The sequence below is a fragment of the Topomyia yanbarensis genome, chromosome 1 (assembly GCF_030247195.1).
Source record: "Topomyia yanbarensis strain Yona2022 chromosome 1, ASM3024719v1, whole genome shotgun sequence".
NCBI lineage: Eukaryota > Metazoa > Arthropoda > Insecta > Diptera > Culicidae > Topomyia > Topomyia yanbarensis.
Genome location: NC_080670.1, coordinates 34,325,382 through 34,449,894, shown reverse-complemented (window position 1 = coordinate 34,449,894; position 124,513 = coordinate 34,325,382). Strand labels below are relative to the sequence as shown.

At 39.9% G+C, this 124,513-nt stretch overlaps 6 protein-coding genes and 1 pseudogene across 12 annotated transcripts; 6 read left to right on the top strand and 1 right to left on the bottom strand.

Annotated features, from left to right (window-relative positions):
• The first annotated feature begins 3,144 nt into the window (after positions 1-3,144).
• On the top strand, positions 3,145-8,894 carry LOC131677351 (uncharacterized). Its single transcript, XM_058957107.1, has 6 exons — positions 3,145-3,369; positions 3,546-3,853; positions 3,910-6,395; positions 6,466-8,190; positions 8,249-8,482; positions 8,543-8,894. Exons 2-6 carry the CDS (start codon positions 3,550-3,552, stop codon positions 8,621-8,623), a joined length of 4,830 nt encoding a protein of 1,609 aa, XP_058813090.1. The 5' UTR covers positions 3,145-3,369; positions 3,546-3,549; the 3' UTR covers positions 8,624-8,894.
• Positions 8,895-30,488: 21,594 nt separating this feature from the next.
• Positions 30,489-66,803, bottom strand: LOC131677350 (uncharacterized). 4 transcript variants are annotated; one of them, XM_058957102.1, is made up of 8 exons: positions 65,728-66,803; positions 43,296-47,657; positions 41,888-43,241; positions 41,524-41,829; positions 41,215-41,468; positions 31,425-31,632; positions 31,077-31,359; positions 30,489-31,016 (listed from the first exon to the last, which is right to left on the bottom strand). In XM_058957102.1, the coding sequence occupies exons 2-8, from the start codon at positions 47,139-47,141 to the stop codon at positions 30,827-30,829; spliced, it is 6,441 nt and encodes a 2,146-aa protein (XP_058813085.1). In that variant the 5' UTR covers positions 47,142-47,657; positions 65,728-66,803; the 3' UTR covers positions 30,489-30,826. The 4 variants fall into 4 exon arrangements, with proteins under 4 accessions (XP_058813085.1, XP_058813087.1, XP_058813088.1 ...); XM_058957104.1 differs by lacking the exon at positions 65,728-66,803 and adding an exon at positions 48,048-48,180; XM_058957105.1 differs by lacking the exon at positions 65,728-66,803 and adding an exon at positions 48,140-48,161.
• On the top strand, positions 59,263-70,960 carry LOC131694814 (general transcription factor IIH subunit 4-like; annotated as a pseudogene).
• Positions 70,961-75,160: 4,200 nt separating this feature from the next.
• Positions 75,161-89,251, top strand: LOC131677349 (uncharacterized). Of its 3 annotated transcripts, none has more exons than XM_058957101.1 (3): positions 75,161-75,355; positions 78,091-78,231; positions 87,712-89,251. In XM_058957101.1, exons 2-3 carry the CDS (start codon positions 78,124-78,126, stop codon positions 89,143-89,145), a joined length of 1,542 nt encoding a protein of 513 aa, XP_058813084.1. In that variant the 5' UTR covers positions 75,161-75,355; positions 78,091-78,123; the 3' UTR covers positions 89,146-89,251. The 3 variants fall into 3 exon arrangements, 2 of the variants coding, with proteins under 2 accessions (XP_058813084.1, XP_058813083.1); XM_058957100.1 differs by having other exon boundaries at positions 75,164-75,355; positions 78,110-78,231; XR_009303328.1 differs by lacking the exons at positions 75,161-75,355; positions 78,091-78,231 and adding an exon at positions 78,247-87,646 and having other exon boundaries at positions 87,712-87,851.
• An 11,098-nt stretch (positions 89,252-100,349) lies between these two features.
• LOC131677348 (nucleolin-like) lies at positions 100,350-101,669 on the top strand. 2 transcript variants are annotated; one of them, XM_058957099.1, is made up of 3 exons: positions 100,350-100,500; positions 100,858-100,947; positions 101,067-101,669. In XM_058957099.1, exons 2-3 carry the CDS (start codon positions 100,885-100,887, stop codon positions 101,364-101,366), a joined length of 363 nt encoding a protein of 120 aa, XP_058813082.1. In that variant the 5' UTR covers positions 100,350-100,500; positions 100,858-100,884; the 3' UTR covers positions 101,367-101,669. The 2 variants fall into 2 exon arrangements, with proteins under 2 accessions (XP_058813082.1, XP_058813081.1); XM_058957098.1 differs by having other exon boundaries at positions 100,463-100,575.
• Positions 101,670-106,431: 4,762 nt separating this feature from the next.
• LOC131677346 (ubiquinol-cytochrome-c reductase complex assembly factor 2) lies at positions 106,432-107,031 on the top strand. The gene is made up of 2 exons (XM_058957096.1): positions 106,432-106,569; positions 106,690-107,031. The coding sequence occupies exon 2, from the start codon at positions 106,711-106,713 to the stop codon at positions 107,029-107,031; it is 321 nt and encodes a 106-aa protein (XP_058813079.1). The 5' UTR covers positions 106,432-106,569; positions 106,690-106,710.
• Position 107,032: 1 nt separating this feature from the next.
• Positions 107,033-108,157, top strand: LOC131677345 (probable methyltransferase-like protein 15 homolog). Its single transcript, XM_058957095.1, has one exon. It carries the CDS (start codon positions 107,033-107,035, stop codon positions 108,104-108,106), a length of 1,074 nt encoding a protein of 357 aa, XP_058813078.1. The 3' UTR covers positions 108,107-108,157.
• Positions 108,158-124,513: the final 16,356 nt, after the last annotated feature.

The following is a 124,513-nucleotide window of genomic DNA, read 5'->3' as shown; positions in this document are numbered from 1 at the left end:
ACCCAAGTAAACCGCATGGTCATTGATGGAACATAACTCATCATCATGTTTTACCACTGACGCCGGCGATTTTGGCAGCTTCCATGCAAAAAGACAAACCTCTCGTTCTGCTTGATTTTTAGATTATAGAAGTTGTTGCACATAAGTTTTGGAAATCTGAGTCATAATTTCTAAAATTTAACAAAAATCCACTGATAAATTTCGATGAAATTAAAGTCACTATCAACTGACAGATTTTGCCGGACATTTTTAGTTGATCGGCCAGATATTCTTTGAAAAATAGTGGCAACCCTGGTTGAGTCACATATCGCATCAGTACAAGAGCACAGAGAACAGACATCCATGATTGAACAAATATATCAATAAAAACGTGTGTAAACATATGAATTAGTATACGATAAAACACTAGCACCGCCACACCAACCTATATCCCAACTATCCGTCAAATCCATTCCGAAACCGGTTCGAAATCCTGAATGGATTTAGTATGGAATCTGGCTCAAAGAAAAAAAAACGATTCCGACTCAATCGGTTGATGCATTTGAGCTGAAATCCATCCCGGTCAGCGTGGCAAAGTTAGCAAAAGTTGAGCAAAGCGAAATCGATGCTGGCAGAGCATTTAGCGCGATTTGTGCGAGAATTCTGGCAACGATTTCGCTCAAATGCAACAACCGTTTCTGGCAGAAGCGGTTAAACCAACCGATGCTGCTTACTTTTATCCAGAATCGAGCCAGAAATGTACGGCCAAGATCTCTGCACGCTTCCTGCCACATCTTTGTCAGATGTTTTGCTCGATTCGTGCTAAATTATACCAGGTAGGAATTGCCAGGATCTTTGCACAGTTTATGTCCGAGTTATGCCAGGATTTAGCTCGGTTTCTGTCAAAATTTGCCAGAAAACGCGAGCGAAACCGAGTTCGCCCTAGCTCAACTAACCCGACAGGATACGCGCAGAAATCTGACAGGGCTGCCAAACCAAGACACAGAAATCTAGCAGAGCGGTCTCTGCCAGAAAATTTGCTCACTGGGATACTGAATCTATTCAAAAATTCTAATCGGTTCCGGAATCGTTCCCAGTCACCAAATTTTCTGGCAGAGATCGTTCTGCTAGATTTCTACCAGTCTTGTTTTAGTAGCCCTCCCACTGAGACGTCCAAAAAATTGTTTCAAAATCGTTCAACACGGGTCCAACGATGGACGTTCGTTGAACGGTTATTTGGACGTTGTCCAAATTGGTCCTACAAACGTCCTTCATTGGACGATTTTGAAACCAACCGTTCTTAGAGGGCTGTCAGATTTCTGCACGCAACCTGTCGGGTTAGTTGAACTAAGGCCAACTTGGTGTCGCTCGCGTTTTCTGACAAATTTTGACAGGAACCTAACAAAACCCTGGCATAACTCGGAAATAAACCGCGCAAACCACTGAGACGTCCAAAAAATTGTTTCACAATCGTTCAACACTGGTCCAATAAAGGACGTTTGTTGAACGGTTATTTGGACGTTGTCCAAATAGGTCCAACGAACGTCCTTCATTGGACGATTTTGAAACCAACCGTTCTTAGAGGGAAGGATCATGGCAATTCCAACCTGGTAGAATTTAGCACGAATCGAGCAAAAAATTTAACAAAGTTGTGGCAGGAAGCGCACAGAACTCCTGGCCGTACATTCCTGGCTGGATTTTGACTACAAGTGAGCAGCATCGGTTAGTTTAACCGCTTCTGCCGGAAACGGTTGTTGCATTTGAGCGAATTCTTTACCAGAGTTCTCACACAAATAACGTTTCTGACAGAAGCGGTTAAACTAACCGATGCTGTTCACTTTTCGCCAGAATCCAGCCAGGAATGTACGGCCAAGATTTCTGTACGCTTCCTGCCACATCTTTGTCAGATGTTTTGCTCGATTCGTGCTAAATTCTACCACGTAGAATTGCCAGGATCTTTGCACGGTTTATTTCCAAGTTATGCCGGGGTTTTGCTCGGTTCCTGTCAGAATTTGCCAGAAGACTGACAGAAATCTGGCAAAACGGTCTCTGCCAGAACATTTGGCGACTAGGCTGGGCAGTCGTTCACAGTTCTTTTTCAAATATCTTCCCTCTAAGAACGGTTGGTTTCAAAATCGTCCAATGAAGGACGTTCGTTGAACCAATTTGGACAACGTCCAAATAACCGTTCAACAAACGTTCATCGTTGGACCCGTGTTGAACGATTTTGAAACAATTTTTTGGACGTCTCAGTGGGTTCGTTTTATAAAAAAATGTCTTCAACGACCAGGATTCTGAATCGGTTATTGATTTTGAGCCAGAATTGTGCCATAAATCAGTCAGATACCCGAAAAAACAGTCTTCAAAATGAAAAATACGTCTTCAACAACACTGAGAAACAAAAATATGCATAGTTAGCATACTTTATATTCCCTCTCTTTTCTTCTGCTGTGATTTTTATGCATTTTCATGCATATACTTCTAATAAGTATTCAATGAGTAGATAGACCGAATATGACCAATGCATAAAATTTACAGCAGAAGAAACGAGAGGCAGATAGAAAAGTATGCTATAGATGCATAAATAAAATTCTGCATGAACATTTCAAATGTCTTCAAAATGAAGACAAATCTTCAAATCTGGCATCTCTGGACGTTCAGAACAGATCGTGTTGCCAGATTATTTAAGTCGTAGCTGGATCGCTAAAATACGAAAAGTGAAATTTTTGAACATTCAATATCTAAAATCTATATCGTAGGATTTTTTTTAATTTGAATTTCTATCATCGATGCATAAATTACTTAATTTGGAACAGGTTATCACCTCTATAATCAAAAAAGAGGAAAAATGTGTTCTACGCAAAGGATTCGGATAACGTTTGTTGATTTTGATCCAGAATTCTTCCAGAAATCGAACGGATTTCCGAAAAAAAATGTATTCATGATGTAAAAAATGTCCACAACATTTCACATGTCTTAAAGTGACGGCATGTCTTCACACCTGGCATCGCTGCAAGATAAGCTTTAGTAATACTTAACCGTCGATGCCAGACGCCGCCAGGTGGCAGCCGAACTAAAGCTTTTGTCTAGCTCAAACGGCGAAAGCTTCTGGCAATTTTCGCCTAATTGGGTGGAGGCTTCGGTAAACGAAATTAAAAAGAGCAAACCGCGATCATTCAAACAGCAACAAACCGACAAACACAAATCGATTTGTAAACTGTTGTGATAAAATTCCTGAAAAATCGTGTAAAATGTGAATAAAGTTCGGAAAAAATTGTTACAATCTATTCAAAGCTGTTTATAGCTCTTATCAGTGGAAAGTTTCAATCAGTTTATATAATTTTGATAGTGCTTTTGCAGTTTTAAATCCAACTTCCACACTTCATTAAGGTAAGTGTTGACGTTTGCTTCGGCATGAATCGGGTAGAGCGAAATGAACGACCTCTGATTGAGGTTAAGTACGGCTCTCGGATGAAAAATGGCGCATCTTTAAAATGACGTCGTCCGTTTTGTTTACATTGACGCATTATTTATTAATAATTCAAATTGTGGAATTTTTACATTAGTAAAATGGCACCTCGAAACAAAAAGTCAGCAGCTAAGAAAAAGCAACAAAATGTAATTGAGGAACCCGATGTTGCTAAGGAAATACATCGGCGTACAACTACCAGTGAAAACGTAACCAATCGGCGTAGAATGTATCAACCCCCTCGGGTGTCCCAACCCGTTGCAGAAGATGATTCCGTCATTATGCTGTCTAGTGCGGAGAATACACGGATCACAGTGAATGAACCCTCGCTGATGATGCTGACTGATGTCATGTTGAGACCCTCGACACGACTGAGCAATGTGGATATGACTTTGGAAGAGACAAGTAAAAGTGTTGAAATTAAATTGAAGTTTGTGATGTAACTGTTGTTTTTTTTCCAGTGCGGCCAACGCCACGTAACAGCGCAAGATCGCTTGGACCGGAGGACACTAACATGAGCATTATTAATGTAGTTCAAACACCCGGTATCTATCGTGATAGACCAAAAACATCCTACGATGTACGACGAACGGAGGGATCCGCCGCTGGTGTTGACATGGATAGTTCGATTCGCCCCGTTCGGAATCGTAGTCTGAATAGAAACATTTTTTCGGGAGATTTTTTGACGGTTCCAAGGCGACGTGGTAAAACAGTGTCTAGAAGTATTAGACAAGGGGAACAGGAATCGTTGGAACCTGTTCGAGAGATTAGTATAGCAGCGGATATGAGCAACCGTACTCAAGAACAAGATCTGAACAAAACACCTGCATCTGAGAAAATTAGTGAACCGATGAGACGAGTTCGGACAAGGTCAGCTGCTAAGAAAGAGACACTTCCGGCGACAAGAATCGGAACGAGATCGGCTTCAAGGAGTAGGGAAGTTGTTGCTACGACGCTTGACGATCGAACGAAATCAAATTCCACGGTTAAGAATAAAAACGCCACAAAGGGAAGATCACGGAGGAAGCCGTCAGAAGACGTAAATAAGCAGTCAGATGAAGTTAAGCGAAAATCTGCAGAAAATCGTCAGGTTTCAAAGTCTTCGAAGAAGCGAATCAAGAAACAGATCTTGTCCGCGAAGCAATCCGAATCGGTTGTCTCCGCATTCGAAAAGTCTATAGCAGCTGTCAAAAGCACCGGTGAACCCCAGACTTCTAATGGCAAAGAAATAGCGAATAAAGTAACTGCCGTTGTCAAAATTCCTGATAGGGCTCGGTCTTCTACGAATGGTGAGGACATAGCGATTAATGATGTTGATGTCAAAAGCACCGATCGAACTCGGTTTTCTAATAGTGAGAGTATGATGACTCATAAAGCTGAACAACAACCGAAGAGTGTGAGAGAACCCGAAAATCCTCCAAAGGAAATTTCAAAAGATAACAATATTGACGCTGCCTCCAATGTGTCACAGTGTGCGTCAGATGATCAAACTACTGACCAGGGTCCTGCAAAATTATCAGAATCCGTTCGTTTTTCTTATGTTTCTACTAGGAGGCGTCCTAGATTAAAACTTAACAAGGGTCATAGCGCTGATAAATCTAACAGTCGAAGTGCCATCGTTCCTTCCTCAATACATGAACCTTCGGCAGAATTTCAAGGTGAATTGGTAGCGGATAAGGCGATTCGAAATGGATCAGATACTCGTGTACACGAGCAACCGGAAGAACTTAACAAAAACAGTGAAGAAATTCAGTTTAAATCTCCCAATGCCGAACAGTTCAAAAACGTATCAAAGCGTAGGCGGCCTAGATTGGCTCCTGACGGCTATCAGAATTCATCATCCACAACCGTAGTTTCTACTGATAGAGTATCAGAGAAACGTTCTTCCACTTCATCGGAAGTCAACGAGAATGTTTCTGCTAAAACTTCTGGGTCCGAACTTTCCCACTCCCCTGACAGCACGAAATTTTCGACCAACGTTGCGAGAAGAAGACGTCGAAAAATGTCAGGCGACCGCCAGATCGCTTCCACCAGTGAAGAAGCTCTGCCTCCTACTGCACCTTCTGACAAGGAACAGGTTAGCCAGAAACCACCCTCAGATGACCCTACTTTGGAATCGACTACCAGACGTTATCGCACCAGATCTGCATCCAGAGGTCGACAAGTACCAGCTCCCAAACGGCACAAGTGTTCCTGTTGTTCCGGTTCACACACAGAATCTGCACATCAGCCGAAGGCAGTTACATCGCGAGGTCGTTCTAGAACCCGAAAAGTTTCTGATCTTCCGCAGCATGCTAACCGTTCACGAGGTGAATCAGTTAGACCTGTTGACCCACCGTTGAATCCATCCCAACCGGAGAGCGAAAACGTTGTTGATATTGAAGCTCAAGTGAGTACAACGAATGGACAAATACCCGCACTCGGCACCCGATCCAGTCGGGTACGTAGTAAATCAGTTCTACGCAACGCAAAGAACACCAGCAGTAATGGCGTTACGTCCCGCAGCCGCTCAGTCCCACGCAACGCGCTTCTATCGCCTGTCGCCCGCAAATCAGATCAATCCACCTTGGGAGAGTCCTCTCACGTACCCATATATCGCCGTTATGCTGAAGAAATGGGTCTAACCCGATCAGAAAGTATGAGTAGCCTCAAAGCATTGCTACCGGTGGAACCCATTCCACCGGACGGGGACATATACGCATTCGACTCTCCCAGTCAAACACCGGTTGCTTCGTCGACGACTGGAGGGCCGACAGGAAAGAAAACTAGAACAGCTAGCAAAAAATCTCGATCGGCGGTTACGACGGAGCGCAAGAAAAGAACGACGCCGGCTAAAAAGGCGGCGCATTGTGTGTTCGGAACTGATATGGGACGGATTCGGAGTGTGCTGAAAAAGATTGGGGGTGGGCCAGTTCGGAAGCCGGCTGATAGGAAGGAGTCGATACTGGTAAGTGGCTTATGGGCTAAAAAAGTTCAAGAGCCGAACATAAACGTCGTTTAATACTATTTCCTTCCAGGACACTGCAACTGTCAAATCTTTCCTACAACCATCCGGACTGGCACATGTTCAACGCACGAGTTCTCGCGGTTCATCGCCCGTCTCTAGCTACACCAACGACGATCATCCTTATCAAAACAATAATGAAAACGATTTCGACATCGAGAATATCCCAACCGTCGAAGTGTCTGTACCGCTGTCGCCACCGAAGTTAGCTCCCAACGTCCGGCGGGTCCTGCAGGATAAATCTACCGCCGTCTCAACTCCAGATAAAACACAACCCAACGTGACGATGAACTTTTCTCCGTTGGGAGCTTCCTCCCCGTGGAGGGTACAAAATGAAAACATCCTACCGAAGACGTTTTACTTTTCCCGCTCGAAAGATCTGCTGCCATCGTATGAAAGTGACATTGTCATTCGCCACGTTGACAATCAATCGAAATCACCGACTCGGGAACTTATTACATCGATTGTTGCCCCCGTTCCTTCGAGAAAAACGTCTCCAACTCATCTGGCATCAGAGCGAACAATAAATCCTCACCCGTCACCATCCAAAATGGACGCAATGTTCCGAGGAATCCAAAAGTCCTACGAACAATTAAAAGTCACCAGCGAGATGAGCGATAAGCTCATCTCTGCCATGAGAAAGTACAAATCGAACGTTCACAATCAGACGTCTTTGTTCAGCAAAGGACCGGACGGGTTGTCAGAAGATGAGCGACTGATTGCCCAATTTCGAGAGTACGAAGCCAATATGAAGAAGACGTATCAGAAACTAAAACAATGGTACGAACGATCTCAGCAAGTTCTTGCCCGTTCGATTCGGACGATTGAAAAAGTATCAACGCTGCCGAAAACTCAGGCCCAAAAAGAGATGCTGCAAAACTTTCATCGTCACTCGGAGCAATTCGTTTCGATGATCAACGAGCTGGAATCGGCAATGAATGACTCGAACATTGAAAATATTGCCCCACCTAAAACAGGTGGAACAAGCGATCAACCAGCGTTCAAAGAAATCATTATGCCAACCAGGGATGTCAATAATCCACACAGAAGTCCGTTGAAAACATTGGATATTGTTAACATGCCGCCCAGTTACTCGCCCGTTAAATCTCCTCTGGTGAAGGCTTCGTTCAGTGCCTTTGGCAGCAGCAGTAGCAAACAAAATTCACTTACCAAAAGTCGAGATCGATTCAGTAGGTTGAGCTTGGTTAAACCTTCAACTCATCAAGCGCTACATCCACCCCCAGTCGCAACCCCGAGCCTCGTTGAAATTGACCGTACTGCTGTGGAACCGGTTAATCCAAATTGTTCCTTACCACCAGACGATCCACCGCAAAACCACCCGAAGACAGATCTGTTCGGATTCGAAGAAGACGCCGCCGATGACTGCTTCTCGGAACCAACAGCCGTTAAAATAACGAAAGATACACTGAAGGAGCGCTTGCAAAGTGTCCGCAAAATGCTACCACCTCGGTCTCCAAGCCGAAGTAGAATCATTCCTACCACCAGAAGTGTGACACGCCTACCGAAAGTCATCGGCAGTCCGGCGAAATTACGACCGATTCGTAGTGCATTCATCTCTTCAACACCGGTCGCTGACAAGCGGAAACCACCGAAGCAGCAGACAGAGCCAAACGTATCTGCCATCGCCGACGAACAGGAACCTCCAACGAGAACGGAAAGTCCGCCAGTCGTTCTGTTTGCTGAGCCAGAAATACCCTCGATGGCGCACAGTTCGGTGGTAAGTAGATTTTAAACGAAAAGTGAAGATCAAATTTTTAAAACTTATTTCATCACAGAATCGCACGTACAGCCGAATACCACAGCGTAAGCTCCGACGAAAGCGTAATATCTACCTAGCAGATCTTGGACTAAGCGATGATGACGACGACGACGACGAGGAGACGGAGGTTGGATCGAATGCTTCTGCAGCGGAGGAGGAGGAGTATGTGACCCGAGCAACTAAAGCAACAACTCGAAAACGAAAGAAAAAAGATGTCGTCCAAAGCAGGAAGAAGAAAACCGTTGAACAGGTAACTGTTTGCAATCATTTTCGGTGGAATTGTTTCTCTTTTAATTTAGCGATTTTATAGACGGACGAATTCAAGAAATTTGTGGACGATTTTAATAGCATGTGCGAAGAGGTTAATCGCTTCCCGTTGGTCGTCGAGTAATCCAAACCACGAGTGTGACGAGTCTGAGCATGCAGGTAGGTGTCGATAGAAACTCACCCGAAGCAAAAACAACTTTCAGAGTATATTTTAATACCAGTACGTTTTTAAAATTAGTCAATGCTTGTGGCTTAGACCGTAAGCGGCATTATCTTTTTGTTTATCCTAGAAGGAGTTTGTTTTTTGAAATATTTTACAACGATATATGTATCTTTTAGGGTCTTTTGCGTAACACCTTTATGTGCGTGATTTTGTTGGGTTACGCACCAATATACTGTACTAGTTACAAATGGAACTGGCTTTGCTTCGAAATAGTTTGAAAGAATGCCCATGCCGAATGGAGTACTAAACCTAATGGCGTTGTTTGACCCCGAAACTGAGTCAGGTTCTAACCCCAACCGCTGTCAGTTCATACATTTTGACAGTAGTTGGGATTAGAAACTGACTCAGTTTCGCTTCAAGCAAAAACGACATAATTATCCAAAGACGTCGCGAGGGACTGACTTGGACTGGTAAATACGAGCAGCCAGTTAACAGCAAATCGCAGCGGAAATGTCATTTTATTTTGAGCGACTTGACACGATTAACACAGCTGAATTATCATGAAACTATGTAGTCATCAGGGCAGGAAAATTTCGAAAAATGAATTGATTGCTGTTCGAAGCTTCACGAAGCACCTTCTCAAGCATACCACATGCAATCGATGAGTTTGACACAATCGCTGCGAACATTTAGGGGTAAAACTTATCTCTGCTCGGACGAAGCGAGCTTCGCTTCTAGTTCGCTCTTTACAATGTTCGAAAAAGTTCACATTAACCTTAGAAGCACACATCGTCGAACACGAGGTAAGCTCTTGGCTCGTGGTTTTTGCGTTTTTGGAACATTTCCACAGAGTTTCGAAGCGATATTCGGTGAACACATATAAAGCGAATGCTTCGTTTATTTGAGAATCGCGAACATCGAAGTTTTATATCGCTTCAAGCATCAGCATCATGAGGCCACCGCGAACATGTTCGCTACGTGACTATCTGTCTTAAAATCTTAAACTGTAAATCTTATTTTGAGTATAAATAAAATGGATTATTTTAAGATTATAATTTAGGATTTAGGGATTAGGTGCGTCGCATACCTTACCAATTTATGAACCACGAGTTTGAATGAGCGTAGTGGTAGTGAAATTCAAATTCTTTTTTTCGGAATACAATTATGTTTACTAGCTACTTTGATTGCAAACTCGTCTTTTCTTCTTCAATCGGAATATATTTTCCCTGCCAAGGAGTTTAGGTGAAGATGTATAAAGTATGTTTAAGGGGGTAAGGGTTTCAGCGTGAAAAAATGTTTTTTGGTGAAATGACTCTTTTGGATGAAATGATACATTATAATATACAAAAGTTTTGATCAATTCGCTTCGCCCAAATTTCTAAAAAAATCGCAAATAGTGTTTTTTAACGCTAAAACCATTACCCCTCTCTTAATAATCTCCCTATCTAAAACAAATTCTTCCTAAAAAGAACAATTTTCGGATGGAATCTCACTGCTGACGTCTGAGTTCAGTTAGACGGCGAACTTCAGTTATTTGCATCCACTGAGGGGTAGTTAGGCGTAGTCCGTTGGCCTTTGTTTTCAACTTGTTGCGGTTTCTAACGTTCTTGCGCAACATTCCTAAATCGGCTAGTCATATTCACTCAATAATATGCGATGATTTGTGTGTTAAACGTTATTTTTAATTTTACCAAATGAATTTATTAACAAATACCTACATACTTGAATCCATTATTATTGTCATTAATTGAATTATAATTTCTTGGCATCTGTACCAAACCAAGAGGAAAGCTTCCAAATGATTTTTATAATATTGTTTTATAAGTTTATTGGTTGATTACCTAATCACAAGAGACAAAATATTTATTTTCAAACATTTTCGACAGAATCTGTTCACTTAATACATGAAGTGTCAAACTTATTACATGTTCCACTTTTATGAAATTTATTTCCTGACTCCTGTACATGTGTTTTGTGATAAATAATGAGAAGGATATTCCAACTTGTTTGTATTGTATTTGTTAACTAATTACTGATGGAGAAACGCAAAGAACTTACAAACAATGTTCTAGTGATTTTTTTTGTTGGAAATCCAAAAACAATTCTGAAAAGGACAAAATTTGGTTTATCTTCTCCATGATGTAATCTTCCCTTATTTGACTTTTACTAATAAAAAATAAAAGAAAGAAATCTGTAGGGCCCCTGTATTTTTTTTTTAATCAGTTATAGCCGAAATGCTTTATGTAAGGGAAATCTCGGAAAATGAGAAGCGAAATAAATAACTGCAAGTAGAATGAAAGTCGTTTTAAACTCGAACTTTTTCGAATACTGTCTTTCCATTATTATTCGCTTTTTGTCGCATTCCATATTTTGATATATTATTTTGAAGACCCATATTTAAGATCAATACAATAGTAATTCTTCAAAAGGGCTAATGAGACTTTTGTAAACAAACTTATTTCGCTCATTTTTCCGCTACAGAGTTGAATTTTATGAAAAATACACATGAATCAACATCTTTGCCCTTGGTAGAATCGATTTCAAATGTTGTCTGTGTTGAAATGATAAATTAAGAGAAATCAGCAAAACAAAAGTTTGTTCATAAATCTTATTAGCCCTATTCAAATGTTGATATGGAATAATAAAATCAATCAAGATCAATTTCGATTTTTTTAATTTTGCGGTGGTGTAATCCCTTAAGTAGTTGATTTAACAGCTTCTTTCAAAATTTATCGAACCTACTCCCATTCGTTCATTCGTTAGAGTAGTTTATGTTAAAGAGAGTGTACTAAATTAATAGGAACACTTAAATTTAGGAAGTTATGACCCTCGCTCCACAATGCAATTTGCGACAGAATTGCTCAACTGAAATTTTTTAAATGAAATGAATGAAAACAAACATTAGACTATAGCATTTTGTACGCATGCACTTCAGAGGTCCAAGGGTTACAATTTCTGTTCTAGTTCTCGGATCGCCAACACTTTTCGATTTTTTGGCCCAGTTCTCAAGGGAAATCCAGTTTTTAACTTTTTGCATACATATTGCATTAAATGAAGAACTTAGATAATGTATTCATAAAGTATTAGTAATAATTCGATTGTCCGTTCATTTTAAAAGGCTATTTTCTATAACTTTACAACTGATTTAATTTCACTTTCAAAATTTCTCGAAATATCATGTTCTAAAAGTTCTCAACCGATATAATATTCGAAAAGAGTTATAAAAATGTCTCATCACACTGGTAGATGGATTCAAAGCGTTTTTTTTAAATAAGTGCACGAAAAAACATGCGCCCTTCTAAAACATACTTCTGAATCAAAATGGTTTTACTGTTAGTCGAAAACAAGATTTACAAAACGACCAGAACTGCCAATCGGGAATGGTTGAGTTTATTGACATTCCCTATTTATTTCTAGGATTCATCATACACATCATGACGTTATTTATTTAACTGATAATCGATTTTTTCCTTTGAATGGATATCGATATCTTTATCCTCAAGAAACTGACATAACTGGATCCTCAAGAAACTGACATAGGAACATGACTAAGATAAGCGAGCCACTCAATACGTTGTGTACATTGTGTTTAACCCCCATTTTCAGCCCTAATTTATTCCATTTGAAAATTTATCCCCGAACTGTCACGAAATCTTGATTTTATCCCTACTGGTAATATATCAGTAGGGTATCTTAAATAAACTTGTTACGTCACTTTTTAGTTAACCCCAGCATCCATAAGCTACACATTGTCACAATTATTTTTCACCTATTCCACCCTTAATACAAGGCCTCTGTCTAGAATATACTTTTTTTGCATAACTAGTAGGTAGGTATTTGAATAAAGAAAACTAATATCGTCCGGCGAACATGTTAGCGATGGCCCTCGCGATGCTAAATTGATATAATCCTTCGGTGTTCGCGATTTTGAAATACTTCGAGGTAATCTTTTTTCTGTGTTCGCGAACATCGCTTCGAAGCTCCGTGTAACTGTTTCAAAAATATCGATCACACGAACCAAGAGCTTAGCTCGTGTTCGTCGAAAACTACGCAAAAGCTTTTACAAATCCTTCCGAACATCAATGAAATGAACAAGAAGCTTCATTTGTCCTCGCCGAAGAGCATGCAAAAGTATCGCCCAAATGTCCGCAATTACGATGGTAAGCGATTGTGATGCGAAGCTTGTGAATACGAACCAGTAACGCAAAGCTTCGCGCTTTGAAAGTATTCGAACATAGGTTCGGTTCGAATATTTCCTGCCCTGGTGGTCATTCACCTTTGATGCAGAACTGCTATCGCTTACCACACCGCGTTCAGCGAAGAGACGAGCAACCTTAGCTCGTCGAATAATGAACGCTTATGGTTGCACGGAGAATGCGCAAAATTCGCAAACGAAAAAAGCAGTTTTTTTCACACCGTATGTCAGATCTTCATAAAAATCAATCAGCGTGTGTAGAATGTTGTTACAGTGCTGCTGATTGATTTTTATAAAGATCTGACATACGGTGTGGAAAAAACTGCTTTTTTCGTTTGCGAATTTTGCGCATTCTCTGTGCAACCTTATGGAAACCAAGTTCAGAGCTTCGGCTCTAACAATACATAACGTTTGACCAGTCGTTTGCTTAGGAACACAAATTGTGTTTCCGTGGGAACTTGGTCACCAGATGAAGGACGGTTAGTGGTCGTATCTGAGGGTTGATCATGTAGTAGTGATCTACCGCTCTTCGCATAGTTGTCCCATGTGTATTGGCGATTTGCGGCAAAACCAAAATTAGTCATGCGACACCTATGATTCAGCTCATGAACTGGCAAAGTGATAGTTTGCTTTTTTTCACCCGTAAGTGAGTCGTAGCTTACAATAAAATCTTCATTATCTTCTCGGAAAAAGCTTACCACTGCCAAAATATGAATGAAACGAGCAAGAAATTTAGTTTTATTTGCAATTATTCTGAAATTACAGCCATTTGCAACTATTTCACTCATACATTTCTTCGAAATGTAATCGGGGTATTATTGTGGTTATAAAAAATCGTTCCATAAATAAAGTTCCAACTCGAAATCGAGACCCAATCAGTACCAATGTCAAACCCCTTCATATTTTGAACTACGTAGGAGAGAAGGATCGGCTGTGCATGATACAAAGCTGACACTTTCCTATTAGCCGGATATATTCTTTCCTCGCCTGATCTGGAGAGTTTCATGAATTTACACCATCTCATGAAGGTATAGCTTAACTTAGGACGAACGGGAAATGCTGTTGCGGCGGCTACGGTGCTCAATAAATTACATTTCGAAACAGCGCGTATATAGCTCTGCGAATAATATTAGAAACCACTATGTTTTACACTCTTTTCGCAAGATGTTTACTCATCATCTTATAAAATGATGGTTTTCCTTCATTTTCATAAACCATTATCAGCAAATTGATCGGTAATTTGGTGTTTAAAAGTCATTTTTTACCAATGTTTACAGAAAATATATGCACTATAACAGAACAGAATAAAATCAGCAACACTTTCCTTCCAGCGCTTTCTGCGAGTGGTTTCAACGTAGAATCGCCAATAGAGAATCATCACATAGCACATCGGACACTTATGCGTATAGGTACTTATTTTGGCTCGGTGAGGGAAATAAGTACGTTGTGCCAGAGCCGGCCAAAATTTCATAATTTTACGAAATTTCGTGATTTTGACAAAATTGTGATTCTTATAAAATTTCATAATTTCTAAAACAATTTGTAATTTTTCCAAAATTTTGTAATTTTACAAGATTTCGTTATTCTCACGACATTATTTCCTTGGCCTGATATAAGGTAAATACGCTGATAGGCTATCGTCACAAATAAGCATACAAATATAAATACAAAATTTTGAAATTTTTATAAAATTTCGCGATTTTTACGAAATCGCAGATTTTTTTAAATTTCACGATAAAAGTTGTAATTATTTCGAAATTTTGACAAAATTTGTCAATTTTGACAAAATTTCGTGATTTAAAAAATAAAAATCGTTTCTACAGTTTCGCAAATTTGTTTCTACAGTTTCGCAATTTTGTAAATTTTACATGATTCCCCAAGTTTTACAATATTTTATAATTTTTCGTGATTTTTACAAAATGTCATATTTAAGAAATTTTATAATTTACCATTTAATATTTACAAAATTTTCGTAATTTTCAAATTAAATTTAATTTAATTAAATTATTTTTTTTTACTAAATTTAGCCATTTTTACATTTATTTTAATATTTACAAAATTTTCGTAACTCGCAAAATTTTAGTAATTTGTGTAAAATTAAATTTTTGAAAATAACCGTAATTTTTACCAAATTTCGCAAATTTTACATTTCTGTAAATCTACGAAATTTCAAATTTCGCAAATTTTACAAAATTCCACAATTTTTCAAATTTTTGTGGAATTTAAAAATTTTGTGATATTTATAAAATTTTGCAAATTTTACAAAATTTCATAATTTTTCTTAATCTTTGAAATCTTCTAAAAATTTTGTTATTCTTACAAAATTTCTCCTTTTTACAAAATATCGTCATTTCTACAAAATTTTATAATTTGTTATAAAAATTCGTCAAAATTTCGTAAATTTTACAAGATTCCACAATTTTTCAAATTTTTGTGGTTTTCAAAAATTTTGTAAATTTTACAAAATTTCGTAAATTTTACATGATATCCAATTTTTACAAAATTTCGTAATTTTTGCAAATTAGTCGTGATTTTTACAAAATATCGTCATATATGAAAAATTTTATAATTTTAATCAAATTTCATCATGTTTTCAGTTATGTAATATGTTTTAATTTATTTGTTCGATCTTCGGTAGATACCGTACAGATTATTAAAAAATAGAACAAACTATCTAAATTAATTAAAAATTCCTAATAGCTAACTTATAACTAGATTTGGTGACATTAAAGTCGAACAGATGTGAAGTTTCGTTGAATTTGTAGCAACATCTATCCACAGGATTGTTTTGACCGTAAACAGTACGATGTCTAGGAATCCACTAAAGAGGACGATTCCTTAGAGCGTGAGGAGGTACAAACATATTAATCCGTGCAAGAATATCTGGGCAGTCAATGTTATTACACAACATATCAAATATAAATATTCTTTGCAAGAATGTGCGGCGGAACTCTAACGTCGGTAACTCAAGCAGCATGCATCTATCGTTGTAAGGTAGTAGATGGGCAGGGTCGTTCCACGGCAAATTTCTTAGAGCGTATCGCACGAAACATCTTTGTACGCGTTCTAATCGGTTTATTTGGACGTTGTGATGTGGAGCCCACACTTGCACAGCATACTCCAAAATGCTTCGCACCAATCCGCAATATAGAGATTTTAGTGCGTAGAAATCGTTAAAGCCAGCGATATTTCGCTTCAGGAAACCAAGTGTTGCGAATGCCTTCGCCGTCGTTGCGGTGATGTGATCCGAAAAGCTAAGCTTTCTATCAAAAAGCACTCCCAAGTGACGAATGGAGTCCACTCTTTCGATGACGCGGCCTTGGAGCAAGTACTCATAATGAGATAGAGTGGATGATCGCCTGAAACTTATCATTTTACATTTGTCAACGTTTATCTGCATACCATTCAACAGGCACCATTGTTCAATATTAAGTACATCATCTTGAAGTGCAGCAGAGTCAAGTCCAGAAGCAATGGAACGAAAAATCTTCAAATCGTCGGCGAAGAATAGTTTTCCAGATTTGATACGAGCACAAATGTCGTTTATAAATAAAATAAAAATTAGCGGCCCTAGGTGACTTCCTTGAGGGACTCCGGTTGGCATGTCGAGCAAGCTAGAACGTGTTGAACCAATTTCAACGAAAGCACTCCGACTAGACAGATATGATTGCAACCATCCAGTTAACCACGCAAGAAATCCTAGTCTTTGCAGTTTCAGAAGAGCAATGTTGTGAGGTACTTTATCGAATGCTTTCGAGAATTCAAAATATATTGCATCGGTTTGTTGACGCTTCTCAACAGAGGGGACCAAGATGCTAGTGTACATCATCAAATTCGAAGTTGTAGAACGTTGCTTCACAAATCCATGCTGACATTCGTCGATGATGTGAGAAGCAGCAGCGTACATCTCATTGTAAATAAATTTTTCAAGGACTTTAGCAAAACAGTTCAAAAGTGAGATTCCTCTCTAATTTTCAACATTATGAATGTCTCCAGCGTTGTGAATTGGAAATATAGCCGCTTGTTTCCATGCACTCGGGAAGACGCTTTCAGTGATTGAGCGGTTAAAAATAATGCTGACCGGCAATGACAATGATCGTGCACATCCTTTTATGAATATCGGAGGCAAACAATCCGGGCCTGGTCCTTTCGATGGGTCGACACTGGGTAGAGCTTTCAACACGTCTGCTTCAGTCATATTCAAGCTAGGGAGACTGATATTGTATGATGGTAATGTGTCTATATACTCTTGTGAGGGAGAGATAGCTGGGTTGGTGAATACCCCACGAAAATGTTCTGCAAAAAGGTCTACGGATTCGGCTGTGGATTGCGCACTGGCACCTCCAAGATAAACATTTACGGGAATGCCACCAGCGCGTTTTCTGCTGTTCACAAACTTCCAGAACGTCAAGGGGTTGTTCCGAAGGTTGCTTTGGACGTGGCTTATATACTCGCCGAATGCACTATTCCGGGCTGTTTTGTATTGAAGTTCGGTTCGGCGAAGAACAGCTTTGTTTTCGTCGGTCTTATGACGGAAGTAACGCTTGCGATGTTTTCGGAGAATGTTGCCTAGACGACGAAGCTCGGAATTCCACCAATTCCGTAGAACACCGCGACAGCATGGTCCAGATCGTTTCCACTTAACAGATCGAACCAGTCAACAGCATCGAAGGCCGCAGACACTTCTTCAAAATTGCAGCGATTGAAGTCAAAATTGAAACCGTCGACGGATTCTGCAAAAGCGTCTTCTGTTTCAACTTGCATGTTAAACCTCAGCACGAAGGATTTATGGTGAGCATCCACTTTGAGTATAGAGGTCGGAGGCTCGAGAAGTTCGACTAAATCGTCGTAGTACACGAATGCCAGATCGAGCGTCCGTCCATTTGCGTTAGTGAGCGAGTTGATTTGACACAGTCCCCCAGCGACTATCGTTTCTGTGATAGCTATCTCTTGTTCGGTTGTGGCATTTTCAGGCAGGTAACATTTGAGATTATCGTCGAATATCCATCAGAGATGGGGAAGGTTGTAATCACCTACAATAAGTACACTGTTTGAGCTACTAGCTTTATCCAGAATTTGTTGAACTGCAGAGGAGTGGGCATTGTACAGGTCTGGACTGCTGTTCGGCCGCAGATATATACAACAAATATATAGAGCGCTATTTGGTAGTGAAATGCGCACAATAACTTGTTCCAAGCATTCAAAACCAGACATTTTTATTACAGTGCCGGTGAGATTATTTTTTAGCGCAATAAGAACGCCACCCCCGCGACGTAGTTGACTAGAGGAAGAGTTGCGATCGCAACGATAGATTGTGTAGTTCATTGAAAGTTCCGAGTTATGTATGTCAGCACGCAGCCAGGTTTCCGTGAGAACAATAACATCGTAATCGCAAGAGGAAAGCGCCAGCAAGAAGTCCTGAGTTTTTGTTCCCATTCCTCGAACATTTTGATGATAGACGGACAAGAAACCGTCAGACTTAGAATTGGCGGTCAACTTAGGATTGGAATTGACGGCTTGAGTGGGCAGGCGAGGCAAAGTTGTGTCGATGAAGTGTCGGTTTGGAGCTTGGCTTATTTGGACACTGGCAGCATGTGGCGGAGCAGGTTTTACTTTGCTGTCTTCGGTGTTTCTGCTATCGGTTGAGGAGGGGTGGGATTCCAAAACCCCTTGATTGTGTTATCTTCGAACTCGCGGAATCGGATACCAACGGGCCATGTGGAAGCAGTCATCGCTTTGTCTTTTCTATCAACAGGCAATCCAACTTTGAAGGAAACAAATGTTAAAGTGCGCACATCTCGTCGTTTAGGAACCAGCTTGTGTACTTCGACGTTGTTGGTGTCCAGTCTTGACTTGACCATTTCTGTTACCGTATCATCTGGTACCTGTGGCATTACCCCGGGCAGGTACAACCAAAACTTTGGCTCCCCATTCTGAGTAGAAGCTACTGCAATCGATGAAGCATCACCTCCATGGACATCGGTACCAGACAAAAGCTTTTTTGCTGGCCTAGATACAGCTTCATTAAAATCATCGTCCCTCTTGCTTTCGCAATTATCGTAATTTTCACAAAATTCTGTAATTTTAGGAAAATTCAATATAAAAAAAATCGTAAAATTTACAAGATTTTGCAAACTTTACAAAATTTCGTAGTTTTTACAAAATAATCGTGATTTTTACAAAATATCGTCATTTTTATAAAATGTAATTTTCACCAAATTTCATCATTTTTACAGATTTGGCAATATTTACAAAATTTTCGTAACTCTCAGGGTAATTTAAATATAATAAATAAAATAGTAAATAGTTTAGTAATCTTTACAAAATTAATTTTTTGAAAATCGTAGTTTTAGCAAATTTTACAAATTTTCATAATTTTTCGTAATTTTGTTATTTCTACAAAATTTCTCAAATTATACAAAATTTCATCATTTTTATATTATTTATTTCTACAAAATTTCTCAAATTATACAAAATTTCGTCATTTTTATATTTTTTCACAAAATTTTATAATTTGTTACAAAAATACGTTTTACAGAACTTTTACAAAATTTTGTAATAGTTTTTTTTTTGTTTGCAAAATTTTGTAACTAGCAAACATTTTCCAAATTTGCAAAATTTCGGAATTTTTACAAATTTTCGTAATCTTTACATAACTTCGTGATTTTTACAAAATTTCGCGATGTTTACAATTTTTTGTAATTTTTAAACTACATTTAAATTTACAAGATTTCATAATTTTTACACAATTTACCAACCTTTGGAAATAATTTTCTTACAAATGTGTATAACTTTTACAAACTTTCATGAGTTTGTAATTTATACCAAATTTCGGAAATTTACAAAATTTAGGATTTTAGAAAATTTTGCCATTTTTACAAAATTTAGCAGTTTTTACAAAATATCACATGTTTTACAAAATTTCTCATTTTTTTCAAAATTTTAGTTAAGAATTTTAATAATTTTTTGAAAAATTTCCCAATTTTATCGAAATTCCATCATTTTCACAAAATTATCGTAATTTTTACAAAATTTTATAAGTTTTACAAAATTCAGTCGATTTACAGATTTTATTTTTTTAAATTTCGTAACTTTCACAAAATTTGGTAATTTTTACAAAATTTGGTAACTTTGACAAAATAATCATAATTTCTACGAAATTTGTAAATTTTACATGAATTCCCAATTGTTAAAAATTTTCGTAATGTTTACAAATTAATCGTGATTTTTACAAAATATCGTATTTTCTAAAAAAAAAATATAATTTTTACCATATTTCATCATTTTACAAAATTTTGTAACTTATTTTTCCTAAAAATTTCCCAAATTTACAAAATTTCGGAATTTTTCAAAATTTTGTGGTTTTTACCTTATTTTGTAATTTTACAAAATTATGCAATTTTTTAAAAAATTCTCATTTTTTTTAATTTGACAAAATTTTGGAAGTTTTGCAAAATTTCGTGATTTTTGCAAAATCATAGTAGTGCAAAATCATTTCGTTATGTTTTCAAAATTTTGTTATTTTGAACATTTTGAAATTTCCACAAAATTTCATAATCTTTACAAAATTTCGCGATTTCAACAAATTTTCGCGAAGTTTACATTTTTTTTTTGTAATTTTTAAATCAGTTGAATTTACAAAATTTCATAATTTTAGCATAACCCCAATTTTTAGAAATATTTTTTCTTACAAAATTGTTGAGTTCTTACAAAATTGTTACAAACTTTCGTGAATTTTACAATCTATTGTAATTTAAAACTAATTTCGAAATTTTTACAAAATTTGAGTTTTTAGAAAATTATGTCATTTTTACAAAATTTTGCAGTTTTTACAAAATATCGCATGTTTTACAAAATTTCTCATTTTTAACAAAATTTTAGGTTTTAAAAAATTTCATAGTGTTTTCAAAATTTCCCAATTGTATCAAAATTTCGTTATTTTCGTATAACCGTAATTTTTACATTTAATTATTTTTATAAAATTTCGTCGTTTTACAGAATTTTATTTTTGGGTAATTTTTACAAAATTGGTAATTTTTGTAAAAAATCGTAATTTGTAATTAATTTTTACAAACTCAAAATTTCATAATTTTTACAAATCCTCGTGATCTCTAAAAAATTATGTTATTTATGCAAAATTTCTCAATTTTTACAAAATTTTGCAGTTCTCAGAAAACTTCATTATTTCTACAAAATATCGTAATTTTTCCAAATTCCGTAATTATTACAAAATTTTGTAATATTTCTGATATTTGTTTTACGAGTGTAAATTTTACAAAATTCTGTAATCACAAAATTTTGCAATTTTGTAATTTTCACAAAATATTGTTAATTTTACAAAATTTCGTAATTTTTTCAATTTTTTATAATTTCTGAAATATTTATTTTGTAATATTTCCAACATTTTGTTTTACGAGATTGTAAATTTTACAAAATTCTTTGATCACAAAATTTTGCAATTTTGTAATTTTCACAAAATTTTGTAAATTTTACAAAATTTCGTAGTTTTTACAAATTTTTATAATTTCTGCAAAATTTAGCAATTTTTACAAAATTTTGTTATCTTTACAAAGTTTTATGTTTTCAAAATTTTGCAATATGCGCAAAATTTTGTAATTTTTACAAAATTTGATAATACACTCAGGTTTTTTTTACGCGGGGGATACATGCCGCATGAATGAAAACCGCGTAAATGAAAACCGTAAATTTCAAAATCCGCGTAAATGAAAACCGCGTAAATTTCAAAATCCGCGTAAATTTTAAAAACTGCGTAAAAAAACTGGAATGGCTATGGGACTATATCTATGGACTAAAGAATATTTTAAGACCTTCAGTTCCTTCAAAAGAAAGAAAAATATATGTCACGATGTTATCAATGTCCCCGTTTTATCAGATTAAAATTCACCAAGGGGCTGATAAAAACGGGTCTTCACTGTATTTACAAAATTATGTGATTTTTGCAAAAATTTGGAATTTTTACATAATGCCTTTATTTACGAAATTGTGTATTTTTGCTACAAAATTTTCGTAATTTCTGCAAATTTCAGTAATTTTAACAAAATTTCGTAAATTTTACGAAATTTTAATTTTATAGTTTTTACAAAACTTCCCAATTTTATCAAAATTTCGTTATTTTCGCATAATAATCGTAATTTTTACATTTTATATTTTTTATAAAATTTCGTCATTCTACAGAATTTTATTTTTTGGTAATTTTAACAAAATTTGGTGATTTTCTCATAAATTACATGACTTTTACAAAACATGACTAATGACTACATGACTAATGCAAAATTTCATAATTTTTACATATCCTCGTGATGTTTAAAAAATTGTGTTATTTCTGCAAAATTTCTCAATTTTTACGAAATTTTCCAGTTCTTACAAAATTTCGTTATTTCCACAAAACATAATTTTTACAAATTCCGTAATTTATAAAATTTCGTAATTTTTCTAACATTTTATTATTTTTACGAGAGTGTAAATTTTTTAAAATTCTGTGATTACAAAATTTCGCAATTTTGTAATTTTTACAAACTTTTGTTAATTAGACAAAATTTCGTAATTTTCACAAAATTTTAAAATTTGACTGATTTTTACAAAATTTTAAATTTTTACAAAATGCCATTACTTACAAAATTTTTTACTTTTGCTACAAAATTTCACAATTTTTACAAAATTTCGCAAATTTTACGAAATTCTAGATTTACAAAATGCTTTAATTTTAACAAAATTTCGCACTTTTTGCAAAATTTTGCAAATTCGACGAAATTTTGTTATTTTTCTGAATTTTATAATTTCTACAAAGCTTTAAGATTTTCACAAAGTTTCGTAATATTTTCGAAATTCTGTAAATTTTCAATATTTTGTAAGTTTTACAAAATTATTTTTCTACAATTTCGTTATTTACACAAAATTTTGTAATTTTTGCCATATTTCGAAATTTTTTACAAAATTTTGCGTTTTTTGCAAAATTTCCTAAAATTTGCAAACTTTCGGAAATTTTACAAACTATTGTTAAAAATTTCTCAAATTTTCAAAATATTGCGCTTTTTACAAAAAATTTCCAAAATATCGTTATTTTTTCAAAATTTTGTAATTTTTGCTATATTTCGAAATTTTTACAAAATTTTGCGATTTTCACAAAATTTCCTAATATTTGCGAACTTTCAGAAACTATTGTAATTTCTATACAATTTCTCAATTTTTCAAAATATTACAATTTTTACAAAGTTTCGCATTTTTCACAAAATTTTGCAGATTTCAGAAAATTTTGTAATTTTTGCAAAATTTCATAAGATTTAGTTATTTTTACAAGAGTGTAAATTTTACGAAATTTTGTATTATAAAATTTCGTAATTTTTACGATATTCCGTAATACTTCCAAAATTTTGTAATGTTCGCAAGATTTTATAAAAAACAACTTTGATTTTTTGTGTGTTTCGAATTCATCTTGTCAGCAGCTAGCTCCATCTGGGTATCTAGTTAGCGATGTATCCAAACTAGTACCCAAATTAGCACTAGTTAGACACAAAAAAATCCAAACATTTCACACGACATATGTGAACGTCAAAAGCAACTGACTTGTCTTGTAGGTATCACGCTTGACTAGGGGTTTGCTCAGGAACACAAATTGTCAATCCGGCGCTGTAGATTAAGTTAGTGTTGGATTCTGATGAGACGAAGTCGAAACGCAAATTTTAGTTTGGCTTTTACCTAGTTTCCTGCTTAGGGAAAAATACAACAATGTAGTAAATATGAGCATAAATATGTTCTACCAAACTGACAATAGTTTTCTCCTTAGGGAGGAATATTACAAATTGCTACGCATTGGGCTTGCTCACTGCTATTAGTAATAATGTTCGATATTAATATGTCATGAGCAAAATGAACTTCTCTCCCGGGACTTATTAAGAGTTATGTTTGTTCAACACCCCAACGATATGAACTTTCGGATGCATTTTTAGTCACCAAAACAACAGCACGCTAGGTTAGATTTTCATTGTATGATCTTTATTGCCTACTTTATTTTTGCTCACTACATTCTCTCCTCGACAAAAAAGTACGTTGTGCCAAACAAGTTGGGGTTTCGACATAATATTGCAATAGAAAGTAACTAATAAATACACTTCACATGATTATATCTAGTCGTTTACAGTTCGTCGGTATTGTGTTGCTTACCACGAGTTTGCATCATTTCAATATGAGACAAATAAATGCGAAATAAATAATTCTTTACGACAAGAAGGTTTGGATCCCATTCGCGAACCCCTTCACTCACTATGGCGAACACAACAGAGCAACTCCGATGTGTTCTAAATCACATCGTACACACTTGCGAAACGAAAACTAAATTAATGTTTTGTACAAAATACATTCGTTATAGAATTATATGCCTAAAGTAAGAAGGACTAGATGTGTTAGATAAACTATTTGAATTGGATATACAAATGTTTGTGATTCGGTATATCTTTCCCGATCGAAAGAGCAAAAAAACGGTACTTAAATACTTGACACGCCATAAAAAAAAACGGAAACGTTCGCTCTGGTTAGGTAAACTTCATTCTTTCATACATGCAACTATGGTGTAACTTACACAGGTTTTATCCGTTTAGTGGAATTCAATCTCTAAAATTAAATGCTTCATTTTGCTTTTGCTTGTACATATTGGTTGTTTTGTATATCATATACCTAAACGTTTCCTCAGTTTATATACGTTTGCCATCGAATGTTGCTTCCTTGCGCCTTTTTTAGCTGTTCTTTGTCGAATGTTACGGTCTCATTAAACCTTTTCATTGTTTATTACTTTATGATTAGAGCTGTATTTATATTACTCCTGGGTAGTGTATTTCTTTTTAAATACATATTAACTGTTGGTTTCTAACAAATTTGTTACCAAATACCACAACTGCAGCGAGTTTACTAGCTGCATTGAACAGAGATAGATAATCTACGTAAAAAATCACTGTCCGTCGCTGTATGCTGCCGATAGTCGGCGGTAGGCCTGTGTAAAGTTTAGGTGTGCTTTGAGATATAAGAAAAAACAACAGATTGTGAAATTTTACATCACTTCGTATCGGTAGAAGGAGAGTAGTTATCTGATCTGAGTGAATAGGAGAAACAAAATACTATAAACTATAGGGTTGTCACTGGTGGAAACTTTCCGTATACATCTGTCAAACCAAAGTATGCTCTGTAAGCGTAAATGAGATGAAATACAATGTGCTCTAGTAACAATCGACAAACTGATAACTCAAGAAGAAAATCTCCGTTTACAATAGGAAATGAAGACTGAGGATCACATCTAAGATCAACGAATTATCTGACCTTTTTTGTTTCTGTGTTTGCAAACCAGTAATAAATTTGGCATAGATAACAGGTGATTTTTAAGAATGTAATGCAGTCTGAATCCAAAATTATCGATCCGTAACATTATTTGATTCTAAACTATGTCAAAAAATCGATAATGAACGCAGTACACTACCAATAGGTAAAAGTAAATCAGTAGTCCCATGTAGTTAGGGAATCCTACAGAACATAGAAAGAATACGCGATTATGAGTAGTACTTGACTTTCCTAACCTACCTACCTTGTTGGTTCCAGCGCCATCGCACCAATGCCGGGCGTATCGTAGAGCTCCATCTTTGTCAGTCTTGGGCGGTTTCCTTCCAGCTCCATCGCATGTTCAGGGTTCTCAAATCCACTTTCACTGCGTATAGCGAACGTGCTTGTGGCCTTCCACGAAGTCGGCGTCCTCTTCCAGGCTCCCTGCTGAATATTGTTTTTGCAGTTCTTTCTTCCGACATTCGTACCACATGACCAGCCCATTGCAGTCTGACGGATTTTATCTGTTTAACAATATCCGCAATTTTGTATACTTGATACAACTCATGATTCATGCGTCTGCGCCACACTCCATTTTCACATATTTCGCCGAGTGTTGTCCGCAGCACTTTACGCTCGAAGACTCCGAATACTCTCCTGTCTGCCTCACTCAACGTCCACGCTTCGTGGTCCTAAAGAGCGACAGGGATGATCAGTATCTTGTATAAGGAGAATTTTGTTGACTCTGGGGGTGGGCGTAGCGTAGTTGGTAAATCGATTGCCTTGTACGCAGCGTACCTGGGTTCAAGTCCCGACCCCGCACATAGGGTTAGAAATTTTTCATAAGATTTTTCTAACCCGAAGAGGCGAATGACCTTAAGGTTAAAACCTCTATAATCGAAATAAAAAAAAAATTGACATTTGCAGGTTGCGGGACCTAAGCTGGTTACGTAGAGCGTAAAACGCCTTGTTATAGGCTGAAATACGCCTTTTTATCTCACGGGAAATATCGTTGTCGCAAGTCACAAGATAAACGAATTCTTCGACCACTTCAAATACGTCACCATCAAGCACTACCTCGAAACCAACATCACTACCTGCGACCATGCACTTTGTCTTGGCTAAGTTGATGACTAAGCCTATCCTCGCTGTCTCCCTCTTAAAAGGCAAGAAGGCCTCTTCCACTGCTCTACGATCGATTCCAATTACAACAATATCGTCCGCAAAACCAAGGAGCATATGCGACCTTGTGATGATAGTTCCGTTTCTTTGCACGCCAGCTCTTCTGATAGCTCCTTCAAGAGCAATATTGAACGGTAAATTGGAAAATGCATCGCCTTGCTTCAAATGAGGTTGAGATTTCATCTGCAATCTGAATACTTGATTTTGAAACATCCAACGTCGCACGTATCAGTCCAATCAGTTTCGTCGGAAAATCATGTTCTGACATAATCTGCCACAGCTCATTTCTTTTCGCTGTGTCGTACGCCGCCTTAAATTTAATGAACAGATGGTAGGTCTGCAAGTTGAACAGAATTCGTCTAGGATCATCCGCAGGCCAAACATCTGATCCGTCGTTGATCGGCCCTCACGAAAACCAGCCTGGTATTCGCCGACGAAGGACTCCTAGGGCGGTCTCAGTCGGCTAAACAGAATACGCGACGGTATTTTGTACGCCGAGTTCAGGAGAGATATCCCCCTGTAATTAGCGCACTCCAGTCTGTGCCCTTTCTTAGGCAATTGAGTCCATCATTGCTAGTTGGTTGCAAGCAATTCTTCGTCCGCCCATTCTTGGAATAATGCAGTGAATTGTTTGGTGCAGCTGCTCACTATCGTGTTCGAGAAGTTCGACCAGGATCTCGCCCTTCCTGGTAGCTGTGCTGGTTTTAAGCTACTATACTTTAAGCTAAGTATACGTACTGCCCATGATCGCAAATTTGTCCCGTTTTCTTTGGGATTTCCTATCTTCATGGGACTGATTTGCGATCATGGGCGTACACCGTTCTTAACCTCGTCTAGTGTTGGTGGATCCAAAGCTTGTCCGTCATTTTCAACGCTTATCCTGTTCCTAGATACACTTTCACTTCCGCCATTCAACAAAACCTCGAAATGCTCCTTCCACCTGGCATCCACCATTGTTTTGTCTGTCAGCAAATTTCTGCATATCATTCCGGTCCATGCTTTCTTGCACTTCAGCAATCACACTTTCTTCGTGCTGCCTTTTCTTTTCACGGTGGATTCGTTTCTCGGCACTACTCGCTTCTCCGTACCGCTTTCTGTTGAGGCGTGTACCAACCAGTAGTTTCGTTGGTGCCGCTGAGCAGTATCTATCACTTCTCGCGCCATTATAGTCACAGCTTCATGGACAGCCTCCCACATGCTGTTGACATTGGCAGTTACGTTGGTCTCATTTATTCGCTCATCCAGCTGTTGCCACACCTTCAGCCGAAAGACGTTGGATATTGAATCGCATCGTTCTGTTGTTTCTTGGACTCGTGACGCTGGGTAATCGTGCTCGAATTCACGAATCTTTGCTACTACGAGATAATGATCCGAGTCGATGTGTGGGCCTCTGAAGGTCCTCACATCAATGACGTCGGAGAAATGGCGTCCATCTACCAGTACGTGGTCTATTTGGTAACAAGTATTGCCACATGGGCGTGTTTAGGTGTGCTTTCGGATATCCTTACGTGCAAAATAGGTACTACTGATTGCCATCCCCCAAGCAGCAGCGATAGTTACAAGCCGCAGCTCGTTATCATTGGTAGCAGAATGAAGGCTCTGGGTACCAATAATTGGGTGAAAGAACTGCTCCCTTCCAACCTGTGCGTTAGCATCTCCGATGACTATTTTAACATCTTGTCTTGGGCAATATCCGTAGGTTTTATCTAAGCTCTCATAGAACGCGCGTACTTCATATCATCGGGCTTTTCGAGATTTGGCGCCTAAATACTGATCAGACTGTAGTTGAAGAACTTGCCCTTAATTCTTAACACACAGATTCTCTCATTTATCGGCTTCCACCGAATAACTCGCTTCAACTCGACTTTCCTAAATCATGACAAAAAAGTATAGCCTTGGTACTACATTCCGTTGTGGAACAATCGAACTTTCTGTTTTGACAAATTTCGCAGCTCATTCTTCGAGTACAGGATAATTGCATGGCTAGTGCTACGATCCTACAGATCCTGGCTGGGGCTCGAATGTGCGACAAGTGGCTTATGAGACCAACGCCTTACCATCCGTACCGGGTATGGGAGAAATACAATTTAAATTCGAAGACTGCGAACAAATTACCTCAGTACATTGATTCTAGTAATCGAAGAAATGTTCCAATCAGAAGCGTCGCTGACATAGTACAATGATGTTAATTGTTTACTGAATTCTCAGTTACTCAGAAACCGATCGCAGATGCAAAAACCTGAGATTCGACTCAAAAATTAAGTTGTAGTAACTTCTACCGCCATCCTACAAGAAAGGGCTTGGCAGTTCATCGCTGATCAACAGTACGGGGGTTGTGTTGAGAAAGTATTCGGAGGCGGTGGTGTAACCAGTCGGGATTGGCGATTAATTGAAAATATTCATTAGTAAAGAAATTAGGCAGATTACGCTTGGATCCGACTCGAGTGAGTTATTTAGACTTAATGCCAGTCAAAAAAATTAAAAATACTTTGAAAATCACATTACTTCTGATGTGGTCCTCTGTCCCTCACATTAAATAAAAGTCATAATACCTAAACAGGATGATATAGATGATCCTAGTAGAAAAAAACTTTTTCAAGAAAACAAAAGCAAGAGTTCATCGCTGGCGGTGGACAGCTATTTTCGTCCGCGTCCCTTATCACCTATTTTTATAAAGTGATTCATCAGCAGTGCTATCTTTGAAAATGAACCACCTTGGTTATGCAACTAATTTTTCCGGTTTTTTAAAATGCTATTTAAGCAATCTTCATTTCGTTATATTCTGAATTGCACATATTTTGTCGTATGTAATTTTAAATGTACTTTCATTTGATGGCATTGTAAGGGAACACGTATCCGCCGGTTGATGCTAATCGAGCTGACATTTCTTTAGACTGAGCAAACTAAGTTATTTGTTTGTTTAGTGTTTATTTGACCAACTAGGTAACGAATCCACTGGGTCTTTAATGCGTGTGGGAAATACGCATGGTCTTGTCTGAGTGTATGACTTTTGAATTATGTATGAGGGTGGAGAATTGACAATTCGCAAGATCAATTCAAATCCAATTACCAATTTGCGGCAATCATTTCAACATAAAATATTTTTTTTATGGTCATATATAATGGTTTACTTTTAGTCCATTAACTCATCAGTTAATTATACTGAGCTGAGAATAAGTACGTACTATTTGGAAACGGGGGGTGTTTGATTCGTGCATCATTAATATCGTTTAGGAACGCAGCATTTACTCGAACGAGGTGGAAAATTTCAAGTTACGGGATCACAATATGCTTAAGGACGATTTATAAATTCTGCCACGCTATTAGGAGGAAGAGATATGACTAATTGTGACATAAATGGGAGGGAAGCACGTGATGTGCTTTGACGCAATCGGCCGTTTTACGCACGATTGCGCCATGTATATAGGAAATTCCATGAACATGAACACTTTTGCAAGTAGCGGCATTAATGTGCTACTACAAAATGAAGGAAAAACTAAAATCATTTGATTCGTATTAGACCAAGGATAAAAATAACGTGGTAATATGACAGAGACTTAGTTAGTGTTGGGTAATCTTTGCGTGACATAATTTATGAATGTTCCACAATACCACTTTTAAACTCATTGTTTGCGGTCCATTTTACATTGTCAACAACACTCCCGACAGCCGGCTGTTCGGAGTTCAAGTTGTTTTCGATGAAACAATTTCGATAGTCGATAACCCAGAGTTTAAACGCCTAGAACATTTACGTATCCTTCAGTCAATAAACTATTCAAACATCTTATGCACGAAAGTATATTCTCAGTCGCATCGCTTGCTTGAAGCGAATCCTGACTAACAACCCACCCACTATCCAATCCGTGGTACTTATGGGAGTGTCACTGAGTCGGGGCCTTCCGTTAAGTAAGTACCACATCAACACTTCCTTTCTCATCCCAAGTTACGGTAAAGATGGTCGTGGCCCGCAATGGTGGCTCTCAGGCGAAATTCTCGCTTGGACTGGATCAATTGTTATTCCCAAACAATGCTCCTCAAGTAGTCTGGTTGGAAATGAGAGTCATCAGTCTGCAATCTACGAAGTATACCGTGCTTACGCAACGCAACGCAACGCAACGCAACAAAAGCAAGAGTTCATCGCTACGCACTAACGGCTAGAGAGCAGTGTGTTCACAACATGATTGGTGCATCTGGCTATGGTTCTGAGCGTTGGCTACTACATTCGTTAATTTTCGCCCCTTTCCTATTGATTGTTTAGCATGTTCTGTTCCAGCCGTACCTATGTTCTTTCCGTTGCCTCACTCACTGTGGTTGATTATGGCGACAATCGAACTAACCTTAAATACTACCAAACTTACCAAACAACAACAAAAAACTATAGCGCAGTATGGCGTTGTTTACTAGTTACTGATTGGTGTAGGTAAATCTGTTATACTCCCTGCGTGTGTGTCTGTTCTTTTTTTTTACATCTGACTCTCCTTTCGCCACTGAAACGTACCGGACTTGACACCGATGCTAGAAGAACCTTGGCCGCTACCACCGCTGCTCAGTATATTGTTCGTACGTCGAATCAACTGTGCCGCCGAATCGATCCGGTTACGTATCAGCCGCATAGCTGGGTTGGTCGCAATACCGCTACGTTTGGATGATTTTCTAAGGACAAATAGCAATATGAGTTTAGTAAAACGATTGACAAATCTACACTGAACTCACCCTCCCTGTAACTGATCCTTCTGATTGTTTCCCAGAATGATTCTCATGTGAGTATCCCGAGCGAAGTGGTTATCCGATGGATTCATGATCGTACTATTGTTCGAAAGGCTGATGTTCATCTCCTCGAACTGCTTACCGAGCTGGGCCAGCGACGATGGCGGTTGATTTTGTCCCGGCGAACTGATGTCACTGCTCGGTGAGTGCGGTGGTGTCGCGTACAACGGTGACATGCAACCCAGGTCAAACAGGTCGGCGTCGTTCGGGTTCATTCGAATGTTGGTAGCTGGCAAGAAAAAAATAGAACAGAATTATAAATTTTAGCTTGGCGTACAATTCCGTGCTGCTAACCTATATTTGACTGGTACTCTTCGACGTTCGGTAGGATCTGGGCGTGCTTCTTGGAACCACCGTACTTACTGCTGCTAGCATTGGTCGATATTGCTCCAGCTGCCGCTTGATTGTGCGGTTGATGCTGCTGCTGTACAATGTGGTGCGATTTGGAGTTGTGATGGCGCGAGTGTTTTTGCAGCTGCTGCGTGAAAGACATTGGCGCTTGCTGCAATGGGAAGCGAATGAATTGTAGCAGGGTGATAAATTTTCTAACTTGTTATTCAACATAGCGCTCAAAGGTGCGATACGGGTTCTATCACATTCGCCCGAATGACATTCGCCCGAAAGTCATTTACCCGAATGACGTTCGCCCGAAAACCATTTACCAGAATGGACCATTTACCCGAATGCCATCAACCCGAATGGACCACTCGCCCGAATGTCATTAACCCGAATACCACATTCACTCACACACTTAATTTGAATTACTGGGTACAGTAAAATTTTGCTGGGGTTTTGAACAGCAAACCGTTCGGTAATCAATTCAGTAAAACAATTAGGTTACCGAACTCTCCGCAATCCATTCTCTCCAAAAGTCAAAAAATACTGGTCAGTCAGCAGTTTCCTCTGAAATCGGCGACTTGACAGATGATTAGCTGTACCTGTTTTGTAAGTTTTTGACGAGGTTCGGTAATATTGGTACAATTTTGCCGAACAATCAGTCAGTATTTTACTGGATAATGTTTATGCACCGAAAAAAAACAGAAGTGCAGATAAATTCAGTGAAAAATATTGCGGGTTTAAGCAAATTATTCGAAAAATTACTGAAAATCGCTAAAAAGTGAAAACTTTACCGCAATTTTTCAAACAATTTGCTGATAGCTCCGTAAAAATGTCACTTTACTGATCATGTCGTCAAAAGAAATTACTGAACAACTTTTGGCTGGTTTAGTGTGCAAGCATAATATAAAATGGGTCATTGTCTAGTTTACTGACTTTAGTGATAGAAGTCCGACTTTAATGCGGTTTTTTTTGCCAAAAGGATGTATTTTAACCTAAATAAACCAAATCCGAGCGGGAAATGTGAAATCTTTAACCAAAGTTTGCTAAACTGAACAATAACAGGTGAGCTTATACAGCAGAGCTAGTCTGATGCGGCTTGGCCGCATATCCGAGGCCAAGGATCCGAAGCGGCGCAAAGCCGCTGAGGTTCCGTTGGACGAGGCGTTGATCCACCCGTCGCCGGAGTTATAAGCAAACCTGTGATCCTCTTGTTTGCCCGGTTTACTCAAACATAGGGGCTATAGCTAGTTTAAAGCCGACTGAGCGGCAGCGAAGTCGGACAGTGCGCCAGAAAGCGATGTGGCGTAGCCACATTAGTCAACCGTACACTGACCAATGTGGCTATGCGATATCGCTTTTAGGTGTACTATCCGACGTCACTGAGGTTCTGTTGCCAACGCCACAAATGCTCTTCAGGTGCTGATGCATATAGGACGCAGTTGTCAGCTCGAGCGGTGAAATCTTGTGATAAACCGGACAAAATAATAAGAAATCTTTCGGAAACACCATCGATCGAGGTAAATATATATTTAGATGTTCCGTTAACGAATTGAATCAACTAAATTAGTAATTATATCTTGCATGGTGGAAGTCCATTTGGTACAACACCGTTAGTAAATAGTAGCTCATAAATGTTATGTGGCGAAGCTAGTGTGATGCGGCTTTGCGACAATTACCGAGGTCGAGGAACCGAAGCGGAGGTCCCTACTCGGCAAACCTGTGATCCATTGGTATGCTTGGTTTACTGAAATATAGGGGTTGATTCCTTCTTTAAATATGAGCAGTTCTTTGAGTTTGTATACCAAATAGCCCTCGCAATCAAAACGGTGATCCTCTTGTTTGCCCGGTTTACTCACACTTAGGGATTGATTCCTTCTTTTAAACATGAGCAGCTCTTTTCCCACAATTAGGAGTTTATTGCTTCTTTCAAACATGACAAATCCTTGGATCTGCATGCCAAATAAGTTTGCAAAGAAACTGTTGATCCACTCGTCTGCCCGGTATACTCAAACATAAGGGTTGATTCCTTCTTTTAAAACAAGAGCAATTTCTTGAATCTATATACCAAATAGCTCTACGTAATATTGGATTTCGAGACAGGATGATTCTTCCACCTAATTCACGGATGATTCTTCCATCTAAACCAAATTTTTTTCAGAAAAATAAAACAACTTTGTCTTCAGACAAAATATTCGGAAGATCACAGAATACAACTAATGTACAAACAAGTTGTTGCCTTGGCTTTCTTGCCCCATCAAGGTATTCCAATGGCACTCGAAGAATTGAAGAAAAGTTGTCCAAAGGCTCTCGACGATTTTTTGTATTACATTAGTAAAAATTGTATTTTTGGTAGGAAGGAAACTAATCAAAAAGTTTCTCGATAACCCTTCTTTGCCCCCCGCTTCGTGGTCAGTTTTCGAAAATGTATCAACAAAGATTCCTAGAACCATCAATAATGTAGAAGACTAGCACAAGAAATGAAACGGTTTGTTCAGCCGTGGAAATTCTATGGTGTGTTGAAGCAGTTGCAGCTTGAAGAGAAAAGTACGTATGTTTTACGTACACTACAAGCGGTACCAACAGCTAAAAAGTCTAAAAAGAACTCACGAAAGGATCTAAAACTGGAAACCCTAGTTAAATCATACAAACCAGGTGATTGGATTAACTATTTGACTGGTATAGCTTTAGTGTTAATTTCTTCATAGCATCAAATGTAATAAAATTTGTATTTCATCTTAATAAATTAATTTTTTTCGATTGACATTTCGATGTTTTTCGGGTATATGGAATTCGGGCGAATGGCATTCGGGTTTATGTTGCATTCGGGCGAATGTCTTTCGGGTGTTCGTGGCATTCGGGTGAATGACATTCGGGTTTATGTGACATTCGGGCAAATGGCTTTCGGGCGAATGTCATTCGGGCGAACGTGACAGAATCGCGATACGAAGGTCTGGTGTACAAAAGAACGAAACTATCGTCATACAATTTCATATTATCCTTGGTTTCGCACATGACATCGACATGTTTGGAGTCGATCATGGGGCAGTGGAAGAGGTGTTTGTTTCTTGCTCATAAATTCTGTCAAGACAAAGTATATGGGAGCTGATAGTGAACGGGGTGGCCAGAACGGTGCTTATTTCTAAGGGGAAATGGATGGAATACTGTATGAGGTTGTCGGCGAGTTCATATATCTTGGAACGCTAGTGACATGTTGGGCCCTATTCCCAAAGTCACGTCACCTAGTGACTAGAAAAATTTTTTCGTTCAAGTCACTAGGCGACATGACTGTGAGAACGTTGACAGAAACGTTTTGCGTAGTCAGCTAACGTCCCTATAAACAATCCAAAAAATTGCTTTATACACATTTCAGATACTCCCCGTTGCACTGTATGGTGATGATGCGTGCTTATTGAAAGAGACAGACTATCGGTATTTGTGAGGCAGCCGGGACAGGAGTTCTGGGCCTGAACGACTTCCCCCACGGACCTACTGCGAGTTGCGGGTATCTTGCTAGAATATGGTTGGGTTTGGGTAGCACTAGGTTCTGGTAAACCTCTAAAAAAATTCATAACTTCGATAGCCCCTCCGACGAAGCGGGACTAAAAGTACCCTAACCCAACCGGTATTAGGCAATCCATGAGACGTTTCTGATCAGCTGATTATTTCTTGTTTACTTATTCTGACGTTACTCAGAGGGCTGCGACGTCCGACAATATCGTTGATTTGATCTAACATCAAACGAATCGGACTAACGAAAGTTGTTTGTCGGACGAGTTTTTCTGTTCGCATGAGTAGACTTGTTGACAGAACCCACCGCTGAATTGTCAAACAAACGTCTAATGGATTGCCTAATACAGTGGCATTCGTTTAGTCGCACTTATGAAATATATCCCAACTTTTTTGTTGCAGTGCAAATCTAGCTATAGGCATTATGTATGTATTAGTGACATCTCGTACTACGTACATAAGTTCTACATTAGACGATTGCTATTGTTGACGGTGGTAATTTGGCTTTTAAGCTGATTTTGTCATTTTGGTTCGTTGCAAAAGTTTAGACGCAGGTTTAATTTCAAGTGATTTTGCAATATTAAGTCGTTTGTATCCACTCCTGGAGGATTATTCACTTGGCAGTTAGTCTTGTAAATTGTGAACGTGGAACATTGAACAATTATATTGTTTTTTAAGATATGGGTAAAGCAAAACGGTTGGACGAAGTGGAAATAGGCCAAATTCGAATTCTGAAGAGTCTGAATCTTTCCAATCGCGAAATTGCTCGGAAAATCAACAGATCCGAGAAAGTTGTACGAAATTTTCTTAAAAATCCCCCAAAGTACAGGGAACGCTAAATTCTCGGCCAGACAAAAAGGTCAAATTCGGCACGAAGCTACAAAAAATCGTTTAAACTGCCGTCAAATTATAAACAAACTCGATCTTCCAGTGCACAAATCCACTGTTAGTGGGGTTCTGATTCTGAATACCACACCAAACATCTAATTGGATGAAACCCAAGGCGAAACCCAGGCTAACATCCCAACACAAGGTAAATCGTCTGCGGTTTGCACAGGAGCATATGCACTGGACCGATGAGTGGCGCTAAGTAATTTTTTTCAATAAATATAAATCATTTTTCAATAAATCAATCACTCGTTCCAAGTGAAATTTTGGAGGTGGCACGGTCATGGTATGGGGAGGATTTTCTTTCGATCATAAGCTACCCATCTGCTGGATTACTACAAAAATGAATTCCAGCAGCTACTATGAGCTACTGGAAGATGTTTTGGTGCCCCACTTGGATAATCACTCTGATGAAAAGACGCGTCGATTCACGTATCACGTCAAACCAAAGCATGGTTCAATGAGAAGGAAATCACCGTCCTTGATTGGCCAGCATGCAGTCCGGATTGCAATCCAATTGAGAACCTTTGCGGCATATTAGCTTCAAAGATTTATCAAAACGGGCGCCAGTTCAACTCTACAAAGGACCTCAAAAGCTGTATACGGGAACACTGGGAACAAATCGATCCGTAAACTATCTGAAACCTCGTTAACTCAATGTCTAATAGAGTTTTCGAAATCATTAAGAGTAAAGGAGGAGCTACCAAATATTAAATTTCCGGTGGAAATATAACAAATTTTCTTATTCTGTGCCGATCTGATGTGCGGCCAAACGAATGCAACTGTGAATTTACGGACTTTTAAATTATAATTTTTCTGTGTGAACTATTTTTGAAGAAATTTGAATTTTTGTTTTTGTTAGTAATGAGAACACGGATGTGAATAAGGATTTTATCGAAATTAATCCACGGACCAACAGCCACGCTATTCCATTACCCTAGCAAGGATGGGTGACACTTCCCCGAAACGGAGAGTGGGCTAATGGTACGGGCTGCCCTTCGTCCGGTTAAAATTTGGGTAGGTCACCAAGTACCTTCGAAACCCGGCACCTTAGCCGGTGGTAGTAGGCTCAGTAGATGTTCCTGATCAGTGCCGATCTGACTTGGTACTCCATGGAGGACCGCATCAACCTTTGCATGCGACTTCACTGCTTGCAAAGGTAACAATGGCATTATATAGAGGCGACTACCTACAACGGAAGCGGATAACGGCTTGGAGTTGGGACCCAAAAAAACTTAAAAGACAAAAATATAAGCAATCTAACAGTGCAAGTGTGGTGAACGCGTTCGCCCAAAATGGGTCAGCGAGGTCACCGACCCAGCAAAACGACCAAGTACAACAAACGCAACAAACCAATAAGGCGCCAATGAATGATAGGGTTTCAGGTGTGCACGCCCAAATCAAGCATTATCCAAAAAGACAAGCAGTCTTGGTTGCGTAAAATGTCGAAGCTAAGACAAAAAATTGAAGAGTTCTACGAATTCGTGAGCAAGCCGGGGCAACGTGCACGATCAGATCAGAGATCTAGCATCAAATCCGGCATAGTAGTAGCCAAATGCAAACAGATGGCGTTACTGGAGGGAGCTGAAAACGCCAAAAGGACACTGAAGATCACGGATGTAGCGAAAGCAGAAGCCTGCGAGACGCCAAAGGGTGACCGGTATTCCCGCTCTGTGAAAAGAGTGAGGGAAACACCTGGAAAGGAGGCACCAAAGAAACCCAAGAAGGCGGTGAAGGACAGCGAAACAGGAGACAAACGGAGAGTGAATGACGAACCGTAGAAACCGTAGAAGAGAGGATGGAAAGTAAAAAAGAAGAGAGAAGACCTTCTGCCGTGCTTGGAGTGGTATAGGGAGATACTCTAGTCGTCAAAGTAAACGACGGCGTGACGTACGCTGCGATCCACAAAAGGGCGAGAAAGAATTTCAAATTGAAGGAGCTGGGGGAGAACGTAGTAAGAACCAGGCGGACTTAAAAAAGCGAGATGCTGTTTGACCTGAAGAAGGAACCATTAATCAAGAGCTCGACTTATCGGGAAGGAAGTAGTTGTCGAGTGCAGGAATCTGGATGAGATCAAAACGGAAGATGAAGTGAGGAGCGCGCTAATAGAGCAATGTAAGCGTATAATTCAACACAGATAACAGCGATACGCTTATCGCCAGTCGCAGCCAACCAGCTAATGTCGACCGGTAAGACCAAAGCCGGATGGTCGGTGTGTTCGTTACGATTGAGTAATTAAATAAACGAAGAGGTACAAAAACAGTAAAGGACCGGACAGATCTGATCTGTGCAGAAAATGTGGGGAGAAGGGACACATTGCTAGGTTTCACAAAACAACCGAAATGGGTGCATAAAAGAAGGCGGGATAGACCATATGACGGAAGGCTTCTTATGTCCAGAGTACAAAAAGGTGAAGGCAGGCAGGGTGATGGGGATAACTCAGCTTAATTTCATTCATTGCGACATTACACAGCGACTGTTGTGGCAGTCAACAACAACAGAAGCGAAGTGCGACGTTGCAATTATTGCAGAGCCGTATCGTGTTCCTCCCGACAACGGTAACTGGGTGGTGGATAGTGCAGGGATAGCGGGAATCAAAGTGATGGTCCAAGTTCCCTGTCCAAGGGGTGGTGGATAACACACACGAAAGCTTCGTGATCGCCAGGATCAACGGCGTATTCGTTTGCAACTGTCATACGGTGAACGCCAGATCAGTACAATCGGATGCTGGACGTACTAACCAACTCGTTAGTCGGACGAACTGTGGTTGTTATAGGAGGAGACGCTTGGGCAGTGGAGTGTGGTAGTAGACTGACCAACGCAAGATGTTACAGCATGTTCGAAACCCTGACGAAGCTGAATGTAAGGCTGTGCAACGAAGGTTCCGCTAGCACATTCCGTAAAGACCGTCGGGAATCCATCATCGACGTAACATTCTGTAGTCCGTCACAGATGGATAAGATGAATTAACGAGTTAATGGGCAGTACGATCACCATAGCAATCACCAAGTGATCCACTACACCATTGGTCGGCGTAATTTTACTGTAACGCGGAGAGTGAGGACTGGCGAGCGGAAGTGGAAAAGAAAGGACTTCGACCTTTTTTGTGGAAGCACTTCGTGTTGACAGCCTCGCGCCAATTCCGAATGCTGATAAACTGTCGGAAACATTAGCGAGGGCGTGTGACGTAACAATACCAAGAAATATGGAGCCGAGAACCTGTCGGTGTTCGGCGTATTGGTGGAACGACAGGCTCAGCATCGTACGTGCTGCCTGCCGAAAAGAAGGAAGACGCGTTCAGAGAACAAGATCTGAGGCAGTCAGAGAAGAGTGTAAGATGACATTGCGGGCGGCTAGGGCAGCTTTTTAACGCGAGATAGTACTTAGTAAATGCACCTGCTTGAAGGAGCTATGCAGAAAAGTAGACGCTAATCCCTGGGGCAACGCTTACTGTGTCGTGATAGCCAAGAATCAACGACGAGCTCCTTATTGTAACAAAAGGGCTGAAAGCGATGAAAGCTCCCGGTCCGGACGGTATCCCCAACATAGCACTGAAGATCGCGATTCTGGCGTTTCCGGACATGTTCAGAATAGTTTCATAGAAATACCTGGACGAAGGCTACTTCCCGGATATGGAAGATCCCGAAGCTGTTGTTGCTGCCAAAATCAAGGAAGCCACCAGGAGATCCAAAATCGTATCAGCCTATATGCCAAGAGTATTCAGCACTCTTGATAAACTTCAGGAAAGGGTCATCACGACGAACTACACAGAAAGTGAGAACGTACTATCGCAGAGGCTGTTTGGATCCCGGAAAGGTGAATGCCATCCATAAAGTCATCGCGATCGTGGAGAAAGCATTGAAGGGGTAATTGTTGCTGCGCCGTGGTAACGATCGACGTGAACGCGTTCAACAGCACCAGCTGAGTGGCTATCGCCGTAGCACTGCACATAATGAGGTTCCCGCCTATTTGTGCAAGGTTCTGAAAATTTACTTTCAGACCCGAGTATTGGTCTACGAGACGAGCATGGGGCAGAGGTCGATTAGAATCACGGCGGGAGAACATCAGAGCACCATACACAGCCCAACGTTCTGGAACATAATGAACACTGAAACTGCCCAGGGGAGTCGAGATAGTCGGTTTTGCAGGTGACGTTGTCCTGACGATTACTGGCGAAGCAAGCAAGCAAGTGAAGATGTTGACAGCTGAGACAATCGGCATCGTAGAAACCTGGACGGCTCGCCACAAGACGGAGTTAGTGCTGGTCAGCAACCGAAAAATAAATCCAGAGTGTCGTGATCAGCATTGGCGGACACTCAATTTAATAGATGCGTGCGAAGCACCTGGGTGTGATGGTCGACGATCGGTTAAATTACAACAGCCATGTCGACTATGTATGTGAGAAGGCTACGAGGTTAACTAACGTATTGGCAAGTATCATGCTGAACGTTGGAGGAGCAAGATGCAGCACGACGAAGTCTCCTGGTGGAAACACTCAAAACAACCTAAATACTGAGGTACGGCGTATCGTCCTGGACTGCTGCGGCGCTGAACTCAAAGTGGAACGGGACGAAGTTAATAAGCACTTTTCGTCTAATGGTGTTCGTGTCAAGAGCGCGTACAGAATGATATCGGTGGTATGAGTCATTACCGAAATGATTCCCATCTGCATCACTCCAGCTAAGTGTCACCAAGAATGGGACATCGCGGAGAAACGATGGTGGACCCACCGAATTATTCCAAATGTGTTGGCGTTGGTGCATAGGAAGCATGGAAAGGTGAGCTTCCATTTGACGCAGTTTTTGTCCGGGCATGGATGCCTCCGGAAGTACCTGCATTGGTTTGGAAATACTTCGTCACCCCTTTGCCCGGAATGTGTGAACGTGTAAGAGACGCCGGAACAGGTGTTCAAATGCCGTAGGTTCGAAGAAGCTCGAAGGGGTATGCCCGGCGTGTTAATCGACAATATCGTGAAAGAGATGTGCCACGATGGGCATAGCTGGGATGCGGTCAACAGAGAGTCAAGTAGCACACAGGCTGCGGATCGCCGTAAATACAATGAAGGTGACGAAGATTCTTAATAATTCGATAGCCAGAAAAAGCGTCCTTGCCGAAGGGTTCACGGAAGAGTATAGAAACATCGCTCTAATACAGGAGCCTTGGACAAATAAACATAAAATATTCTGTTTGGATGCATCACCTTACAAGTTAGTATATTCTACAGACTAGGCTCCTCCTAGGGCTGCTGTTTTGATAAACTGAGTAACGTAACTATCTCCAATTACAGTATTCATACAACGAGATGGCAATAACGTTGGAAACATTGACGACTAAAGCACTGTGCACTCACCTCATTACTGCTACCAGTAGATTGACTAGAAATGACACTCTTCCGCTTCTGCAGACTGCTATTATCGGATTGCATAGTGTTTTCGTAAAAGTTGCTATTCTGCGTGGAATTCGTTGCGGCACTCAGCGAGTTGTTCGGCATCAACAAACCCGGTCCCGAAGGCGACGGATTGTGTAGTGCGGATGATGGCGGCAGTTCATCGGGGGATTTCAGATTCAAATTCTGCTGAACCATTTTGCCTCCGTCTAAGTCGTCTGAAAAAAAAGATATTTTTAAATCTAAAACAAAACCCTCCGTAAGTGATCGTACTTTTGGTGTAACTTTCCAGTATCCTTAGCACGTTGTTTCGATTCGATTTGGCCGCCAATTTGATTGGTGTTCGGCCACAGTGGTCCGATTTGTACGGATTAGCGCCGTATTTGAGCAAATAAGTAACACACTTTTCGTGTCCTTCCTGGGCAGATATCCCCAAAGCCGTCGCGCCCTGCTTGCAAGCATGATCCGGAATAGCACCGTAGTACAACAGTAACTGCATGACTTCGTGGTTGCCCTGCCAGGCGCAGGAATGCAGCGGAGTTCTCGACTCGAGATCCATCGCGTTCACGTCGGCATTACCTACAAGTCATACAGTTGTCTATAATTAAACGAATGCTAGTAGTCAGCACATACTCACCCAACGTAATAAGCAGCTTCACCATTTCAGCATGTCCCTGCCAGGAAGCTACATGCAGTGCCGAGCGTCCTTCACCGTCCGGAATGTTTACATCTGCGTTCGAATATTCCAAGAGGAACTTAACAACCTTAAGCTTATTTTCCAACGCCAATATGTACAAAGTTGTACGTGAATCGGCATCTTTGGAGTTAACGTCGCAACCGAACTTAAGCAGCGTCTGAACGCACTCAAAGTGGCCCTCGAGACAGGCCAATCTAAATGCCGTCTTTCCATCGTGTGCTCGTTGATCAATACAAGGCCGATGAATGTTCAAAATAGCCTCCAGGACTGCATTGTGGCCTTCCTGGGCGGCCAAGTGTAGTGCCGCTTTACCTTCGTTGTCACACTCGTCTATTTTAGCGCCTGATTCTAGCAATTGAATACAAATATCAGCGTAACCTTCAAATGCTGCGTAATGCAGCGGTGTCCATCCTGCATTGTCACGGTGCGTTTCATCCAAACCACGATCCAGCAGCTGACGAACAGTCTCTAGGTTACCCTGTGCTGCAGCAACACTAAGAACCGTACGACCTTCCGAGTCCATACAATCTATACCACAGCCCCAAAACAATAGCAATTTTACGACATGGGCGTGTCCGGAAGTACAGGCTGCCCAAAGTGGTGTCCTACCCATATTATCAGCCATATCCGGGTCAGCTCCATTCTCCAACAGTAGCTCACAAATTTCAGAATTTCCTTCGAACGAACTAACCAGCAAAGGTGACATCCCTTCATTATCTGTCTGATCCGTATTAGCCCCATATTCCAGTAGAGTCGATATCACCTTACTATAACCGGAGCTACCGCAAAGAGCAGCTACGCAAAGCGCATTTCTTCCATCCAGATCCGTATGATTTACATCCGCACCATTCTCCAGCAATATTTCGACTATATCGTAGTGCCCCATGTACGAAGCCGCAATCAGTGACGTTCGCCCCTGCTTGTCAATAGAGTTAACATTCGCACCCGCTTCAATCAAAATCTTTACAATATCCTCATTCCCGCTCCACGCGGCAGCCCTCAGCGCAGTACGTCCCTCTTTGTCCGCTCGATCAATAGCACAAGCACCACTCTCGATTAGCAGCTTAACTACATCCGTGTGGCCACCCCAGGAGGCCGACCGTAATGGAGTCCAGCCGTCACGATCAGCGTGGTTTACGTCGATCTTCCGGAAACGACCCGTTCCATCGTTCAGCGGTTGTTTGTATTGCAGCAGCAATTTCACTATCTCAATGTGACCATTACGCGCGGCAATGTTGAGCGCCGTTTGGCCATTCAAATCTTCGATTTCCAAATCGATCGGATCCTTACAGGCCTATAAAGAAAAACACTCATTAGTACATTCCTAATAACTACAAACAGTACTCACATTCAACGCCCTTTCCAGCAGCGTGTGGTTACCCTCGTTCGCCAGTATATGGATCAAAGCTTTCCCTTTGTGCAGCTCCGAATCGAACATATCGTACTGCACCCGATCGTTCTGGATATCCGATTTCGAGTCACCAATGGCACTTCCCTCTCCAATAATCGCACTTTCGCAACGATCCACTTCATGACCATCGAAGCGATCCACCGCCATTGCCACAGAAGAACTGTTGCAGCCGACTACCAGTCCAGTTCCAGCACCACCACCACCGATGATACCATATTGAATATCCACCAAATTGATCGACTTTTGTAGTTCCTGTTGGCAGCTTTTCTCACTCGATATCAACAGCTCTGCCAGTTCCGAGTCGATGTTCTGGGAACGATCGGATAACACCGGTGAGTTGATGGCCGATGACTCACAGGACAGGACCGTATCGGCGTTGTTGATACCGGTTTCGATTAGCAGCTTGAGAACCTTGCAGTCGGTTGGTAGATTCGGTTTGAAGAAATCGTTCAAAAAGCCAAGGAATTCTTCGTTCAGTTCCGCATTCAGATAACGTTCCAGCATTACTCGCGTTCTTGACGCCAAGTTCACATCGTTTTTACATTCATCTTCGCACAGAGCACAGCAGTTGAGGAGATTCGTATAGAAACAGTCGCTGAGGTTTGATTTCGTTTCCAGCAGGATTAGCAGCAGATCTAGGTTAATGTTTTTATTGGTTAGGTACTCGCCGGTTTTGATTAGATGGTACAGATAAAGTCGTAACTTGTTCGGGCACAGTTGATCGGCAACCATAGTATAGTACATCGAAACCATAACGTGGCCTTCGTTGAGATCGCATAGAAACTTCTTGGTCGAGAACTTTACATCTATTAACCAATCGCAGAAGGAATTGTGGAAGATTTTCAGGGCGTACGAGTTGCGTGGGCTGTATTCAACAATGTTACGCATGAGATCTAGCCGTTTTTCGAACTCTTCCATGTCCAGCGTGTAGTTGTGGGTTCGTAGACAGTTGTACAGAAAGTACTTATCCACGTAGTTGTTGCACACCAGCAGAACATTTAGGATTGGTCGAATTTTGTTGTACTGTTTTTTATTGAACGACTTTTGACAAATGTACAAGTAAAGGCCGTTCAGTGTGCAAGGAATCAGTTTAATTTCCCTGAACGTGAAAAAGTTCTCCTTGATCCCGGTCAGTACCTTGAACAGATAGAGCAGACAACCGTTCGACTTGATGTAGAGCTGATTCAGACTTTCAATTATATCTTTGGTCAGATTGATGCCACGGAAATCCGTGTTCAGTCTATTGATAATATACTGTTGGACATCCTTGACGACGTGGCTTTTGCGCAGGTCGTCCAGCGTTAGCTTCTTGAAACCGGTGAACAGTTTGGTAATGTTTTTGTTTTGCTTCTTCGCTGTACAAACCATAAACAACCACTTGGGCATCAAGTGGATGTGGTTGGAAAGTAGCTCGGCAATGTTCCGACTCTTGGTGATCTGTTTCCCCTTCAACGTTGAAATCAGATTGCCATCTTGAATGTAGTTTTCATCGATTGAGTCTATCAACAGCAGCAAGGCATTTTTGGGTGGGCTCAGTTCCAACAGGGGAAACAGTATTGCTTTCTTGAAACAGTCATCCGGATTTTTCTCGATACTGTCCACCGTGATTGACTCGAAAATGTCCGGATTACTGAGCAGCATCTCGTAGTATCCGTCGGCAATGATCTGCCGACAATTTTTCGACTTCGGCAGCGGTGGAGGAATGTTTCCGTCCGCCGTAATCGTTTCCGATGATGGTGGATTACTTTCTGCTGGTTTAGTAGGTTCTGTAACTTTTTCAGTGACTTCTTCCCGTTCTATTATCTCCACTGTGACATCTTCACTGATTTCTCGTGCTATTTCGTCATCTAATTTAATATCGGAAATGTCTGCAATACAGTCGCCAGCGCCATCCAGCAGTTCTTCCTCTTCAACCTCCGGTTTAGGATTTTCCTTCGGGATGGTCGCCTTCGTTGGAGAGCGAATACTACTTCCGATGGCTACAGGAATCTTCGAAGCCCTCGTCTTGCTGGGACTTATAACATTGTCCCGTTTTTCAGAGCTTTCTTTCCCAGGCACATTCTTCAACAGCGGAGGGTGTGTTGTGTAGGGATAGTTAGACAATTCTTTATCACGACTTAAGCTTTCAACTGGTTCTGACTGTTGCCGAATGACTTTCTTTTTGGAACAGAATTCAGCGACCCGTTCGTTTAATTTGATTTCCGAGAGAATTACGTCCTCTAGCTCCTTATCATATTCGACATCTTTTTCTTCCCCTTTCGCTTTGTTCCTCTCAGCCGCTAATTGCTGTTGATCAGCTTCCGGCAAAGCATCGTTACTCCCAATGACTGATGGTTCTTTCGGTTCATCTCCACCAGTAAGATCGTTTGAGGCGACTGTTATGGTGGCGGCAACTGCAGCAACCGCAGTGCTTCCTACAAGGCTCGAATGACTCAGAATCTGAAGAATAATACTTCGGATAAACATACTGAGACTGTGACACTCGGGATTTTGCGAGTTGACAAAGTAACACGCTAGTAGCCGTCTATTTAGCATACCCTTGGTGCCGGCACTGCCTTCGATGATGTCGTTACAGATGGAGGTTTTTCCGGAACCGTTAGATCCGAGGACCAGATAGCCAAGTGAGGGTAAATCTACGGCTCGATTGGCTGCTTGATGGGTAGAAGTTGCCCGTGGGAAGAAAGCTGACGTTGACGATGGGACACACTCGCCCGGATCTGCCCCAGGCGGAATGGGAATTGGTTTCTTAGAAGCTCGTTGCTCCAGGCACATGGCAATCTTTTTCAAAACCCATTCACGATTCAGATAGGCGCTGATTGATGCTTCCGGTAGCCTGACGTTTCCACCACCGAGACTATTCTGAATTGATGTTTTGCCATTGATGGGCTGGGTATTCACTGCTATTTTTTGATTCGGTGGTGGATTCAGCGATGGTGGTTGATCAATATCTAACTGCTCGTTATCTTCTTGGCTTCTTTCTGTCGATCGGTTCCGGTGTAGGTTAGTAAGCATTTCTAGTTTTTCGTTGCATTTTATTTCCAGCTGATCCAGTGATTCATTGATGTCCACATCTAAGTTTTTCCCTTCTTCTTCATTAGCTAAAGTCTTATAGCCAAGCAGAGATTCATCGATGCTTTCCGACTGAGTAGTACCTCCATTTAACGAGTCGTTGAGCACATTCTGATGCACTAAATTCACAAAATGTTCCTTCCTGGCCAAGTAGGAAAAATTCGACGTTTGATACTCCTTGTTCAGTTCAATCTTTTTATGCATTTGGCTAGTATCTTTAAGAAAGTCTCGTATGCGACGATCCTCCAGTTCTGCGTTGATTATTTTCACATCACGATCCGCTGTCGTCAGTGACGATCCACTTCCAGTGCTATTGTTCAAATTGTCATCCAAATTGGTAGCAGCCATGGCACGCGTCACCACCGCCGTTGCCACTGGCGGACGTCCCTTGGGGGTTGCCCCCTGCTGCAGTTTTGGCCGGTCAGACCTTTTCAGTGGTGTAGCATACAAACTATCCTTACTATTCATGGCCAAATTGTTATGAATTTTGTTGTTATTTTCCGTAGCTCGCTGCTGCTGCTGCTGATCGACAGTAAATCCCCCCGAGGCGCACTCATCATTCACCGTGGAAGCTACATTTGGTGTTACACCGCTGCCCTCGTCGCTGTCACCCCCGGCGCCGTTCCGCATTCGCTCATGGCATGGCAAATTTTCGTAGATGTCATCAGTATTCATTTTACCGTTGGCTATTTCACCATTCGCCGATGAAGACATATTGCTGTTGGACTTTGCTCCCCGCCAAGCGTCACACCAGCAGTTATTTATTCGTTTCCTAATTGATTCTCCAAACTCGATCCATTTAAACGAGCGTACTTGCCCGCTTAGTCATATCGGCGGCAGCAACTATTTCATCTACTGCGGCTCGCCTCCTCCACACTTTCGTTCCCTTGCCTGAGGCCTTTCTTCACAGGCAGGCGGTGCGCGGTTGGTCAAACAATTCGATCTCTGTCAAAATGTTGATCGTTCGTTCACACACTTGGGGTCGTGCGCCTTTGTTGGTTAATTCGTTTGCACATCCTCCAATAGAAACAACAAATAACGAGAACGTGCGAATCGCAGTAGGTCCTAAACGATAGAGGTTTGCTTCCTCCCAAACACACTAGACTAGCGTCAGCAAACGGGTTGCTAATGGGTCATTCCGTACACACTTTCGACACGAAATTGCGGGCTCCCGAAAACTACTCCACTCGAGAAGCGGCTACATCGGTTGTTGTTCTCAAACTAGAAGTGCTAAAAATAAACAAGAAAAGAAGAAATGAAGTGCGATCAGAAACGATGCGATGGGACGACGACGACGACGCTAAGGACGCGACGCCAGAAGAAGTTACATCATATTTATACATATTCTGTGTTTTCCGAACAAAACTGAAACGGCCAATAAATAGTAGAATGACTGTTTCCAACATGTGGCCGGTTGGTTGGTTGCGGTGTTCGCTTATTGCCTGGCACTATAAAAAACATCAGACAAGCACGGGAGGAGCCGCCGATTTGCGGCTTTATCTAGAAGGGTTCTCTAATTCGTTAGATCATTTGCTGTTGGCGCGGTTTAGAGTGGAACAAAAGCAGGCGCCAAACTATACCGATTCGATTTGCTCGTCTAATGTGTCAAAAACCACACACCGGTGTGAAGATGAAAAACATTTTCTAAGCAAACGTCGGAAGAAATTAAGCTATGATAAGTAATTGACGATCTCTCGTCGTTTGTAAGTTACAAATGGTGTAATTTGATACTATATAAAATAATATTGGCGTCCGTGCACTGCACTGCCGTCACTGAATCTGATCGGATAGGTGCAAATAGTGCTTAAAACGGGTCTGGGTCAATTGGCATAAAGTCATTTGGTATAAGGCCATTTAGCATACAGGACATTTGGCATAATTTCGAGAATTGATCACACTGAAGGACATTTGGCATATAGGACATTTGGCACACTGGAGGTTATTTGGCATTTTTTCAACTACAGGGAAGTACATAATTAAAGACTGTGCTAGAAGTCAGATAATTCGGCATAATTTTGAGCAGGGCTACTGCTAAAGGTCATTGCGTATAACATCTTCATGTCAATGAAAACAGTAGCATATGTAGTGATAAAGTTATTAATCAGGATATTTTTCCTCTCCTGTATGAATTATGTATTTTGATTGTATGTTGACAATAACGTTCATCGTTCGAGGGAAAGTTAGTTATGCAGTTGTAAGCAGCTGACATGTAGTTGAATTGTTTGAGCATAACGGCAACTACCTAAATATTTAAATGACTCTAAATAAGTTTGTTTGCCAATTGTTATTGTTATTGTTATTTATCAGTGTGCAATCGGGCTGTCTCAACAACCTATTTCTGCAACCTATGTGCATTAACTGTACACCTATCGTCTATCCGTTGCACTTGACAGTGTGTGCAGTGCTTTATGGTCACACCTATGACCGCGCACCCGGCTTCCCATGAGCGTTTTGGCGGCTCAGAGGTGTCCTTCCATGTTGCTCAGGGATACATTGGTCCTATACACATCCATGCATACAGGCATACATACGGGCTTACATTCATACATACATACAAACTATTTGGCGCAAGTTTAGAGCGTGTAACGTCGTGTCATCTAGTCTGTCATCCTATGGAAAATCATCCTACCATCGCCTTGAGGTCAACGTCATATTGGCAAATTTCGCATTGAATCCGCTTCTGTCTCTTCCTTATCTCCTTTTTGTCTCCTAGGTCCGAAGCGGATCAATCGACTATTAATTGAAACGGTAAACATACTATCAGTAGTATTACTCCTTACTCGCGAATACTTTTCCTACAACTGTGCTGCTTCTTCTCTATCTTATAACATAACTCGATTATCCCTGTTCTAGTCAATATACTTATTCATTACATATGGACCAGGCAAACCCTTACTTTTTCTATTATTATTATCCTGAGTAGCTATACCAGTGAAGGTATTTTAGGATTTCGTTAAAAAGAATCTCTGCCAATAAAGGCGTAAGCAATATTTATCCACATAAAGTTTGCTCGAAACGAATGTCCGCCTGGTTCGATTCGAACAGACCACACCAACCCGAAAGGGTTGCTTATCATTTCTGAGAGCCGGTGTGCTTGATCGAGTTTAATAATCATAAGAACAAGTTCTGAATAATTAACTATCTCTTAGGTGCCAGTCCTGCACTCCTTTCCTGAACTAGCCTCATACTCACGATCAAAAGAGTCGACAACTAGTAGGATCCATATGTCCCCCACCCAAGCGAATTGATCAACTTGCAAGTAGGAGCACATATCTACCAACCAGCCAAGAAGACTTCCGAATCAATGAGAATGGACCATGCCAGTCGAAGGCCACAGGCCCAGCGCCCTTTCGTACAGTGTCATTGTCATTTCTCAGCCCACCCCCTGGCAGACGTTCATCCGCCCATCTAGACTATGTCAAGATGAGAACCTACAAAGCCTAACTGTTCGTATGTGCTAGTCCGTATAGATTTTGGTTTGCTGAAACGAAACAAGAAAAGCAAAATAATTGTGATTAGTATCGTAGTTATAATAAATAGGTAAACGATTTCTCCTCTGTTGTCCGTTCCCTTGTTCGTAGTCCTCCCTCCTGTTCCTGGTCTGTTTGGGCTACTGGCTTTCCGTTTCCTTGGCCGTCACGCTCGATCGATTTAGACATCATAGCAGGATAAACAAATGAAAAGACAAAACAAAACAAAATGAAAATAAATGGACGTCTGCTATCTGTGCCTAAATTGATGTTGCTTCTCAGTTTTGCACGACCCAGGGGGGACTTGGCCTTGATCCCAATGCTCTGTCACCGATGTTACGTGATATTCGTTATGGAATATTCTTTGTGTGGGGGCCATTCATAAGCAATGTTGTTCGTTTTTTTATCCCTGATCCGCTGATACGTCTAAAATTCATTTTTAGTTTTTATCTCGTTACGTGACGCTCTTCCCCTATTGTCAATATCCAACATCATTTATGAATGGTCCCCTGGTGATATATTTAGAGCAGACAATCCAATGAAAAATAGGATTGACAGGATTTTAGTGCGCTGTTGGCGCCTTGTGTCACATCTTCATGTTTGTTATTCATACTAACAATACCAAAGCATGCGATGTGATGACCGGAAGATTAGAGAAGCAACTCATCCCCTTCCCCCCCAAGTTTGTTTGTTTGCCAATAGTACTAAAATTGAACTTATTTATCCCTTTATGGGCAGCTAGGGCCGAGGGTTTCATACATCCTTGACCTGACAGACGAAGCTATGGTGCCTTAAACGCAGGCAACGCGGATACAAGGCCATCATTGAAATGATAAGTTCTGCATTTGAGATGCATTTCCCCCGGTTGCCATACGAATATCTGTAATTGTCGCATGTGACTGTGTACGTACAAATCTAATTGTGAGTTCTGTGGTGGTGTGTGTGTGCGTGGAAGGTGTGAGTTTTAGCGTTCGAGTCCAGGGTTCATATCTGTCTGGGTTGGCGTGGGTGTTTACTAATTGTGTAATAGTGTGATCGCGAAGGGCTCGAGCGTTTGAATACGCGTCTTTAACTTTGCGTGCATAAATTCAATTTTATAATCGTGTTGCCATTCGCATATTCGCGTGTATTCTTGAACGATCGCGCGTGGACCGTGAATCTGATAATTAATGTTTAGTGTATGTTAGACACCTTATTTTTTCTGCCGAATCTAAGCATTTTTTGCAATTTTTGCCATGATTTGAACATCCGAGCACTCGGCAAATTTATTTTTCGCTAAGATCTCCGTAAAAGCTACAGCTTGCTGAGACTCAGGAAATATTTCACTGAAAATCAGCAAACAAATTGCACTTTTCCGAGATATCGGTATAAACATTTACCGATTACTCGGCAGTGTGGGGGGATTGCCGAGCTCACCTAAGTGTATGTAATCCGACTTGAAGCGATGTGTTTACACATCGGTGTAAATGTTATTTATTGATATGTGAAGAAAAATAAACTAACAAATTTTGAATCTTCAGCAGTAGGACGGCTCAAAATTCTGTCGAATGAAACCTTACTTCTCGAACAGTCTAAAATTATATCTTTTTCTCTGTAGATAAAAAATGGCAAATTGCTTCCAATGTGATAACTTCTCGAAATTATGTCAAATGACTCGCACTTTACGCAAAATTTGAAATTATGCCAAATAGCCGTCATCTTGGAGATAAAACAAATTATGATAAATGTCCGTTATGTCAAATGACCTTCAGTATGATAAATTCATAAAATTATGCCAAATGATCCGGATTAGACGAGAAGTTGAATAATTTCAACTTTTATAGTATGTAATGTAGTTAATTTTCTTCTTGTTATTTATTTTAGATTATGACTTTTACCACTACATGGCTACAGATTAATTTTCCCGACGAATTTCTTTTATTGAAATATTTTGCAAAATGCTCTATTATGAAACTCGAAAACGCATTGATTTGCGTTACTGTGCCTGAGTATATGTTTTTCGTTGCACTAGAGAAGTTATATCGAGAATGCAGTTGATGAGTAATAGTAATATTGCCGCGCTGTTGACTCTTGCTGATGCTATGTTTCGCCTTAGTAGAGAACAATTAAGATAAAAACTATTTTTTCTCCATTAAGGAGCAAATTGTTTAAAACCATCTTTGCGTGTGAAGAGTACTAAACCTGTAATTAAATTAGTTACGTAATTTGCGATGGTGGGTCATTTTCTGGAATACCATTTCCCGGAATGTACTATTTCCCGGAATGACATTTTCCGAAATATACTTTTTCTTGGTACTTTTTATACCATTGAAATCTGAAGTGAATATGGATAATAAATTTTGAAAAACCGCTGCATTTAGAACTGTTTTAAAAAAATGAAAGAAAATAAAAATATTTTTAAATAGAAAGCAAAATTTCATTTGACGGTTCAGACTTTTTAGAAAGATAAAGTAGGCTTTCATTGACATAATTGGAATACACTGTTAAAATCGATAATATGCTCCTGCTGGTTTGTTTAATTCCTTTGACAGCTTATCTTTGCTCACTGATCAAGTTAATGCTAATAAAACACAAATTTTCATAAATATTAGTGGGGGGAGTGAACATAGCGTAGTTGGTAAATCGATTGCTCAACCGGGTTCAATTCCAAACCTCGCACATATGGTAAGAGATTTTTCTAAAAAAATTTTTGTTACCCGATAAATGGCACGAATGACCCCAAAGATACAAAACCATTATAATCGAAATTAAAAATATTTGAAATGATTGTCAATTAATCGAAGTTCCAGAACGCAGCTCATGTTCAAAAGAAGGAAAAATCTCAAAGAATCTAATTTATTTTAAAATTATTAGCATTTCAAAAATATGCAATGCAAATTTTTAAGAAGACAAATTCATTTCCATAGATTTGCTCTTGGCTAACACATAGAATGTTCCAACAATTAAAATTTAAAATATCCGAAGGCGTTTTCGAAAAACTTGTGCTGTAAAAAATATTACAAAGAATTAAAATCAATAACATTCCACAAATATTTTCAAAAATATGTAACTGATGAAGCTACCAAGTGGGGAAAAGGTCCCAGTACAGATGTCCATTCGCGTTGGTATCGCGGTCCGGACTTCCTATACTTGCCGGAAGTGGAATGGCCGAAAAGGACATCAAGGAAACCGCCGGAGACGGAGGAAGAGCTGCGGCCTTGCCTAATACATCGAGAGCTGATCGTCGATGACGTCCTTCGTTGGAGCGTGTGCTGAGAGCGGTAGCTTACGTCCATCGCTTCGCAGTTAACTGCCGTCATCGAATCCAGAAGCAGCCATCAGTGGCGGGTATCATGAAGAAAGAGGAATTGCAGAGGGCGGAAAACAGTCTCTGGCGTTTAGTGCAAGCCTCAGTATACTCGGACGAAGTAGCGGTGCTTAAACATCGAAACGAGAACTCCAAAGGGAATGTCGAGAAAACAAGTCCCGTTTACAAACTGACACCTTTTCTGGATGAGCATAGTGTGATGCGGGTCTCCAGTCGTATCGGCACCGTCCCCTTTGTTACGTAAGATTCCAAGTTCCCGACCCGTTAACGGAATTACTCGTGGGATGGTACCATCGCCAATATTTACACGCCAACCACGCGACGGTGTACTTACAACGAAATTATTCACCGTTTCCACGTATCTTGTCTTCGCACAGAATTGTCAAGTTTGCAAGGTTTTTAAGGCTGCGCCAGCTATTCCGAGGATGGCACCCCTGCCAGAGTCTCGTTTCGCTGTTTCGGTTCGTCCATTCTCTTATGTCGGCTTAGACTACTTTGGACCCGTTCGGGTTAGAGTTGGTCGCAGCTGCACTAAACGATGGGTTGCTCTATTTACGTGCCTCACGGTGAGAGCCGTACATCTGGAAGTTGTCCATTCATTGACTACGGAATCCTGCAAGATGGCCGTTCGTCGGTTTGTAGCACGCCGTGGATCACCGATCGAAATCAGATCTGACAACGGGACTAATTTTCTGGGAGCTAGCAGGGAATTAAAAGAAGAAATCGAAGCGATCGGGAAGCAGTTGGCGGAGACTTTTACCAATTCACCCACTAAGTAGGTTTTCAATCCACCATCCGCTCCCCATTTCGGCGGCTCTTGGGAGCGGCTCGTGAGATCGGTCAAGACGGCTCTGGGATCAATGACCGTCGAACTGAATCCAGATGAGGAAACGTTAGTGACCGTCGTCGCGGAGGCCGAGTCTATTGTAAACTCTAGGCCGTTAACCACTATTCCACTGGAGAACCCTAACCAGGAAGCACTTACATCTAATCACTTCATCCTCCTAAGCTCGAGCGGAATCACACAGCCGCCCAGAACTATACCCGAGACGGGTTGTATACCATTCCCCCGAAAGCCATTTCCCAGAAAGCCATTCCCCAGAATTCCTTTCCCCAGAATGTACCATTCCCCAGAAAGACATTTCCCAGAATGTACCAATCCCTAGAAAACCATTATCCAGAATGCCCCATTCCCCAGAAAGTCATTCCCCTGAATGCCCCATTCCCCAGAAAAGTTATGGTTTTTATTTATTATTTGTGGTTAAGCCAAAGGTTTACGCATACCTAATTAAAGAAACTTATGCGGTGTTAAGCTGCTGAGGATGTACCGTCGAAAGCGGCGGCCTCTCGCAAGCAAACTTATTATCCTCTCGTATAGCCGGTTTACTCGAACATAGGACTTGGTTCCTTCGTTCAAACATGAACAGTTCTTTGAATTTGTACGCCAAGCAACTCTTGCACGCAAACTTGTGATCTTTTCGTCTGCCCGGTTTATTCAAACATAGATGTTGATTCCTTCTTTGGAGCTTTGGTTGAATCCATATTAAAATCGAAATGAATGCACAAATGGTTTCGCGGGTTTTTAGAGCATTTATCTTTCTTTTGTATTGGGAATGTTTCGTACGCAAATGTACAATTCACCCGATTGCTCGGTTTACTCAAATAGGTTGCACTAAATACATTCGAAAGTATTTTCATACCTTACGCCAAATGGTACTTATAGCACAGAGTTACAGATATAATACTCGACAACAATTATTCGTCAATGTTAGCGATCATTTTGAATTGAATATATTATTAGTTGGGACTGCTGTCGTATTTGCGATTATGGCGCCACTGACATACGCGCAAGTATACGGGGGATACACCAATTGCTCCTGGGCCTGAGGGTTGACTAATTTGTAAATGAGTGGTTGGAACCGTGTATAAAAGGTGTAGCTAGTGTTTTGGCCGAATTGGCGCAACGATATTTTTGCGAGGAGCCGCCGCTTTCGACGGCCTATCCGTACTAGTTTAACATCGTGCATCATGTATCAGTTCCTTGACTTAGGTAATGTACAAAGTTTTCGTTTCGCCACACAACCTTACTTACATAACACTGTTACATTCTTTTGGATCCTAGGAAGGGGGCTACCCTAGGGGCAGATCACTTGTGATGCATTTTTAAAAATCAGCGAAATTAAATGCATTTATTTCCATCAAAATAGAAATTCATAATGTATTTTGCGTTGCGTGCAATGTTGTTTGTGTTGCGTGCAATGTTGTTTGTGTTGCGTGTAAGACGTCAAAACCATACAGAAAATGGAAATTAAATGCATTTTTTTCAATTTGATGCACATTTGTTACACAGAGTGACCTGCCCCTAGAGGCTACCGCTTTCTATGGTAGGGTGACCATACGTCCTGGTTTCCCAGGACATGTCCTTGTTTTGCATTTACTGTCCTGGTGTCCTGGGAAGTCGAGGAAAATGCTTAATTTGTCCTGGTTTTTCTCCTGTAAGCCTAATATATTTCTATCTATTCAGTCTTCGATTTTCACTATGCTCTAGATCGCAGTAACGACCGACCGCAACCATAACTGCAACGTAAACTCATCCTCAATCGGAATGCGACAAACAAAACTTAATATAGTCGAATCTCCCAATTGTACCTTCCGATGTTTTTTTAATCTCCCAAGAGTGCCTCGTCAATATCGATGAAACAATGGTTACCAGCGCTTCTTCTCGGCTTAAATCGTCATTCAATCCGGGACCCGAAAAATTCCCTTTGGTACCTCTGAAAAGACACATCGGCATTTTGGTGCTTCTGCTTCTACTTGAGTTCTCTTGCTAGTGGCTTTTTTCGTCTTACTGGAAATCCATTCCATAAAAAGCAAAATAGCACCTAATAATATATTTCTATCTATTCAGTCTTCGATTTTCACTATGCTATAGATCGCAGTAACGACCGACCGCAACCATAACTGCAACGTATACTCATCCAACAACAATAAAGTGTGTGAACAATAAAGCACCGTTACTTTCATCGATGCGATATCGATAATTCATTTCAAGATGTTTGAAACTCAACAGCAAATTTGCAAATGCAGTTTAGACTAACGGAAGTCGTCGTTATACAAGCTCACCACACTCGTTACTGATAACATTTAAAACTTTGGCTATAACGGAAAGCTACGCAATGTAAGACAACATGCAATACGTCGTTGAGCATGATAATGTTAGGACCAAGATACCCGTTTGTATTGACAAAGATAAGATTGATATGCATCTGCTTAATCTACACCTGAGTATTATTAATAAATTTATTACAACCGTCATGTCGGAATACGTAACGGTGAAATCCTTTAAGTTTAAAACCCGGAGAAAATTTAGGTATTTTCAACGGTTTTTGTTTCGTGAGAATGCGAGTGACCTATTCCTTCATATCTGAACTTTCAATTTAAAGCAAAACGCGTGACCAAATCTCAAATCACGCTGTGCACGTATGAAGGACAGATCCCTACGTGCCCTACGTTGTTACACAAGAAGACACACTACGAGAAACCATGTACAAAAACCTCTAACGAAGCAATATCAACTGCAAGCATACCCATCACACAGCCCTTCATCAACATCAACTAAATCACAAACCACCGGAGTTGCAGCTCAGGCACCAACGAATACTGGAACAACAGAACGTATGAACGAACGCACAGCGTGAACGATCATTGTGATGTGCCTACTACTTCCCAAACAACTGGCAGCACCACCGATAATAAAGTAAATAACAAAGAACATGGATACGCGATCGTGACCCGTAGGCCCCACAAGCAACTCAAACCTAGTAATCATGAAAGCCCATACAACATTAACAGCGAGAATAGCATGAACGATAAACCTAGAGAAAGCAGACTAAGTGATCCACAAGCAACAAGAGGCAATGAAATAAATAGATTTTCAACAAGAAATAAGATCTTTAGGCAAAGTAACAAATCGCGTATACAAGATCCAATGGATATACAATAAAATTCGATTTATTTATTTTTATTTACACATTGATAATATTAAAAGTTCTACGGCGCAGGTAATGCATTGAGGAGTGTCGAATAAAATGCGTGTGAAATATCTAATGAACGATTAACATGCCTTCACGCCTGGACGCTGAACAGCGACGAATCGCCGAGTGTTGCATCCTACCTCAGTCAAAAAAATGCGGACGAACAACATAGCAGGGAGTATGTAATGTCGCGCTCAAATACGTGCTGCGAAATTTCAAAATCAGTTACTTATTTCTGCTTGTATTTAACGAAACCAAAATTCAGAATCACCGCCTCCCTAATTCATTAACTTCCCAACTGACTGAAACTTCATGCAGAATGGAACGCTTGAGTGCAGAGGAAATATAAATTACTTCATCAACTAAAGCATTTATTTGTTTTATGTGGAAAATTTGAAGGCAGAAGCTGGCATCTTCTACATATTCGAGCGTACGGGAACTGCATAATCTATATCTGGTGCACTTTTGCTCAATAATCCCTCTCATAGGTAGAATGGAACCTGAATGCGCTGTGTCGGGAGAACGAATGAAGAGGGAAACAAACCAAACATTTCTTTCATCGCGACGTGCATGAATTGAATTTTGTTTTCTTTCAAGTTCACGCAGGGATGTCAATTTTTTCAAGCTCGGGCTCAAACTGATATTATTTACACCAAGCTATCCGCCAGTTTTCATATAACAATCGATTAAACGGAGAAATTTTTGGTAACAACGGTAGGTTTTGCAGCTCTCAAGTCGAGAGATAATGGTTGTCAACGGAGATTGCCAGGCATAGCGCAGGGAAGCTACTTAGGATCACTGATGTTTCTGATTTACGTCCATGTCGTGTTTTTAGTACTGAAAACTCCTCGCCGGTACTGTACAGACCATCTCAGCATTAAACGTTTGCTTATGGTGGTGTAGCAAGAACTGCCACTGTGGAATTCCGATGAAAGACTTTCTGGCAGAGCTCTTCCTCCCAGACTCCCATAACTTTTTTACTGTCCAAGCTCTGCCTGCCAGACCCCAGAACTTTTTAACTGACGAAAACATGCGGAAAAGGCAATGCCGATTGAAAGGTAACGGGGGGAATCAGTACCCTTTCGACTGTCCTGGTTTTTTACTCGTCTGTTATGGTCACTCTATCTATGGTTGTTATTAAATGGCACTGAAAAACACACCTGTACTGAATTTTGCGATTTGTCCTATATGTATGTTTATATTGTTAAAAGAAAAGTAAAAATATTGCTATTGTCTAATGATGCTACCAGTACACTTTTCGAGCGGAGCAATATGACCAACATAATGAAAAAATGTTTTGATTTTCATCAACAAAATTTCCCACTTCAAAAAAAATGTCTGGGAAATGGTTATATCTGTGGAATGAACTTATGAGCATTGGTTCATTCTGGATATAGTTTTCTGGAGAATAGTTCTTTCTGGGGAAAACACTTCGGTATTTTAGCTTCTGTGGAATGATTTTTCGAGAAAGTTAGCTTTTCTTTATTTAAATTCGGAATAAATAATGTCATCCTAACTTCCGGTTTCAACACAATGCAAATCATTTCAAATGTGATCGAAGAATGTTGTTCGATGGAAATGGGAACGAGTAGTACGTTTGAAAAGATCGAATCTATAAAAAAAAAAAGTTAAACTTTTCTGGGGAATGACTTTCTGGGAGATGGTGCATTCTGGGGTATGGAATTCTGGGGAATGGTACATTCTGGGAAATGACTTTCTGGGGAATAGTACATTCTGGGGGATGATATTCTGGGGAGTGGAATTCTGGGGAATGGCTTTCTGGGGAATGATTTTCGGGGGAATAGTATACAATCCCCGAGACGTTGAAGATCACTCGTACAAATTGGAACATGGCCAGACAACTGCTGGACCGGTTTTGGAGACGGTGGATCAGAGAATATCTCCCAACTATCGCGAATAGAACCAAATGGTTCGCAGAAGTGGAGCCGGTGTAGGTGAATGACTTGGTGGTGATCGTCAACGAGAACCAGCGCAACGGATCCTGTCGGTGATTCGAGGAAACGATGGACGTGTCCGACAAGCAACAGTACAAACGACAAGCGGAGTGCTCCGGCGTCCAGTGTCTAACCTGGCAGTGCTGCAGTTACAATGCAGTAGTAACGCGGAGTCAGTGCCGGGAACGGAAGTGCGTTACGGGTCGGGGAGTGTTACCAAACCTGGCAGCACTGACGGCAAGCACATAGCGAACCCCCGCTGGTCGGAAACCGCTAGTCTGCGTTCGAATGAGGCCGATCAGAAACGTCACTAGCTCCATCAGGTGCAACGAGCAAAACGTCATCGACAGGGAAATAGCATTTAATGCAAGTCACCTTCGGCAGTTAGAAGCAGCATTTTTTTATATTGAATTGTTGGGTTACTAGACCAAACTGTAGGTACATGAAATATTGTATTTGATGTAAACTATAAATATATTTTTTAAAGAACACGGCATAAATAGCGGTTCTAATTAGAGGTCCGAAAGTCTAACCTAACACTATGCATATTTATATCTCAGACAGATACATTCACATATTTTAATATGTTAGATATTTTAGAAATGTATAGGGGAACCCGGGGCTATTAAGATAGTGGGGGTAATTCAGACCCCCTCGATTTCTCAGAAAATAGCAAGACTTTCTAACTATCGTACATATTCGTAGACCCCTATTCTGAAACATTGATTTTGAGAGCTGAAGTTAATTCTTTGTTCTTTGTAGAAAAGATACAACGTGTTTCGTTGTTTTGCCATTCTCAAAACAAAAATCATTATAATGGAAAAATCGTGATTAAAGCAATAAATAAAAGTGAAAAAATAAAAGGTTAGTGTTTTGGAAAGCTTGAGGCTCCTATTTTATGGAATGATTTTTGTTTGGGTGAAAACAGACATATTTTCGAGACCACTTTTGTGCGATATGAGCGTACGGGGCTATTCGGACCCCCTATTCCGTCAACCACCGTTCAGCGGCTTGCGGCTGCGCACACGCCACAGCCATGAACATACATGGGCCGCCAATTGACAGCTGTGACATACCAGATTAAGTTTTTGTAAAGCAATTTTTTTTTGCTTCTTAAGGAGTGTCTCTTGTAACTACTTCATAGGTAAACATAATTTCATCGTAAAAAAATTAAAGAAAAATGAAGGTCTGAATTGCCCCGTAGGGAGGTCCGAATTACCCCTACATTGTAAAAGGCTGAAAAAACGTAGAGGTTTGCAAATCGTCGCCTAGCGCTGCCATTGAGTGGTGTAAATGAACTTTTATGGCACCCAAATGTAGCTGAGGTTTCAAACTAACAATTAGGACTTTTGACCGGTATTTTTTTTCGCATCTATCCACCTAAAAGGGCGATTTGCTTAAGTAGGTCCGAATAGCCCCGGGTTCCCCTATATCTTTGGGATCATTCATAAATGACGTAGCATTATATGGGGGAGGGGGGAGTATTGTATTTTGTGATGATGTATGACGACAGGGGGGTAGGGGGTCATGCCATGCTATGTAGTTTTTTTAAAGGGGAATAACTAACATCGTTTTTAATTTTTTTTTATTTTACGGGGACAACGAGGGGGGGGGGGGGAGAATTACCGTCAAGCTACGTAATTACCAGGGGGGGGGGGGGGTATTTAGAGGTTTGTGACAAAATGCTACGATGGGGGAGGGGGGTGTTGAAAATCACTCAAAAAGTGCTACGTCATTTATGGACCGTCCCTTTTGTTAGCCTTTACCCTTTTAAGGGGGTATGTGGGTAAAAAATGTTTTTTTTTTTTAAATTTCGCTTGATTGTTAGTATTGAACCTATAGAATCAACCACCATCACGCTAAACACGCTGACCTGCTTTTGTTCTAAACAGTCATGCGTTCCTCGCGCGTATTTGCTGTCACGTGATTTTTTTTTAACGAAAATGCATATGTGTAGCCAAGATAAACCACGGAAAGCTGCAGCAGAGAAATATTTCTCCCCATTGTTTAAAGAAAAGTGAGCGATTTTTTTAGATAGAAGGCGGCTTTACTAAGATTTCGATTGTACACAAAACGCTGAAAATATATTTGTTTACATTGCTCGTTTTGAACCGTTGTATTGTGTTCGATTAAAACTTTTTGGCTTCATTCTTCGTGCATCTCTATAGAAGCCTCATCTCTGGTCGTTTCCAATAGTTTTTTTTTCTTTGAGAGTTGTTTTACTGAAGCTGGAGAGTTAGTTTCGGAAGAATCATTCACCAAAATTGCAGACGAGACGGGCAATGTCACCCACTAAAACACGGTTCGTAATTGTGTGGCCTTCGGGATTGCATGTATCATCGCGAAGGGCTCGAGCGTCTGTGCATTAAGGTGGGCATTTGTATGTCGCGTGTGCTAACGTGTATAAATTTGATTATATAACAGTGTGTTCATTTGCATATTCACGCGTGTTCTTAGATGATCGTGAATCTGATACTTAATTTTCGGTTTAGATGCTAGAAGAGAGTGAGTTCTTCCATATCACTAAAGTTCCCGGTCATGTCGCCATGGAACGTGTTGTCTAGTGGACATGAACGTAGTTGTTTATTGGTTCAATTGAAGACATAGACCTAGGCTAGAGTAGGAACTGTATTCACGACAGCGCGAACACGGGCGTTTGTAGATCCACTCTTGTGACCGTGGAGACCGCGTTTGAAAATTTATAAGTGCTAAAACGTTCACTTCACAATCAGGGCGTTATCCTGTTTGTGAGATCGAGGTGGCAGGAAGGCGTGGACGATCGCGAAAGGCCCAAGCGTGTGCAGGTAAACGTATTTGCCGAGTGTATGTAACTTCGCGTGCATAAATTCGATTTTACCCACTAATCTATCATATACACCCGTTCTGTATTCAACACCAAATTACTCAGACGAACGAATACAGATAGACATAGGACTAGCGCATAACATTTATACTCTAGTACTAAAAATTACAATTATTACAGAACCACTAAAAACTTAGAATTTGTCTACGATTGATGCAAGAAATCTAGATGTTTTTCGACTCAACCCGGAGGGCTATGCTGGTACGTGATAGGCTTTAAAATTCAAATAACTGTTCCAATTATCGAACTCTTCACAGTCTTACGCTAAGCTGTTAACTCACGAGATGAAGACAGCATTTTTCGAAATGTTCTCAAAATATTTTGAAATCATCAGCCACCCATAGTATACTGACGTTCCGAGATCGTCCATATCGCACACTCGTCCCCGGGGGCGGTATTCGTGTTTGCTCAATCGAAGACAAACAAAAACAATCTGCCGAATCGAATCAGGGCGGATCAAACGGACGGCGAATGCAGTATGCATGTATTCGGAGTGCAACGATGGTGCGGCCAGGGTGTCGTGAAATTAGTCGGGTCAGCGCCAAAGGAAGGAAGACATTAAAAAAAAACGATTGCCGTGACGCGTTTGACAACGCACTAACTCTAGCTTCCGATGAGCTCGGTGATGGTGGTGGTGGTGGTTTGGATTCATCGATGCCTTATGCCTTTCGATATGTCGTCAGGTGATGGAACTAAGGGCATTCACTATTATTGAAACGTTCATTTTTGTGTGTGTCATATACACATATTTGTTTCTTATTGTTTCCCTTCCTTAAGAAACTCACTGCACTGTCGTACCGTTGTTTATGACATACCTCTAATGACCCAGAACATTCCCAGTGACATTCCCATGAACTTTCAATAAAACGCCAGAGAAGAAATTAAAAAAAAACTCATCTGTCAGCCAAGTTTGCATAACTGACGGGTTGCATTTCTCTATATATAGCCATCTATTTACTGACTAAGCGAGAAATGTCTCGCTTTCCTGACGGCTATCATCGAACCGGGGCAAGATATAGAACAGCACGACGAACTATTCTTGCTGGTGATTTTTAACATGTGACCTCATTTCAGGGTGGCAGATGATTCCAACCCGATCCGAGCATCGAGGAAAGTGTGAGCCCATGTAGGTAGAGAGCAATAGACCACCGTCAACCGGGGGGGGGGGGGGGGATTTGTGTTGAATCATCCATAAATGCCAAGTAGTAGTAGAAATGGGTGTACTCTATACTAAGCCCCCTTACGACAAGCGCAACGCTGGGGAATTGTGCTAATTTTCCTGCCTAGCAATGTGTGTGCATCTGCAATTGCTCCGGGCTAAAGTGTGTATTGATTTTAGAGCAATTCCATCAATAATTAAAATTGGTTTCCGTGTAGTAACAAGTACACGATATATATGTTTATTGAAGCTTTCCTGGACATGACTGCACCTGATCGAATATTGTCTAAAAGGGTGTATGAAACCAAGTGATAGCTTTGGTGATTTGAGATACAAAGGGAGAATGTGGTTAAATTACATGAAAATATAATGAGACAACTGAAAGTTCTTTTCCAAACCAAATAGTTTAATAAAAATCAGTAAGTATTGTAGTATTGAAGAATATTTCACACCTTTCTGTCCCTTACTAATGTCCCATGTATATAGGGAATCCCATAGAACATGGGACAATTAAGCTTATAACGGCAGTATAGCTAACCCATGGTTTTGCTTCACTTAAACTTATGTTTCACTCAAGAACCAAAATCAAACAACTCGAGTTCCCCTCCACGACCATGCCTAATCGACACTTGAGAACTGTGAACGATGCACACAAAATAACGCAGGCTATATCATAAGACCAGAGCACCACTACTTTAATCTGCCCGTTGAAAAGAAGATGAACTAACCTTTCATCGCATCGCTTTCAATTTCCGATTAGCACCCGAGTGGATTTCTCCGGACGCTGGCCATCGTCGGGTATGTAGCTATTTGTTCGTGTGCCACTAACCAGATGCATTTTTTGTTTCATACCCAACTAGGTATTTACTATGGGGAGAAACACGAAGAGCAAAAATGCATCAGTTTTCGACACTGGACTGCTGCCCATCCAGTTCACGTCGGTGATGGGTTAATGCTAATGAGCTGAACGATAATTATCACATACCATGCACATATCGGTTATCAGCATAATGAACCCGTGAGTGGGTAGATGGTTGCAGTGCCTAGCCTTTTAGATTGCTGAGCTTCCTGATGTTGGTTGATGGTAGTGGTAAAGTCTAAATTTACCGTAGTAAACAAAGTGGTGTGTAAAAATAATGGGGTTTTCGATTGATTGACACCGGTGTAGTGGAGTGCACTGAAACTGCACCGTTTTTGCACTTTCTAGCAGAAGTGCAGAAAACTGGGTATGTTCCATTGACACTTCTGCTAGAAAGTGCAAAACCAGTGCAATCCACTACCCCGGTGTCAATCAATCGAAAATCCCATATAACTTTGTTTACTCGAACGCTAAAGGTGGTATTGAACCTTATGTTCAATGGATAAATAATTGAAAAAAAATATTTTGCGGAGCTGACTCGTGTTTTTTTCGATTGATTGACACCGGTGTAGTGGAGTGCACGGGTTTTGCACTTTCTAGCAGAACTGTCAATGGAACATACCCAGTTTTCTGCACTTCTGCTAGAAAGTGCAAAAACGGTGCAGTTTCAGTGCACTACACTACACCGGTGTCAATCAATCGAAACCCCATTAAAATCCCTAATTGAAAGTAGTTGCGTTGGAATAATACGGACAAGTGTAAACCGTTACACCTAATTGTGCAAAAAAATTCGCTAGCAACTATCTAATAATTTAGCATGATTTAACATGATTAAGGAATTTTGGCGTCTTTGTTTATATATTAAAATGTCAACGATTTTTTTTCCTAGTCAATACATGATTAACTCCGGCCGTTTGACGCAACATAGACGCAGTATTATGAAGAAGTCTCGACTAGACATGTGTTCGTGTGTACTATTGCAACATCAGCTGCAAGTCAGTCAGGGAAATCGATTTTTGACTACACTTTTTTTCAACTCCAGCCAACGAAAACATGCAAAAAGGAACGATAAAACAGGGAGTATAACATAGCTTCATCGTTCTTATCGCAGGCAATACTGGTGATGGACATCCGGCGAATATATTTGTCAATTTGTCGTTTCGCCGCACATCAATCTAGTAGCTACCAGAAAGGGTTTGGTCGTTTGGCCATAGACGCCAGAATAGGTACTCTCTACGTTTCTTAAAAACAACCACCTCACATTATTTTAATTTTTGACATTGCATTGCACTTCGAACTTGGGTGTAATAAGTCTAATTCCTTTTATTTATCACTACACCAATGCGTCACCATACTAAAGGGCTACTAATTTCAAATATTACTATCTTAATTATAAAAAAATAAATTGATCTGACACATACCGAGTCGTTTTTCTATAGAAATCCCGGGATGATGATTCTGACCATTGCCTGAACTTCGTTCACTAGACATATTATTGATTTTTTTCTATCCTTTTTCTGTAGAACCTAATGCAATGATGCACACAGAAAAATTTCTCTTGAACGGGTTCCGTAGAACCATTCGCGACAGAGATATTCTAATGTATATACTTAACATAATATGAGCTGAATAATTTCAATCTATGTCCCCTACCTGCGTTGAATCAGGTAACTCCCGTCGATCTCCGTATTCTAGCGGGCACTGATTTATTTTTTTTCCTTTCAAATGAACAGCAAATCCTTTTTCGGTATTTCAGCTGCCGTCCGCAGCAGCAGCAAAGACGATGTGATTTACGATCGTGCGGAACAGCTTCGCGTGGGAGTTTCTCCAGTTACAGTGATGGCACTAATTTACATCATTCTCACATGGTAGCGTAAGGTCCAAAGCAATCTTCTTCAGTACAAGTAATCGATTGGCTGTACGGGTTGCGATATTGGATAACAACGTAAGTATAGAGGCATGTTTCGTTTCTGTATTCACTATTTTTGCACATGTTCTCATACCAATATAATAATCATTTTTCAGATAGGCACAAACTGATGCATATAATAATCATAATATTCGAGTGCACTTTGGCATTTCCTTCATTAGTTTTCTCCCAGCATCTTCTTTGTGAACACAAAACCGGATTACTGCTTGAGCGATAAAAATACACTATGCTCATTGAATTGAATCGCCCTTCATGTGGGCAATTGCTAATTCACTTCTATCGAACTTTTTCTTCTCAATTAAGATATTACTACTCTCCTTCATAAAACCAATCAAAATAATCAACAACACTCGATACTGCGAAATTATTATTCTTATCCGATCTACCAACACACACCCAGTTTTATCGACCTTTTTTCTGCTTTCCAAAATTGATTTTTGTCGCACTCACGCAAATTCAAACCCCAGGCCACTCCGCTAGGGGGGAACAGTCCAGGCAATTGTGAAAAACGATGGTTCTTCAGGAAAACACTTGGCACTGACGAATAACTTTAGCGTATTACTGTACCGTATTCACTTATTTCCGGGGTAAATTTTCTGCTGATCGATGTATTACATCATTGACTGGCAGGAGTATCGCGTCTCCGGTTGCGGGATTCACAATTTCACCAGAAGTTTGCGAAAAACTAGACAGCACTTGACATCTCCGCTTCACTGACACTGCTGCCATGAAAATTTTCTTTCTCCGACTCTTCGGTCAGCCGTATGCGAGGCGAGTGTACAACTCACGACGATGCTTCATCTGTCGTGTTGAGATATGAATGAACGGTATGAATGAACAACCATGGCTGTGCTACCACAGCGTGCATCAATCCATCACACACACACAAATATGTTTTGGCCGTCAAAATACTGAAACCAGTGCAGTCAAAAGGGGATCGGCATCTTTTTTTTTATTAAAAGGGCGATATTACTCAAAGTCAACAACAATATTATCGGGAACTGTGGAAAAACGATTATAGGTTTGTTCGATATTATACTAGACGATTGCTGTTCTATATGTTGATTAGAAATGGTTTTTTTCGATGAAGATACACTTTTTATGATATGATTAGCATATGGTATACATTTAAGTGAATAGACCTGCGCCTCAGAGAAGTAATTCGAGATTTTTCAGGTGGACAGTTTCAGATATCTTAGAGCAGGTTTTATGTTGTTTTGCTCAAAAAAGTTGCGTAAATTAAGCTATACTAGTTATTGTCTATCTCGAGGTAATCTAGCATCTCGTCGAGTTCTTGCTATATGGGATACACACGAGTGCGATCGAAACAAAAACAAACGTAAAAACGTTTTCTCACTCGCACTGATGTGAACTAGATGGGCGCGTAACTCAATGCACCGGCCGGTGCCGCATGGCTGAAAAGTCGCAATGTGAACTTAAGAAAAGATTCGCAATAGCCAACCAAAAAGTAAAGCCACCTTAGCAAGAGAAAGCATTGATTGGAGTTTACTTTTATGACAAATTTGAAGGCGTAATTTATATTATATTGATCACAAAGAGAATAGGGAAAGAGACGAATAGTGTGAAGCCAAAAATACCTTATTGAGCAGACCAATCGTGCAATGTAAATAAACATTACTCATGCCTGAGTTGGAGGAGATAAGTATTGTAAATCTATCAAAAAAGAAATTTGAATTTTCGTCAGAATTTAGTGCAATCGTGATTGTAAGGTGCATTCTAGAGTCTATGTATGAGTAAAAACAAGCTTTAGAATTATTTCATCTCTTTGTTTCAAAATGCACATCGTTTGATAAACAAATCCAACGATCGACAAAAGGTTTGTTTTCAAAATATAATAGGAGTCATTTAAAGTGCTGCCTTTGGAAACGGTTGCCAAATTCTAGTGTTGAAATCATCGTAAAGGGAGTGTTGCCGTTTTGACTGATTTTCACTCTGCGTCTCTTTCACTATTCTCTTTGATTGATCACTATTTAAAAACAGTTTCTATTTTTTTGAAGCAGCAGAACTTTTATCCAGTAAAAAAAGGCGGACGAACATCGTCAGGCGAGTTGAACATTTTGACGTTTGACTGAACTCGTCTATGCTAATTGCCCCTAGAGACAAATGCAATTTGCGGATGCGATTTAAAAGCAATTTCAATACTTAGACAAATTTTCTGGCGGCTGAATGGACGTGGTTGTTTTTCGCGTTTTTCTAACATGGCGGTTCATGTTTGGGTTAAGCTAAAAGTTTTGTTTAACAATAACCGTGCTTGTAGTTTGTTTGTCTAGTACACTTGATTTAGCCGACTAATGTGGGAAATTATGGAGAAATTGAAGGGCAAGTAGCGCATCCGAGTTAGCAAAAGCCCCCCGTTAGCCAGCAAATTGCTCTTTTGACTGGTTGATGTCGTTAGTGTATGGAGTATGGAGTGTCTTCGGCGGAAAATTTCCCTGATTAAAAACCGGCACAAAATATCGTGCTAAACGTCGCGTTCAAATGTGTCGGATTTTGATAGCGAAAAATTTCACGCCGAAATCTCTTCAAACTGTCAAACCAAAAATTCTACTGTTTCTCAAAACTACGATGCCTTTGAAAGAGCACAGAATTTTAAACCTAATAACAACTTCATTTTTCTAATAGGAAACAATTCGTGTTTAATTTTTTCCGGTTGAATTTTTTGTGTAGTTTTCTACAAATTTGTGATGTTTTCCGCGATTGGGTTTACACTTCAGGTGTCTTGACTTTCTTGTGTGGACTTTCTTGTGTCACGGAAAATCAAAATCTATCTCCCATTTGGAACAAATGGGGGGGGGGGGCAAAATCCCGCGATCAGATTGTGGAGGTGTATTTGAGATGTATACACCTCGGAAGTTTGGTCACTGAATTTGTGCCGAATGTTTATCACGGAAAATTTTCCACCCAAATATCTAAATAAGCATTGTACTGTTTCTAAAAAATACCAGTCGTTTCAAAATAGATTTTTAAACATAATAAACATATCAATTTTCCCGTCGGAAACAATTCCTGCCGGATTTTTTTGTTTCGAGATTTGTAAAAATCCGTAACCTTTTTAGGAATTGGATACACTGCAAGAATCTTTTTTGTGTAGACCTTTTACCCGACACGGAAAATGTAAACTCATTTTCCACTTTATATGCATTGGGCAAAAATCCGGAGATCAAATTTACGAGGTGTACTGTTCTTGAGTGGGATCTGACCTACTCTACTCATTTATGTTCTCAACTCTACGTTAAACGTAAAATTCGTTTGGTCGATTTCAATTTCCTTTTTTTGGTGATATCAATTGCTTTGTGTATTTTTTCACAGACAGTTAAGCTCAATGAAAGATCCCATCTTAAAATTATTAAATAACTTTAAATAATGCAATATTTATCTTGAATTAGTAGGATTTTTGCATAATATTTGAAAAAAGTTTTATGCAATAAAAATCCGCTTTGTTTACATTTTGCGACTTATGTCTATTTGAAAAATTATTCGAGAGTTTGTACAACGACACGACTAGACACTTGCATTCCGAAACTGTATCACAAATCTGACTACCCCTCAGTAACTCAGGTAACTGGTACTGTCAAATATGATATTTGGATGGAAAATATATGAAACCTGCAACACTGAAGAATCTGTTGTTATTTTTTCCAAATAACCTTCCGTTGCAACCGTTGGTTACGCTGTTATTTATTTGAAAAATCGTAATCAGTTAAAAAAAATTTCGGATAAATATTTTGTGTAGTGTAGAGAGTAATAATTATAGTAAGTAATTATTAATAATTTGATTGGGCTTCCAATTCTAATTGCTGGATACTCAGGCACAGGTTTGGCATTTTATGGTACAATATTTGGATACGTGCGAAGCTAGTGGATTAGACCTTGCCGAATGGCTGTCGATGTTGTTTTAACTGAGCTTTTCAACTCTTGACCGAGATTACAGTTCCGAAGGATTGAGCCAAGGATTGCTTATATGCTTGCAGCATCTGCGAGAGTTTGGTTTAGTCTATCCGCAGAAGCAGAAGGAGCGGCGGTTTTATACTACTCGATTGGAAAATAACATTACTTCGAAGAACGCCATTCCGACCACCCGGAAGATGATGTTTCGACTCAAGACAAAGGATAGATTGGGGTTGAAACAAAGCTTTTGCGTATACGGATTCTAATCTGCAGGGGCTTTACTGGGTCACAGAGCTACTACATCGTTTCCCAAATCTCGTGGTCCTTCCGGGGTGGTATAACAACTGAACAGATAATCAGCTATCTGGAACAGCACGCGCATCTCACGGTAAGTGAAAAGTTTCGTGCAATTTAAATTTGTTATGACCTCTTGTTAACATTAAAGATGCTGAACACGAAACATACCGCCAAAACCAAGTCAGCCCTACCACCGACGGATGTCGATCAGATCGAATTATGGGAAAACGAACGCAATCGATTCACCTACAGCGAGGGAGTGGTGTACACTCAGTTTCTTTCGCCGGGCGATTTCAAGACACTGCGCGATTGTCGATTGGGGTGATGATCCGGCAGAAGGAACGCACCCGCACCATGGTCGTTACCAAGAACGGCCACAACGATGTCAAATGGTTCTTAGAGCGATACTCAAAGGGTGAAACCCAACCCCTGGCTGCCGGAACTAACAGTCAGGGGTTGGGATTTTTTTTTCTAACAGGGAAAGATAAGCTATGTCGCATTTGGTTTGCTTTAATAAAATTATAGAACTAGGGGAGATCTAATACAGATGTTTTGATTAACTGTACTATCTCATCTCTTAGATACGAAGTTATCCTTCGAATGACAGTTGGGAGCTTTTTAGGTTTTTAAATCAGGCTATTTTCTTAACTCCTAAAGAAATTAGGTTTGAAGCGTGATGCAACTAACGTATTTGTGATTGGTTCTCTCAATATTAAGAAACAAGAAAAAATAGTTTGTGGCCATATTGCTAATTCAAAGGCAACCATCAGTAAGCGGAAGGAAGTTTAAAAGCTATAACGGGCGGTCGGACAGATTCAGCAAAGAGCGATTCCATCAGAAGCTTTCAAAAAGTAGCAAATCTATAGAAAAGCATTCTAAAGAAGTTGCCGCCCTGCAGCAAGCATTCAGCGGACTGGACATTGACCAAGGAAATTGACACCACGGTTTCTAACACCGATTTTAACGCGCATAGCCTGTCCTTGGAGCACAAAAGACCATGGATTTTTAGTAGCTGTATATTGCATTATAGAATGTAACAATCTATATTTCTGTTCCAAGAAAACATTCTCTAGATGACGTACAGTTTTTGTAGCATTATTCCAATCCATCGTTAAAGGCAGTGAACACTAGAAATGCTCGGATCCGACATCCCCGTGCAGTTTCTGAATGAGCAGAAAGCTATTTTTTTTTCTCAAAATTGCATACATCTTGAGAAATATATCTGTTATATGGGCAGCAATTTGCGTACACGGTTATTTAGATTAAACCGTTTTGCAATGATGTAATTTTAATTTGTGATCCGTGATTTGCTCGTATGAACTGAAGGTTGTGTTGCAAGGCACATAAGGATGCAACCGGTCAACGGCGATGCGATCTGAAGCCTGATCTGGTTGTCGAACGGGGTGGCTCCAGGAGTGGGTCTTGGAACGTCGTGGCGATTTAATATAATCACGAGTAATCGAACTTTCGCGAGTTGTCTTCCTTAGTGTGTTGGATTGGGTACGGCGGTCGCGGTCATGTTCACGGCTTCGGCTTCGATTGTAACTCTTGGAACGAATTCGGAGCTTATGAGAGCGCGAACGTGAACTGCGGCTTTAGTATAATCTCGGATAAAATGACCTCGCCCTCCACACTCGTAGCGTCTGTCGTCCGGATGGAAGTTGCCACGACCTCGTTTGCCATGCGGTGGTTCGCCACTGTAGTAGATAAACTGTTTAGGGCACCTAATATACAAAAAAAAGTTAACACATTTACCAGTGTGATGACAATATAAGAAAATGGTAATGGTATGCGAGAGTGGAGAAGCTTGAAAGGATTGCAATCGAAGCTGTGAAAACTGAACTAGGGCGTTATCCTGTTGGCAAATGTTAGAACGATCGCACGCGATAGAAATTGTGTTGATTGCCAGTAAAGGAAGCGTCACGACAGCCACCACAGCGAAAACAACGACCGCCCTGCCGGTAGATAGTTCGACACGAGCACAACGGCCGCAGACTGTTTTTCCATCAAGACCACGCACCGAATCCTCTGCATCCCAGGCATCTTCAAATTCTACAAATGCAAACCCGGATGGATTGCGAGCAACCCACACGTTTCTTAGCGGATCTCAATCTTCTGCTTGCTAGCGTTCTTGCCTAGCTCTCCAACCCAAACATAAACAAAGTGTTATGAGGATGTGAAACATTTTTCTTGACTGATTAATGGAGTTATCACTTCACGTTTTAGACACTTTTCTGGCCAAAAGGCTTCGAAAGAAGCAAATTTTGCCGAAATCCAAAAAAAACAAGTTTGCTTTCGACTCTTGCAGCAAACGAAACAGTATGTTTTCTTTCCTAGCTGTTACGGACTTTGGTTGCTAGGGTATTCAAATAAACATTGAGAAAAAACTAGGCAGTGTTGCGTGAGCAGAGATGCCAGGTATTTTTTTCAAATGTCTGCAATAATAATTTTAAAAGTCTGGGTAGTACAAAAAATGTCAGGAAAGCTAGTGTAACCAAAAGCCTTTATATTCAAAAATCTGCAAATATCTGCAACCAAACTAAAAAATCTGCAAATATCTGCAACTATACTAAAAAAATCTGCATATATCTGCGTCATCGAAAAAATCTGCAGCTTAAATTAAAAGTCTGCGAATTTGCAGACTTGTCTGCAAATCTGGCATCTCTGTGCGTGAGAAATATATATTTCATCATTACTGAGGGGTCGCTCAATGTACTGGTAACTGGCGGGATATTTCTTGGACACTTTTTTTTCGGAATTTTCCATGAAGTTTCAGGTCGTGTCGTTGGTTTGTATATATTCTACACAGGTGTAATAAATTTGGATTTCCAATCATTGATAAAACTAGACACGTTAACATCATGTGGAAAACACTTGAATTGATTTAATTGTAAAATACATGAAAAGCACACGTTACCCATTGCTGCTTGTTAGATAATAAATATTAGGGCATGTTCAGGAGCGTTTTATTTTCGAAGTAGAACTGGAACTGAAACATTCACATCCCCAGCATAGCGTTTTGTTTTATAATTTCGAACAGTTTTGTTTCAAAATTTAAAACTGCTATACGACTCCGTTCTATTTGTTGCTGATTTTAAAACACGTTTAGAACTGTGTTTTAAATACATGCAAAGTTTTTAGCACAGACACTTAGACCTGATAGACTGGAGAAAAATAAATTTGAATGCAGTAACACTGAAGGAATGTTGAGACATGAATTTTAAACTGAATAGAACATCCGCTAAAACTGCTGCTGGGAACAGCAAGTTCTAGTTTTAAAATTTTCAGTTTTATATAATAGAACTGTCAAAATTATGAATCTAGAACTGAAACACTCCTGAACATGCTCTTAGGGCATGTTCAGGAGCGTTTTATTTTGTATAGGAGTTTCAAAGTAGAACTGGAACTGAAACATTCACATCCCCAGCAGAGCGTTTTGTTTTATAATTTCGCACAGCTTTGTTTTAAAATTTAGAACTCTTATACAATGCCGTTCTATTTGTTGCTGATTTTAAAACACGTTTAGAACTGTGTTTTAAATACATGAGAGTAACCAGCACTGACACTTGAACCCGATAGACTGAGGAAAATAAAATTTGAATGCAGTAACGCCAAAGATAAACTCAAGATAGAGTGGTCGAGGATATCGTACGTACCATCAAAAGTGAACCCCTCAACGATTTCGGTTCACTGTCAGAAATGACTGTTTGCAATAAACTAAAACTGTTTATGTGAATCCATCGTTACTATGCAACTTCAAGTTTATTATTCTAGCCTACGTTTTCCAGGAGTCAGTGTTTCTCGACGTATAAATAATGCATATGATCGAGTATTGCCTATCCTTATAACATTGGACGTGTTGCCATACAATACCGGGCCATATGTTGCCAAAAATTCTGTTTTTCTCTCCGCAGCTCTCTTTCTAGAATTTTTCTAGTCCAGCTGTACTATCAGTTGGTAGGACACCATCAGAAGAGGACAAATCGTTCCATGCGTTCCAAGCGAAAGGCGAAGGCAGAACTGATGAAGGAGATGCTGTTAGCGTCCACCCACCCCCAATGGCTGGCGACAGTTACTCGTATGAAAACCATTCAATGTATTACACAAGTTTGTGTTCGATCTGTTAATCCGGCTATGACAAACAGTGAAGCTGACGTGAACTTCAAATGTGCCACTAGCATAACGGCGGCTCGAGTAAACATGCTCGATTGAACTTTGCGATCATTACTAAGGGCATGTTCAGGAGTGTTTCAGTTGTAGATTCATAATATTTTGACAGCTCTATAAAATAAAATTGAAAATTTTAAAACTAGAACTAGCTGTTCCCAGTAGCAGTTTTAGCGGGCGTTCTATTCAGTTTAAAATTCATTTCCCGCCATGCCTTCAGCGTTATTGCATTTAAATTTATTTTTCCCCGGTATATCGGGGCCAAGTGTCTGTGCCGAGTACTCTCCATGTATTTAAAACACAGTTCTAAACGTGTTTTAAAATCAGCAACAAATAGAACGGCGATGTATAACAGTTTTAAATTTTAAAACAAAGCGGTTCGAAATTATAAAATGAAACGCTCTGCTGAGGATGTGAATGTTTCAGTTCCAGTTCTACTTTGAAACTCCTATACAAAATAAAACGCCCCTGAACATGCCCTAATAATGTAAATATGAATCTTAATGTTTAAGATGCAAAATTAAATGGTTTTGAATCGCTTTGTGCGTCCAGCAAGTTTAATACTGCGAAACGAGATATTTTTAACTTTTGAACCAATTTCATTTCATTCTACCTTGAGAGCATCACATTTTTGATTGTGTACCTTTTTCGTGCTAACTAACACAGCCATCTCCTTTTTTCTGCCAGACCGTTCCATCAGTCACGTCATTGCATCAAACGTGCTCGCGCTCACAAACACCATTACGCACAATTTGGCGCTCTTCCATCAAGCGACCCACCGGCTGCCATCGGCCGCTGTTCAAAGCATCAATCGCTCATCGTTTTGCTTTCGCATAGCATTGTGCTGTTTTCTGGCATCGAGTGCGGTTGTAGAGTGTGCGCTTTTTTGTTCTGTTCACCGCCATCATCTCTAGAAGGAAAATTTTATCCCAGTTGGGTGCGAGAAGCATTTTTTTGGAATACTTTCCAATTTATCCGGTGAGTTGAAATATTTTTCTTTGAATCTTGAATATTATCTGCGCTGCGTAGTATTTTTGTTCCGACCAAACCAGATCTAGGTGGGGCTACAGAAAAAAAATCAAAGATGGACATCGAATTTTATGTAATGGCGTCGCTTCTTTTCGATGAGCCAAAAAATCACTTTTTTGTGTGATTATTTTCGTACTTTGAGGTTACTGTTTTTTTGCGTATCAGTTGAAAAAAATTCGGGTCGAGTATTGTGAATGTATCTAATTTGTAATATTCAATTGGAAAATTAGCATTATTTTTTTAAAAATGTTCGGCATCTTGGATTTTTTTCCAGCGTTGCAACGGTTTCTCCTAGGCAACACCTAGCATAGCTATTCAAATGCGATCGTAGAATAAGCAAGTTCATTGATAAATTTTTAATGCCGCTGGAGTTTGGGATAAGTCATCGTTGAAGTGCGGTATTGTTTGTAACCGCCAAAATGAAATTCAAAACTACTATTTTCGTTCATTGACTTTGTCGATTGCTAGTAGTAAAGCAAGCGAAATTCACGTATGGTAAAACGGGACAGCACCAGATTTGCACTCTGATTGGTAAAGGGTTCAAGCTTTTATTCATTTTTAGGTGTTTGGTTATTACCGCCAAAAAATTTAATATGTGATGGTCGTGAAATAATTTCCCCAAGCGAAAAAAATTAAAGCAATTTTAGTTATATGGAAAATTACTTTTAAATATGCGAGAGCTTATAGTGGTGCTGTATTTTCAACTGTTAATCTTTATTGCTAAAAAGATACGAGTGACGTAAACACTACTTGCCGGTTTTTCTTTTTTGCGCATCTATATTATCGACAATCCTCACGTGTTTTTTGAAAAGGGCCTGTCAGAAAATTGTGCATAAACTGTTACCGACAGATGTTAACATTTTATGAAAGAGAAAAAAAATAATTGCATCTTCTGCTGTAATCTATAATCGGTGAGTAATGGATTGTCCGCAATTTTATATCCAAGTGTATTTTAACAGTATGCTAATTGGCCCTATTTTAAAGAAACGTGGGAATCGGAATAAAAAAACCATCGTTGTAGTCGATTCACACGATGCACGTGGAATCGGTACTTCATTTAAGCCGAATTTACACCTATCCGATTCGTTTCAGTGCCGGATCAGTTCCGTGCACGGACGCCAATATTCTTTCATACACTTCAAATGCGAGCATTCACACTTGTCCGGGACGATGCCGTGCCGGACAAGTGTGAATGCTTGCATTTGATTTGTATGAAAGAATATTGGCGTCCGTGCACGGAACTGAACCGGCACTGAAACGGATCGGATAGGTGTAAATTCGGCTTTATGAAACTGGTAACGATGCTACACACATCCATGCAAACTATACACGGTTAAATAAAACAACCTGCAGAAAAGTTCTTTTAACTTACTTTTGAGTTGTGCGTCGCTTTCGCACTTATTAGTGTTGTCAAAAACAAAACGAGAGGTTCGACTCAGTCGAGATCTTCCGTGGGGGAAGTTACTTTTGAGTTGTTTGGGGTGAACTCAAAATTAGGTAAATTCAACTTAAATTTGAGTATAAAAAACCTATCAATGAGTTGTAATTTTTGCCGTGGTTAAATGGAAACTACCTTCAACACGGTTTACCTAATTTTAAGTTCCCCCACGATACCACGAGATTGAGTCAAAGGAACTCAATTTTAGGTAGTTTTTTGTTTCCGTGTAGTGCCGCTCTCGCTAACACACTGTATATTTCTTGAGCGTTTTTTCAAAACGTCATATCTGCAATGAGTTACTCTCTTTGTTTACTTTCTCTTTCGATTTTTACGGCGTCACTATAATACTTTTCACTTATTTTACAGTACAGATCGAGAGACGGTGGTTTTATTTAGCATATTATGCAAAGAGTTGAGGGATAAACGTTAAAGTGACCGAATTATTAACAAGAGAAAGTAAACAAAGAGTAATTCATTGCAGATATGTCGTTTTGAAAAAACGCTCAAGATTTGTTCGTAATCTGGTTAATAAGGCGATAATTCGTCAAACATAAGCTTATTTGTATAAAAACTCGTTGAGCATTCGACAAAATTGAATGTTTAATGTTCGTCAAATATTTGACATAATGTACCACCGGCTTAAATGGTATACTTAGGGACTATTCATAAATTACACAAAAATGTTCTAAATTTGGCACCCCTCCCTCCATTTCACAACTAATTTGGTTTTTTTATCCACTATTATACTGCCCATATAAGCATAAGAGTCCCATATGGATTTTTGTCGAAAATGAGATATATGTTGGATTGTATTCTTTATCAGTACTGTTTCATAATGCACAAATAAGATTACCAGGTTTGTTCTGAAAATATCGAAAAAAATACCAAAGCATGGTTGTCCCATCCATAAGGCTCAATGAAAAATGTAAATCTTGAACAGCGTTTTTCTCGGCTTGCTGTTTTTCAATGTGGGACTCTTATATGTATATTGGCAGTATACGTCACGAATAAATTTCAAATTTTTTTGCTGTAAAAAACATGATACATCACGTTCTTGCTTACCCCCTCCCAATATGTCACATTTAACTACAACATGCCCTTAGTATGGATACATGCCATTTTCTTTTGACCCTTAACAAACACCGATAGGTGTTTTTTTTAATATTTGGTCCTCCCCGCGCAACGCATGCGCAAGCGTACGACTTCCTCTTATCGTATACATACTATTAAAAGGTTTATTCTGAAGGATTCATTATATTTTTCAGTAAAGCAAAACAACATGTCTGACGAAGAAGCTCAAGTCGCATCCGAGGAGGAGTCAGCAACTGAGGAGACTCCCAAAAAATCGCGCGGACGCCCGAAGAAGGAAGGCAGCGCTTCAGCAGAGGTAAGCAGAGCCGATTTGTTTATGCTTATTTTTTTTAAATTGTGTTGTAGTTTCGTTTCGGCGGCAGAAACTTGTTTTTGTCCGTTTCATGCTTTTCTTCTGTTTATGCGTTTGACCACAAAAAAGATCTGAAAAGAGCGCGCGCGGGAGATGTTATTGTTTAGCACACACTGTTATATATCTAGCCAAATATTTAAAAAAGGGCGTATCTGCAAAACCCAAACATTGAGAAAAATGTAAAGGGTTTGGTCAAATTGCTTCTACTTGTACCACCCAACACAAGAAAATACTTTTCGGGTTTGATATTACACCGACAGCAAGAAGAATTAAATAAAATCTGATTTGATGGCCAGATTTGCCCTATTGAACATCTTAAAATCGCATAGGCCCTGCATGTAAATCGTAGAAAAGTTGGGTTTAGAGCAGTTCCAGTTCTAGTAATTCATTGAATAGGTGTTGCGTTGTTTTTCCAATCAGTTATAATGCAATAACCCTTTGAACTGAGTGTATTGCTAGTTAGATCCTTTTAAATCAGTTAGGCATTTTTGAAATCAGTTAGGCCTATTTAAAACCAGTTAGGTCACAAAAATCTGATAATTTGTGATAAAATCGTTATCCAAATTCTTCATAAGAGACCATCCATAAATGAGCATTGCATGGGGGAGGGGGGAGTTTTGTATTTTGTAATGATGTGTGACGACAGGGGATAGGGGTCATGTCATGCTACGTAGCTTTTCAAAGGGGAATTGGGGTTGACATGATGTCACGACAACCTTACCCGTTTCATCTAACTATCATCGTTCTTCATTTTTTAAATTTTTGCGTGACAAGCGAGGGGTAGGGTTACCGTCAAGCTACGTAATTGCGTAAATGACCGCGTTCAGTTAGATATCTTTTAATGAATTCAGTTTGTTTACATTTTGTATTTAGGTTCTTTTCAAACGTTTGGCTAGATATATAGTACTGAAGAATGGCAATGAAAAGTTTTCACATAGTTTACTGTTTCGTGGAATTTGAACCAATGAAGAAAATTGGAATGGCTTTTGCATTTAAGCGGTAAATGTACCTCGCGTAAAAAGCAGCGTGAATATTGGTGGTATAACGACGGTAATGCAGTGTGTCATTTTATCATGTTGAGGCTTTCTTTGGTGAACGTTGGCCTATCTTCGTAAACACTACTTGGATATTTAATTCATATTAACTTTTAGGCGGATTTAAACATTTTGTTAGCATGCTCTTCTTCTCGCTGATTTCTCTTAATATGCTATAGTTTCAGCAACAAAAACATTAACGATCGCTAACTACGAAAGGTAACGATGTGGTCTAACGCATGTTTTTAATAAAATATAAGTCTAGCACAGTAATAAACGAAAAATGTTCGTCTACAAAAATCTTTAGCCGTTTAAAGAATTAATGTTGAAATGTTTAGAAAAACTTTATGAAAAAAGTTTGAGACATGTATTTCCGACGTTAGATCGGTAAATATGATCAAACAGACAAATATAATATTGATCTAAGTACGTAATATTTATTAGATTTTTCATATTCATATATTCTCGTTATTTATTTTGTGTTCATTTAACAACATATGTAATGACAACCTATTACAGGATGCTTTCAATCAAGCCAAGAGATGCAAGGAAGATTTCTAAATCTATGAAAATGTTCGACACATGAATTTGATTCGGAAATTTATGTTATTTTCATTTCTGAATTCGAGTCGCTTTAATTTTACTCGAAACTGTCTTTTTCAAATTGATATTGTAAACATTAGAGCGAACCTAGAGCGACTCGAATCCAAAAACGAAATCACTATTATCTAGATAATTCCGAAAAAATGCTCGATGTTGTCGTTTTTTTTGAAAACAGCGTTTCAATAACTAAAACTTTCGATCATGTCCATATGAGCCTGCCTAGTCCTAGTTTTCCGTTCTAAGTTTATAACTGATTCGCTCTAAAATACCTATCCGTCTTTCAATTTCGTTGCTTTCGTTTCTCTTAGTCTCAAACAAACTAGGTAAATGCCTATTATCCTTCTTAATATCATGAGCTGTTTTTCCAATTCAATTACGGTATCCTACGTACGCAGACGATGACCAACAGCATTATCATTACTGGGTTTCACGAATTTTAAACATTACAATCTATTGATGCATTTACTGCTACTAAACCATCGGTTTCTACATTGCTCTAGTATTTGCGGTGTTACTAATGTAATGCAGCTTTGCCGCATAAAGCAGACCCTACACGAGACAAGAATATTTTTAATAAAAATATTGACAACACTGCTTCAATACGTCAATCCCATTTGAATTCACCAGAATTTTTCAAAATGTGCTTACACGATCAATAAATGGTTTATTGTCAATATTTCTGCTCGTGTTTTAACAGATAACCAAGAATCCGATGCGGCGCAAAGCCGATCCGCCGTACAGTGAGCACCTTCCACACAAAAGTCGGACAAAACCTTTCTTCACTTGGTTGAAAACCGGTTTTCATTGAAAACCGGGCTTCGTCTAATTGGTCACCTGCAACCCGAAAACTGGTTCATGCACAACTATAACACAACCATGCGTCTCCTTCAAACATCATGAAAAAATGCCTTTTTTCATACCTCCGGGCAGAAAGGGGCACTATAGCCACCTCAAACATTCTAATTTTAATTTAATGCACGATTTATTATTTGTTCTCCATGTCTGAACGAGAAAAAAGATTTGTATCGACTAAATCGAAAGGCACGTATAAGTCCAGCGAATAACCATTCAAATGAAACCAGTTCGAGCCCAATCAAAATCTTAACTAAAAAGATTTATTCATTTGAATAACATAGCTTTGAATACAGTTTTTCTCAGAATTTATCATCTTTTAAAGTTCCATCAAAAATCAAACTTTCTTCCTCAAGATTTAATATTTTGAGAAGACTAACCAACCTGTTTACTAACAGAGAAAAATGTTAAATGATAATTTTGAGGTTTTGTCGACATTGTACGTCGTCGGAAGCGGCGGCCTCTCGCAAGCAAATCTGTGATCCTCTCGTTTGCCAGGATTACTCAATTATAGTAGGGGCTATCAATTTACTTAAGCGATTCGAACCGACATGGCGTAGTAATATTAGACGTACATGTTATTTATTAATTTGTGAAAAAGAATAAACTAATTATGTTGGACCTTCAGCAGTAACACGGTTCAAAATTATGCCGAATAACCTTACTTCTCACACAGTCTAAAATTATGCCTGATTCATTGTAGAAAAAAACGGCAAATGACCTCCAATCCAATCACTTCTCAAAATTATGCCAAATGTCCGTTCACGCTATTTTAGAAATATTTCCAAATGGGCCGTTATCCTGGAGATACAATAAATTATGCCAAATGACCCTCAATGTGAGAAATTCGCAAAATTATGCCAAATAACCGTTATGTCAAATGTCCGTTATGCTAAATGATCTCCTTGAACTGGATTCATCTTTGTCAGATAAATTCGAGAACGTTTTTTTCGATTATAGAGGTTTTATCCTTAAAGTCTGTTCTGTTATGAAAGATTTCTAACCCTATGTGCGCGGGGCCGGGACTCGAACACAGGTGCGCTGCGTACAATGCAATCGATTTACCAACTACGATACACCCACCCCCCAATCCGAGATTGTGTTTTACAATGGGATGAGATTTCGGTTTGACGATTTCTGCATTTCCACAAAAGTGCGTTTGGATCGCTCTTTTGGGGTAACCCAGCTGTTCGGCCATCTATGGAAGCTGACCTTCAATGTCAGCTTCCCTCTTCGAGCAGATCGACCTAGATAAGCCATGTAATGTCGGTGTGGTAGTGGTTGTTTCAACCGGCTATGAATTACACTACGGACTACCTGATCCGGTTGTAAAAACCCACCAAACGGGGAACTGGCTGGGGGCTTACTGAGACTTTCGGCTGATGGTAGTTCGGTGAAGTCTGATTTGATTATCGAATTTCAATACGTACAGACGAACCTGTCCAGAGGGCGCGTGGTATACGGCTTAGAATTGAACCACTGAGTTTCTGCTCCCATGTCATAAGAGGCGACTGAAAGGAGTCCCTAAGTCAAGGTGTACTTCCGTACCTTGATGGCTGGAGGGTCTAAAATATGCTAGTCGCGCACGGAGTCTGTAAATTAGAGCCACTTTGCTGAGTTATCAGTTGAAAAATTTTACTGCGGAAATTACCGAACGAAATTAAGTGTGTACAGCTTTCAATGCATTGGTTCATGAAGCATACTTCTATAAACTTCTATATTGGAAATTTACTTAACACTGTCTTCAATGCTTACAAAAAGACAGGTATGTCTAACCCACGTGAAATGCCTCGTTTTTACATTCTTGAATATAAGGCTTTTACGCGTGTTTCATATCGGAGCCCACAACTCGCGATATCTGTGCAGTCGCAGTTACACCGACTGTCGGTAGCAGACAAAACGTATGTATTGTTCAGCATATCTACCGCTGATCTGATGATTTCAAAAGCGTTGTATCATATTGTAGCAGAAATAGGCTTCCGCTCATTATCGGCAGTGGCGCAATAATGCTCATCACATCATTTGGGGCAGCTCAGATATTAATCCAAAAGGCTCTGAACTGATGAAGTACATAAGTAATACAAATCTCCATATTGTGAATGTGGCAAACCGACCTACTTTTGCGAGGTTTGGGAGAGAGGTGTTAGACATAACGCTTGGCTCTGAAAGAATTTCGCATGAACTAGGGAAGTGGCAGGTTTCAAATGAAACTGAACCGTCTCTATCCGATCATAAATATATATTTTTCGATCATCTTGATGTCGACCTCGATGTGGTAGTATATCGTAATCCAAAATCTACAAACTGGGACCTCTTTTTGAAAAACAACTTGGCAACAAAATTTCATTGGATGACGTCGTGGATATGACAAACTCAACCACTTCGAACTGTTAAATCGACTAGGGGAACTCCATGATGTAGGGTTGAGCTTGTAAGAATAAAGAAGGATATGAGAAGAGCTTGGAATCGCCACCAGCGTGACACGACTTTCACTGCAGAGCGGGCTGGCTGGCAAAAACCTATGTACTAATGTCTCTAGTTTGAACGGGTCTAGCAGGTTAGATAAAATTCTCTCAAAATCGAAAGATTTTCAGATGAACCACTTAAAAACCGGAGATGGTATTTATGTGACGGATGAAAAAGATATTCTGAATTGTCTCTTCGACGCACACTGTTCAGGTTGTATCAAACCAGAGCTGAACAATGTTCACAGATCTCAAATAAGAAAAGATGGAATATTTCCAAATAGGTGTTCATATTCTCAAACATGTCATGGAAAGGATTATGCTTTCCAGTCTTGCTACCGGGTATATCCCGAAATCATGGTGAGAAATAGCTTTTAGATTTATTCCCAAAAGGGGGCGCTCCAGCTATGAAGAAGCCAAGAGTTTTAGGCCTATCAACTTAATTTCTTTTCTTCTAAGAACTGTGGAACGGATAATCGATCATCGCACTAAGAACGTTAGTTTAGTTGAGCATCCACTGCACAACCGTGCCCAGTGATTTCGAAAAATCTCCCACATTTTTCGAAACGCTACTTGCAGCATACTGACCAAGGCTTTAACCGGCCACTGTAAACTCCATTTTCACATGGCAACAATTCAGCGCGCTGAGTTTTTTTCATGTGATCTTTGTGAATCTGACTGTGGAACCTCATATCATTTGATATGCAACTGCCCAGCAGTAGCGCAATTGCGATTGCGAGTTTTTTGTCGTCAGAGACATACTAAAGTTCCTTAACCAATGTGGTAAAGAGCTTTGGGCTTACTTGCAGGCAATTTTAACTCCTGAGTTTAATTTACCTGCTGTTTGTTTTTGTGCTGTTATTTTTCCACCCTGCCAATTCTACTTCCTTCGTCCTCCTCATTTTCTTCCGCTCAGGAAACGATGAAAATACATGGCAAGACACGAATCCGCGACTACATACGGAGAACGTGGCATTTTAGCCAATATATTCTGATTCCTGACAGAAGGTTTATTTTGTACCGTCTCGTTTTTGCGTAGGAGGCGGGGCATTTCTTCCTTGTCACACCAAGAGTAAGTATATAACCGTTATCTCCTTCCGAGCTGTATTCGTCATCGTCAGGTAAATCCGAGAACGTGTTTTGCAATGGGATCGGATTTCGGTTTGACGATTTCAGTGTTTCCGTGAAAGTGCGTTCGGATTGCTCTTTTGGGGAACGCTTGAGCGTATCCCAGCGTATCCTATACGTTGCGCACTCACGCGTAGTGTGAGAATTACCACCACAAAGAAGACATTTTTCATTCTCCTTTGTGCATGAATCATTCTTGTGTGCACCACCGCACTTTGAGCGTTTTAATTTACTAAAACAGTAGGTGCTCGTGTGGCTCATCTTTTTGCAATTAGTGTTCACGATTCTGGGAACGTATATTTGTCTGTCAGTGCGTAATTGCGCAGAGCAGTACCTTCATAAGTCAGCCGACAGGGATTTAGAGTGCTAATTATTGCCGTCAGGCGCAGGCCACGATTCTAGAACTATTAAATAGTTCTAAAATCGTGGCCTGTGCCTCACACTGAGTTTAATTCATTTACCTTCAAAAATACCCATCCCCTTTTGCAGATCAGCAAGAGCTAAAGATTCCTCGTTTGCCACGCCGCCTATTTCGATGACGTTCGCCGGAATATATAGCAGAAATTCGATACTGAATCGCGGGTCATTCACAACCGCATTAGTCTGAATTCGATCAGAAAGAATAACGCGAAGCTTATTTGTGTGTACTCTAGTCATTTCGCGTACGCAAGCGAAATTGTGTGAGCAATTTCACGGAACCTAGCGAAATTAGCAGTCAAGTCTGCTGATTCATGCCACCCGTAGTGGTTTTCCTTTGAGTCTGAAGAAAATGATCCATTTATCGACCGGCCGATCGATGTATTGTCAGACGCGTATTGAATAAACGTTGATTCTTGTTCTGTTGGGGAGAAATTTTATCTTGATTAGGGTTTTGGGTGATCGGGAGAAGATAACTGCTGAATTCTACAGGCAGCAAAAAGATTTGTAGGTTCAATAAAAATATGAATGAATTTTTTTCTCCACCATAATATTTGTACATCGCCTGCTCTAAAATATGTATGTCACCATAAACCGTATTGTTCTTGAATGGTAATGTTGTCGAGACGTATATGTAAAAAGCATATTTTAGTAGGATGACCATTCTTAACTCGTTTGTATGGTCGAGTATGTAAAAACAATAAAATGATTATGTTCGAGATTGGATACCAGGCAATGGATATTCTATTGTTGATCAAATCATATTGGAAATGGTTTTTAAACGTTTGATAGAATGATTGGTATATGGTATACATTTTTGCGGGTGGTTCTTATATTTACAATATGTAAACCATGACAATAAATATAAATATTCAGCGTCCGTCGGATCTACAGATTTGCACGCAACATTTAACCTTCCAATTTTAGCAGTGTTGCAAGCCTACCAATTTTACCAGTGTTGCACATTGTCCTAGGCTGCAACATAAAGTATTTTTCTGCATTTCCTTGAGGAAGTCTTCACTTTTTCAACAATATCATTTCTAAAGACTCGCGTTGAAATTATTCAGAGTTATGGACCGTAATAATTTGAGCTAAAAATCTAGTTAAAAAAACAACTGGTTATTTGCTGTGAAGTTTTTTTTTCATTCACGTTCATTGTTTAATCTAACAATATATTCTAAACATGTTTTGTTATTTTGTACCACGTATTCATAAAATGTCTTAGAACATAAAAAACTCATTTCATTCAGGTTGAATAAGAAAAAAAAGGAGTAGAATCGGTGTTACAAACAATAGCCAGTTACAAAAAACTAAAAACGCTGATCGTCGATTCAACTAGAACCGAACAACGTCTACGTGACAGAACTTACTGCCTATCAGTCAAATTCTCTGTTCATTTCATACTAAAATACCCATACCGAATGACCGTTCAAGTTGAAGCCTCTAAATAAACAAACGAACAACTCATTTCAGTAAAAAAAACTATACAAATTAAAAAAAACCAATTGCAGTCAATATCGTTTCTCGTTTGCAGTAATATTGTGTTCAGTGTATATCTAAAAAAATCCATACGTACATCACCCATTGTCAATCAAAATTCAATTGATGCTAAAAAAACAAGATTCTCCACCGTACCGCTGACTTTTGTCGAAAGGATTCGAAACTCACACTGTTCTAGTTTATTGCAGATAATGCAATTCTTGTGGTTATATTTAACAAACGAAGTTACAAAAGAACAAAATTAGAACTATCAGTTGTGGCATATACAAAAAATACATACGAATGGCACTATAATATCTTACATCGAATCAAAATTGGCATTTCCCAATGTCCTTCTGTATAATAAAGTTGGGTAATAATTATTGAAAAACAACCCCGTAATAGCGAGAATGTCTTAGAAGAATTCCTACAGTAAGATTCAAATCTCAATTTTGTTTCATTCATGTCGTTTAAGGTCCATCTAGTGTGATTATATGCTGTGTGTAAAATATGTTTAATCGAGAGAACTAACGCAGCTAACCCTGGATTGGTTTTGCGTGTTTTGAATGTTCATATCATTTTTAACGCGCTTAACATCGCCAATTCATAACATAACTGAAATATTAGGTTTGTTCCATCAGTGCTCCAAAGCAAATAGAGAGAAAATCTTCAGTAAAATTCCCAAGCTCCCGTCTACGGAACAGAACGTCGACGTCACTTCACCGTTCCGTCAGTTTAAGTTGAATGCATTTCAGACGTTCCGTATCTCAAAAAGCCCCGTGCATTTATTTCGTGTGTGAACTAAGACGACGGATCGTGTAAGTTGCACTTTAATCTAGTATTTAACGGAGTCTTCTCTTTTTCTGCTAACAAGACGGGAGTAATAATGAGCGAGTTTTTTCTGCTTTCTTTGCTGCTGAGAATCTGAGAGCAGGAAGCAAGAACTGGATCAAAGTTATATTCTTTCTGCCACTTCACTTCGTAGTGGATTGGTACAATCAAAACATGGCACGAAACTTCATAGCGTGGCGCTGTTTTAATACGAATGCTCAATGAAATACCCATACTACTGCAAATGGTTGATGCTTACTGCACCTTTCTGTGCCATGCAACGTCTCGCTGGAATGAATGCTCCGCATGCTTGCCTGCGCAGTCTCGCATTGCATCAAACTATCACTGGGTTTGTGTTTCCCCTCCGTCTTCGCAGATTGACAGTGTTGTCACTCGTGAAGCAGTAAACTTAAACAAGACTAATGAAAACTGCATATTTTTATGTAGGCTGGTTGAAAAGATCGCCATTTTTCTATTTTTCATAGTGCATTCGAATCACCACAACACGGTAGAAAAAATCCCACAGCTGTTCTAACTTTGTTCTTTTGCGTATGTTAAAAATGCCCGAGAAGTATTCTAGACCAGTGTTCTGATTATGCTTCCTTTAAAAACAGGCGGACAGTGCCGAGTCTGGTGAAGGAAAAACGTCTCCCGAGCCATTACCTGCTGAGGAGATCATCCTCGCACCTTCTGAGCCTGTGGATTCCTGTCGGTCAGAGAACGAGTTCAAAACTCCCGAACCTGTGGATTCCAATCCGTCAGAAAGCGAGTTCAAAACTCCATTGCCTCCGGATTTTTTCGAACTTCCGGCAGCAGCACCAGTAGCCCTACCATCAACTGAACAAACGATATCGATTCCATTCGATGGTCAGCAGCAGCAGCAGGACCTGCAACAGCAACACCAAACCATAGAAGACGATAGTGAGTTCCAGCCAGCGCAAAATTTTCAGTTTGCGGCATCCGATTTCGATTTTTTGCTCACCAGGGGCGGCGGAGATCGTCAAGAGGAGGCGCCGCGGGATTCTCTGCTGTTGAAATTCGATCCCCTACTGAAGGTGCCCGTAGTAAATCGCCTCAGTACCACCAAAGAGGAAGAATCCGAAAGTGTCGTAGGCGTTGTTGAAATCACTCAGCTAGTTGTGACGGCTCCTGCAGCAGAGGAGGCAGAAGGTTGTGACAGCGGTGGTAGTGGTGTTTCGTTGACGGCACTGGAGGCTAGCGGTTTCGTTGCCGTCTCCCCGTCCTCCAGCAGCAGCATGAACATCGACGAGGCAAATAATTCGCAATTCACACACTGCGCAGATGAAGAAGTATGCGAAAAAATGAGCGTTGACAATACTATGACACTGGACGGCGAAAGCAGCACAGAACGAAACATGAGTTTGTCGGAGCCGGATCAGGATTTCAACAGCAGCAACGAGCTGGATAAAAAAAGTAAAAATGAATCACTGAAAATCGAAGAGCTGGAAAAGAAACTTCATGATGCGGAGCTTCGCGAGGAAACGCTGCTTAAAAGGATCACCGACAAGGATAAAACAATTGCAAAAATGGGTGGTGTTGTGGAGGCATACGAGCGAGCTATCGCGGAATTGATTGCCGAAAAGGAGCAGACGACAAAAAATTATGAGAAAACATGCGAAGCACTGAAGGCAGATGGTGATATCAATGCGCAGCATCTCGAATCGCTGGAGAAGACCTTTTCCGATTTACACGCCAAATACGAACGGATGAAGATTATCACTTCCGAGTACAAGGAACGGGAGGAAGAGCTTATCAGTGAGCGCAACCGGTTCGAAGAAAGTCTACGAATGCAGGAGAAGCGCTACGAAAACATGAAGAGCCACGCGATGGCTCAGCTTGAAATTGCCAACAGCAAGCTGTCCGAGCTGGTACGGAACCATGCCCATGAGGTTACGAAACTGAAGGCACTGTTGAAGAAGGAGGAAATCTACCGTGCGTCGGTCAACGATCAGCTCAGTCAGAAATCGCGCGAGAACGAGGAACTGGTGAAGATCTGCGAGGAGCTGATAAATGGTGGTGCTAATTAAGAACAGGCGGCAGTAGTTACAATACCGTACAATGCAGTTTAAATACAATGTACTATAACATTTAGGGTGAGAAATAATACACGTGTTAATCTTTCAACAAAAATAATTGATGCGTTTTGTGTATGGTTCGCGAAAGTGACGGTCCCTTGCCTATTTTGTTAGTAAAGTATAAAATGACATTTAAAACTATTTTTAATCAATGTGGAATCGATGTCTTACGTAGCCAGTCGCGTCTAGGAACAAACATGAAGTAACATTCTGTTATGGGGAATGTATTCAATCGTACGAGTATATGTCATGCGCAGTTTTACGTCAATACGACCTTGACTGTGTAAACCGGCAAATCGAATACCGTTTACAGAATCATGTTTTGCTTGTCACGCCATTTAGGGGATATGTGCCCGCTTAGTGTAAATGTTACCGATCAGATATGTATCGAATAAGAAGAGACAAATGCCTTATACCTTGTAATGGTATTTACACGCGAGTCGCTTTTAATGCGGCTTTCTGTTTTACGTAGTTTTTGGTTTCGTGTATTTTGAGCCGTTGAAAGAAAGGTTTACGTGATACATATGGTCGGTGTTAGGTCAGACCGGACTAAGTGACAGTGCATTGATTTTGAGAAAAACACGTTTAAAGTTTGAATCGCAGCATCCTTTACATAATAATTGGAAAATATTTTTTACCATAATTCTTGTTTATTGTTTCATATTTCAAATCTGGTAACAGTTGAATGTAGATGAAGAAATTCTTTATCCAGTGCTATCATTGACTCATTTTTTGATGTTTTGCGACTTGGTCCGGTCTGACTAAACACCGACCATATCCACCGCGTAAATTTTCTTTTGAGCCGATGAGAGAAAAGGATTCTTGATTTCAAGTACGTCGAATTTCGTCGGAGACAAATACCAGTGTACAACCTTTTTGACAAGACAATGGTCCCTCTCCCTCAGATTAATATGCATGAAATAAACTGTTATATATTACTATAAAAACCAATGTTTCTTCTTTGTTAAACAAAAAACAGAAACGCAAATTGGAAGCGAAGAAGAAAGCCAGTGAGCCGAAACCGAAACGTGGCCGCGGCAGACCTCCAAAGAAGGGCTGGCAAGGTACCAAGAAACCGGCTGGTGCGAAATCGACGACGGCTTCTACTGCTGGCTCTACTACAGCCGCTGGAAGAAAAGGGCGCCCGAAGGCCACCTAAGGCTGCCCGCTTTGAGCGGATAACACTCCAACGCACTACAAGGCACCTTAAACATGCTTGGTTCGTGCAACAGCGCCAGTCAGTTATCCTCTTTTAATTCTATAATTCACACAGATTTGTAATCAGAAACTAGACATAAGCTTATGGAGGAGCCCCATTTTAATAAATTGAATATTGACACTCTTTGCTGTTAGTCGTCAAAGAAACATGTATAAGACAGTTCAGTTGCTTTGTTTAGTGCAAGCGTACCTTCATAATACTAATTTTAACTATTGGTCATCATAGCGATAACAACCTTAAAGTTTGTTGTGCTCAACTGAGGATGCATTTATTCTATTTTGGCATTCTATAACAAGATCCCTGTACAACATGCACGGATGAAATACAAAACATTAGTGATAAATAAATAAATGAATGTTTCTTAAAACTACGATTGCTCTCGTTTTAAATTTATTTCTCGGCTTAATCGAGCAGTAGTTATGATTTGAATGAAATATCACATTTCATTCCATACCCTCTTAACTTGCTTGAAAGAACTAATCCCAAACAAGAAAAGGCAAACTCGAACATAAAATTGATCGTATTTAGTCAAAAGAAGTTTTCTGTAAATTTTTATTTAACAAGCCAAACCGTCTGAAATCCCTAATGATGTTTCGCGGCCGCTCAACGCTGTTTGTATTATTCTATTCTCATTTACCCCACCAAACAGAAACGCAAGGCAGCGCCGGCAAAAAGTGACAGCGGTGAACCGGCAGCGAAACGCGGTCGCGGAAGACCTCCGAAGAAGGGTGGAGCTGCTGCCAAGAAACCTGCCGCTGCTGGTGGCTCCGGACGCGGAAGAGGACGCCCGAAGAAGAACTAATCTGCACTTCGGATGTATTGACGGGATGAGCGTTCCAGCTGACCTCACAAGCACATAAACACAACCGGTACTATCTAAGCAGAATTTTGTTTAGTCGATAGCCAAGCAACTGCTCTTTATGACTGCGCAAGTAATCAAATGGATGGGGGGCGGGTTATCTACTGAATTATTTTTATTTACATTTTTGTAAACAAAGGACAAACTAGAATGCCATTAGATCATAATTGTATTCCTTACGTACAATACAGCAGCAGTAACGATTCATTTAAAAGTAGACGATAGTTTGAGGAAAGTTTCAAGAATTTCAACGGCTAATTAGAACGTATCTTCGTACAGTAATTTTTTGGACGAAACTAAGATCGTATAGTAACTGATGGTAGTTAAATATAGAAAATAATGACCCCAAAGTGCTCCTTTGTGAAACTTTGCATTTACTACTGGTAATTTCATCCAAAAACAAAACTGGAACGATTACGGAGTGTGGTTTAGACTAAAATATACCTATCGATGATGCATTTATTACCTTCTTTCGTCTTTTCCACTACATAATACTATGACAAAAGTGCAAGTGCAGACAAAAATATATAATTTTAGTAAATAAATGTATTTTGATGCCGTAAGTAATGATTATTTCTCCTGCATTTGAACGTGCTCCTAGCCATAGCGTTGCTGTGTTGAAAAATGAGGTATATTTAGGTATTTTTTGTTGTGTTTTAATAGGTTTGTACTGCGGTTGCTTAAGCTGACAGCAAAATCAATGTAATGTTGATGGTAAGTAGCGGTTCTGGGAACGTGGCGTCCATCCAAAAATCCACTTAAGTTAGGAATGTTCTCGATTTTACTTTTATACACATATGATATGACAATTTCCAGTCAAGAATAAACAAAATTAATGGTAAGTAAAGATACTAGAACGTGAAAAAACTAGTTGTTGGATTTTTGTTTCGAATTAATTTCATCAAAAACTAGCACCAGCGTGTAGCCAATTAAGCACCGAGATCACCCGTGGTTGCTGCTCCGTTATTGACCAGAACCAATTGAGATTGCAAATTGTTCATTGGAACAACATGCTTGGAAATAACATCCCTGCATGCTAATCAATACCGATGCCGGTCACGTCCGAATGCGGATCTTTCGGAAAAGGAAGGAATGTTAGTCCGATAAATGTAGTTGCTGGAAACCGAGGAATCCTTTGCATTTGATTGGCCAAATAAGCATCCTGAACTCCGGATTGCTCATATTTTAATAAATCAGTAACGTTCATTTTTTATCACGCGACGAATTTTTCGTGGTTTCTGTCGTTGATTTCACCTGGCGATCGTTTGGATAAAATGAGGAGTCTTATACAACAGGTATTTGGTTGTGTCTCAATTCTTGTGTCAGGTTCTTTTGTAGATGATTGAAATTTTATATGTATAATGTCATGTATACTTTGTTTGGGCTTGAGTCATGCTTTTTTCTCCATTTTTCAAGGTTTTTAGGAACGTGTTCAATGGAAAATAGAGAAATAATGACCGGAATGGAGACAATTCGCCTTTTGTTAGACACACTGTGAAAAGATATGTCCTCAAGCGGAAATCGAATCTGCGATCTACCAGTTTCTAGTTCGGTGCGTTAACTATTCCGCCAACGAAAAATTGTGATAATGTCATCACAGATTCCCAAACAGTACATACTCAATACCTACCAATAGACCCATCTACCCCCATTGCATCTTATAAGCAAATTGTTACCGCCCCTTCCCAAGCAGATTTAACTCGTCATCTTATTTTAGCTCCATTGGATCTTGTTCAGGCTTGAGATATTATTATCACAGTTTGCGTCCCATTAGCTAGCTCAGACACTACCAGACTTTAGTGGTGAACAGAGCTATGGGGAAGCATATTGAAGTCGGCGGATGGTAACGGCAAATCCAGTTGTTGATGGAATTTACATACATTGCTTGTTTTTGCGTGAGTCATGCTTTTTTATCCTAGTTTCAAGGTTTTTAGGAACGTGTTCAATGGAAAATAGAGAAAGTATGACCGGAACGGTGACAACTCCCCTTTCATTGGACACACTAAGAAAAGATATGTCATCAAGCAGGAATCGAACCGGCGATCTCTCAGTCTAGTTGGGGGCGTTAACCAAACCGTCATCGAGGAACTGTGATGATGTCATGTGATGTCACTACGTGACGTGACTGTGGGAATAGGGCCCATGGTAATGGTACCAGTACCGAAAATGCCGGGAATACCGACTCATACTTGGTACTGAAATACCGGCACTGAATAAATATAAGTGCTGGTATTTTCGGTACTATACAACGCTTTTGATGAGCAATATAATAAACCTAATCTTACAGCACATATAGAGGCCTGTTTCATACATCGGACAGCAATGTGGCATTAAAAGATTAACGAATATAATTCCAGTTGTACGTAACTGGATATTTTAACTATTTATTCGAAAATAAATACTATTATCTTTCATTCATGTATTTTGAACTACAATGAATAAAATAACAATTGATATGTTCCTTATTTGAAATATCCCATTAGTGACATTCAGATTGTTTTCCATTATTCACTGTAACCCGGAATTATAAGTTTAGGGCTTAAGTCACGAGTATATACATTTTGCTGTTAAATATTAATCTATAAAAGAACGAACGCCGACTTTGTACCTAATCTTGATCCGAATAGGACAGGTAGGGATCTGACCTGAGTTTCTGATCCGCTTTGTTCGATTATGTGTGATTTATATTCAAAGTCAGATAAGAAGGTATGTTTCGTCATCTGGATTCTCACAACACGAATTGTTGAAAATACAGGGGAAAAAGAGTCTTCAGCTAATGGATATCAATTCTACTTATTTCGATACGATTCCTTTGCTCAAACGTTTGTTGTATTCTATGTTGTGTTGCTTGAAATTTTTGACAATGACGCTTTCAGCCTCGGTTGAATTTCTATGAACGTTGGCAGTACCACATTACGTCCACGATGTATCCACTTTCGTGAGGACTATCACTCTGGTCGCTTTACGGAACTGTTCCACCAATCGCACATTTGATCTAATACGAATTTGTTTAAAGTCAGTCGCATTGGTAATTCTGATAGTACAGGCACGTAGCACTTTTGTGGTTTGTTTTCTAATTTCACTGCTCAGCCGGAGGAACGATGCTTTACTGTTTGTACATTGAAAAAGTAACAAAGCAGTTGAAATTGATTGCTTGGTTTATTGATTGTTTGCTTCTGCTCTTAGTGAGATTAGAAGGTAGACTGAAGCATATAAAAGCTTATCAACAAAAGTATATTTTTTAACATTTAATTTTGATGGAGTGTTTTTGCAATTTTTTTTTGAATGAAGACATTACAGTACCGTACTGGGAAACACAACTAAACATTATCGACCGTTTTCGCGACAGGGATATGAAAGAATTTCTTTAGAGGAAGATGGCAACCCTGCTATCGAAAACAGACGCGGTTTTTGCGCTCTCGTAATACTACGTTCACACTACGAGTTAAAACGTGTTTTAACGCTATCTTGATGACATTTTTCTTGTTGCTAATTATTATAACATGTTTTAACTCTGTAGTGTGAACATAGTATAACTTTCAATAAAAAGTTATAGACTTATCCAGCTGCGTTGGTATTGTGCCGTTTTGACGTTTAAATTGGGAGGAAAACAAATTCATATTAAATTTGCAAAAGGGCGAATAAGATTTGTAAACAAACTTTTATTTTGATGGTTTCTCTTAATTTACTATAATTTCAAAGCAGAAAGCAATTGAAATTACTTCTACGAAGGGTAAAAATTTACATTAACGCATATTTTTCATGAAATTTCACTCTGCAGCAGACTAATGAGCGAAACAAGTTTGTTTACAAAAAACACTTTCGCCCTTTTGACGAATTAATATTGAAATCATTTGCACTGCGAAATGGGAGGAAAACAACCGCTTGTGGGCTTAAGGGGAGGGCGGTAGTATAATAATGCGGGATCTCAGTGTGCATATTTTAAACGTCAGACATCTCAATAGCAAAAAATTGTAAGTAATGGATATATCTGCTCCAAAAGCGTAGGTCGCGTCGTGATTTTCCGGAACGCCACTAAGACGTTAGAAGTGTGTTTGTATACGGAGTGTAAACTAACCTATAGAACCGCCGCGGAGGTTTGCTTCGCCGTGTGTGAAGTGAACATTCTCACATAAATAGCTACTTTTCGGGTCGTATAGTACGCGTTTATTCGCCGGAGTGTTCAAAAGGACCATCGGACAGTCGGTCATCATACGCCGGAGGAAATGGATTCACGAAGCGTTTTCCGAAGGTTTTTTCATCCCCGCAGAAGCTGCGTCAGTTGAGAATACAAGTGGGACGAGAGAATATCAGCCTTATTCTGCATTACGACGGATCACATTTTCGAACGAATGTGGTTCGATCGAAGCAGGCTCCCGTTTGTTTTTGCTGTCGTTTTGAGAATGCAAATCACGTTCATTCGAAAAAGCGATCCGTTGTAATGCAGAATAAAGCCGAATTTACACCTATACGATTCGTTTCAGTGCCGGATCAGTTCCGTGCACGAACGCCAATATTCTTTCATACATTTCAAATGCGAGCATTCACACTTGTCCGGGACGGTGCCGTGCCGGACAAGTGTGAATGCTTGCATTTGATTTGTATGAAAGAATATTGGCGTCCGTGCACGGAACTGAACTGGCACTGAAACGGATCGGATAGGTGTAAATTCGGCTTAAGGCTGTATACCTCCGCACTTCCGTGCAAATCTAGGTACAAATGCTGTTGCAGCGGCTGAGAGAGTGAGAAGAGCTATTGTGAAATCGAGATGGACGAACCGACTGAAAAGTGCGTATGCATAGTAGATGCAGGGGACTGGATTGGGATTGTCGCGATTTGTATAGTTTTCTGTCTTTTTCGCTCTTGTGGGGCGTACATGGACTTTCCAGCTTATCCAGCTGCGTTGGTATTGTGCCATTCTGACGTTAACTTGGGAGGTAAACAAACCGCTTCAGGGATTAAGAAGAGAGCGATAGTATTGATATGCGAGATCTCAGTGTGCGTATTTTAAACGCCAGATATCTCAGTTGGTTTGGCCAGTTTGACAAAACACGGTGTTTAGGTGCCAAATTGGTGGGTGCTCTGCATGAGTGAGGGACACGGACGGAGCGGTGAGCCTGCTGTATCTGCTGCATGCATACTGTTTTTGATAAATTGCACTGTACTTGCAAAGGTGGCAAAGAGAAAAGATTGCTCGGGCTGTTTGATGCGTGTGAAAGAAGCTGGAGATTTTGAGGATATCTGGAGGGTTTGGAATGGGACGAAAAATGGATAAGCAAGTATCAGTCGCTCGCGTAAGCAGAAGATGAGGAAGGAAATAGAAAACCTGGTATATTTTTCTACAGACATATTCTAATTTATATATAGAAAAATCAAATAAATACACTAAATACGCGTCGATTTCTTACCTCATGTAAATAATCGAAAGTCTTATTGTAATGCTATAATCCATTTGATTCAAACACTACAGTAAAGCGCGGCTGGTTGATGGAACGATGACCTCGGAACATGTCTGGCGCTGTATACGAAATGGGTCATCGGAAAGTCAATTGAGCTAACACCTACCTAAATCCTTGAACCAAGTTATTTGCATGGATATGTTTAAATACATGCAAACATCTTTTTTTTCTGTAAATCACTACCAGCTAGTGGGAGTTAGGATGGTTAACACACACAGGGATATGAAAGAATTTCTTCGTGATATGACTGAGAAAAATCAGTAACTTGTCTTCGATCCCTATCGCGAATAATCAATTCTCAACCCCCCTACATGATCGTATTTATCACTCCACTTAGACAAGACTATGCGTCCTCCCCACGCACACCTAATGCCCCTAGTTGGTCACACAAGCTCCAAATAACCATAGGAATTAGTTTGCTCAGTCCAAAGCAATGCCAGCCCGACTGGCATCACCAGGTGGATACGTCCTTCCTTACAATTAGGTACTTTACAGACACAGCTAACCTCACTTTTCTGACAGTTCGCTTGTACTGTTTACATGGACTTAGAAAAAATTGTGGACGACTAGATTCGCTCGAAGCAGTCCATGTAAACAGTACCAGCGAACTGTCAAAAATGAACACCCAGTTCATTTGGGACGTCACCGTAAAGTATTCAATTAGGTTTTACACCAACCGACATAACCCTACAAAATGAGCCGGATGAACTTCGTTTGACAATTCTCGGTGGTTTGTTTACATGGGAGTTACGTTAGTCCGAATGCAACAGATGAGCACCCATTGCACTCGCACTCACGCAACGGACAAAGTAAACAAACCACCGAGAATTGTCAAACATGAACCTTATTCATCATGAATTCATTCGTGTCGTCATCTTGTAGAACTCAATGCCATCAAGACAACGAACATTTAAATTAAATATGTGCAGCTTTGAAAATATAACCAAAGTGACTCACTGCTCTGGTAATAAATCACCCAAAAATAGGTTTCGAAGCGAACAGTTACAACAGGTGTTTGGATAGGTTGCACACTGGAATCAGCACAAATAGTCCTATTTCCAATAGACCTGCAAAATGTGTGTCTTATGTTGGTAATGGTCGTGGTCGATTAGTGACCGTATCTGCACGACGAAAATGATGTTCAAATTTTGGGATTTCACTCAACTATAGCGCAATCGCAAGGACCAAACAAAACTCAAACTGGCTTCAGCTTGAAGAATTCACGTTCTCGCATACAATCTCAACAATGACCTTCGAAGAACCGAATTGTGATGGTAAAATTAGCGCAAGATTGTGCAGCATCATCAGTTCCAAAAGTTAGACGCATGCAGGTAACTAAACCATGCAAAAATTCAACAAACGAGAAATGACACGTTGGAGACCACCAGAGGACAAATAATATTGAGGATGTGCGTTGTATTGCCTTTCTGAAAGTCAAAAGCGCCTGACTAAATTGAAGCAATAATACACTGGGTGATCGGAATGAACTGAAAACAAGTATCGGGACTAGTCAAATGGGCTCAAGAAATGTCACATACTTGATTGCAGAATTGTGGCGTGCCGCTTGTTAATACAGCAGACGGAGTAGGTCTCAGCAAACTGCGCTCGTTTGCTTCCGGCAAGAACGATCGAGGGTGGACTAGATGTTTTAGCAACGTTCCGTTATTTATCAACTAGGGGGCTGATCATCTACGTGTGTATTCCAACAACGTGTACGATTCCGTGCAATAAAACAAATCACAATAGATTGCTAGAATAGAAGAATTTATTGTTTATTATCACAACTTATCTGTGATGATGTGCTGTACGTTCATATTTTGAATTATTTTACGGCTCAGGGAACCCAAAACGTTCACTCAAAAAAAAGTAAACGTTATGCCTATTGATTTTACACATAGATTTTTGCAATTTACGGAGGCATATAGACACTATTTGCTGGCACATAAACCTAATGTGTGTATTTACAAGAAATATTAATCTTACATTCACATTTCATAACTATTAGGCACATAAAACCCCATTCTATAACAATATGCACATATAACTTATGTGTGTGCATACATAGTTTATACAGTTGACACATAGAAGATATGTGTGCGCGTGATAACAATAGTATTTCTTCTTCATATGAATTTTAAGCGGTTTGAAGCAAATAGAATTAACGTTTGTATTTTTTTCAGTGTTGGTTTTCGCCTTTTCTATTGACCAACCCAAAAAAGACACAAGCAATCGTCTTCTGCAAACATGGAACAATTAGGTCAAAATGAAGCATAAAATACTCCCTTTATTTCATAAACCGATAGAGCTAATCTTTCTCAATATAACAATATATGTGGTCAATCTTTAAAACTTCAGAATGATTTTTAATTGATTTTCTAAAAATATGTAAACACGTCCTCGTTTGACACTATTCGTCTTGCTTGACAGTGGGTTTAACCCACTTTTTAACTGTTATCCCTGCAAATGAATAGGGATCAAGGTAGTTCAACGGAAGGTGTAGTCATGATATTATATTGAAATTTTCAATTCTATAAAAAAAAATTATTTTGCGTGCAAAAAAGTTTATTTATCTTTAACGTCAGCTGCATCGGAAAAAAATCAAAAACAGCTTTACCAATTACAATTACCCATCAATTTAGCATTACATTCTGCGGGGAAGAAATCTCGCTGATGGAGAAAGTTACGAACCTTGGACTCCGCATGGACAAAAATCTCACCTGGTAAACGATGCAATCACTAAAACTTTCGGTATTCTTCGAACCTTTCGTATATTTTCCGCTGTTCTGGCGGCCCCAACACGCAATAAGCCTGTGCAACCAATAGTTGTACTCTTTTTACATACTACGATATGCTCTACTACCCAGGACTAAACTCATTCTTGAACGAATGTTTGCATTGCAGCTTTTAAACAGCTATAAGATTCGTACACAAACTATGTGAAATGCATTCAACCTATCCTGACGTGACGTTGATGTTCTTTTCCATAGACGGAAGCTGCATCCTATGGGATCGTACTTTATTCAGTATTACGACGAATTGCTTTTTCGTACAAATGTAATTTGCATACTCAGTAACAACTAAGTAAGTAAGGGGGTCGGATTCGTTCGAAAAAACAATCTGTCATAATCCAGAATAAGGCTGAAAAAAGATCGAGACCGGTTAAGACTAACTGAGGCAATTTGTAATTGTGATAAAACTAAACGGACAATATAAAAATATGATCAACATGCAACAAGGTACAAATTAATTAAATTACAGAAAAAAACAACCAACGAATTACCGTTGAGTCAACAATCGCGTAACACACCCTCACCTATCATTCACGGAATTCACCAACAAGAGCGGGAGCAGATTGTGTCTTCCTGAATGTATCGACATAGAAATCGTTCTCATGATGGTAGAATTTATCCTTTGCGCTGGATCCTCTCGCGGCGGATAGTCCTCTCGGCAAGTGCGTTTGTGTATATATTGAAACACCACCCTCATACAGCACACATACACTACAGACACCCGAAGGACTTGCAAAATAGCACACCGAAAAAAAAGCCCCAAAGCTTTGTGCGTACGGAAGGAAAATTTTAATCTCCTCTCCCGGAAAAGCTCGTGCACGCGACTGTCTCTGTGGTGGTTGGTTTTCCGAAAAGAAAAAGTCTCCCACGGATCCTGCCAGAGCTGCAGTACGGTGCGGTGGCATCTATACCGTCGAGCCGATATAAGAATTGTTTCTCTGATTGAGAACTTTTTCGGGCATCCGGCGCCAGATAGAAAAGGTGAGTCCAGCGGAAAAGATTACTTTTAGCAGGAAGTAGTAGGCGGTTTCACCAGTGGATTACTGCAAATTAGTGGTAAGAAGAGGGGTGCTAATAAGAAGTGCTTAAGATGACTGAGAAATTGCACTTTTTTGTGCTGTGCTGTAAAATTTGGAATATTTTTCCGGACATGAAATGAGCACACGACGATGAATGGCGAATGGCGTCCTTGCGAGTGCTTTCTGTGTGAAGTGAAAAAGTGATGCTGTGATAAATTTGTTAGATAATAATGGTTCTTGGCATGAAATTAATTTCAGTTGGCAGCATTAGATTAATTTCCGATAACTAGAAACGGTTTTTGTTATTCTCTAATTTTAGCAAACTACCAATACTCAGGAAAGCAAAATGTCGGACACAGAGGTCGTTGAACCGAAAAAGGCTCGAGGCCGCCCCGCCAACCCCGAAAAGGTATCTGTTCGTCGGACACTACGCATCCCTAACCGTATTAGTAAACTTTCGCTTTTCTCACCTTTCTTTTCGCCCTGCTTTCCACTTTTCCACCCCCACACCGCCTCCAACCCACACAGAATAGCGTCGCTCCGAAAAAGAGAGCACGCGCCGCTTCGCCCAAGGATAAAGCCGAGGAGAAGGAAAAGGACAAGGCGCTTGCTTCGGACGAAGAGCCATCGGCGAAACGCGGCCGGGGTAGGCCGAAAGTTGCCGCGAAAAAACCACCAAAGGCCAAAAAACCGGAAGCCAAAAAGGGTCGCGGTAGAGGTAAAAAAAAGCCCGCTAAGAACGAGTCCAGCGAAGAGGAAAACGATGACGAGGACGAAGAGGAGAACGACAGTGAGGACAACGAGGAGAATGATGAATCCGATTCCTAAATATGTTTTCCAGTTGCATTTATTGAGCCACCGCAGATTCAGTACGAATTTTGTATCAACAAAAGAAACAGAAAAAGAAACATTTCCACTAACAAATAAAATACAATCTAAACTTACGCATCGTTCAGTACTTGCCATTGTCAACACAACATTTATGTGTATTTCATGTGACTCAATCTAAATTATGTACCGTGATTATAACGAAAAACAAAGATATGAAGAGACAACAGTTTAGAAATACACCCTTTCGGCATTAGTAGTGAAATACAACCAACTGAGTTACACAAACAAGAAAATTGTATTCATTATTCGTTATCTGAACAGATGGAATGGAACAGATCCCACTGTGACGTCCAAAAAATTGTTTCAAAATCGTTCAACACGGGTCCAACGATGGACGTTCGTTGAACGGTTATTTGGACGTTGTCCAAATTGGTCCAACGAACGTCCTTCATTGGACGATTTTGAAACCAACCGTTCTTAGAGGGATACCATGTCCAGCGCAGGGTGGCCAGACCTACCGATTTATCGGTAGTCCTACCGATGTTGGTCTTCCCTACTGATTCACAGAGGAACAAGGCAAAACTACCGATATTTTGTTATTCCTACCGAAAACTACCGATTTTTATTGATTTTGGACACACCCTAGTCAACATTCATTTTTTGGGTTGGATTTGGTCAGAGATCTGTGTTGTCAGTATTTCAAAATTCTATGTCAATACTATGTTTTTGGGACAACAACCCAGCCTACCGATAACTACCGATAAACTTTTAGTTACCCTACCGATATTGAGGAATTCTATCTGGCCACCCTGGTCCAGCGGCCTGCAGACAGGCGGTTTTCTAAACGGTTTTTTCAACAGCTATCGATCAGAGCTTACAATTTTCGCATTCGTGAACAGAATAAGGCGATATTTCACCTTCTACCAGCAATAAAAAAGCAAACATACGATGTAACATTGTTTGCTCTCCAACTTTTCTCGACAAGACAGCATTGGATCCAACCTAGGGTTGCCACCCCTCCGGGTTTGACCCGGAGACTCCGGTTTTCGGGAGCGATCTCCGAGTTTTACATCAATTTCTCCGGGTGGGAAGATTTTTTTTGGAATTAATTGATTCTTTACAAAATATTTAAAAAGTCTAGTTAACTATTACTCTGGTTCAGATTTATATTTCCCGACTAACCCTTCGTTTCAAGGTGGTGAAGAGTTCACCAAATATTGCGAATTTCTTTCACAACGCAATGAAAATGAAAAACAAATAAAATTCACTACAAATTAACCTTCCGGAAGTCGCGCTAGTGCACTGAGTGCACGCTGCTCTGAAAATCTAGCGAAATCGTCTTAGGGGACCAGCGGCTGCTCGTTCGGTAAGCCATATGCGCGACTCCCGGAGGGTTAAGGAAAGTAATATTTCGCTCTGTGCTACAAATGAAATGTTGCATTCCACTAAGTCGCTCAAAATGGTGTAAAAAGTTATTGCAATTTTACCAAATCATTTCACTTAACACTAGCTGCACTAAGGTATGGCTGATTTGTTCTAATCCAACTGACTAGGTCAACATCAAACGAGCTCTTGCGGTGTTGTTGCTACTCCAGCAGCGATCCCTAACTGGGCTAGGGAGGTGAGTTTTGCCCCTTTTGAGGCGAAATTAAAATTTGTTGGTGACGAATAACCGACACCACATAGTGTGATGTCGCACCTCTGCCTCCTTTGCTCTCCTTCTCCTGGAGGAGAGCAATGCTCGTTCGACCTCCACAGTGAGAGTAGCTGGTGCTTTTGTATTCTTGGCACTTAGTCGGGGAAGTGAAATACTACACCACATTAAACGATAAAACCGTTCTGAAGCGTGAAAAATTTACAGTTTTACTTTAACGTGGTAATAAAAAGCGTTTAAAGTGCTCTAAAATGCCTAGCAATCGCTTTGATTCCAATTTCTGTCTCGCTCCACTCAAAATCCACCACCCCCCAGATCAGTGAAAATCTCCGGGTCAAAGCCTCTCCAGAGGTGGCAACTGTAATCCTACCCAGTTAAACTCATTCCGGAATCGGTTCGGATTTCTGAATGGAGTCATTATGGATTCCAAATCAAATGCAACAACCGATTCCGACTCAATCGGTTTCGGAATCGGTTGTTGCATTTGATTTAGAATCCATACTGTCTCCATTCAGGATTCCGAATGGTTTGATTGGGTAATTCTTCAGCGTTTTTTCAAAACGTCATATCTGCAATGAGTTACTCTCTTTGTTTACTTTCTCTTTCGATTTTTACGGCGTCACTAGAAAAACTCATAGTAAGAGAACTGCGGAGAAAAAAAACAGCATTTTTGGCAACGTATGCCCCGGCTTTGTATGGCAACACGTCCAATGTTATAAGGATAAGCAATTGACCATTGTATGAAATGCCTTAACCTCACAAATTTGACAAGTGCTGGTCCTGTTGTTTACAGTTTGGACTTAACAAATTTGGATTCCATTAAAAAAAAAAAATTTGAAAGTACGAATAATCTCTAAGTTCAAAATGTAATTATTAGGACCACCACCTGTCACATTTAATGCATGACGTCACTGTGCAGTGACCAATGTTCGATTGGATTCGTTTTTTGACAGCTAAACGCGAATCCAATCGACCCAAAATGGAGTCTCCGCAGTTCTCTTGCTAGAGTTTTTCTAGGCGTCACTATAACACTTTTCACTTATTTTACAGTACAGATCGAAAGACGGTGGTTTTAACTAGCATATTATGCAAAGAGTTGAGGGATAAATGTTAAGGCTCAAGTTACCTCAAGGCTAAGAAAAATTGTGCTCAGCTTTGCCACCAGATTATCCATTTAAACCTTTTCAAAACTCTAAAAGAAGAATATCAGTCGATTTATTAGATCATCACGATTCAATTTATGCAAAATACCTGCCGGAAAAGCCATCGGCTTAGCTGAATGGTGCTTTTGAAAATGTGGCTGTGGTTTTTTCATTGCGCTGTTGTGTTGCGTACCCCAGCACGGTGTGGTAGTGTGACAAAAAATCACAGCCACTTTTTCAAAAGCACCATTTAGCGAAACCGATAGTTTTTCCAGCAGCTATTTTGTATGATTTGAATCGTTGTGATCTGATAAATCGGCTGATATTCTTCTTTTAGCCTTTTGAAAAGGTTTAAATGTATAATCCGGTGGCAAAGCTGAACACAATTTTTCCTACCCATACTACCCAGCGTTCAAAACTAACACATGCTCAAAAAAGGTAACTTGAACCCACGGCTCACAGAAAGGAGGCTTGCTATTCCGCGAATTGACAGTTTTCGGTGACGTCAGAGAGATAAACAAACGGATTTCTCGAAAGTTGTTAATTGACAATATTTGAGCTCTTACGGTGGAAAAATAGTGTGCAATGGATTTTTGACGTAAATTACGCCATAATTACACTATACACAGTGGATAATCAATTCATCTATGTGATTATTAGCGTAAATCGGGAATTTGGATGCATGCCATAGAAAACATATCCCACCGTCATTGTCTGATCATAGCAAAGGTTTTTAACATCCACATAGCTTCCTTGTGATTTACCAGGTGCCGATCATTCGTTAGCAGCAAACAATATATGAATTTCATGTAATTGTTTTCGCCGACGATTTCTATGACGCGCTCTCGTCAAATGTTTACACTCTAACGAGCTAGCCTAGTATATGTAAGCCGTGACTTGAACCTTAAAGTGACCGAATTATTAACAGAAGAGACAGTAAACAAAGAGTAACTCATTGCAGATATGACGTATTGAAAAAACGCTCAAGAATTCTAGACCTTTTATTCAAAACGTCATATCTACAATGAGTGACTCTCTTTGATTACTTTCTCTTCTGTTAATAATTCGGTCGCTTTAACATTTATCCCTCAACTCTTTGCATAATATGCTAGTCAAAACCACCGTCTTTCGATCTGCACGGCAAAATAAGTGAAAAATGCTATAGTGACGCCGTACAAATCGAAAGAGAAAGTAGTGTCACTCATTGCAGATGTCTTTTTGAAAAAACGCTCAAGAATTGTTAGTTTCAACCCACTGAGACGTCCAAAAAATTGTTTCAAAAACGTTCAACACGGGTCCAACGATGGACGTTCGTTGAACGGTTATTTGGACGATGTCGAAATTGGTCCAACGAACGTCCTTCATTGGACGATTTTGAAACCAACCGTTCTTAGAGGGAAACCTCACCCTCTAAGAACGGTTGGTTTCAATATCGTCCAATGAAGGACGTTCGTTGGACCAATTTGGACAACGTCCAAATAACCGTTCAACGAACGTCCATCGTTGGACCCGTGTTGAACGATTTTGAAACAATTTTTTGGACGTCTCAGTGGGCAGCTACATTTTGGTGCCATAAAAGTTCTTCTGCACCACTCCCACGTATATGACACCCCTATACCGTTTGTATTGAACTGACATAAGTCAACATCTCTGCGGGCACACAAATTATGGGCCCCACTGACAGTTCGGATTGTTCTGCTCATTTCGCTGCAGGCTCGATCCGCACTAGTTAGAAACGATACGGCGTGACGCGATCATTAGATGTTTGTAATCGAACTAAAATATTGGACAATAAATTGAAGAAAAGTGTTGTTTTCGTCATGTTAATGATTGATAACTAATTTACATCATGATTCATCAATAAAAAAACAATTTCGAACATCGCAAAGTCGTGTCGTATGGAATTGATTTTGTCGATTGTGGATCGACCTTAAAACGACGTTTTAGATCTTGGTTTGAAAAACATGGCGGCGTAGCAGATACCTGACCACTCCACACCACCCCAGTTAAGCTCAGCCGGAAATGAACCGGAATTCTGGCTGGTTCCAGTTCGTATTCCGGCTCCAGTGACACAACCGATTCTAGTTAGAATCGGTTGTTGCACTGGAGCCGGAATACGAACTGGAACCAGCCAGAATTCCAGTTCATTTCCGGCTGAACTTTACTGGGACAGCGTTAGTGGTGTGCACTCATTCCTAAGAGACTCATTCACTCTCGCATGTGTCACGCAAAGAACTCACGCTCTTATGAACAGTGGCCACCGGGCTGAACTCGCATGTGGCGAGAAATGTCAAAACAAAACAACGATGCAAAACAAACTAGTTTATCATCAGCGTAGAATGCGTGCAGCGTAATTTCGTTGGATTGTATTTGATTATCATACGGGAATATTATATAACTTCACGTGAGTATTGCTTCTGAAAATCACAAAAATCAGATTCAAAAACGTGATTCGATTTCTTCACAAAAAATCGGTTCGATCTGTTGTACGATAACAATTGTTTCCTTCCCAACTCCCGAACAGAACTCGTCGCCCTCCCGGATAATGTCCACCCAGTACAATCGCTTTCTAAAGCTGCTCGAACGTTGGCCCGTTGATCAGAGCAAAGGCGGTCGTGATTTGGGACAGTATTTGCGCGAGCAGTTAAAAGCCGTCCTCGGCGCAGAAAACATCATTGCCGTTAACGACGAACGATTGGGCCGGCAGCATCGGGCTCTGGAGAACATTCTCAACGACACTCATCGTAGTGCGTATCCGCGAAAATACAATTCAACTGCAACCGGACTAACAGGGGACCAGTGTCGGGAGGTACTATCGTCGGAGTTCCTTGCGTATCTGAACAAAGAGGACGGACCCGAGAAGTAGAATGCTTTTCATTCGTAAGTTAAACTGTAGATTAGTTTTAGCGAGAATTCAGGGTAGATGGTGTACTACGGAACCGACCAGACACGTACCGGTAATGGCCAAGGAGACGATTCAATTTCTAAAACCACGAAATAATGAACTGTTTATAGATATGACGTTTGGGGCTGGGGGTCATACGCGTGAGATTTTGAAGGCTGCTCCTAGCGCAAAAATTATTGCTCTAGATCGCGATCCGGTGGCACACGAAATGGCACTAGCTTTGGCAGACAAGTTCCCAGGTCAAATTTATCCCATCTTAGGATGGTTTTCCGAACTACCCCAAAAATTGGAAGAGTTAGGAATAAGGCAGCGTTCTATCGATGGAATGATATTCGATTTCGGCTGCTCATCGATGCAGTTCGATGAAGGTTCACGAGGATTTTCAATCAGCAAAGACGGTCCGCTTGATATGCGCATGGATAAAGAACGCTGCCCGGATGCACCGACGGCTGCGGAAATACTTGCCAAAATAGATGAAATAGACCTTGCCCGAGTGTTGAAAATTTACGGAGAAGAAAAACATGCCAAAAAAATTGCTGGAGCTATTGTGGAAGCTCGCAATACAATTAAAAAGATAGAGACGACAAAAGAGCTGGCAGATTTAGTACAATCCTGCTTCGGAAGCGACAGTTTCGGACTGGACAAGCTGAAGCGGCCAAGCCACTTGGCAACCAAGACTTTTCAGGCGCTAAGGATATTCGTCAACAACGAGTTAAACGAAATCAATTACGGAATGGTGTTAGCTCAGCATTATCTGAAAATCGGGGGCAAAATGATCACAATCACTTTCCACTCGCTGGAGGACACAATCGTTAAGCGACACATCATGGGAAATGTCCTGAACGACATGGCCAACAAGTTGCCGCTTCGGTACAATAGTCACATCATCTGCCACGAGCAGGAAGTGATGGAAACGGTGATGAAGTCGCCTTGGCATCAACTGTCGAAGCACGTCATCGTGCCGACCTATGAAGAAGTCGAGGATAACCCAAGAAGCAGGTCGGCCAAGTTGAGAGCAGTTGTGCTTGTTGATTGAGACTAGTAATAGCTGATATAGTCAATAGAGTGTGTGAGTTGATTGTTGGAATAGTTTTAGTTTTGATGTCCGAACGCCTTTGCATTTTTATAGATTATAAACATTCCGCTGTCCCATCTTTGGAATTTACTGACACTTCCTGATAGTCCCGCTACAAACCTTCAAAGCTCTATGCATTTTAAACCGAATAGTGCTAGGTGAATCAATTCTTGGCCTTAGTTGTCTTTGAGTTATATTGCAGCATCTATGTTTGACTTAGAATTAATAGACAATAGTAAGCAGGCTTATGTCATCCAGTAAGCAGCAGAAAGTATTAGATTTGTTCCAGTACATGAGAGAATACAGAAACTAGTTTCTCTTTGCTTGCTCCAGAAAACCTTCAGTTTCTCACGATACTGGGACAGTATTTACAGAACACACGATTAGGATTGTCGCTATTAGTAACGTCTGCTCTCTCTTCGGCTTTTGTAGAGTGCCCATTAGTTTGACACTTATATACCAGATGCTACAGACAGTGACAAAAGCGATAGTCCTAATCTAGTGTAGTACTACTGAGATATAGCATGTCTTTTCAAAAATAGAATGTTACTAATTTTCAAAACTAATCACAATACTATTGGTTCGTTTGCCCCAGTACACTTACAAAACAGCGAAACATTCGCTAGTTTATCTGAGGTAAGACAATGAAGTTACAAATGGTTTACCCTGGGACGGGATCTCTGGATAAATGGTTTCTTTTCCTTTTCAATGTAGAATACATTTAAGCTTTCAATATAGGGGCTGTGGCACCCGCGTCAGTTTTTGAATGATAATAGCTTCCATTATACCTTTACAGAATGATTTAATAATTACATTAAATTATTCTTGACAAACATATGATTACGGCCTAAAAGCCAACTGTCAAAATCCACTTTGAATGGAAATTCCAGACAAACCGTTATTAGTCGAACACAGTTCACAACAGTTTATGAAAGAGAAAACTTTTCTCTTTCGTTTACTACCAACATCTGTGATTGGCAGAGATGCCAGGTACTTTTTTCAAATGTCTGCGATAATAATTTTAAAAGTCTGGGAAGAACAAAAAATGTCAGGAAAGCTAGTGTAACCAAAAGCCTTTATATTCAAAAATCTGCAAATATCTGCAACCAAACTAAGAAATCTGCAAATATCTGCAACCAAACTAAAAAATCTGCAAATATCTGCGTCATCGAAAAAATCTGCAGCTTAAATTAAAAGTCTGCCAATTTGCAGACTTGTCTGCAAATCTGGCATCTCTGGTGATTGGCGTGTAACGGTTTGTCCGGAATTTCCATTCAAAGTGGATTTTGACAGTTGGCTTTTAGGCCGTAATCATATGTTTGTCGAGAATTTTTCTTTACGAGCTCGAAAATACAAGATTCTTGTATTAAGAGCAACCGTACCGGTGCGTTGCTACTCGGGTGACCATTTTGATTACAGGCAGCGTGGCCATTTTAGCTTAGTCTTTCTTCTGCACACCGGTCGTTGCTATCACGGTCATCAATTTAGTTACCCACCTCCACACCGGTTATTGACATTTCTTAGAACAATTAAGCGTGTAACACATTGAAAATAGTGATATCGGTCAACACAATGGATTATTCCTGCCTTTTGTCGGATTCTAGTGATGATGACCTGGATTTCATGAGTCAAATGTTGAACCAGGCACAGGCTGCATTAGCCGAACGCAGGATCAGAATAAGAATAAATGCGAACGAAAAACTCGTGAAGGAAAAAGGCCCAATATCGAACGTTCAGCGCAAGAGGGTGCTCAGCGCTTGGTGTCCGACTATTTCAGCGTCGACCCGACGTATACAGACGAACACTTTCGAAGAAGATTCCGAATGAACCGTAATCTTTTTACACGTATAGTAAACGAAGTTAAATCCACTAATGTGTATTTCGTTCAGCGAGCAGATACGACTGGCAAAATTGGGTTGTCAACGTTACAAAAATGTACTGCAGCAATTCGACAGTTAGCCTACGGATCTCCAGCTGATGCTATAGATGAGTATACACGAATGTCAGAATCATCTGCTCGGAGCTGCATGTTAGAATTCTGTCATACAATTGTAGACCGCTTTGCTAGTCAGTATTTGCGATCACCAAACAGCGAAGACATAAAACGTTTATTGGATGAAGGCCAAAAGCGCGGGTTTCCTGGAATTTTGGGTTCCCTTGATTGTTGCCACTGGGAGTGGAAGAATTGTCCCACTGCCTGGGCTGGTCAGTACAAAGGGAAAGGAAAAAAACCGACGATTATTTTAGAAGCAGTGGTATCACAAGATTTATGGATTTGGCATGCATTCTTCGATACGCCAGGGTCCAACAACGACCTGAATGTGTTAGAACGATCGCCCCTGTTCTCTGATTTATATAGTGGTAGGAACCCCCAAGTAGAATTCATCATAAACGATAGGGTCTACACTACTGGATATTATCTAGCCGATGGTATCTATCCTCCACTTTCTACATTGGTTCAGACGATTACGTCACCAGTTGGACAAAAGCGTAAGGTAACTTTTAAATCATATTGCTTGGAATTCATTATCAAAATGAGTTAACAGTTCGATGAGCTGACTGTTTATTGTTTCCTAAAAGATTTTCAGCACTTCGCGAAAATGCAAGAAGCAGCCCGGAAAGATGTAGAGCGTGCATTTGGTGTTTTAATGGCACGGTTCGCTATTTTGAAGAACCCTGCTAAATGGCGGAAAGAAGATTTGGCAACAATAATGCGTGCATGCATTATTTTGCATAACATGATTATCGAGGATCAGAGAAATGATGCATCCGAGACTGATGTACCTTTCAACTGTCGTAATAGCGATGTTACTGTCAACATGGGTTCTGCTGATGGCTTCCAGGCTTTTCTTGAGCAATACGACCAAGTACATAATGCTACGCTTCATTACCAACTACAAGCGGATTTGATAGAGCATTTATGAAAAGTAAAGGGGGAAGAAGAGGAGTGAAAACGTACACTTACATACATGAGCAACACAGACTTAATCTTAATACATTATAATACAGTTTAATACATTATCTAAACGTTATGCACATAATTCTCACTGGCGGATTTAAAGATAAATTTCTCAACATGTCCATACAAGATTAATTCTTCTAGTTGTCAATAAAACATATCATATCAGCGGGTTGGTGTATGAATTTATCGAAACCTGAGTGCACGCTACTCGGCTATGAGCTAATTAACATGGGTTCATGCAAATATACGAATTAATAGTAAATGTAAATATCTTCGAACAGGCAGACAAGGTTGCGTGCAACGATCGATACTGGATCCTGGATAATGTTCGTCTAACTGATCATCCGTTTGTGCCGAGGGTCAATAACTGTCTCAGGACACACACACCATCACGTCAAATTTACAATGGCTTTTCTGCGGAGTGTGATCGCGTTATCTAACTTCATGTTCTGCATGCAAGCTGCGCGGGAACAAACCGGAGGAACACTCGAAGCGCTTTTTCGAAGAATAGCTACCCAAGTAACCATAAGCATTAAGCCATTGCACTATATTGGCTATACATTTGCACTAATGTTGCATTGAAACTCCATTACAGCATTAACAACGCAATAAAGCTCTATATTAGCATCAATAATGCATAACTGCACAGCCGACATATAGCATTAAAGCTTGCTCCATATGCGTATATAAAGCTGATATAACGCGTACATGCTTCAAGGATCTTTAAAGCATGTAAGCTTTACAAGTGCATTTAATGCCATTATAGAGCAAATAAAAAGCTGATATAATGCTATTGTAATGCTGTGGGTTTATTTGTTATGCAACTCTTCTTGAAGATTATATTCGGCATATTTCATTTCAATCGAACCTATGCAATATGGTCCAGGAAGCAAACGCAGCGCACTTACCGTGAAGGACGGGGCAAGGTTCCTCAGTTCGAGACTTACTAAAGGTAATTTACGTAAACATTCATTTCGTGTGAGAACGAAAACCCATTAAGGATATTCATTACAATGCATTAGAACAGAGTCAATTACGGTTTTGAACAGAATATTTTATTTTTTCCTTTTTGCTCATCATACCGAAAGGAAACATAAGAAATGGTTTTAAAAACATGGCGGACAATGACAACCAACTGAAGCTTTTCAATAGCATTAGTAGGGCCAATATAAGGCTTTCAAATTCGACATTTGTGTGCTTTTGCTATATAATAGCATTAGTACTGCAGAAACGAGCTGTCAATCTCTGCACAGTAATAGCACTATATTTCGCCTTTTCTGGCATATTATCAGCATTATATAAGTATGTAGGGCTTCATGGCTTTTTAGGATAGCATTATATGTGGATTTAAAGCAGATATTAGGCTACGTTATAATGCTTATTGGTTACTTGGGTAGTGCTTTCGGACAATTCTATACATGTTTCCTTTTAAGCCTGATTCTTTTATTAAACCTGAGGTGTCATGGAGGAGGAGAAATCTTTTCTCCCCTAGGGAGGCCTTAGGTATCCCTGGCTGTGAATATGCTAACTACAAAAACAGAAACCAATGAAAGTGCTATGCAACAGATGAATTTAATTTCTCCTGAAATTGGAAATATGAATTCCATCAGAGTACCTGGTACTTCTTAGGCCACCGAAACCGTCATATATTCTTATTTTAAATAGATGCAGTCCAGTGCATGAATCTGTGTGCAATTTACCTGCAAATCCACTGCATCTTTATCTGTGTGTATTCAAATTGCTATGCAGATGCACAGATATCTGTGGTTATTTGCATGTGCATCTATGCAGATGTGAACCTGCATATGCATCATACATCTGCATGATGCATATGCAACGCAATCTGTATGTAGCTGCATGTGAATCTACATCTATGTGCGTCCACATGTCTGTGCATTAGGCTGTCCCAAAAAAAATCGATGTTCGAAAAGTCATGGTGCTCAACCCTATAATGAAAGATAAGCACATTTTAAGCACTTTTGTAGAACAAATCAAGTTTCTAAAAAATCATCTAGAGGTTCCGCAAATGCGATTTATGAAAAATGGTCATTTTTTAGCAAAATTGTCGTATATAAGTGGTTTTCGCAACTTTTTCAAAGCCCAATTATTTTTAATATATTTTTTCATTTTTCTGTGGACCTCAGAGAATAAATCCCATTTAAAAGTTTCTTACAAAAAATCCTTATATTAATTATAGAACCTCCTAATCATGGCGAAAAAAATATTTTTTTGGTTAATTTTGAAGAAAATCCACACAAAACGAATGTCAATAATTTTTTTTTCAATAAACCAAAGGCATGTTTTGGAAAGTACTGTTCATTGCAAAAATTTTCATGAACAAATGTTGTGAAAATTCGGCCGAGGGGCTGAGATATAGCATTTTTAGTAAATGCTTTCAAACCATGAAACTTCGCTAGATTTTTTGAATTGTTCAATAACTCAACCGTAACTTGACCAGTGTAGGTATATTGGGTGTCAAATAAAAAGGATTTTTCTCAATCTTACAAAACATGTTCATATGTGGAATCTACCATCTTATTCTAAGGTAGTTATTGAGAGATGTATGGGATTGTGCATGATCAACAACTTTTTCAAATAAGAAGTGATAACACCAATATTGCTATAATCTATGTAACATTCACGATTGATTAGATTTATTTATTAATGTGAATGTATGCTAAGTCTTGTAATAAAACACTCAAATTGAAACTATTTGATATGTTATCGAATACATACGGCCTGATTGAAGCTTTAGAAGATTTATTTTGGCTATTTCTGTTTTTGGCGACAGTAATAACTCGTTTGTATCAATACCATTCTTTGAGCCATCTTTGTTGAATTCTTCACATGAAGCTAATAATCGTACAGTTTGATAATTACTGAAATATTTTCCGAGTATGCTCAAGATTTCCGAGCAAACTTTGACGTGCCTAAAACGAAACAGTGGAACCTACAAATCATCATCACTCTCCATGAGTTCCTCAATGTAGGCATCTTCAGAATAAAAATCTTCACCATTGATATCATCCGTGGACTGAACAGATTCAGAAAAAGGTTGTTCAGAATCGATTAGAGTTTGTTGTAAAATTCTTTTTTGTTCGATTTCATAATATGTTTTGGCGGTAGCACTCAACACAGAAAAGTCCACTGACATGATAGAGTGATTGACCAACCGGTTTATTGCTATTGTCCTTTCTCTGTTCAAAGCGGCCTTTTCTTTTGACGCCTCCACCAAAAGTTCACCCGTCCTAGCCAGTTTCAAGCTCGCATGAGCAACACTTCCATGCGCTTGCTGTTCCAGATTACTGGTTTTTTGACCTTTTGGACGTACAGATGGGGTTGAAGTTGTGGGTTCACTTACTTCTGTGGAAGTTTCATCCACAGACTGCCTACGTTTACATGGTAAGACCTGAAATTTGATATATGAAAACAAAAAAAAAGTTAATAATCAAAACAATAAATGTATAATTGTTTCGCATAAATGTTTATTTGCTTTGTTTATGATTGGGGTGATAGTTAATAGAGTACAGTCGTGATTCGCTGGTTGGACACTTTTTAGCTGGACCGCTTTTTAGTTGGACGTCCGCTAGTTGGACCATTGTCCAACTAAAAAGCATCTAAACCACAGAGAACAGACATATAAGCTAGAACCAACTTTCCCGAAAAACCTGTGTAAACATTCAAATGAAAATACGTTGAAAATCACCATCGCATACAGGTTCGCATGCGTGAGTCACCATTGTATCCAAGTTTGCCTACAAGTTCCGTATAGCGATTGCTGGCCGATCGAAGCGCCGACCAGTGGCAAGTTGCTACTTGCTGTTGTCATTTCAAAGCGACAGTTTAATTTCTTACACAAGTTGAAAACTTTACTTGTATGTCAGTTCTCAGTGTCTAAACGTCAAAATCTCATGTCGAATTTATTTTGACAATCTATCTAACAATCTTTTACACTACTAATGTCTTCTTTGAAGAGCTTTTGACATTTGTCAGTCGGTTCAACTAGCAAATCTAATTCGGTGGTTGGACAGAGGCTGTGGCCAACCAGCGAATCTCGACTGTATTTGAACTTATTACCTTTCCATCCTGGTATAATTTCCATTTTGGTGCATTCTCCAAAAGCTTATAAGCATGTACAAGCGTGAACGGAGTCTTTGTAGATGTGTTGTACAATGTCAAAGCCTGATTAAAAAAATCTGCAGGCGACGCTCCACTTTGCTGGCGACACAAAATTTGAGCGAGACAGCCAGCGAACTTACTGCAAGCCTTGCTTATCAACAACCACCTGGCTTTTATTCCGCTTGGTGCACGGAGCTCTGGGTTACAGCTCAAATATTTCTCTGGGCAAATCTCTATAAAGGATTCGTATACGCGATCGTACAGTGAGTCAATCTTTTGGTTTATCCCAGTGACCGGATCTTGAGATGTATTGAGCCAAGCATTACATAAGGCCTCATCTTCCTCAGCAGTCCAATTTCTACCTCGAGCTTTGGGGCACTCATGTTCTATACGAAAAATAAAAAGATAAAACTAATGAAAAAGCCATGCAGTGAAATACAGATATTTAGCTATAATGAGTCGAAATTTTCAAAATGAATACGAATTGTGAGAAAATTTTGAAAAAGTTTTTGAAAACTAATGAGGATTGATGTAATCACTCTAATTTTCTCCACGTTTCCTGTGCGGCATAAAATGACCGTCTTGGGAAAAACTGCCCTGACTAGGATTGGAAAACGAAATTAAATTTACATCTGCAACAGTTGGTTAAAAATATTCAAATTCAAGTCCCGAGTAAATGTTTTCCATTCACTGTTAATGCTCAGTCAGACGGTGTATAGAATAATTTAAAATGGATAGTGACTCACCTGTATTTTCATTCGTTTCCAGATTCAAACCAATACAATTTGGTCACTTTCTGAATCAGAACACTTTTAACTACCGGAAGCAGGAGGAAACGGACCTGTTATATTTTCAACGCAGTCGAAACAAACACAGTCAAGGCATTTACACACAGTCGAGGCAATTTCTCGAGAATAGCAACCTTCTCTCGCGCTGCTATCGCGTTGTTATATTTATGCACACGATGCTTCCCGACCGATCAGTGGCTATTTTAAGAGCGCGTTTAGTAGCGACCGGTGTGGGATTATGGTATGGTGATGCGTTGCCAAATCAGGTTTAGTTACGCTCCGGTACGGTTGCTCTAAATATAGAAATGTGTGCGATTACCATCAATAACGAAAAAAAATAACGTAATAGTAAGACGATCTGATTGGTTGCTGTGCGCGGGACGCTTCCATAGACTTTTCTACGGCTCATGTACGTACACGCCACATGACACAAATACTACATCAAAAGCTGATGGAAAATAATAAAGACGGCAAAAGTAAATGGGATTGTTTTCCACCAGGAAACTGCATTGGTGTTCGTGAGACCGGCCGACAAGAACTCAATGAGCAGTGCAAAAGTAATAAAATGCCACACTACGCTTTGTAAGTTATTCATTAACAATAAATTGCTGAAGAGGAAGGATGTCGCTGACACCGTGCGTCCGAGCCATGATACAAACTGAAGCAGAAAACCACCCAAAAGAATGAAATTGGAATTTTTCTCTTTGTCAGCTATTGTTTTTATTTTCAATAGGAGGAAAAACCCGACCGTAGCTCGTTCGTGATTGGTTCCCGCTAATTTCTGTACCGGGCCGCAAATCTTGAACAGAAGGCATTATGATTTCAGTCGGTTTTAGCAAGTTCACCAATCTTGTCAGATGTTCGGAAACTGTATGTCAACACCGGGAGAGAAGATGATTATTAGGATTCATCTCCGTGGATTAATTTGTGCAGCTCAGTCCTAGTATCCGGGGCCAATTAGATTGATTTTGTGCGACCACCCCTGGCTGCTACTCCGTTATCGATCTGGACTAGCTGAAGCTGCATAGGGAATCAGTAGATAATTATGTTTGGGAGTAGCGAAACATCTTTCAATGTGCAACTCCTGCTAAATCTAAAATGTTTTATTGACCAATACCGGCGCTGGCCAGGCCCGCACGTAGATCCCGGAAGGAAAGGGAAGGAATGTTAGCCCGATACTTGCTTTTGCTAGATGCCGTATATACTACTTCGCACTCCGCAAGTATCACGGGAGGAGGAGATATTTGTTGGTATAAAAGTTGGATTTGACATTCTCTTTACTGACGCCAGAGAGGTGACTCCACTATCTGGACTAGATATCGATCCATCAACTTATGGACCGGGGACCAAAGGCTTTACTTCCCTTCCGAAGGATGACGTGGATTTTTTACCTAAAAAATATCAACGACCTCGGTTGGGATTGAACCCAGACCAACTGGAATGGGTGGCGGTTATGTTTACCACTCAACCACCGGCACCATCAGTCCTAATATCCAGGGCCAATTAGAACAAAAACTCCCACCCGAAACATATGTTATTTGGCAAACAAATTAGCCCTTATCGGCGCTATCCAACCACACAAAAGATTTAAATTTGAAAATCTTTTCTTTCACTAGCTATTATTTACCATATCAAAGACCAATACTTTCTTCAATTGAACCAGTGGTTTAATTTGCAATATGAAATGTACAACGCTTGGCAGAATCACAGATAACAGACGTTTAGGCTGGATTCGAAATGTGTGGAAACTCCCCCCATTGCGATTCCTAATAAATTGAACCTCTGATACACGTATTGCAAACGTTTGTAGATGGCGCAGTGGCCGATAGGGCCCCTTACACGCACAATAAAAGTGTAATTTTTTTGTAATGTCATTACTGGAATAGTATGGGAATCATCACCTTACACGATCAATAAAAGTGACATTACTCACTGACTCAGTAATGACATGACTAGTGCCTCATGCATGATCCTGGCAATCCCTACCTGGTAGAATTTAGCACGAATCGAGCAAAACATCTGACAACGATGTGGCAGGAAGCACGCAGAGATCTTGGCCGTACATTTCTGACTGGATTCTGGATAAAAGTGAGCAGCATCGGTTGGTTTAACCTAGAAAAACTCTAGAAAGAGAACTGCGGAGACTTCATTTTGGAACGATTGGATTCGCGTTTAGCTGTCAAAAAACGAATCCAATCGAGCATTGCCTATCCTTATAACATTGGACGTGTTGCCATACAATGCCGGGGCATACGTTGCCAAAAATGCTGGTTTTCTCTCCGCAGTTCTCTTACTAGAGTTTTTATAGTTTAACCACTTCTGTCAGAAACGGTTGTTGCATTTGAGCGTATTCGTTGCCACAATTCTCGCACATATCGCGCAAAATGCTCGCAGAAACTCTGCCAGCATCAATTTCGCTTTGCTCAACTTTTGCTAACATTCTGCTTGCCGCGCTGCACAGTGGTCCCAAAGAGCAAAAAAGGGGGTTTTTAGATTGCGTCAAAACGGTTAACTTTAGCAATATGATGTCTTTGAAAAAGTTTCTTGGAGTAGAACTCCCCTTCTTTCTGTCTTATCGGATTGATGAATAATCCTCCTAAAAGTGAGTTACGAAATTTATTTTCTTCAATAATTCAGATAGACAAATACTTAAGCAAAGTAGTAGAGAAACTCGTTACAAACATTTTACCCGAAGACTTCAACTCTCTATCTTTTAAGGTTTTTGAGATATGGGGTATTATTTGTAAAAGGCCCCTTAAAAGCAGTTTTTTCCTCATAAGTTTTCTTCTATATTTTTTCCATTATATAAATGTTCTAGAACATTGTTTGGACTATTAAACTGCATTACTTTGCCGAAGACGGAAACTTGCTATCGCTAGTATGTGTGGAGATATTCACATTTTTTGATTGAAAATAGCTCTTTTTCCAATGCCGATAACTTTTAAACGGGCAAAAACGGGCAAACCACTTTATAAACAAATTAAAGTGCAAGAAAAGCACAACAAATGCTGGAAAAATCAGATCTCTCCAAGGCGGCCCTCTATGGAAATACTAGAGCCTAAATTTGTCCATACTAGAGCTGTTCCGGCATTAAATACATCATCATATATTACTGTTAGTTTTTTATTTCGATTATAGAGGTTTTAACCTTAAGATCATTTGCCTCTTCGGGTTAGAAAAATCTCTTATGAAAAATTTCTAACGCTATGTGCTGGGTCGGGAATAGAACCCAGGTGCGCTGCGTACAAGGCAATCGATTTACAAACTACGCTACACCCACCCCCTACTCTTAGTTCTGAAATAAAGGGTTAAAGTCGTAATAATTAGTTTACTTTTGTAAGAACGTCTTGAGTAAATACCCAAGCAACCAAAATTTGATATAAAGGAGTTACATAAGCTTCTCGTTTTAAGTAATTTTGCAATACGTTTTATGTTCTAATAGCAGGTTAAGCAGTTCTATTAAAGCTTGAGCAGCTTGAAAGTTAGCTAAGAATTTTTTGTGAATTTTAAAGTGTGCTTTAAGTATTATCCGAACTTCTGTTTGCTTGGGTCAAAAGTTACAGTTGGTCAAAAACTCAATGCATACGCCTGACATCGGAAACTGACAATTCCCTTGCGCCTACTTCATAACAATGGCGCAAGTGCAACCAAACGGCGAGTAATCAATTGCATTGGATGACAGAATGAGACAAACTTCAGCTCAAGTATTTCCATAGAGGGCCGCCTTGGGGAGATCTGATTTTTCCAGCATTTGTTGTGCTTTTCTTGCACTTTAATTTGTTTACAAAGTGGTTTGCCCGTTTTTGCCCGTTTAAAAGTTATCGGCGTTGGAAAAAGAGCTATTTTCAATCAAAAAATGTGAATATCTCCACACATACTAGCGATAGCAAGTCTTCGGCAAAGTAATGCAGTTTAATAGTCCAAACAATATTCTAGAACATTCATATAATGGAAAAAATCTAGAAGAAAACTTATGAGGAAAAAACTGTTTTTAAGGGGCCTTTTACAAATAATGTCCCATATCTCAAAAAGCTTAAAAGATAGAGAGTTAAAGTCTTCGGGTAAAATGTTTGTAACGAGTTTCTCTGCTACTTTGCTGAAGTAAGTATTTGTCTATCCGAATTATTGAAGAAAATAAATTTCGTAACTCACTTTTAGGAGGATTAATCATCAATCCGATAAGACAAAAAGAAGGGGAGTTCTACTCCAAGAAACTTTTTCACAGACACCATATTGCTAAAGTCTACCGTTTTGACGCAATCTAAAAAACCCCCTTTTTTGCTCTTTGGGACCACTGTGCGCTGACCGGGTTCATTTTGCATCAACTATGTACTCCTTCGTAGAAAAGTCTGTTCAAAATTTGATATAAAGGAGTTACATAAGCTTCTCGTTTTAAGTAATTTTGCAATACGTTTTATGTTCTAATAGCAGGTTAAGCAGTTCTATTAAAGCTTGAGCAGCTTGAAAGTTAGCTAAGAATTTTTTGTGAATTTTAAAGTGTGCTTTAAGTATTATCCGAACTTCTGTTTGCTTGGGTCAAAAGTTACAGTTGGTCAAAAACTCAATGCATACGCCTGACATCGGAAACTGACAATTCCCTTGCGCCTACTTCATAACAATGGCGCAAGTGCAACCAAACGGCGAGTAATCAATTGCATTGGATGACAGAATGAGACAAACTTCAGCTCAAGTATTTCCATAGAGGGCCGCCTTGGGGAGATCTGATTTTTCCAGCATTTGTTGTGCTTTTCTTGCACTTTAATTTGTTTACAAAGTGGTTTGCCCGTTTTTGCCCGTTTAAAAGTTATCGGCGTTGGAAAAAGAGCTATTTTCAATCAAAAAATGTGAATATCTCCACACATACTAGCGATAGCAAGTCTTCGGCAAAGTAATGCAGTTTAATAGTCCAAACAATATTCTAGAACATTCATATAATGGAAAAAATCTAGAAGAAAACTTATGAGGAAAAAACTGTTTTTAAGGGGCCTTTTACAAATAATGTCCCATATCTCAAAAAGCTTAAAAGATAGAGAGTTAAAGTCTTCGGGTAAAATATTTGTAACGAGTTTCTCTGCTACTTTGCTGAAGTAAGTATTTGTCTATCCGAATTATTGAAGAAAATAAATTTCGTAACTCACTTTTAGGAGGATTAATCATCAATCCGATAAGACAAAAAGAAGGGGAGTTCTACTCCAAGAAACTTTTTCACAGACACCATATTGCTAAAGTCTACCGTTTTGACGCAATCTAAAAAACCCCCTTTTTTGCTCTTTGGGACCACTGTGCGCTGACCGGGTTCATTTTGCATCAACTATGTACTCCTTCGTAGAAAAGTCTGTTCAACAAACGTCCTACGCTGATCCACTTTGTTCGACGTTTTGTTGACTGTAGGGCTAGTTTTTTGTAGGGTTTTGACGGCTTACACGGCTTACGCAAAATGCATTGCACACAACGCAACATATATTATGGATTTGTATTTTGATGGAAAGAAATGCATTCGATTCGCTGATTTTCGAAAATGCATCACAAGTGATCTGCCCCTGGGACAAAACTATATCTAAGAATGTATAAGTTTATTTATATTTTACGCAAATGATTTATTAGATGCCATACGGAAGTATCTACCCTCTGCATGAATTTCCCTTAAAAATTAGCTCTGCAAGTAACCCATACAATATTTAGAACAGGAAAACTAGAACTAAACATTAATAACGATTCCATCAGATTCTATTGGGATTTTCGATTGATTGACACCGGTGTAGTGGATTGCACTGGTTTTGCACTTTCTAGCAGAAGTGTCAATGGAACATACCCAGTTTTCTGCACTTCTGCTAGAAAGTGCAAAACCGGTGCAGTTTCAGTGCACTCCACTACACCGGTGTCAATCAATCGAAAACCCCATATAATTCTATAATGGCACACACCTTCTTTTTTTATTCTTATAACTCCAGTGTCGCCCAAGTCGACAACACAGCAAAATATTCAATATCCAAAACAAGCGATGCTACACGTTATTAATAGACCACGCGGATACACTACCGCAGACAACTCCCGGTTTTGATCTTTTTGATGCAACCGCGGTCATGGGATAATTTATTACCTGGCGTCATTTGTGACAACCTGGCAATGTGTGAGCGAACATACCAGATAGAAGATGAGTTGATATCGGCGAGCCCGTGGCCACCTGATCAAGTGACAAATTGCTGACACCGTAATATGTATCTGATCGGTTCATTCATTTGCATGCTGCCAGGTCTGTGGTGTTGATTGCATTGTACGGTAAAATTAATACAGGAAATGACAACGATGGTGTGCACCAACATAACACACTCATGTTTCTCGCGGACGAAACAGATTAGGAACTTCAGAGATGCATGTTCGACGTGGCACTGCGTACCGTTTCGTGGTAATTTCAAATTAAACTGGACGTATAAACTCAAACCTGTTCCTTGCAATCAACATCATGTTTAATTTCCGTCCTACCCAAGAATATGGGACCGAATCGACTTAGGCGGTCAAAAGTATTAACATATAATCCCCGATACTAGGTCTGTTGCTACCATCACCGGACCGAGACGTGTCAGCAGTTGCTTGGCATGCAGCCATTGATCAATGCTTCAAAGTTACGAGTTCCCGGCCCTCATCCAACGACCATGGATTGGTTATACACTCGAAAAGAGGTCGCTGCAAAATCCTAATCCAATTACGCCGATTGTCAAATATTCATAAATTTCGAAAAGCTATTTTTGATAGTGATTAGCGGATATTAATTGATGGGTTGCCATTTTGCGCTATGGTTTCGCTTCGGCAAACACCAGGCGACCATTTTCAGTTTCGATTTTTCCGTTCGTGTGGGATCAAGCGGTGCTGAAATTTAACTCGCGTTTCACTGCTGTGCATCAAAGGAACCGGCATTCGATCGGATGAAATTGCATTGAAGTTTGACGTAATGGTGTCGGAACGAACGGCATGGTTTAGCTTGGACATGAATTACTTGCTTCGACAGTGATGTTTTGGCCCTAAGGTTGTATGTCAACAAGACGCCATCGGAAATTATAGTCCTTTTGGCGGTATCAATGGTAGGGTGTTGAGCTCATTTTAACAGTGCCCAGGGTATATCACTTGTGTTCGAGGGGAACGTTACTTCAGAATAATTGTTATATTCCGTTTCATTTTGCTTGAATACGTATTTTTTCGGGTAATTTCAGAAAATTTTAACAATATTTCATCAAATCGAGTATTGCAAAAAAATTTGAACAAATACAACAAATTCACAATTTCTCTTTGCTCAAAAACGAAATTTTTTTTATTAGTATAAGAATACATAGTTACAATGGTATCAGGATCGAACCAGCCGCATATTCTGATAACAATGGACGGTTTCATTATGCTAATTTCTCTCTAAGGAGTAAACAATTGGATGAAACCTATTCTCGCCTATTTTTCTCTCTAAGAAGCACCACTATTGTGCGGAAAGGCATAAAATCTATAACTAACATTGAATATGGAATTATGTTTCCGGGTTGATGCTAGATCGCAGCCGTTGTACATCTTTTCCGAATAAAAATAAGTCGCTCGCTTTCCACAAATAGCGCGAGGGTAATTTTTGTGATCCATTCCCAGTTAAGCTCAGCCGGAAATGAACCGGAATTCTGGCTGGTTCCAGTTCGTACACGGGCTCCAGTGACACAACCGATTCTAGTTAGAATCGGTTGTGTCACTGGAGCCCGTGTACGAACTGGAACCAGCCAGAATTCCGGTTCATTTCCGGCTGAACTTTACTGGGTTCTTAAGTATTAACACCACTCTCACCGGAGAACCTAACATCCCTCTAAGAACGGTTGGTTTCAAAATTGTCCAATGAAGGACGTTCGTTGGACCAATTTGGACAGCGTCCAAATAACCGTTCAACGAACGTCCATCGTTGGACCCGTGTTGAACGATTTTGAAACAAATTTTTGGACGTCTCAGTGGGATGTAATTTATTATTTCTCGAGTACTTTTTCAAATGGACGTAAGTAACAATGAGAGATTCTCTTTGAGGTCTTTCTCTTCTGTTCATTACTTGGCTATTTCAACATTTACTACTCTACTCTTTGCATAATATTGTAGTAAAAACCGTCGGCTTTCGATATGTACTGAAAAATTAGTACAAAGTGTTGTAATGACGTCGTAATAAACGAAAGAGAAAGTAAACAAAGAGAGGATCTCAATGTTACGTCCATTTGAAAAACTACTCGAGATTTTTGTGATGAAAACAGAAGTGTCAATGGACTTACTGGGCAACACTGCGTTAGGAGTGTGTGGCGTTCATTGTACAAACGTCCGACGAATTGGGTGGCTTCCTCTTACTGGGCCATGGCGGAAGCAACAATTGTCCAAATACATTTGCGTTTATCAACAAAAGTATTCGCTTGTCAGTTCCATATAGCTTTTTTCATCGATTTTCTCTAAAAGCAAGATTTTTAATTTTATTTATGTAGCACAGAAATAGTTATG

Coding starts and splice junctions, on each gene's coding strand:
- LOC131677351 (XM_058957107.1), top strand. CDS start 3,550: ATGGCACCTCGAAACAAAAAGTCAGCAGCTAAGAAAAAGCAACAAAAT. Junction 6,396..6,465: donor ATAGGAAGGAGTCGATACTG/GTAAGTGGCTTA, acceptor ATTTCCTTCCAG/GACACTGCAACTGTCAAATC. Junction 8,191..8,248: donor CGATGGCGCACAGTTCGGTG/GTAAGTAGATTT, acceptor ATTTCATCACAG/AATCGCACGTACAGCCGAAT.
- LOC131677350 (XM_058957102.1), bottom strand. CDS start 47,141: ATGTCTTCATCGGCGAATGGTGAAATAGCCAACGGTAAAATGAATACT. Junction 31,633..41,214: donor CTACTGGTAGCAGTAATGAG/GTGAGTGCACAG, acceptor TTCCCATTGCAG/CAAGCGCCAATGTCTTTCAC. Junction 31,017..31,076: donor AAGGATCAGTTACAGGGAGG/GTGAGTTCAGTG, acceptor ATTTGTCCTTAG/AAAATCATCCAAACGTAGCG.
- LOC131677349 (XM_058957101.1), top strand. CDS start 78,124: ATGTCTGACGAAGAAGCTCAAGTCGCATCCGAGGAGGAGTCAGCAACT. Junction 78,232..87,711: donor AAGGCAGCGCTTCAGCAGAG/GTAAGCAGAGCC, acceptor CTTTAAAAACAG/GCGGACAGTGCCGAGTCTGG.
- LOC131677348 (XM_058957099.1), top strand. CDS start 100,885: ATGTCGGACACAGAGGTCGTTGAACCGAAAAAGGCTCGAGGCCGCCCC. Junction 100,948..101,066: donor GCCCCGCCAACCCCGAAAAG/GTATCTGTTCGT, acceptor CAACCCACACAG/AATAGCGTCGCTCCGAAAAA.
- LOC131677346 (XM_058957096.1), top strand. CDS start 106,711: ATGTCCACCCAGTACAATCGCTTTCTAAAGCTGCTCGAACGTTGGCCC.
- LOC131677345 (XM_058957095.1), top strand. CDS start 107,033: ATGCTTTTCATTCGTAAGTTAAACTGTAGATTAGTTTTAGCGAGAATT.